The 144,179-nt window shown below is 38.6% G+C and overlaps 5 protein-coding genes across 15 annotated transcripts; 3 read left to right on the top strand and 2 right to left on the bottom strand.

Moving 5' to 3' along the window:
• Nucleotides 1–16,971: 16,971 nt before the first annotated feature.
• Nucleotides 16,972–29,155, top strand: LOC102079182 (nectin-2). 4 transcript variants are annotated; one of them, XM_019350133.2, is made up of 8 exons: nucleotides 16,972–17,329; nucleotides 19,955–20,281; nucleotides 20,399–20,701; nucleotides 21,820–21,913; nucleotides 25,682–25,836; nucleotides 26,344–26,440; nucleotides 27,672–27,728; nucleotides 27,953–29,155. In XM_019350133.2, the coding sequence occupies exons 1-8, from the start codon at nucleotides 17,044–17,046 to the stop codon at nucleotides 27,960–27,962; spliced, it is 1,329 nt and encodes a 442-aa protein (XP_019205678.1). In that variant the 5' UTR covers nucleotides 16,972–17,043; the 3' UTR covers nucleotides 27,963–29,155. The 4 variants fall into 4 exon arrangements, with proteins under 4 accessions (XP_019205678.1, XP_005465590.2, XP_013122855.2 ...); XM_005465533.4 differs by having other exon boundaries at nucleotides 27,659–27,728; XM_013267401.3 differs by lacking the exon at nucleotides 26,344–26,440 and having other exon boundaries at nucleotides 27,659–27,728.
• A 36,473-nt stretch (nucleotides 29,156–65,628) lies between these two features.
• Nucleotides 65,629–77,602, top strand: LOC102077886 (poliovirus receptor). The gene is made up of 8 exons (XM_025901658.1): nucleotides 65,629–65,912; nucleotides 66,833–67,174; nucleotides 67,284–67,586; nucleotides 68,741–68,834; nucleotides 69,747–69,901; nucleotides 73,484–73,580; nucleotides 74,469–74,609; nucleotides 74,926–77,602. Exons 1-8 carry the CDS (start codon nucleotides 65,795–65,797, stop codon nucleotides 74,990–74,992), a joined length of 1,317 nt encoding a protein of 438 aa, XP_025757443.1. The 5' UTR covers nucleotides 65,629–65,794; the 3' UTR covers nucleotides 74,993–77,602.
• Nucleotides 77,603–84,788: 7,186 nt separating this feature from the next.
• Nucleotides 84,789–95,592, top strand: LOC109194321 (nectin-4-like). The gene is made up of 8 exons (XM_019350056.2): nucleotides 84,789–84,867; nucleotides 87,170–87,511; nucleotides 87,628–87,930; nucleotides 88,394–88,487; nucleotides 88,631–88,791; nucleotides 89,096–89,195; nucleotides 90,043–90,145; nucleotides 95,509–95,592. Exons 1-8 carry the CDS (start codon nucleotides 84,846–84,848, stop codon nucleotides 95,512–95,514), a joined length of 1,131 nt encoding a protein of 376 aa, XP_019205601.2. The 5' UTR covers nucleotides 84,789–84,845; the 3' UTR covers nucleotides 95,515–95,592.
• Nucleotides 95,593–107,954: 12,362 nt separating this feature from the next.
• On the bottom strand, nucleotides 107,955–134,076 carry LOC109196111 (nectin-4). 8 transcript variants are annotated; one of them, XM_025901966.1, is made up of 8 exons: nucleotides 133,667–134,076; nucleotides 133,370–133,546; nucleotides 132,952–133,254; nucleotides 131,289–131,382; nucleotides 131,044–131,198; nucleotides 110,008–110,101; nucleotides 109,742–109,896; nucleotides 107,955–109,133 (listed from the first exon to the last, which is right to left on the bottom strand). In XM_025901966.1, exons 1-8 carry the CDS (start codon nucleotides 133,719–133,721, stop codon nucleotides 108,934–108,936), a joined length of 1,233 nt encoding a protein of 410 aa, XP_025757751.1. In that variant the 5' UTR covers nucleotides 133,722–134,076; the 3' UTR covers nucleotides 107,955–108,933. The 8 variants fall into 8 exon arrangements, with proteins under 8 accessions (XP_025757751.1, XP_025757749.1, XP_025757750.1 ...); XM_025901964.1 differs by having other exon boundaries at nucleotides 133,370–134,076; XM_025901965.1 differs by lacking the exons at nucleotides 131,044–131,198; nucleotides 131,289–131,382; nucleotides 132,952–133,254; nucleotides 133,370–133,546; nucleotides 133,667–134,076 and adding exons at nucleotides 111,172–111,474; nucleotides 111,599–111,946; nucleotides 113,055–113,315 and having other exon boundaries at nucleotides 107,960–109,133.
• A 2,530-nt stretch (nucleotides 134,077–136,606) lies between these two features.
• Nucleotides 136,607–138,462, bottom strand: LOC109196110 (uncharacterized). Its single transcript, XM_019349341.2, has 2 exons — nucleotides 138,065–138,462; nucleotides 136,607–137,932 (listed from the first exon to the last, which is right to left on the bottom strand). Exons 1-2 carry the CDS (start codon nucleotides 138,344–138,346, stop codon nucleotides 137,279–137,281), a joined length of 936 nt encoding a protein of 311 aa, XP_019204886.1. The 5' UTR covers nucleotides 138,347–138,462; the 3' UTR covers nucleotides 136,607–137,278.
• Between the last annotated feature and the right edge of the window lie 5,717 nt (nucleotides 138,463–144,179).

Genomic DNA, 144,179 nt, shown 5'->3' with positions numbered 1-144,179 from the left:
TTTTGTGACACATCTCATGTGTTACAAACTCAAAATCCTTCACTCAAGCTTAGGAAATTAAAAGAAAAAGGTTAGTCCTATCATATTAGGCATACATACTCCGGCCCTTCAAACCTGTATTTAAGGAATGAATCAAATTAATCATCATGTCAAATCCTTTCTTGGCTCCATCCACAGCCTGCATCCTTGAAACGTCCTGGAAACAAACCTGTGTGTTAACCAGAACATCACCTTTTATACTCAGTTTTCCACTTATGATCCAACCTGTGTTATAACAGAAAAGTTAAAACAGAACAATATCAGTCATGTGTCCAACCTTAGTCCAGTCTTTTGTCAGTGTCAGTCGGTCCAACCTATGGTCTGCCTGGTCCGTCCAGTCACCATCCATTTACACACATTCACTGACACGCATTACCATCAGGTATTGCTGACAGTGGAGACTATCTCGCAAATATTCAGTCTTCACTCTCAGCAACATCAACTCATTTATTTGTTTTACTTTGTTTTAAGAAAATAGTTCTTTCTGCTTTTGGACTGGATTGGCTCGCGGCAATCCTTTTAGACAGAGACTTAGCCTTCTCCTCTGCCTATTGTAATCTGGAGAGGTCACCGAGAATTTTCAGCGCTGTTATCCACTCTTTTGCAGGCCTGCTTAGAACAAAAATGAGAAAAAAAGACTGATTATTAGCTCATCAAAACACAAACAAAATCACCTGGACAGGTTTTTCTAAGTGCACTGTTACAAAAATGATGGACCCCCTTAGACATGTGCATGTTTGATAAAACTCCCTCTATTAAAATAAGAAAACAACACAAATCTAACCGATAGAAGTAACCCATCACTACAACAACAACCTCAACAATCTTAAACACAGAACATTTTGCCACAAGTTCTTCAAGGTCCTGACTCTCTCAAGTCAACTTAACATAATTTCACCTGCTCAAAACACAGAAAATCTCGTTAAACACCACACAACTTGCACACCATCAACACTAAATTTTAAATTTTCTCTTCTGAAAACTTACTACACACTAAGCGAGTTGGACAACATGATAAACAGACTCCTATGCTAAACCTGCTATCTGATCTTCATGAGCTCTTTTGTATTCTAAGGTTAACGCATTTCTATTTGTGTGTGTGATTGTGTATATGTTTCTTTTCGTGGTTTTTCAGACTCCCTCACAAGGTTCCACTTAAACAATCAGTTTTTCTCTTTCCCAAATTTGATCTCCCTCGTTAAATAACAACATTCCTTGTCCTCAGCAGAAGTTAAAGCTTGATTTTCAGGTTCAGGGAACAATTCACCCTGAAAGACAGTGAGTGTCTCCCCTCTTTGGCTCATCACTCGTCATTGTTAATGACGTTTCCCCCTCTGCCCCAGCGGCTTTACCCTTGAAGTCCCGTCTCCTCCAGTGAGTCCAAGCTCACTTAGGGACCTAGGTTCAAGCAATCGTGACTGCGCCTTGCCTTAGGTTGTCCCAGGGTTTCGAGGTGGGATCTTACCCGTCATGGGCTGTCCAGCCTTCCATGCTTCGCCTGATACGGGGGGGCCAAGTGGGCATGGGTTCTATGAGGGGAGGAGACACACTGACTCTGGAAATCAAAGGAGTGTAAGCTGCTTTCTTCATTTCATCAGTATATTAAGCTATCTCACTTCTTGATTATTCCCAACATTTCACCTGTAACAATTTGTGTACGTGTTTTCTATTCATTAATGTAATTGTTAGTTCATGTATTTATTTTCTCAGTCTTTCTTTTTCTAAAACATGTAATTAATATATTTTATTACTTTTTCTTAAGACATTCAGTCTCTAATTGCTCTGTTTTCATGCTGCAACGTCTCTCCCCAGCTATAATCAGACTTCCTGTTTGACGCACACACACTCTCTCAGGCCTCCTCTATTCACGCACTCTCCTATGAGTTATTATTACTTATTTATTATTTTGTACAAATCACACAGAATCATTCAAATCAAGTACTCACAACATTCACACACTTAGAACACTCAAAATACGCTTTCCTAAGAGTATTTATCAAACATGCTTGCTTAGAATCAGAAAGAGCAAGTAGACAACACTCAGTGCGTCTGTCCTCTTAAAAGAAGAGAAATAAACACATATGGGACAATTCTCCCCATCTTAGACAAAATGTGACCTTAAATGTCCGTTTCCAAGTCATGTTCTTCTCTACACACGACTCTTGGCCTCCAGGGCATAAAACTTTAAACCTAAGTTTTTACTTTTACCAGAACTAGTACTTTACCAGAACCCTCATACTAAGACTAAGACTGCTATATGTGCAATTCTTTCTTTGACAAAGTGTATTTTGTATTTTCTTACTCAGCTGTATATAGTATTGGTATTCTATTTTATTCTATTCTACTTTATTTTATTGCATTCCAGTGTTTTCTAATTTCTGCTGCATAACTTTGCACTTTTGCTTTAACAAAACAAATTTCCCAGCTGTGGGACTAATAAGGTCATCTTTATCTTTAACTAGCCCTAACCTAAATCCTGTCTCATCCACTGCTGAAATTCTAGTTCAATGAACACGTGTTGCAGTTTAAAATTAAAAGAGGAAGTAACTCACACCCTTCCGTCAAGTACTGTGTGTGTGTGTGTTAATGTCTGTGTCCCTTTAAATGAAAAAGGTGAACACATGTGGTGAGTTTTCCTCAATTTACACAAAATATGACATTAAATATCCTTTTCTAATTCCTGTTCTTCTTTAAACACCATGAATGACCTCCAGGTCATAACCTTTGGACTTATAACTCTGATATAAGTCCACACAGCGCACCAAGCACAGAGAAAATTCAACCTCAGTGCTTCAGAATTCTCCTCAAAATTCAGAAACTGTTTCTGTCATTTATCTGCCCAAGAACTTCATCATATGGACCTCGCCGGGTCCAGTAATCTTCAGCACACGTATCTCACTGCAGCCAGTGAAGATTTAAAAACAGTTTATTGTCTCAGTTTACCCAGTATTAACTTATCAGGTGGACCACAGCCGATCCATACATCTCAACACAATCGTGTGTTCACCTTTACACAACTTATTCTTTACTTGTATCACAACACATCTAGTAATATCATCAGAATTACTTCAACATGGTAAACATTGACTTTCCTTTAAAATCAACTTACCCTTAAAACTCAAGATCACAGCTGACTCGATTCTCTGAAATCCTGAGTCAGTTAAAACACCTTGCTCAACTCACGGTGTTCTTTTCTCGGACCCCTTCGTCCGAGCTCACTCTTTTTACCCCGGCATCTCCCCCAGATTGTTACGAGATCTTCATAAACCCAAAAGTAAGCATATTATTTCCCTAATCAAAAGTGAAGCCGTTCCTCACACAGTAATTTTAATCTCACAGGCTTTGTGTTTTTAAAACTAAAAAGAGGAAGGAACAGCGCCCAATTTAAACTGCGCATGTTGTCACTCAACAACACACACACAGAAAATGTAACTGTATATATTATCTCAAACTGAAACAAAACCCATCTAAAATCCTAAAACATCTTACTTCGACACCCCAAAACACACATCGCTTACAGACATCTTTATTAATTAAATTATCTCAAATTCAATTTCAGTTCTCAGAACCCAGGTAACGGTCTTAAGTATCAACAGTTTATGTATCCTATCTCAAAACCCCTCAAAAAGTCATACAGTCATGGCAAGAAATAAAACTTTACTTACATATTGTAATAAACAAAACCAGCGTCTTAAGTACATGCACCAGCAATGTCTAGCAGTCCCTATTAACTTCCTCATACTCTATTGACCTCTCAGCTGCCTTATTTGCATTCTCACACACACACACAATCTAAAAATAATACCAGCCTGACTCTCAGACTCAGACAAGTCTCTTAATCTATTTACACAGACGTCCTATGATTACAACTGCACAGATTTTAGGCCTCTCATTTCAAAACCTACACAATTTAGACAATTTTTAAATTAACGGTCCGACCGATAAACTCCCTGAGTTTTTTGTCATCAATTTAACCAGTCTCGGCCCCGGGCCGTGGTCACATATCTAAGACCCTACACAATTTAAAAGCGTCAACCAACTCAACCCCTGCCGAAAAGCTCTGTTTTGGGACATTTCACATCCCAGGCTTCCCCGAAGTTTTAAGTTAAAAGTTACACGCCCGAAACCCGGTTTCTACTGACCAAAAAAGTGCAAACCACCGCCCCGGACGGTAAACTGACCCAGTCAGTGGCCTATTTTGGAGGTTCCCAAGTTCTCCACGAAATGCCAAGTCGGACTATCCCTATCCAAGGAAGATCCCGAGCGTCCTCAGGAAATTTGGAGCGTCACCTCCGAGAAATGCACTTCTTAGAACTGTCCACAGTTCCGTTCTATACAGTTTAATTATTTCGAAGACACCCCAAAAATCACAAACCCACCATATCGGTGTCCAAGCCCGGCTTTATATTCAATTGAGACTTTAATGTCACAAACTTCACCAATAACCTATTATTCTAAATTCTCTTATTTTTATTCCTTTGGGACTTTAACCCGGTACCTTTAGTGAGACTCTAACTCACTTTTACTCTTTTTCTTATCATTACTTCAACTTCAACTTCTCATGAGATTTTCACCAAAATCAAAACAGACCTTTACCAGTAATTTTCAGTGAGTAGACTTTCAATTTTGTCAGAACCAATTCAGCACTGTTTGGAAATAATTCAACAGGTAGTGCCTTACCTTTGAATAAGCCGGCTTATGTCCACTCACTTCGACCACTGACTCGTGTCTGCCTGTTTGAGCACCTTGGACCCTCTCAGTCTCAACCTCCAACTTTTCTCCCTCAACCCTCGGCCAATGCACCAAATGTTACGGGTTCGAAATTGAGGATGAGAGTAAAACAATGATGGTCCAGAAGAGGTCAATCAAACAATTGATTTTAATGAATGCACGCAGCGTGGAGAGGTGTAAACTGCCAAACAGTTGTACATCTCTACCCAAAATACACTCTAGATTGCTTTTATAACATCAGGGTATTGTAACGCCCCTTCTTGCGTTTACAAGCACATAATTTGCATGTCCAGAACATTCATGTATTTTAAGAATTAACTGCAACATAGAGGTTCCTCCTTGTGGCATACTCTTAAGAATATGGTGATGATCTAAGGCCTTTGAGGTCACCATGGGCTGGACATCCTTCCGTCACCTGTAACTAGGCAAACTCAAATGCAACAAGAAGCTGAATACATTCAGGCCTTTGCTCAGCTACTATTTTACTGTAACAATATACTCAGCATATGAGTTATGATATATATATATTTAACTCAATCATTTTAAAGTAGTTATAACTGCACCTGTAATAAACATGTTAATATTTGATTATGATAACCCCTATAATATAAATTATAACATAATGCCAGCAGCTTCAATAAACACTTCGATGAAATGATAATTAATGCAATGATAAGATGATGGTTATGTAAAATAATCCCTGTAATTCCACAACAGGTAACCAGCTTGATCAGTCTTGCTGGTCACAATGTTTGCATAACACTGGAGAAATGGTTGTCGTGGCCGAGTAGTTAAGGCGATGCACTAGAAATCTATTGGGATCACCCCGCGCAGATTGGAATCCTGCCGACAACGAAGAATTCTTTTGGCAGGGATAGCTCAGTAGGTAGCGTGGTGGCCCCATGATCGGAAGGTCGGAGCAAGGTACCGTCCCTACACACTGCTCCCGGGCGCCCAGTGGCTGCCCACTGCTTCACAGAGTGATTGGGTTAAATGCAGAGAGGAATTTCCCCACGGGAATCAATAAAGTATACATTATTAAAACAAACAAGAAACTGCTTTGGATCTGGCTCACTGGTGTGTCCTTCAATGGACCCGTGCTCCCTTTGAAAGGTATGTCTAAACACATCCTGTAATGGTAAAAAAGAAAAAAGCCTGTCCAACTAAAGTCAGTGTGTGGTGAAACACTGAATGTATACACAAACGTGTTCTTGAATGGTAAATATTACCCTACTTATCTTTATTTGGTGATACAGGCCTGTAGAGTAATAGTATTAACATTTGACTTAAACCCACTCGTTAAAAAAACGTCCTATTCTCGTACAGGTCATAACAAAACAGAAAGTTGTAATTCATAAAATTAAAATTCACATAAAACTTTGTATGTGTGCCGATACAGGCATGTGAATATGTAAATAATGTAAATAAAAATAAATAAAATTTAGTAGCATTTGGGACGACTGTACACTCACAGAAAAGTCATGCTTATGGAACAAAAGAACAGATGTATTTGAAAGCAATCTGTCACTTTTACTCCAATTCATGACAGGTCCCTGTGTGTCATGTGTCAAGTCAGTTGTTCCATGTATGGGCATTCTTTTTTGCATATCTAAGAGAGTCTGGCCCTGTAAGGGGAAAAAAATGTTGTTCACCCCTGATACAGAGCATCAGGAAAGTAAGTAACAATAATATAATATAATATAATATGATATAATATAATATAATATAATAATATTTATTATATTTATAATATAAAATACAATTAGATTTTGTTTTATTTTGGCTAGGTTCAGAGATGGCTTGAGGTCTATAGGTGTCCTAGATGCTCTACAGACCCTCTTCAGATGAAGTGTGACTTTTTGTGAAAACTGGTGCATTTATAAGTAAATAAAATATATATCTCCAAGAGATATAAAACTAGAAATTACGAATAAATAACATGCTAAATTTGGGTAAAATTAAGGGATAAAAAGGTACTAATTACTAGCTATACAATACTATAATGATAACTGTACAATACTAACAGTACAATAAACAAAGACAGGACAGAGACAATACAAAGTGGATTGTGCAGTAGGTATAGAATACCAAGTACCGATGCAAGTGCTGAATTTACAAAGAACATTGTACCCAAATGTGATTTCAGTTTCACTTCAGTGTATTAAAAGCGTAGATAAATGCATTATTACAAGTCCTGTTTACTGAGTACAAATAATAGACTATTTCTGCATCCACCTAAGCTTAATTTGTTGTGGTTTTCACTAACTTCTTTTTTCGACATTATGGTTTCACTGTATAGATTAAATGCTAATTAGATTCATGTGTGACTTTCAAAGTACAGCTTAATTTTCAAAATATGCATCAGTTTTACTTCTGCATTAATCTTTTGGTATTTTAATGTATCAGTATACCAATAGTCTTTGTCAGAATCCCATTTTGATTTTGTATTTTTCAATCTTATAGTTGAAAGTGATGTCTCTTTGGAACATATTCTTGTTTTCCCTGGGTTTTTCTCAGGGCTGGAATGCCTTGAGTTCATCACTTACTGCAGATTTCCAGTGGCCAATATTTGTGAAAACATCCTTCGTATACCAGTTCATGTAGTGTACACAACTTTCAAATCAGACATGGATTTTGCAATACGGAATTCACCAGGATTTGGAAGAGCATGATGTGTATTTTCAAGGACTGTAGACATGATGAGGATTTTGTTTTTGTTTTTCTATTCTGCATATGCATGTTTTATTTTCTTATTTCTTTTTAATATTGTTAACCCAGCTTCAGATTATCAACCTGTCCAGGGTGTACTCTGCCTCTTGTCCTGTCGTAGCTGGAATAGGCTAGCACTGCAGATAAAGATAAGCAGAAGAGAATGGATGGATGAATTTTGCTTCAGTTTATACATGTGAGGCATGTTTTGTTTTTGGATTGTAGCTCATCTGTTTTCCTGCCTATATGGCAGTGTATATATTGTACTTTGTGTCATTTTTTTTCCAAATATCAACCTGTAAGAGTTTAAAAAAGATTTCACTGTTTGATAGTTAAAAATGTATAACAGATATTTTATCTAATAAAAAAATCATAATTCCTGCTTATTAACAGATAAATTAGTACATCATACCATGATATGTAACATATAGTGTAACATTTTTTACTGTGACAAGTAGGGTTTGTCATGAAAGAAAAGTATACTTTAAACACTATTTGACTACTTTTATGATTTAAATGGCACAAGTGAATATGAAGATAAAACAATGTCTGAAGTGCACTTGACTGAGCGGTGTGTGATGCTGAGGAAGCTGCAACATTCCAACAGTCCACAGCTGCAGTGGGGAGTTATTTTCCATCTTCCTTAAACTGTGGTGGTTCCACTGATTTACAAATTAATTTACAAATCTGTTAATTCTTGGAAGATATGCATGGTGAAGAGCCCTAATATGACATGGATCAGTGCTATCTAAAATCCCAACATTTTCAATGAAGAGAAAAAGGTCTTTAAAGTATGCTGACACAACTCTGTTTAGTTCGCCCCACAATCTTTCAATCTTTTGATTATGCAAACTTCGTTCAACCATAAAGCTTCCTCTGTTTGGCCCTTGATGTTCAGTCATAAATCATGCAATATATTCTCACTGCCAGCATCACCCCTGACATGTTGTGGGAGGCCAAAGAGATCAAAAGCACTCTGTGAAAGTTGCATAGCAGTTGATGCTCTGTTATCTGTGCAGCATCTCATGTAGGTAATGCAGCGACTATAGCCGTCAACTCCTCCATGAAAGACAAACCCCCAAGGATTTAACGTATGGTTTGTGTCAGTATGCCTGGAATAAGAAGAAATATATTATTATGATGACTCTAGATGTACATCAAAATAAAGGTCTATGACTTTGACATTGTACTTCTGTCATGTAATCTTGAGATAAACAATATTTCAACCCTGACATTATACAGCATTGTTAGTTATAACACAAACAAAATATTATATTACTGCAATGCAGGAAGTAATAATTAATATTAATCCAACTTAAAAAGAAATAAAGACATATCACACTTGATTTGGGACAGTGACATTGTAGACCCTCCGCTGAATTGCTCTCCGTCCTCTCAAAGAAACGAAATAACAAATATGTTAACTTCTTCCTTATTCCTTGCATTCATTATCGTATTTGCCATCTGTTGACTGTGTCAAGTGCCATACACATTATGAATAAATTTGTTTCCATTTTTATCACTTACCTTGGCCTTCCTCTTTGAGATGTAGATTGGTATAATGAGCCCATAACATGTGCTTCAGCTTCTGCTTGAAGTGTTTGCTCAGTTGACATCTCCATCAGTGATTAATAAATTCCCTCAAGAAGCGTGCATAACCTATAATAACAATGGTGATGTTTCCCCTAGTATTTTATGGGACGCAGCGAAGGCAGTTCTCAGAGGGAAACTAATTTGGTGGTCCTCATATAAAAAAAAAGAAAAAGAGAAGTATTTAATAGACCTTACTACGAGACTGAAACACCTAGAATCAGAACATGTGAAAAGTAACAATGATAACACCTTATCACAAATTAAAGAAACACAACAGATATTAAATAGGCTATACGAAGATCAAATAGAGAAAAGGGCTAAATTTATTAAGCAGAATTATTATGAAAATGGTCCTAAATCCAAGAGACTTCTTGCTTGGAGGATACGGAAACAGCAGGCTGACAGATTCATTCAGAAAATTAAAAACCCAGCAAATGATAAAATATGTCATGACATGAAAAGCATAAAAGAATCTTTTGTAACCTATTATACCCGACTGTACGCAGAACCACACAGGATAGATGTGCCCTCTGTTAATGTATTTCTTTCCTCACTTGATTTACCATCGATAGGAACAGAACAAAATAAAAGATTAACACAAACAATAACTGTGGAGGAGATTAACAAGGCCATCTCAAAATTGAAAGGTAATAAGATGGCCGGTGAGGATGGCTACCCGGCAGAGTGGTATAAACACTTCAGAGATCTAGTAACCCCTCTGCTGAGGGATTGCTTTAACCATGTGTTTACAGGGGGTGAGATACCACCATCCTGGAAACGAGCAGTTATTTCAGTAATTCCCAAAGCAGGTAAAAATAGAACAGAATGTGGTTCTTATAGACCCGTCTCTGTCTTGAATATTGACTATAGGATATTTGCAACAATATTAGCTAAACGGTTGGAATTTATAACTTCAGAACTAACGGATACAGATCAAACAGGTTTTGTTCGAAATAGGCAAACTCATGATAATGTGAGGCGGGCTCTCCATCTAATAAACAAAATGAAAAATATCGAATCAGTAGCTGTTAGTCTTGATGCCGAAAAGGCGTTTGACTCTGTCTGCTGGAATTATCTTTATTTGGCCTTAGAGAGATTTGGTTTTAATAGCCAAATCATCAGATGCTTACAGTCTCTATATAACTCACCCACTGCCAGGATTAAAATTAATGGTGATTTAACAGATACACTACAACTGGAGAGAGGCTGTCGTCAGGGATGCCCCCTGAGTCCCACTCTTTTTGCGCTATTCATTGAGCCCCTGGCGCAGGCTATCAGGGAATCTAAAGACATTAGAGGTGTACTAATTAACGATATAACGTATAAAGTTGGTTTGTATGCTGACGATATTCTCATAACGCTAACTAACCCGGAAATCAGTCTGCCTAATCTTTTTTCATTATTGAAAACATTTGGCATGTATTCCGGATATAAATTAAATTTACAGAAAACTCAGATTCTCTTATATAACTATCGCCCATCACAAGATGTTCAAAAGATAGCCAAGTTTAACTGGAGTAACACCTCTATAAAATATCTAGGAATCCATATACCCATAGATCTATCTGACCTCTATGAATGCAATTATGTCCCACTAACATCAGAAATTAAGGCAGACCTACAGCGCTGGTCATTATTGCCAATGAATATGCATAACCGGATAGATATAATAAAAATGAATCTTTTGCCAAAGCTTCTCTATTTGTTCCAGGCGCTGCCTATACAAGTACCCTCCAAGCAATTTAACGAATGGAATAGGATGATCTCTAACTTTATTTGGGCCAAACAAAAACCAAGAATAAAATTTCAGACGTTACAATTGCAAAGGGACAAAGGTGGATTCGCTCTGCCGTGTCTTGAGGACTATTATAGGGCTGCACAGTTGCGAGTGATGATTGGGTGGTGTGACCCAATGTGTGAGGCTAAATGGAAGGAGATAGATCAATCCTACTGTGAGATACCGCTCCAATCACTGCTTGGAGATCAACCGCTCATTAAAAGACATATATATGCAGACTTGCTCCCGGCGCTAATGAAAGTGCCCATAGAGATATGGCATAAGATACTCAAATATGAGAAAACTGAAAAAAGTGCCCGGACTTTAAGATGGCCTGCTTATGATTCAGACTTTGCACCTGCAAACAAGGATAAGAGATTTATACAGTGGTTACATAAGGGTATAACAGGTTACTGGAAGATTACAGATAAAAATGTACTAAAAGACTACCAGCGACTCCAGAGAAGTTTTTACTTGGAAAGACAGGATTTCTTTAGATACCTCCAGCTGAGGCACCATTACGACAGAAACATAAAATTCCTAGAAGAGGAGGACACGGGCTTGGTTAAAATCTTCCTTGACTCTTGTAAGGGGAATGCACCAAAGAAACAGATATCCAGATTATACAAATGTTTACAAACAAGTAGGAATAATGACACAACATATATCAAAACTAGATGGGAAAAAGATGCTGAAATAATAATACATGATGACAACTGGTTCAATATGTGTAAGGCTGTGGTAATGACCTCGAGCTCAGGCCTATGGAGGGAATTTGCATGGAAAAACACAGTGCGTTTTTTTGTCACACCGAATGCTAAGAGTAAACAAAGTAAAGACCCCGACAAGGCTCAGTGTTGGAGGAACTGTGGAAGTGTATCTACAGGACATTTTCATATTTTTTGGGAATGTGCCAAGATTGTCCCCTATTGGCTGGTAGTGATCACAGAAATCAATACCATGATGGGCTTGAACTTGGCCCCTGATTTCACTGTGTTTTATCTATGTGATTTGCCACAAGGACTGAGGAACTCAGACAAATATCTTTTATTGATATTATTGGCTGGTGCAAAGAAAGCTATAACTCGCAAATGGCTAAACGTGGATCCACCGTCATCCTTGGACTGGATAGGTATTATCAAGGAAATTTACACAATGGAGAGATTGACTTTTTCACTAAGACTGGCTGCGGATAAATTTGAGAAATACTGGAAAAAATGGGACCTTTACTCAAATGGAAAAATATTATAATTTCTGATACCATGTTTCAATGCTGTTGTTCAGCTATTTGATCTGATTGTACCATAAAGGGATATGTCCTTTTTTTTTTTTTTTTTTTTTTTTTTTTTCTTTTTTGTTTGTGCAAACTAAAGTTGTTTGTTTTTTTGTTTTGTTTTTTGCTAGCCTGGATGCTCTGTGAATGTTGGGGGTCTGCGTGTTTTGTAAAAAATTATACAAAACTGTCAATAAAAAATAAAGTGTAAAAAAAAAGAAGCGTGCATAATCTTCTCCCAGAAACATTTTGTTGAACGTTATTCATGAGCACTAGAAATGTTGCAATAACGAAAACGTGTTCTTCAAGGTGATGCGATGTAAGCTCTACAAAGTACTGAAATAGTTCAGCTGATGCCATTTTATAAAGGCAGAGAATTCAGACAAACTTCATCTCTAAACATGAGGTTCATACAGTCTATGTATTCAAGTTTCATTCTATATATTCAAGTTTCATTCTATATATGCTATGCTATAAATTAAATAGGTAAAATGTATGGAGAGGATTCCAAGTGTCGCTTGATTTAAAGAAAGTCAAAGGAAAAGCTCATAATCTGAGTACAACATCCTCTTTTGGACACTGAGAATTTACTACTACTGCTGTTGTTTATTTTTGATTTAACATTACTTGTTGTATGAATTCATTTCAGCCAAATACAGTAAAGATGATTGGACAATGTCTGACAGTATATATGGACAATGATCACAGTACAAAAAAAAAACCTTTTTGAAGGTAGAGCAGGATTCTGCATTGACCCACTCAGTCCTCTGTGATGAAGACAAGAATAAAGGCTAAACAATACATGGACAAGAAAAAAAAATGAAGCCTACCACTGAAAAAATGTATCACAAAGGAAGAAAATTAGGGTTAGGGTTATATAATTTCAAATATATAGTAGCCATGTGACTTTTCTATTACTCCCAGTTTCAGCATGTCAGCCAATTTCCTCTGAACAATTTGCCTTTTATGTTCAGGACGCCTGTAGGCCGTGAACGCACCATCACACCAGGCTGTTTCAAAATGATGCTCGATGAGCGATGTTTGGCTGGACAGGGGGGAGAACATGTCTGCAAAGCGCTGTTGCAACTTGGCAACATCTGCTCTCTGGGCCTTTGTGAGATGGTTATCACAATGGAGGGAGGCAGGAATGATGGAATTTGGTACCTCTGACCCCAACTCATCTCTTTCCTTCACCAGGCTCACCAGAGAAGTGGTTTCTGCCTCTTTCCATGCTTTCTGGATGCTGAAGTGTTAAATCTGCGTGACCTCTCCCCGTCCGACCGTGTGACCTCATAGTCAATGTCCCCCACTCGCTGTGTGACCACAAAAGGTCCTTGCCACTTGGCAAGTAACTTTGAGCTAGGGGAAGGGACTAATATAAGCACTTTATCTCCCAGTTAAAACTGTCTGAGCCTGGAGCAAATTCTCTTGTGATAACCCCCCCAAAGTGTGGAGTTTTGCTCTCAGGTCCAACACATACTGAATCTCTTTTTTTGGGACCTTCCTCCCAGCTTTCTTTAATCAGGTCGAGCACCCCACATGGCTTCCTGCCGAACAGCATTTCAAAGGGAGAAAATCCCGTGGAGGCACCTCTCACACTGCAAATAACAGAGGGTCTAACCTGAGATCCCAATTGCGTTCATCCTCGTGCATGAACTTCAGAATCATGGCTGAATTAAGTCTTATTCAGCCGCTAATGGGCTCCACCAGCCCATTAGTTTGAGGGTTGTAGACACTGGTCCGAATAGATTTAATGCCCAATAATTCATACAGTTCCCTCAGTGTGAACTACATGCCTTGGTCAGCCAGTATTTCTTTTGGAATACCAACTCAGGAAATGACCTGAAACAGTGCCTTGAGCCTAAAACGTTCTCATTCCAAAGGGTGAGGCCACAGGTGGTGGCGACTGAACTGATGACAGTCTCTGTTGACAGTAACAGGACTCAAACATTCCAGAAGGTTCAACTTTATTTTCATTGAACCACAGACACAGATCTTCCCAAAAGTCTTGGGGATCATCAAGATGTTTTCTGGGAAATGTGAAACCAGCCATTGTGTTCCTTTTGCTCAGCAATCAGTGGTTTTCTCCTTGATTTCTCCCAAGAATGCAATTTTTGCCCAGTAAAGCCTGTCTGAGTTTATTCTATGCATAGTTTCTTTGGTTGAGGTGAGCGAGATTCTGAAAAAGTATTTGGGTGAGTTCGATATATACGGCATGATAGTCCTTAAATAAAATGTTTGAGGGTAAAATATTGTAATGTCACATTTTTTTAACTGAACCTTCATTTAACAGGTAACAGGTTAAAAAGGCGCCAGCTGGACAACGCTTGAAGGTTGAAACCGATGAGAACAACAATTCTTCCCAGAGATATGATAACAAGAATGAACTGACTCTCCTGCGCTATTCCTCAAGGCCACCTGCGTAGGCTGTGGACTGTTAATCTTCACCTAATAGGTGAAAGGACACTGTCTCGGGCTGAACACAGGATACACATCCCCACACATCTACAATGATACTGATACGCCCTCACCACCACCCTCCCCTGCCAGAATCCAACACCTCCCATCCTTTCCTCCCATTAGATGTGGACAGCGGCCCAGCTGGAGGCACAATTGCGAGATTGCAGTGTCCCAGATGCAGCTGTTCACATTGGAATATTTTCCCGTGTTGCTTGTCTGTGTTTTACTGTGTTATGGTGTCGTGATATCTGTGCTTCCTTTATGTGTTATGAAGGTTTTGTTTTTCTCATCATACGGACTCCCTTTTGGGGACTAGTATGAGCTGAATTTCTTTTTTTTCTCCTAGATTGCCCTTCTGTTTTACACATTTCATTGTTTTTATCTCAAAAAATGCCAGACTATGATGGTTTTGACTGTTTTTCAAACAAATTACAGTTGATGCAAACTAAAGTTGAAACTGACTGAAGACAGGAGCAGAAGATGTTGTGAACCTTAAAACGTGGCATGTGTAACTGCTGTTTTTAGACTCTGGACACGAGCTGTGAGTTTTCTAAGGAAACAAAGAAAGCAGAATAAAAAAGTGAACAAATAAGTAAAAATGTAAGTAAAACTAAAACTTGTGTGTATTGCAATTATGCATAGTTATCGTAATTAAGCTACAATTTTAACTCTACTCTCACTAAATATTTCCTGGAGCACCCAAACGTGTTGGGTAATGTTTGTAAAAAAATAACAAATCTGGGCAAAAAAAAAAAAAAACGTGGACCAAAAATGTATAACCCATAATGGTCAGTTCACAGAATTCTCAGTTAAACTGGAGCACGTGCAGGAGCAGTACACTGGCTTGTGTGCTAAACCTGCCTTCTGTTTTACAGAGCCCATAAAAGCCAAGAAAAAGTGTTCTGCATTTGAAGAAAGTCGTGTTTTCAGTGATCCAAGAAGGTAAAAAAAAAAAAGGAATTCTATTTGTGCTTTCATTTCTCACTCTTTATCCAGGCCACTCACTCATTCCAGTTCTTCATGTGCAATACAAAGGCTGTTGAGCCAGCCACCCTCCTCTCAGTTTTTACTTATGTGATCTATGGCCAGAGCTGGAACGTTCATCAGTTATGTTTGTATATTAAAAAAAAACGAACCTCCCAATACTACTACCTAATTTTCCTAATAGTTTTTCCTTGACTTTGCAGAAGATCTAATTACACTTCCAGCTGACTCCTTAACAATGTGACAATATCTGCTTTTCCAAATTTACAAAGATGGACTACAGCTTGTGACTCCTACTTAACAGCAGTACATTCTTACAGTACTGTATCAGCCAGGTCATATAAATGAGTGTTATGACAAAAACTGAAAGTGAAAATTAAATCTGTGTTGTTTTTTCCTTGGTTTTTTCCCCCTAGAAATGACTTCTAGTAGAAGTCATTTCCGCTTTTGTTAACACTTTTTTGGCTGCAACTCATAGAATGAAATGAAAAACATGATTTGCCACAGTTGCTATTTAGCACAGTGAAGCATTGAAGGGTCTTTCTTAGCTATTTCCAATGGCTTTTGCTATGGCTGTTACACATGTACCTCTGAGTTAGGAACCTTTACATTTGACTACTGAGCTGCACCCCTAGCATATGTAAGGCATGCATCAGGCCAGTCTTTCTCTCCTCTTTTGCTTGAACCATTTGTAACAAAATTGGGCACTGTCTGTCTGTGATGTTTGTTTTGTTTTAAACGGTTGGGAGAGAGCTCCATACCTGCTGCTTCTACAAGATTATTGGTGAAACAGCCATGGGAGCTGCTTGTAAATCTGTTTAGTCTGATGATGGTATAACATTGTTTTTGGGGGGTCAACTTTCCCAGTCAATTAAAGATGAAGTGGGATAGTGAGAAAGATTAGAAAGAAAGTAGGCAGGAGTACTGGGTGTACTGTTAGGTGTCCAGCAAAGAACAAGGTGGCAAAGGAAAAGGTTTTTTCTGATTAAGCTGATGAGCTATAGCATAAATATTTGGAAAATAATAAGTTTTCTTCTTAACCCTAGAAGCTAGGTAAAGAAGAGAGGTGATGATCAGTGAGCAGCAGCAAAGAAAATGAGCACAGGAGGTATAGAGAAGGGCCTATTGTTTATGGTAGAATAAGCACAGTTGGAATAAGAAATAAAAGTTACAAATTTTAGAGGAAAACATCTTTGTTCTGTCTTTTTTCCACCCACCCGATTCATTAGCATTCTGACTTTTATGATTGAGCAGTGTGATTTTGGGTGTAGCAGGCAACATATTTGCAATCCGAAAATTTTTTGCTTTCGAAACAATGTTTTACAGTTGTTTAAACACACACACACACACACAAACACACACACACACACACACACACACACATAAAGCGCAATTGTAATCTCATTCCCCTCCCCCGCACGGTCCCGTTTCTACCTGACGGGAGAGTTTTTCAAAGGCAACAAGTTCTGATAATCCTATGATATACATATTACATTGTTCTTCTTTTTTTCACCCTTTTGTCCTAAACTTAAGTAGAAGTATCTGGCTCGCCATCTGGATGCCAGACACGACTCAGTACTGGAACCTGGAGGGCTGTTTTTCTCGTCAGAGTCATCCGGGAATAACAAGGGCGAAAAGCGAAGAAAATAAGCTGCGTGTTGTTTTCTTTATGCTACTACGAGAATTCATGTCGCGCTATTTTCCCACGATCATCTGTCGTTTGACGATAATATCTGCGCTCCTGCTGACCAGAGAAACGAACAGTATGTACAAAGTTTTTGTTTGTTTTATTTATGCTTGGATGGGCTTAGGCTGAAATGAAATGAACTGGCAGGTGTTACAATTAATGCTGTCCAAATCTGACTAACTGACTAGAGTTCTCTTACTGAACAAGCAAAAAGAACTTAAACACTGAACATGAAGTAAGTGAAGTTAAACCGAAACAGGAATAACACTTTTTGAATAAAGCGCAATGTTGCAGAAATATGCACATTTTGCATCACATTAGTTTCTGGGAATGTTGATTAAATAGTGATTACAATGCTATTGCTATTGCTTTTGCCATGCCTATTTCACGTTTTCATTGTCTCATTAAAACAACTACTTGTACCAGTTTGTAAAGAGAGAGCCAGTTTGATATTGGGAAGAATCGAGTTTGGCTCAGACACAGCAGTTCCAGTTTCTCATGTGGCCCTTTGGGAAAATTAATTACTCACCATTGCTGTAATACACATAGTTACTTTGTAACCTGCAGGGACACTAACTAGCTAAACGTAATGTTTGTGCGTTTTTTCGGGTTAAATTTTTACTTTAATGGCAGTTGATAGACTGTAGTCATTTTGTGGAAACTTGTTTTTATTAGTTCAGGAAAAACTTTCTAAAAATCTTTTAGTAGTTTTAGCTGCAAACCCTCCTTTCATTAAAAGATTGTGGCTTCTTTTAAATTTGACCTCCCTCGGTCCAGCTTATTTAGATACTTTCAAGTTCGCCACTTCCTTCAGCATTATAACCCCAACTTTCCAAATATAACACCATTTACTGGTGTTGATGATCTGTTGAAGCTCACATTTAAGCCTAAGGGTCTTATCTCAAGAATTAATAATTGTATAGCCTCCTTTAAGAATATAACAATGGCAAAGATCAGAGCAGACTGGGAGAATGAGCTGGTGGTGGACTTAGAGGAGGAGACCTGGGAGAGCGCTCTGTTAAGAGTAAACAACAGCACTTTTTGTGCTAAATTAAACATCATACAGTTCAAGATTTTACACCGCATTCATTACTCCAAGGCAAGACTGGCCAGAATATTTCCAAACATAGATGCAAGCTGTGAGAGATGTAGAAATCCCTCCGCAGATTTAACACATATGTTTTGGTCATGTCCTACTTTAAAAGCCTACTGGTCAACAATTTTCAATAGTTTGTCCGAAGCATTGAATGTTGAGCTTCAACCCAATGCAGTTATGGGTATATTTGGTGTGACAGATAGAGGACATAGAACATTAAGGAAGAGTCATAAAAACATAATCGCTTTTACTACATTGCTTGCACGCAGAAGGATTGGAAGTCAAAAAAACCACCCAAAGCGGCTTTGTGGTTCAGTGACCTGACACAATTTATACAGCTGGAAAAGTTAAAGTACGCTCTCAAGGGGTCGAAGGAGAGATTTTTTGTTGTTTGGGATACATTCCTAAAACATTTAGAGAAAATTAAAATCATACCCACCTGAAAGAGGCTTGACAGCTGCCGAAAATCCTTTTTTTGTGTGTGTGATTGGGATTAATTTTGTGCAAAATATCGCCCTTTAAGTGTACATCTTCAAATATGGTGAATTTCCTTGTACCTCATTTAAATTCACTTTATTTATTAATTAATGTATTTATTTTTATTTATTTATTTTTATTTTTTTTTTTTTTATTTTTTTTTTTTTCTCTTTGGGTCGGTGTCCATTATGTTTTTGGGGTGGGATAAATATATTTAAAAAAAGGAGCACTGTGGCCTTGCTATATGTATATCTTTCTACAACATTGTTGATGCTCAATAAAAAAAAGTTAAAAAAAAAAAAAAAAAAGATTGTGGCTTCTGCTACTTTAATTCATGTGACCACATATATACAAACCCTCCTGACTGGACTTGGTGAGATAGCTGTGAAGGTTAACTTTCCCATGTGTAACATTCCCTCCCCCAAGTCTTACAGATAAGAAATAAACCCTGAATCCTCCCTTAGTTGTGCTGCAATAACCATAGGCTGCTGGGGGATTCCCATGATGCATTGAGCATTTCTTCTTCACTCACCTTTCTCACTCACCATGTGTTACTACACCTCTCTGAATCATACATGTTATTAATCTCTGGCTCTCTTCCACTGTATGTCTTCTGTCCTGTCTCCTTCCCTCATTCAACCGGTCGCAGCAGATGGCCGCCCCTCCCTGAGCCTGGTTCTGCTAGAGGCTTCTTCCTGTTAAAAGGGAGTTTTTCCTTCCCACTGTCACCAAAGCGCTTTCTCATAGGGGCTCATATGATTGTTGGGTTTTTCTCTGTGTTTATTATTGTAGGGTCTACATTACATAATAAAGCGCCTTGAGGTCACTGTTGTTGTGATTTGACGGTTTCTAAATAAAATTGTGTTGAATTGAAAGGAAACTGAAAAAATATGACTATTCAGTTTGGTTCCCTGATTAGATCTGCACAGTACTAATTCCTTATTCCTCACCCAGTCCAGACGCCAAGCTGCTCTGATAGTCCTGGTTCAGGTTTTGAAAAATTGATCCTATTTGGATTTGTAGCTGTAATTGTGAAACTAGTGTTTTACCTTACGCAAATCTGCTTCTTTCTTGTTTCTATTTTTACGCTGAGGTCTGAGCTTTAATAGTGTTTCATGCTCTTTACAGGTGGAAGTGTGACAGTGGTTCAAGGAGGCACTGCTATCTTACCGTGCCAAATCATCCACACTGATGATGATTTGACGCAGATTACCTGGCAGAGGACAACCAGAGAAAAACCTCATAATGACAATTTTATCACTATCCAACCAAGGGAAGAACCACGGTTTGTCAATGGACATGATGATCGATTTAAGTATATCGGGAATTTTAACAACAAAAATGGAACCCTCCAGTTATCCAGTGTTGCACTGAAGGATGAAGGCAGCTACACGTGCATCTTCACCTTGTTTCCCAGTGGAAATCAGAAGACCGAGATACTTCTTATAGTGATTGGTATAGAAAAAACAAAAACATGTATTTAAGAGATGTGTTTGTATATGAGATGTAGACAGAGTTACTTTTACTGTCACGCTTACATATTGAGTTATTAGTTTTCTGTAACTCTCCTAGTGCCTCCTTTCACAAGTGTCAAGGACAACCTTCCGACTTTGGGCACTGAAGAGGTTTTATTTGCTACCTGCACGGCTGCTGGATCGAAGCCTCCTGCTGAGGTGAGGTGGCTCACTGATGCTTTGGGAGAAAAAGTGAGGACGACAACAAACTCCATCAAGTATGACAACGGTACGACTACCACAGTCAGCTCTCTGTTTGGCGTACCTATGAGAGAGATTAATGGTCACCAGGTCCAGTGTGTCATTAGCGGTGACTCCCTGTCTACAGAAGAAACCCTGCCCTTCACCATACAGATCTACTGTGAGTATCAGCTGTTAATGTATTTTATTATTTGTCTTCTTTTGTTCTTTTGTCATTTAAGAATTTTAATAGTTCAATCAAATAATTAGAAAAGAACACAGACACACCCAGGATCAAACTCTGTTTTATACAAAAACAGGCATAAATCCTCAAAACGTTTTCATGTTTCCGTCTTTGTTCAGGAGAAGTCTTTTTTTCCCCCTGTTCGAGATTGCAACCTTATCCCTGCTGTCATGACTTTGCCTCTGTGTTAAGTCTCTTAACATTAGGTTGTCACAGTAGACAGAGAGAATTCCAGAAAGACCTGAAAGACTTAATGACAGCCTTTAGACTAATATAAAGGACATTGTTACACCATTTTTGCAAAACACTAAATGATGTAACCATGTGAACCGAAACCAACAAATTCAGTAAAGTCATACCACAGTAGACATTTAAAATGAGATGAAACTATTGACTTTGAGTCCAGACACAAGTCTGTTTCTTAATTTACTGGCAGTAGTCCAATACTGGAATATTTGTGTGTAATGTGGTTCTATACATGTATTCTTAAAGTATTGTGTGCTCTTTTTTAGTGATGTTATATAACTGTGGTGTTCTGTTTCTGGTGGAAAACCCCAAAGAAACCTGATATGTCGTTTTTAGTCCAAGGTGATTGTAAGTGAGCCGGTGACACCTTTGAATGTGTGTGAGAGGATTACTCCTAGAAACTGAATGAAAACCAAGATTTAAGCTTTCGCCTGACATAACAGGAGATTTAGCTGAAATGCAGCAAATTAGAGCAGTCAGTCATTCCGATGATGTTTTTTGATAGGGGAAGAAATCTGGATGAAACAATTGCTGTTGAGTCCAGACACCAGTGTTTCTTCACTGAATGGCAGTAGTACAATACACCATCTACAATCTTTGTGTGCAGTGTAGGCTTATGTATGTATTCTTTGTATGTATTCTTCAGTATTTTTTAATAATGTATGTCACTTTTTGTCATTTCAGTTGCTCTCTCTGTCGACATTCCCCCCTCAGTACCATTTACAATTTGAGAATATGAAACATTATTTTGACATCATTAGTATTTCATCAGTTCAGGTTTAACACACCTGTGTCTTCATTTTTTGCAGTCTCTCCCACAGAAGTGAACATTACAGTGATTTCAGAGGGCTCATTTGAGTGTTTGACAGAAGCCAACCCAAGTGCAAATATTATCTGGAGCAGGTAAAGTCATTTGAAGTGTTTTTACATTTGAAATATTCATTTAAATGCTGAGAGGGAGAGACAGGTAGATTAAGCTACAATTATACTAACTATACTAGATGTTATTAAAAGTTGTTTTAGTGGTGTTGGCAGTGAACTTTGGAAAATAAGCTACAAACTATGATATCAGTTGAGAACTCAGTGTAAACACTTTAAGCGGAAGGAAGGAATGAACGGGGTGGTTCTCAGGAGGATGTGACAGAAAATGCAACAATTTGCCATTTTGGATTTTACGCACTTTTTTCATATTTTCACTTCATATTTTAGTGAGATATGCACAGTTATTACCTAATGAGTATTTACAGAAATTGTGCTCAAGGTCATATATTTTGCTTTAGGGGCACTTTTCCATGTTCACAAGAATCACTACTCCTCCTAGAGTATTAGTCAAACTAATGAAATTAGATTAATTATTGTTGGATATGACTGTCTGGAGGCCTCCTTGCCTCCTCAGTGGATTTGAATTCTTGTGAGTTTCTGTAACAAAGACAGCCAGTGCCACCAGAACTTATTACTTTGGTTTTCCACTTTAACATCACATTAACCTGTAGCGAGTGATGAATTATGAGCTTCCTTATCAATTCTCATTTGGTCTGCTTTGAGAATCACGACCAGCTCTAAGCAGCATATCAAAGACACTACATTCATGCAGATTAAATCAAATTGCATGCTGTGTGGTCAAATTTAAGTGCATTTTGGAGGTATTTCTCCTCTTTGTTGTGATCAGTGTTGGAGTCGTTACTCCAAAAACAAAGTATTACATATTTTACAGAGAACACTTTTCAACAAAGTAATCCTGTAAGCTCCTTACTCCCAGGAGAAAGTAATTTGCTACAAAACTTGTTACATTACTTTTGCATTTTTTCTGACTGTATCCTTTTTGTGTCCGTTGAGATTGTAATAACTAAAAATAGAAATATCCTAATAAAAAATCTAATAAAATATGACTATCAAGTGTAGCAAAAGCTGTAATGCTCCACTTGGGAAAAAATATTTTTCCATAAAATGACCTGAAACTCATTGCCTCTCTATGAAAATGTAATAATGTAAACCTATAGACTACATCGCACACACCAACACAAATCTCTATCCTAATGAGGACACATAATGATCTTTCTTTGTTAAATTTGGGGATAAACACAAAGCTGACAACGCAAGGAAAAGATGAAAATCGGCACAAAGCAGTTGCCATGGGAATTTTACTGTAGAAGCTTGAACAGGTAGAAATGGATTGCTCATCAGTTTTTACCTGTTGAAGTTCAGGCTCTGGCTGCTGGTCTAGATTCATCATTTACTAAGCTTTAACATCCCTATGAGGTCTTGGCTAGCTTGGCATTGTTATGCTGTTTATGCAGGTGCGTGCACATTTTATTCATTAACTTATGAGTTTCATTACACAGCGACTTGGTATTTCTATTTCTTATTTATTTAATACATATTGAATGTGGTTGATAATGTAATTTTTGTATGTAAAAGTGGTGATTCTGCAAATGACATTTGACTCCTAGCACACATATGCACATTAGTCAAGTAAATCTCACTAGTCCTCTGATTGGCTGTTGGAATGTTTGAGGCATTTCCTTTGTGTATGTATAGGAATGCAGAGATGCTGCCCATATATGTGTTGAAGATTGGATGGATTTAAATATCCTCATTTAATATATATACCAACTGTGAGTGAAACAGTATGTAAGAGTTCCTATTGATTGTCTTTGCAATACTATTATATTATCCAGAAATGTACATTTGCCTTTTGCTGTTTTTAATTATTGTTTACAAATTGGTAAAAAGTTCTTACATTTAGGTAGAACATTATCAGTCTGAGGTATGTGGCTTAACCAAATTTGAATCATCGTTAGCCAGCCCTAACTATATGCTTTAGCAAAAAGGTAAGTTTTAAGCCTAATCCTAAAAGCAGAGAGGGTGTGTGTCTCCTGAATCCAAACTGGCAGCTGGTTCCACAGAAGATGGGCCTAAAAGCTGAAGGCCATCAGCAGTGTATTTTCCACTGGCGTCCTGTTGGTCAATGAATCGATCCAGTACGGTCATGAATCATGCCTTCTTTGGCTTAAAAGCACAGTAAAAATGATGGATATAAATCCCCTTTTTTGATTATTTCTTGTTTACGTTTTCTCTAGAGAAAAATTGTGAGGTTTTTTTTGTTTTGTTTTGTTTTTATCCTTAACCGATGCCAAAGTCCAGTGATAGATTAGAGCAGATATGTTTGTGTAGCTTTTTCCTTGCACAGTAGTCAAGGGACATTGTGACATTAGAGTACATCCACTGCAATATAAGGAAATTTCAAACTTCTCTGAGTATGGACTGCTGGGTGGAGACCTGGACAGTGTTTGCCTTTGCAGTAGTGTTGTTGGGAACTGTGGAGGATTGCATGGGCTGTTTCAGCTCACCAGACAAGATGATGAAAAAATGGTCTTGTTTGAACCAAGAGGTGATGTCACTGGATGACACTTTCCAAAATAAGTACTAACCAAATAAATCATCATCTTTTTAAGTGGTTCTGAGATCTAGAATTACTTATTCTTTAAGGCAGGTTATTTTCATTATGTATGCAGTTTATACGAAAAGTTAGGACGTAGTAATATGGTAAATGGTAAATGGCCTGTATTTATATAGCGCTTTACTAGTCCCTAAGGACCCCAAAGCGCTTTACATATCCAGTCATCCACCCATTCACACACACATTCACACACTGGTGATGGCAAGCTACATTGTAGCCACAGCCACCCTGGGGCGCACTGACAGAGGCGAGGCTGCCGGACACTGATGAAATACTGATTCCTAAAATTAAGCAATGTTTGTTTGATTTATCAAATGAGTTGGAGTAAAGGGTGCAAGAGTATATTTACATTTTACAACTACCAAATAGAGCAGCATAAAACAGAAAAAGTAAAAGAAACTCATATTTCTAACAAGAGAATCTGTGTAAATGTGTTATGTTAACTGATTCTGTACAACTTCATTGAATATCTTCAGCATTTAAGCTCCATTCTTTCAAAATATATTCATAACTCGACAGTGAAATTACAAACAACATGCAAATTACAATATTCTTTTCACATGCAAAGCAGTTTTATTTGTACTGAAGCTTCTCTGTCTATATTTCACTGCTGATCCATTAAAAGTGAGAAATTCCTGGTAAATGCAGTGTTTGTGTGTTTAAATATTAAGTGTTTTCTTTTTTGCAGTAAGTAGCTCTAAAACTACATTAATTCATTTTTTTCACTGCTTAAGACAGCAAACTCTTCTTCTTCTTTCCACTGGTGTTAATCATGTGACATAACTGAGAGCTTGATGGACCCTGTGGTGAAACTTATTTATTGTCTGGTATTAAAACTTGATACTGTTTGGCTGCATATTATTGAATACTTGGGTCAATGCTCTCAAATCATTAAGAAAATTGAAGACATTTGTCAATGTTTTATTCTCTTAAGTTGCAGACTGATTCCCTGAATGTGAACACAGAGTTAGCAGGACTCTGCTTGTAGAAACAAGGAGTGTGGTGTGAAATCTCACTAAAACTAAGACTTCACAAAAGCAGAAATTAACATGTAAAGTGTGGTTTACTCTTGTATTTAGGTTCAAATGAAACAAAAAATCCTGGTGTGAGCAAAAGATAAGAATTCTAATTTATTCTGCTTCTGGCACAACTCATATTTTTTTTACCCTCTCTGTGCATCTAATGTTGAGGCCCTTTCATGTTTTTTCCAGATCTGGCAAGTCTTTGCTGCAGTCCGCTGTCAGAGTGGAGGGTGCAAAACTACAACTGCTGAGTCTAAACTCCGATCTAAATGGCCTCTATCAGTGTGAAGCAACTAACGCATATGGAAGTAAACACGGTCGGCTCTATGTGCATGTGGCATCAGGTGAGGATTTAGCTTTGCAGTTTGTCTAAATCTGTCTGGATTTCTTTCGGAGTTTTAAATTTAAGGTTTTGTGGATGTGGTATCATTGTGAAGTTATTCTGTTTTATTTTTCTGTGGACTTCTTTAAAAAGGAATAAAAAAAGAACTTCAGTACCTAGACATATATTAAAATGAATGATTGAATATTAAAGTAATGCCCAAATGAGAGGTTTGAAATCCATTACTTCTCCTACCCTGTGAAAGGTTCTTCCAAGGTCATATCAAGTTCATCTTATTTGTTTTTGTATCCTAAAACTTTTCAGTACAAGGAAGTTTTGAATGTGAAATATAAAATTAAATGTTAAGGAAGTCAGTTATTTGTGCCCATTTGGGTTATTTGTTTATTATAAACTGGTGTTTTGCTACCAGAATCATAATATCTCTGAGGGGATTAATATATTTCTATAGTGAGAAAGAACAATAGATCACCCTAATCTTATTTTATTCTTCCTTCTTGTGTTTATTTAGGAGCATGCTCTGCTGCTTGGGCCTTATTTCTTGTTGTGCTTTTCCTGAATGTGGGGACTGCAGCATGGTGCTTTTATAAATCTGGACATTTTCAAAGGTGCTCAGAATAATAACTCTGCATACACCTAATATGTAGCATAATATGTAGGACTTCAGATATTAAAGTATATACACACATAATGAACAGCTTATTCTGGGAATTTTTGGTAAGTTAAAACAAAAACAAAAATATTGCAGTTGTGCAGATTCTCAGATTTAATTCAGTCAGTTGGTTGTTTTAGGGTGTCTTTTTTTACACAACTGTCAGTCAACCAATTAAATTTTAACAGTCACAAATATAATTGGTTAATTCCCTCAAAAACATCAAAAAGCAGTTTTGTAAATGAAATAGGTAAAAGGTATGGAGAAGATTGCAACTGTGACATTTGCAACCTAGAAGCTCCCAACATGTGATCGAAGGAGCTCCCAGAGTAAGTCAAACAAGCTGTATGAAAAGAAATTCATCAAAGAGAGATCAGGAACATTAGGAGTGGTACATTCTTTGAATAGCAAAGTGTATTAGTTGGCTTGGTAACAATCAAGAGAAGTTCAGGCTTTAGATAGAAAAGAAATTTATTAAAAAAAAGACAGACTACTAGTTATGTAACAGCTTTCTTTCTATTTATGAAGCAGATGGAAATACAACAAGTATTAAAATTATGGGAAGAAAATTAATGGAAAATGATCATCATTTGGAAAAAAAAAAAGGTACTACATCCTCTTTCATAAAGAAAAAATAAATGAAGCCAACTACAGTAAAAGATCACAAAGAAGGAAACTCATTATTTGAGGATATATGAGAGTTCAGACTTTCACTTGTGGCCTGCAAAGGATTCAACAAAGTATTCAGACAGCATAGTCTGTTTCATGATTGTTTATTTGTTACATTGTTTTTAGATTTCAGCTGCAGACAATGCAGTATTTTATGTGCGAGCCTTGAATTAACCTCCTAGGACCTGGCTTCCACATATGTGGACATCACATTTTGGGTTGTCTAGACCAAAAAATGTACATTTTTACTTAAATTCTTAAATTAAATAAAGGGCCTGATATCAACTTATGAGTATGTTCACTGTTCTACCAAAACTTAAAACAAATTCACATGTGGATTCTTTGTTTTTACATTCATCAGGTCCCAATCAGAACAAATAGTAAAGAGAAATACAAAATGCATGCCATGAAAGAGTTCAGGTCTTAGGAGGTTAAAACTAATAGTCTGCAGTTGTGTTGCTGTACAATAACATTCAGGCCCAACATTTTTAAAAAATCATTTTAGGTTTTGTTGGCAGAATTTCTCAGCAAATGAAGCAGCAGATGGGAGAGCAGAGCAAGAACAGCAAGGAGAAGTCAGTAACAGCAAATTTGTTTCAGTGTGTTTACAACAATGTTGTTTCTCGTCTTGTCTGTTGAAACTTGTAGTTATTCATTCTGAATTATTTTTAATACCACAATAAATCAGCCAACAATTAAGCTGATGTTGAAACATTGTAACTTGTATCAAGCTGAGTAGATGTTTGCAACATTATTAGAAGCTAAATACTTCTTATATATTCTGAATTATCTGCCTCAGCATCCTCTGACAGCTGTGGGCGCATGTAATGGACCACATCTGGACTGAAGGCTCCACCAGCGTGTTCCAGGGTCAGCTGGTAGATGAACAGATGAACAGGTGGTACTTTTATATTCCTGAATCAATTTTTTTTAATTCATATATATGAATGTTTCCGTCTTGCTGTTACTATACCTTATACTTGTAGTAATTACAGTAGTTTAAAAGCAAAACATTGTTAATTGACTCCCACTCTGCGACAGCATTTTGGATGTGGCTTTAACTGCCTGTTCCTTTGTTTTCATGTGTAACAACTTTAATGGCACTTGAGATCTGTGCTTGTGTTTCTACCAAGAGTTTGAACTGCTTTCATCAGAAGCTGTATTAATGTAGTTACTGTAAATTCATTTGTTTATTTTTCCACCATCTGAATATTAGTTTGTCCCTTCATTAAGGGTAACAATGTTAATGTTACATTTTAAGTTTACAATCTAATGCAAGGACACAAGTTCTGACATATCAACCATTCATATGAAACAACTGAGGTGAAATGAAGGTAAACTGATATGTTTTTGTATGTTTGGTTGTTGGTTGATTAAATGTAAATGTCAACAAAACAACAGAAGTCTGATTATGTGTAAGTGCTGACCTGTAACATTATATCATCTTGCACATTGCTGGTTGTTAATGACTGATGACAGAAACTGCACAAGGATTAAACTTTAAGAGTTAGGGCATGGCAGAAGATATTTGAGAACCACTTTCCTAAAGCATTACACAGTTGGGCTCGTGTGTGTAAAGCTTTCTATCACAATTACTTTTATATCATATATCTCACACTGGAGTTTCAAATGTGGCAGCTTTTTGTAAAACATTAAATCATTAAAGCATGGTGTTTGTTCTGCATATTAAATGGATCATTCTACATGTACATTACTTTTTAATGTGTTCTTTAATGAAAATTTTAAAATGGAAGTTTGTTTTTGAATTGTTTTTATTATTTTGTGAAACATTACTGATTTTCATGTAATCTATTTCACTGTTGTCTGCAACATGTGAAAAAAACTAAATGTGTGCCCTAGTTTCATTTATTCTTCTAAAGTAATGTACCAGCATTATTTCCTTTGTATATGTGTTTTAATCTATTTAGTGCTTCTACACTCTGATTTATATTTGTTGTACATTTTGTGGAGCACCTCTCACATAAATGTGTTTTGAAAATGGTTTGGTTGTCCTCTTTTAACTGTTCACCCCTGAATAAGGGGATAGTGGATGGACGGAAGACAGTAGTAGGACCAGGAAAAGACAAAGCCTGCTGAGACTGCTCTGCCACTATATCAACCAAACAAAAGGACAGGCATAAGCATTACTCACAGATTTCAGTTAAAACTCAGTCGAAGCATACCACAGTAGCTCCCTGTTCTCACGGCTGGCCCAGAACACTAAGCTACTTAACACTGAACTGTAACTCATTCATACATTAAACAAAAGGTACCAAAGTCAGGAGATGAGCCAGTGTTGTGTCTACAAGTAATAGACAGCTTAGCAAAGAACCAATTTTAAATTATATTTCCACAATGCATTCGCATGACCAGTTAATCATACTTACATCCTTCTGTTTCATCCCAGCTCCAATTTAAAAACAACAAACAAACTGTGTTTAGTACTTTATAAGTGTCACAAACAGACTGGCGGATGGTGATAATGAAATTAGTACAAGTAGGAAATAATATAAACATCTCATCATTCTCATCATCATTTTTAGCATTAAGTATTATAGTCAATAACACAATAAAATATAATGTTAACCATGGGATAGAAGCAGATAATACAAAAAGGAATAGACAGAATCAAAGCTACAGTGGACTGGATCTCTCATCAACACTGTCCTCTAGTGGACACAAAGGCAAAAAACACAAAAATCACCTTATTAACCCGTTAATTGGCCGTTTTTGAAAACTTTCGATTTTACCTTTATATTTCACCTTTAAAAACGATTGACCTTGAATTGTTTGGTATCATTTTTACAGCAACTTCATGTGTCATATTTTAAAGGGTTTCTTCTTTTACATATTGTATTAATACACTAGAACTACAAACACAGAAAAATCGGATAAAATCAGAGTAGAAAAAAAGTCAGATTTTTTGTGTAAAAACCACAAACATGTTTAAAAAATCGTTTTCATAACCTGAAATATAATTTGTAAATTTCAAAAATATATGTCCATATTTTCCAAACAACAAAGTTATATTCAGATATTTACACAAAAAGGTAATGCCTCGGGTGTTTGTTTGTTTTGTACAACTATTTACAAAACAATCAGGTGTCACAATAAGATGTCTCTCAAATCATTTAAAATGTTTCAATTCACCTTTTTGGACAGCATCTGTGTTTGTGACAGTTTAACAGGTATGGCTTCAGCTCTCCTGCTCTGGGGACAGTAGCGGTTTTTGGCGACATGGGCAGTTGCCCAGGGAGTGGCATTGTGGTGGGGGACAGCATCACAAGTATCGGCTGCTCCGCCCTGGGCGAACACTCCCTCTTGCCTTTGCTCTCTGTCGCATCGTACCCTCAACATGCTGTCTGTTTATGTCCGGTGTTCCAGCACCTCTGTTCTGAGTCTTGTTTTGTTTTTGCTTTGCTTTGCTTTTGTGAGTTTTATTTTACGAGAAAGTTTTGTCAGCAATAAAGCTGCGTTTTGAGTTCCAGTCCCGTTTTGAGAGTCCTGCATTTTGGGTCCTTTTTCCTGCCTGCCTGCCACACAGCACAGCCATGACAAAATCAACAATTGACAATCATTACTTAATAATGTGCTGAACACAGTCCAAAAGATTCAGTAAGCTACATCAGTGTCTACGGTTTACAATCATAGCCAAGCGGCTTACAAACATAAACAGAAGTTTTCACTATCCCTACTAATAAATGTTATCTTGTTTTATCTTAGTTGTGGTCAGTGCTATCCTCTATGTTGCATGCTGGGGCAGCAGGTTGAGGGTCACAGATGCCGACAGACTAAATAAACTGATCCACAAGGCCAGTATGTGTTGGGGATGGAGCTGGACTCCATTAGGGTGGTGTCTGAGAGGCAGATGTTGTCCAAGATAAGGACAATCATGGATAATACCTCCCACCCACTCCATGACGTACTGGCTAGCAACAGGAGCACGTTCAGTGAGAGACTGAGATTACCAAAAAGTAGATTTGTTTTTATTTTTGTTTTATTTTGCGAGTTGGTTATTAGATGCTGCGCCAGCCAGAGAATCCCCCACCGTCCCGCCCTCTCCTCCCTGTGCCGCAAGCAGCAGGCGCACCTCGCAAACGGAGGGCGCCCTTACTCCCAGCAAATGGGCGATAGAAACCGATCGGTGCCTATGCCATCCCCAAAATTCGCTGGCATGATGTCGGGGCAGCATGAGTACGAGCAACTTTTTTATGTTTTGCCAATGTCCGTGATGCCGCCCTGTCAGGCCTGACATCCTCTAGTAAGCCCTTTCATCTAGGTTCACCGCCCGGTACCATGAAAGCCTTATTGGCTATTGCCATACAGTGGCGTGTCTAGAAAATTTTTGTTGGGGGGGCCAGGTAGGGGCACAGATTTGGAGAAGGGTGGCAGATGTAATTGGCAGATAATGTTAAAAAAAATTCTACCAACCGTTAACCATAATTCAATAACCCTATAAACCTAATAACCAAATGCACTTTTAACTCTTATTAGAATGAGATTTTAACCACTACGGTGCAAAGTTTTTAGATACTGCGTTGATAAAGTACAAGAGATACATATAAAATATGCAATTTTGACGCGCGATGGATTTTTCTTGGACACGCGTTGAGGTGCGAATGTGCACGCGTCAAATTAGGGGCGTTTGGGGCGTTTTCGCTCGCGCCTATCGCGTTCGGTGTGAACACACCGTAAGAAGCCTTTTGTTTGTTTGTTTTTTTCAAAAGGTCCTGATCCTGTACCTCATTAATTTGGAAGATTAAGTCAGTAAAATAAAATGTTTTGACCTGAGTGATCTGATGTCTGGATGTCTGAATAGAAAGACACCCCTGGGGCTCTACACCATGAACTTAATTGGAGAGAAGACGCAAAGAAGGGTTTAAAGAGGGATGTAGCAGGTGAGGCAACACGAGGTTCCAGTATATGAGTAACAGGAGGAAATTACTCAACTGCAAATGCGTCACTGGTAAGCTGACCTATGCTGCTGTTGCTCTGTGTTGATTTAGACAAATGTTATAGTATAGAAGAGGATGTTAGCTTAGCAATAATGGCTGCTCTTCAACCTTTATCTGGGATAAAGGTAGAATCAAAATGGAATTTGGTAGCATTTAAATTTTTAATTGATGACTCCAGCGACACAGTATAGCCTGCATTTACTGAGTGAGTCATTATATTTTCACTTGTTTTTTTAGATATATATTTCTCCATGAATGAAACTCATAATTTAGGAAACCCATCATGACAGATCCACAGCATGATTTTTAAAAAAGAAAGGAAGAAAACATCATTTAGGCCTACAAATAGTTGCTTTTAGCTGTTGCTTTATCTCCCAGAGGCCCCAAGAGCAGATGGATCTGCCTACAATACATTAAAATCCACTCCGCCTACAGCACATGTGCATTCTAATAAAATGCTGACACTTTATTATCAAAGTAAGCCAGAGATATTTTCTGGATTTTTATAATGAATAAAAATCATAAAACATTCAAAGCTTAAATTTACACTAAAGATTTCACTTAACTATGACTATAACTGCATGTAATGAGTTTCAATATGCTGATGACAGTTTGTCTGTTATGCCACAATATATTCCTAAATTGATAACTTGGTTAGCACCAACTCTTCAAGTGTGATTAAAAAGAAAAAAAAACCCCAAAATAATGGTAATCTTTGTCTAAGATGGATTCTTGTAATTTATTGTATTACAAGTTAATTACTGTTATTTACTGCTAGCTGAATCAAAAAAAAAAATGTAAAGATTGAATTCAGTCAAACTGAACAGTTTTAAAGGATGCAGATATAGTTGCTATTTATAAGCATTTTGTGTATATTCAGTGAATCTATCCATCACCTGCCGCCATGAAATGAAAACAGGAAACACTACAAATCAGTTTATAAGCACTAGCAATTGTGCCTTGTTTTGTATTTCTAGACTTACTGGAGTCTCACTGATGGCTTTTCACTTTCCATACTCACCCAATGCAAAGAGAACAGCCTCTTTTTAATTTAAATAAGTCGTCCTTCATGCAAATCAAATAACACTGATGTGTTTGTGCAGCCCTCCGGCGGAGGGCTTTCGCTTCGGTGGCCTCAGAATCTCATCTCTGCTTTTTGCGGATGATGTGGTTCTGTTGGCTTCATCAGGTGAAGGCCTCCAGCTCGCACTGGAACGGTTCGCAGCCGAGTGTGAAGCAGCGGGAATGAGGATCAGCACCTCCAAATCTGAGGCCATGGTTCTCAGCCGGAAAAGGGTGGAGTGCCCACTCCGGGTCAGGGAGGAGTTCCTGCCCCAAGTGGAGGAGTTCAAGTATCTCGGGGTCTTGTTCGCGAGTGATGGGAGAAGGAGCCGGAGATCGACAGACGGATTGGTGCTGCGGCTGCAGTGATGCGGACGCTGCACCGGTCTGTCGTGGTGAAGAGGGAGCTGAGTGTAAAAGCGAAGCTCTCAATTTACCGGTCGATCTACGTCCCTACCCTCACCTATGGCCACGAGCTGTGGGTAGTGACCGAAAGAACGAGATCGCGGATACAAGCGGCAGAAATGAGCTTCCTCCGAAGGGTGGCTGGCCTCTCCCTTAGAGATAGGGTGAGAAGTTCGGCCATCCGGGAGGGGCTCAGAGTAGAGCCGCTGCTCCTCCACATCGAAAGGAGCCAGTTGAGGTGGTTCGGGCATCTGACAAGGATGCCTCCTGGGCGCCTCCTGGGTGAGGTGTTCCGGGCATGTCCCACCGGGAGGAGGCCCCGGGGCAGACCCAGGACACGCTGGAGAGATTATATCTCTCGGCTGGCCTGGGAACGCCTTGGTGTTCCCCCGGATAAGCTGGAGGAGGTGGCTGGGGAGAGGGAGGTCTGGGCTTCTCTGCTTAGGCTGCTGCCCCCGCGACCCGGCCTCGGATAAAGCGGATGAAGATGGATGGATGGATGGATGGATGGATGGTGTTTGTGCAGCTGACTGTGACACAAGGTACTGGGACTGCCACAGAATGCAAAACCAAACAGAGAGGCTGGATAAATATTTAACTACCTTAAAGACACTAAGGGAAGCTTCACTTGGAAGCTTTACACATGAATGGTCTCTGGCTGATCACTTATAAGGTAGTGCCAAGAAATCAGCTCACATTCATCAGACTTCTCTTGGTTTTGCTGCATCATCTAAATTGAGGAGTAAAATTCTAATAATGTCAACTAATAATAATATAATAATTTGTATATTTTTTAATTTTAAGATCTCCCAGACGTGAATTACCTAAGCATCCTACCTAAGAAGCTTTCACTATTTTCTGTTTACCGAAGGAAAAAATCTAAATACATTATTCCTGCTTTGTAAAACAATTACCCAACACAAATGATACTTAAACCCTTGTGCAGCACCATGTTTTCTTGAGAACAGGGCACAGTGGTGTATACTAACCTGAGAATGGTGCCCAGTGTTTTATTCAGATTTCATGTGAGCCCCGCTGCCTGGTTCTTGGGTCCTGTGGCATCCAATTAAGGAAAATCCTGGATGCGCCCCTGAAAAACCCCCACACATTTCTCAGACAGCGCAGACAGCAAGGATTTTGGTCCTCCCCGTGATCGCTTTTGATGTACACTGTTAGACTTTTCATCTCCACTTTACGGTAACATACTGGCGTCACTGTTGCCAGCGTCATACCGTGACGCCGTATTACGGTAGCTTACCGTTGTGCAGGATGATACCGTTTTTTGCTGTTGTGGTATAATACTCTTGGACAAATTATGGTAACGCACCGTAGCTTTTTTTACGGTATCTCACTGGCGTCACTGTCGCCAGTGAGATACCGTTATGTCGTTATGTCGTAAATTACGTCAACAAAGTAACATTAGGCTATACTGTGATTAAGAAATTGGTATACTACCGTTTATTCACGGTATGTCACTGTAAGCCCGCTACAAGGTAATAAACTGCAACATATTTACCAGTAACTTACCGTTATCACGCATCATCAGTACCAAAAATATTAATCTCTGCTAGAGGATACCGTGTTCCTACAGGCGGTCATTTACTGTTTAACACGTCGTAATTTACCGTAATTTAAGGAAACAGTAACATACTGTAAGAGACTGAAGGGTTCCAAAAAAAAGGTATCATTTATTTATTTATATTTATATAAAAACATATATATACCCACTAAAGATCGATTGATCAAGATAGATAGATAGATACACACACACACACACACACACACACACACACACACAAAATAATTCAATGTGCTTTACACCACTTTTTATTTCTGTTCTGATTTTTCCCTGATGAAATACACATTTCCAAAATCAAAAACTGAAAAGAACTGAAAACATATTTTGATTGAGGAAGCACTTGTTTTTACTAAACCATGTAATCCATTATTTTCTCAGATGGTTATACAAACAATAACGATATTATGTTATATCCATATCATGGCAGACAACATATGCTCAAGTGTTGGGTTTTCTTAGTTATATTTTGTAGAGTCTTAAACCTACAATGTGAAGTGCCTTGGCATTCATTTTGTTGGCACCATATAAATAAACTGAATTGTAATGAATATAATATCAAGCCCCACACTTCTGCCTTTATATACACTTTATCCAAAATACTGGCTCACACCACCAAATCAATGCACAAAGCAGGGTCCACAAGGACATGGATGAGTGTGTGTGGTGTGAAGGAACTTGACTGACCTGCACTGAACCCTGACCTTGCTTTGTGGACTGAGTTCATTGATTTGTAGGGTGAGCCAATACATGTGACAATTAAAGTGTAAGTAGCTGAAATAATTTTTAACAAACAGGTAAAAGAAGGAGAAAAAAAAATCAAAACTGTTGCACTCGAAAAACCTATTGGACAGAGACAGCGTCTTGCAAGATGGCGAGAGAGCTTGTCTTCATTGTTGTTCGTCTTGTGTAAATGTCCAGAAAGCACGGGCCATGGATCATCTGTGGAGACACAGGTAACAACACATTGGTCACTTAAATTATACAAGAAATTCACTAAAAATGGCAAAAACAGTTACCTAATTTGAAGTTCTCCACTCAAATTCAGTAAGCCACTGGAGGAAAGTTGTGACGTGAGGGTTAATGTGAAGAACCTTTCGCTTCACAGTGGTCCCAGTCTTTCTGCTTGTCCCAACCTTGGAGGTACATTTTGTTCCCTCTTCAGGGTTTATCCTTACAAAAAACCTTAAAACATGCCATAATAAATAGTAACATACAGTAACATTGAGTTGTGATTTGAAATAATGAGTTACTTAGGGATAATTTATTCATCATCTATCACTATTAGCTAACTGTTCAAACATACCTCTGAATTAGTTCCAATGTTGCACACGCTGACTCCTGGTATTCCACGTTCAATACATAGAATGAACCAAAGAAGACTGACATCGCATCAGCAAAGCTGTTCTCTTTGTCCAGCTCAACAATTACACGTCCCTCTCCACTCACCCTCCAGCAGGTGGCGGTCATTGAACTTTGTCCTTAAATGTATAGGGGCAACATGTTGTCATTATGCAACATAAAATAATTTCAATACTTCACTTCTTCACACTGTCTAGATAATCAAAAAGCAAATAGCTACGTACAGTTAATTATTAATGGCCTTATGTACATAAGTCCATGTTAACATATTAGAATTGTACATAATTGGGAATTATTCTGCACATTAAACACACCTAACAAAGAGTCAGCCCAATTAAATTACCGGAGATGAATCAACTGTATGGTTATTTTGGAGTTTATAGTTTGTGCTGCTGTTAAACTTTACAGTATTGACTTTAGTATTTCTGCTGTTGGTGTAGCTAGACTACTATGTTGATCAGTAATATGTAATGTGAAATTTGATATTATTACCTTGCTGGGTTCACTGAGACACATGTCCAACAACCTTGGTTTATAAAGGAAATTACAGAAATTTGAGCTAACAAAACAGAGACTGGATACCTGCGTCCACGAAAAGCTCCTGTGCCAAACAGAAATTTTAATATGGTCTAATCAGCTCTATTTCATAAATGACTTCTTACCAAGCATAATCAGCCTTGGGGTGATTGGCAGGTTGCTCTCTGCTTCAAGGGACATCCTGGTAGATGTTTCCTGTCAGAAAAAGGACCAAGACATTTTATGTAACAAAAAACAAAACAAAAACAGGACAGCAAGCAACAGCATTAAACCTAGAGCTGTATTAAAGAAGCTTACATCTGCTAAGACAAAGAGGGAGTCTTCATCTTCCTTGTAATACTTCATCATGAGAAGTATGGCTGCTGTGCCAACCTTGTTGTTGGTCAAAACTCCCTCACTTTCTATCTGCTGGATGAGTGTCCTTATACCAAGGTTCCATTTGAGCTTCTGGCTGGAGAAATAGTTAATAATCCTTCTGCCTTTGGTTAGGGGCCTGACTTAAGCACTCACTGATATCGATGCCTGTGAGTTTGTAAAAGTGGTTCAAAAGACCTTTCCGAGTAAACAAGAATGGCCACTGCTCCTGAATTTCAGCTACTGAAAGTGAGGGACAACTGTTGATAAGCTGCTGCTGAGAAATATATGTGAGGCACATGAAGTCATCCACATCAGGTCTCTCCACAGCTCCAGGTCCTTGTGAATTAAAAATTGTTAACAGGATGTGTTTCTTTTCCTCTAAAGAAGCTGGCATTTCCCCCTCAGGAAGCTCAACTGGTTGCCAATTTATACAACTATAGCAGGGGTCTGCAACCTTTTACACCCAAAGAGCCATTTGGACCTGGTTTCCACGCAAAAGAAAACACTGGGAGCCGCAAATACTTTTTGACATCTAAAATGAAGATAACACTGTTATATATTGTTTTTTATCTTCATGCTTTGTGTGAACAACTAAGGTGTGCTGCTTATGAAATCCATGAAGTGCAACAGAGAAAATTAAATTATATTTATGTAATCAACACATTTTGAACTCTTAAAGAAATATAACAAAAGGAAAGACACCAACCTGAACTAAAATGATCCATGTAGCAAACAAAAACTGTTGTCAGCCGCCACCCTTATATCGCCTTTGGGCTGTTGGAGCCTTGACCTGACTCTTAAAAAATAATTGGAAAAAAGCTCTATGCTGCTGAAAAATGGATATTTGCAAAATTCTGCCTAAATATGTATTTTACCTGGTTAATGCGTGCGGTGGGGCGTGGTTTGCAGCGCCGCTGCAGGGGAGGCGGACGCACCTGAGCGACACCCGCAAACATGCCTCGCTGCCTTAACGTCTGCGCTATCTGTGCTGTTGTGTTGTTGGTGGTGTGTGTTGGGCTGTGAGCTGAAAAGCTACAGCCGGCTGTATGCGTACAGCAACCGTGTGTGAAAAGTGCTCAATAAAGAGATGCTCAAAAGCATGCTCATGGAAACATCGTCGGGTCTGCCGTGATTTGTTTACAATGGGACTTCTGCTCCTGAACCTCTGCGCACAGAGTCCGCAAATCGGGGCTATACGAAGTCAGTTTACGCAGGACTGTAAGCTGTCATCTGTCAGGCGTGAACGGTGTTTGTCTTTAACATAGTTCACGGTGGAGAACAGCTGCCGACATAATGTGGATCCGAAGATCCATAATTGGCCTACCTGGGGTTGAAAGTCTCGATAAATGCACGGCGTTTCGGCGGGTATACCGGCTTCCGCGAGTGTGACTCTTATTTTGAGTGATGAAAAAATAATAGAATATAATTTTATTTTTATATTTCAATATCACAATAATCTTCCATTTTAGAACTACGAGTTAAAAAGAACTAACATAAATAAAATACACTTCAGCTAAATACTTCTAATTTATTTGCCCAAACCACGCGGAGCCGCAGTATAAGGACTAAAGAGCCGCATGCGGCTCCGGAGCCGCAGGTTGCCGACCCCTGAACTATAGCTATCAACAAGGCATCTAACTTTTTTAGGTGAGGTTGCATTACTGTTGGGACTGTAGTCTTCCTCATTCCTGGTTCTCTTTGTTTGACGAAGTCTATGTGTTGTATTATCTCGATTAACATGTTCAACTCTAGATTTGATGCTTCTTAGTAGTGAATAATGTCCACAACCCAGTCTTTCTCCCTCTTCAGTAAAATCTGCAAATGTTTGAGGGTATCTGTTTACAATGATCTTAGCAACTTCTTCACAAGATGCACGTTTAGGGTTCCTGCAGTGAACTTGCATGGCCTCCACAACAATTCTAACCATACTTCTCCTGTCCTCTGGATGAGCTCTGTCTCCTCTTGTGATTGCATGCGACAGTCGGAGTGGAAATCTTTCCCAAGGAATCTGTAAGTGTGAGACCCAAGAGCTGGAGTAATGGTTGTACATAGTGGTGGACGTGGAGGAGGAGGGGTGAGGTGGATGGCTTGATGTTTCAGCTGATGCAGCAGGGCAAGGCTCCAGAGTAATGGTGTCATTCAGGTTCTCTGGTCTGTTGCCATCTAAAAAAATAAATAAATAAAGATTATTGGAAAAGCTACCTTAAAAAGCTACTATGTCAACAAATATGTCCTCACTAAAAGATGAACCCTTCAATTAGGATTGAGTAGTAACGGCAAGGCAGTTTTGGGGACCTTGTCTGAAGATGAAAAGAAGCAATCCCAGGACTGCAAAAGAACTACAAACTCAAGGTCTTGCATTGAAAAGACCTTGAGTCAATATATTTTACAGTATGTCACAATTTCAAACCCTTAGTTGTACCACTACCAATGAAAGGTTAATGGTAGTGATGGGTAGATGAGGCCTCGTGAAGCGTTTCAGCACATTCCCCAAACTGTATCGATACTGTGTCGACACAGTGTTGCTGTTTTGCTCCATACTGACACCTGCTGGACATTAAGTATCATTGCAGGCAACTTACTTGAGACTCACAACAGACACTGATTCAATGACCTAGTCATACGTGTATACACTGTAAGGTATTGTATTTTCCATGGAATCATTTTATATCTTTTACATTTCAAATATTTTAGACATCTTTAAAATATATTGTGAATTACATTAAGTGAAAATTAAAATGAAAGTATTGTGAATATAATATTACCCATTTAAATGTAATTGACTCAGAGTTTATTATAAATTTCTATCCAGAAAAATAAGTTTATCCATTGTTTTTGCATTCAGTCTACTGCGGTTTTTTTTTGTGGGGGGGGGGCACCATTTCCCCAGCTTTGGAAAACTCACAGGCACAGATGAAGCTGGGGTACACAAAAACTGTAAAGCCAGGTGGAAAAGGTTCTGACAAGATGTCTTCCTATTTCCCCAGTACCTTAAAGGATCCTCTGATCTTGGAATGTTTCTCTCCGACACTCTGCACAATACTAAGGGGTTGGCAGTCCTTTATAAGGAAATTCAGGACTGCCTGGCCCAGAGCAGTCTTCCTAGATGCTTGATTTCAAAATAATAAAACACATAATAAAAAAAAATATATGATAAAGCTGTTCAGTGTCTATATAGGCCGACCTGTGTTCATTCTCGGTGTGTTTGTCTCCTCATTTTCATGTTTGGCTCTGTAATGCCTAAACACTGAGGAGGTGTTCTGACAGATTACACTGAAACAAAGACAGACAAACTATTACCTTATTTCCAGTTAAAAGATCAAAATGATCCCACACAGCAGAAACAATTCTTTTTCTTTCGGGCTCCATTTTGTTATGGAGATATGTGTATTTTTTTTTTTTTTTTTTATCTTTGCGAGAGTAATTTTGTGGGGGGTTTTTTTGGTGGCGACTCATTCCGTTGGCAGATGCGGATGCGGTACCTTTTAAACACAGCTTGGCGCGTTGGCAATGAGCGATACAGCAGCTGTATCGATCACGTGACTTTTTCTTAAAGCGACGCACGCACCGATACAGGCATCGCTATGTGAGCTTGATACAAGCGTCGGTGCGTCAGTGTTGCTGGACCCATCACTAAATTTAGCCATTTGAATCAGCTGTGTTGGATTAAGGACACATCTAAACCCTACAGGACACCGGACCTCGAGGCCTGGAGTTCGAGACCCCTGTTTTAGTTTGTCATTCAGTCTCCGATTCCTACCTCCTGCCTGCCACACAGCACACCTTGACAACGTATTGTTATTAGTTTGCCCTTTGATGTTATCTTTCTATTTTCCTTATCTTCACTTCCTGTCATAAAGTGCAGTGTGAGGAATGATTTAAAAAAGGAACTGTTAAGCAAAAGTAAACAGTTAAATTCAGGCACAGATCCAAAGTAAGCATAGGGTTATTGATACAGAAGTAAAAGCAAAGATTTGTCCAGGTGTAGGAAAGAAGTATCCCCTACATCCCCCTTCATGAATCACCACCTTATCACGGTGAAGGGGTTTGCGTGCCCTTCTGATCCCAGGAGCTATGTTGTCGGGGACAGTTTGTCCCTGGTAGGGTCTCCCTAGGCAAATTGGTCATGGGTAAAGGGCCAGACCAAGTGTGATTCTAAAGAGTTCGATGATGAGAAGTTACTTAACAGAATCTTGGTTACCAGGGCCCCTTCATAAGGCCAAGCTTAGTCAAGGGGCTCTTTATTAAAAACCTATTATTCATGGGTCCTGGCTGACCCCAGTTACTCCAGTGAACCCATCACCTGCTGGAGGGGCCATAGTGGTCCAGTGTTATGTGGATCGGGGGCTAAAACTGGTTTGTGATATATGGTGATAATCAAGTGTTCCTTTTTGAGTACTTTGTTGGCTATCATACATAATGAGATGGAAAGCTTGTTTTGCCACTCAGGCAAAACAAGCTTTGTTAAGGATTCATAACTCCAGCTGCTGTAGGTGGAGAGCAGTGACCAGTCTATAAAGTCACACTTCATACATGGATTTATTAAATTTACTGCTAATTAATAAAACATTCATTGTTTTATAGTTCGTTTTTTTCCCCACCATATTGGTCACTAACTGAAATATTATGTTATAGATTAGAAGGTGGGTATTTTGTTACTGTAATGTCAAGTTGAAAGAAAATTTGTAATGATTTTCCATGTTTTCATTAGTTAAGTGCATATTCTAAATTATTATAATTAAATTCTGAGGGTTTTTTTTTTTTAATGTTCTAGTCTTGTTGACTCACAGTTTCTATTGTCTCAGTGGTCATGATGGTACTTATGTAGATGTTTGAGTATAAAACTTTACTTACAATGTTTACAGTTTTAAACCAGTCAAGCAGACATGTCAGCACTGCAGCTATTAATAATAGCTATTAAAACAATACCTCTTTTTATACTTTTTAGAAAGGTATTCTGGTACTGCCTTAAGTTTTTGTTTTGGCTGCTTCACTTTTGTAAAAGGTTAATTAGCATATTTAACAGCTGTTTATAAACAAGCTTCTAAAGTCATGTCAGTGAAACCCTCTGATCATCTGTTTTGTGTTGAATTCATTTGTGAACTACGAGTATACAAACTTGAGACAGAAAGCAAAGTCAGCAAAAACAGAATTTATGAAATGTGCAGTAAGGTCAAAGGTCACATTATTATTTCATGTTTTCACAGATCTGTTGATTTGTTGTTTGCAGTTCAGGAAAACTTAAGGTGTTTTCTTACATTTAATGTAAATGACTCTGAATTGGATGGTGGCTGGTTGGAGGGCATGCTGTACGTATTATTACATGTTACCTACTGAAGCGAGATCGATCAACTGCAAACCAGACAACAAACGACGGAGGCACCAGACAAATGCGATCAAACGATGAGTTTATTAACACAGGAGAGGAAACATCAGCATATGTCTTCCTCTGACAAAAATACATTGAATGCTGGTTTTACAGCATAGAAAATTAACGCCCACACATACACGTCAACACAGGTCAAAAATACATTGTTTACAGACATGAGCACATCTCGTACATCTTAATAACTATAAACAGACATGTAACTTCTCTTTTCTATAACACCTGCCTTTTAAGGTGAGAAACTTCAAGCTTCAGGGTCTCTAAGGGCTAATAATGGACCCTCGTCATCAATCACTAAGTAGACTAAATTGCAGCAGGTCTCAAAAAGAAGCAGAAGACACTTGGGCCTTCGCTCAGGCCTGCTGCTAGATTAATATGTGTATTGTAAGCATGCATGCAACCTGCTATGTTCTCATCTTCCCTCAAGATGTATCACCTGGACACTCTCACCAGTGAAGCTTAAAACCCTCTTGGATGGAACATCAACTCCAAATCAACATAGATTTGCAATGTGTATAAAATGAACTAAACCTGTGAATAGAAACAGACAAACAAACATATTCAATGCAATATGAACCCTGTAAGAAATATTACTGATAAAATAATGCTGTAAAACATGTTCTTAATGCATTTATCATAAGGCAGATTATATGGTAGCAATAAAAGAATCTCTAAATCCCAACACACAAGGGAACCACAGCAGCATGTTGTTTTATTTTTATTTTTATTTTAGGATAGAAACTGCTGACTCATTTTGTCTGGATCTTGTTGCTGAATCTGTGTTTAGATTTAGTAATGGATGTAAAGATATTTTATCACCTTTTACCTGCTTACCTCAGTATGGTAAATTCAGTTACATAAATTTTAATCCTTGTTAGCTTTAGCGAAGCGTGTATTTTAACTCTACACTATATATTATTTATCAACTTTTTGTTCTTTTCTTTAAACCTAACAATGAAGACATGACACTTTCTGTTTTTTAAACTTTTTGAGAAAGTAAGATCAGTAAAAATGTTTTAATTTTTAACGTATATCCATCCACTGCACATGATAACAGTGGTTCTCAAGCTGTGGAACATGGCCCAGCTGGTGAAGCATCATGGGAAAAAAGTTTTTGATTGTTTTTTGTTGTTTTTGTAAAGGGCATAAAAAAAAAACAAGAGCCCCATGCTTTTAATGTCGACTTTTAACTAAAATTCATCTGGACCTTATTGATTTGTTAATGACTGTTTAATTACTTAACTAATTACAAACTCCTTGGTGTGGGCACAAAACATTTTTTTTTAATTATTTATTTTTTTATTTGTACATTTGTCAGAAAGTTTGAGAACCACTGTGTTAAAGCAGAAAACTATTTATCACCATTAAGTATTATTATTTTTTAATACCAAATAGCCTATACTGGTGCCTATACAGAAATCAGAAACTGACTGAAAATGTGTCCCTGATTGCTGATCCGCCACACACACACACACACACACACACACACACACACACACACACACACACACACATAACACAGTGAGATAAAGTAAATTATTTAGGAAATGTAGATTAATGCTGCTATGTAATAATGTGTAGATTCCCTTTCCATTCTCAAGTGAAAAACAAAGCGAATGTAATTACTTTGTGTACACAGTGTACACTGTGTATCCACAGCAGAAAAGATACAGACTGTTCTCAGGTTACTGAGAATTATAGTATTAGTTAATACTCAGGTTACCTAATCAGTTGTTCAATATGCAGGTGAGTTTGTCTACTGCCTGGAGGTTTAAGATTGTCTTCTGTCTTAATGCTGGCAGGAACTGCTTTGTAATACGCCTGGTGTTTAAAAAAAAGTTGAATAAACTGAATAATAATTGAAACAAATACTTAATGTATGCAGAGAATGTTACATTTTTATCCAGATTGCCAGGACAAACAATTTCTCTGAATTGTGTGAATGAATTGATTTGAATTAGTTTATGTAGCATTCTGTAAAAACTGCTGGTTATTAGTTATTTTGTCATTATATTGTTATAACTATGTATACTATTTATGCTTTAAATAACATGCAGTATACCCAATCTGATTGTCTAGACTGCATAGATATAAAACGTGCAAATCATACACAAGGAAGCTGAGTAAAAACTGAGCTTGTTTTCTGACAGATCTGGACTTTTTTTTTCCTGTTCTTTTCTTTCTTTCTATCTGCCTGGCATGCAGGCAACAGAAGAACCTTTTTAATACAAGTAATGACATAATTGTAGCTGTAATGTAATTATTGTAACTACTTACTACAGTAAGATGTTACATTACTGTGTTACTGCAAAATGTCATGTGATTACAGTAACCAAATCATTTGACCCAACACTGGTCAGGGTTTATGGTGTTTTTCTTTTAACCTGTCTAAAACACCATGGTAACTCATGCTAAACATATAATCTGGACTTTAGGTTTAAAATTCTCTAAAAGCAGCTTTGATCCGGCTTTTAATGACATTATGCTCTAAATGTGACATAAATTCTCCAATCAAATAGAAACTAAAACCCGTTGAAACATAGCTCAATCTTGCCACCTGCTGTAAAGAAGTGCAAACCGTTGCATTGTCACTGGAAATTAAAGCTAGTAATTTACAGACAGATCTGGACTAAAATGTGTGATGAAGCAGCCATCCTTTTCAGTAGCTGCAAGTAATATTTTAACATTTTACATTCTGTTTACATTCTTTATTTACTATGGAGATGGCCCTGATTACAGGTTCACTTCCTCTCCATGATGAATACTCTTCAAACAATGTGGTGGGATAAGCAGCTGTAAAACAGGCCAAAGTTCATCTGAATAGCAGATATATTTTCATTTCTTTTGAAAGGTATTTCTATGTATGAAATAAAGTCATAACTTCAGCAACACATCATGTCAGATCCACAGTCTGAGAAAAAGAAAGAAAGAAAGAAAGTAAGTAAGTGAATGAATGAATGAATGCGTTTTTTTTTTCTGAAAATGCATGATGGGCTTTTAATATCAAATTGTTTGTGACTGAGATGGTTTTTTGTTTTGTTTTGTTTTGTTTTGTTTTGTTAAATCTTTTTTTATGAAAGTGAAAATGGAATTGATCATAATTTTGAGCCACATGTTCGGGATTTGAAAAGAAAACTTTATTTCGTTAACTTTGTGTTAACTTCCAGTGTGGGTGCAGCAGACGACCATCAGATTAAAGAGTTTCATCCCCCTGAAAACTGTTGGAGTTGGCCTAATCCGAGTATCGTACGGTTAAAAACATAATTAATGGTAACCATAATGAAAAACAGATTCACACACCTGTCCCTGATGACTGCCCTCGCAAACATTTTGAAGATGTTAGAAATCAGTGACCTTCATGAAAACATTTATAAACTTAATAATATTAACTATAAACTATATATGTATACCTCAGAACCTAGTACACCCCGCCCCCCAACACAGACACACCCACCTACATATTCAATTATTTCAGCATCCCCAGTATCAAGGGCTCTCCTAAAGCTCTGGTTTTGGACACTGATTTTATTTTCCTTTTCATCTAAAAGGAAAAGACCATCCATGTGCTCACTGTCACCTGAATAATATTTTGATGAGTGACAAAACATTTCTCCCATTGAAAACGCTACTTCAACAAGAACAGAATCAACTTTTGGGGATTTTCTTACCTGGATGATTGAGCATGCATCAAGAAGGTCAGATACAACAATCTCAGAGTCTAACTAATATAGAAAATAGACAAAGAGCTCCACATAGTGGCCGTAACGTTGTACTAATCTGTCCAAGCTACAGCATCTGTATATATCAAGCTTCTGCAGGTGGAATGCAACTACTCTGACTCAACTGACGCTCAAAGTTGGCGTTTACATCTACAGATGACTCCTGCACTGTAAAATATAACTTGTTGTTTCAACTTAAAAATATGAGGTAAAGGGCTGCCTTAAAATTTTAAGTTAAGTCAAGAAATAGAGTTTGTTCTTATAACACAACCAATTGTTATCTTAATGAAAAATCACATGTTGTCTAAACTTTCATCTTAGTTTAGTTGACTGAGATTTGTTAGTCAGTTCAACTCCTTTAATTGTCATTTTTACTTGGGAAAACCCTTTCAGCTAAATTAAAATAATCTATTGTTTAAACTCTTGTCCTAGTTCAGTTGACTTGGGTTTTTTAGTTAATTCAAATACTTTAGTAGTTCTTTTAACTTAGGAATCTATTTTAGCTTAACTAACATAATCTGTTAGCTAAGTTGATTTAAGTTTATTAATTAACTGAGCTCCTTAAGGTAGCTGAGTGAACTTGTAAATCAGTTTCATTTTAATTATCAGAGTTGATTGACTGGATGTAAAGAAAAATGTGTATTAAACATCTTAAGTTTTGTTTTGTTTTTTTAGCTTTCTAACATCCATTTCAGCAAAACTACCTGTTAGGTTCATCTTAGAGCTCAGGTTTAAATACCTACATTCCTTTAAATTAATTTTCTGTTGTTTACAGAAAAAAAAAATAAACCCCCACAGATTCCATTAAAGTCTATCTGATCATTTCATACAGAAAGTTTGTTTTAAGAACATGACAAGACAATTACTCATGAGCGCCCAACATTCACCATTTATTGTGCCATCTTAGTCATCTGAGAAACAGAAAAATCAGTGACGTAGCTCATCAGGCTCACAATCCATCAAAACTCAAAGGCTGCTCCCTGTGAAACAATAAATTTGAACTTGGTCTTGAGCCCAGTTTGGGTGAAGATTAAATTCTGACCAATACTCTAGGAGCAGTAGTGATTCTTGTGAAGTAACAACATAAAGTCTGCATTAATGTAATGTATCAACGGGACACTTGCTATTTTAGAAAAGTTATTCTTTACATTTACAAAATTTTTAAACTTCATTGTGCTCAGTCACACCTGTTAGCATAAAACTTGAAATATTAAAATAGTACAAAACCTTTGATAAGTGACAGTAAAGATCAGTTTATAACAAGTAAGACATCAAACTCTTGTATTTGTCTTCGTTTACAATTGCAACAAATTCCACAGAACCAATATCTCTGAAAATGAGTGCATGCTTCTGAAACATTTGATAATATTGATATTTCAGAAACATCAGTTTGAGTCTGCTCAATTGCAAAACAAAGGAAAAACTACTGACTTGCATGAGATAAGCATCTGCAAAGTCCAGCATTATATTGTTGTTCACATAAGTTTCTTAAACCATGAACAAATGAGTAATTGTCTAATCTGGAATGTAAAGTGTAGTCATTTAGTGACATACAAAAGTGAGAATGAGAACTTGCAAGAATAAAAAAACAAACAGTAAAATAAAAACTGTCCTTAACACTAAGGAACATACAATTACAGTTCTGCATGGCTTTCTGCAAGAGTCTGTTTCTTAGACCATGCACTAGTGAGATGCACTGCCTTCCACCAATGTTCATTAGGATGTTCTGAATGGCTTCAAAGATGTCCTTAAGTTCCTTTGGATAGTCTATGTTGAGGGCAAAAAGAAGGCCCATCAGCATGGAAATGGCACTTGAGACATCCCTCAGATTAGACAGGATTACTGCCGCCTCAAGGACAACCAACACATCGATGATGTCTTCTTCTTTCACCATCGCAATGCCAACTTTCATCCTCTTAGAAAACGTGTCTTCAATACCTGTCGGCTATAAAAGGGTTCAAAGACAAAAAAAAAAAAAAAAAATTACACAATTACAATTACACAATATCCCTTGTGCTTAAGAATTCATGTCTTTCCAAAGAAGAGCCATACTGATGCTTTGGATGATGGTGATTGGCTTTGGGTAACACTTATCAGTTGTTAAAGTTTTTTCAGAATGAGATATGCACCCCCATGTTACAAATCCATTTCTTGCTTTAAACAAAGACCATGTTCATAAATAACTGAGCATGTCTTCAATTGCAGAATTCAAACAAAATTTTCAATTTAAATGGTAAATGGCCTGTATTTGTATAGCGCTTTACTAGTCCCCTAAGGACTCCAAAGTGCTTTACACATTCAGTCATTCACACACATGGGTGGATGACTGAATCGTGACTCAAGAGTTGACAGTTCGTCTTATAATTGGAAGGTTGCCGGTTCGAGCCCCGGCTCCGACAGTTTCAGTCGTTGTGTCCTTGGGCAAGACACTTCACCTGTTGCCTACTGGTGGTGGCCAGAGGGCCCGGTGGTGCCAATGTCTGGCAGCCTCGCCTCTGTCAGTGCGCCCCAGGGCGGCTGTGGCTACAATGTAGCTTGCCATCACCAGTGTGTGAATTTAAATCTAGTTATGCTAAATATTGGCTGTGCTCTAAACCAAATCTGGCTGAGAATACATGAAATGTGCAAACTGCAGCTACACTACAGGATCAGATTGTGGCTCCATAGACAATGCTTCTTTAATCAGTTTATTGATTAAAGTTTATTTTTCCCCCTATATTAACAGCATGAAAAAAGAGCATATAGACGTGGCTGAACAGGTTGCATAATTGGCACTGAATATCAACATCCACCTTTACCCAGCTGCCCAATGACTCTCGGCCAGTAACCTTTAATTGCTTACCCAGTCTACACAGTCTCTTTTCCAGGGTCCAGGACATTTCACCAAAGTATTGCCCCCCACAGCTGTAGCAGCCACTGCAGCCCCTTAAATATCCTAATATCTCTGCCATTACAATATACAATGTGAGAAATCAAACGTAAAGCTGAAGTGAACAGTACAGCAGCGAAATGTCAAAGACCCTGGTGAAGACATGAATAAACACAAGACACTAATAATATCAATGCTAGCTTGCCAGTTAGTTTCTCTGAAACCCAGACCAAATCCAGTGTCAAAGATCTTGTAATAATACATTTGGTGAGGAAAAAGTACACATGTTATCATGTGGCATCTGTTGTTTCATAGATGCCACATGTTTCATTTAAAATCCACTGTGGTGCTGTCATTATTAAATTTACTAAAAGAAACAATGCTAACCTTCACAGTCTTGAAAGTGTGTGAGGGCTCTTCCTTTAGAAAATGAGGTCCTCTGTCCTCTTCCTTTGTGTAGGGCTCTGGTCAAAGAAGTCAAAAAGAAAACAAAAACACTTTTTAAACAGTGTTTATGAAGCATGTAGACAGCTCCAAATTCACAGCTTTTTGATACATAATTCCATCAATATATGATTATCATTGGAGATTTTGAATCAGGCTTATCAGGACATTCAAGTAGAATATGATATCCAACCTACCACCAATATACACAGATTCTGTAAAAGTTACCACACTAAATGTCCAGTTGTGAAATATGATGACAGACTTTACTTATCAGCTTTCTTTCAATGAGTTCATCAGTTGAACTGGATAACCTAAAACTTAAACAAAGGAGAACATTTCGCAGTTGAACACTTACATCATCTCCGAAGCATTTTATGAGCCTAGTTAGCCCTCCTATGCCGCTCTTGATTTTGTACAGCTCCACGAACCTCTCCATAATGGTCAAGCACAGCAAAAAGGAACCCTTTCAGGTCAACAGATGTAAGACGGGCAAATTCTGCTTCAACCTGAGCAATAGAAGAAGAGGGGTGGAGAGTACAGGCAGAATAAAAAAAAAGATTCTTTGAGACCCAAATTTAAGCAAACAGTCATCTGAGGCCCATTAGAGAAAACACAAACACACAAAAGCAAACAAACAAAAAGATGCACTTTACCTGCCGTTCAGCAAACAAGGAAGTTCAGAGAACAATAAGCTCTGTCTTGAAATCTTTTAAAGTAGAATGATTGTGAAAATGACTTATGTGATGTAAAACTTTAGTAAACGTGCGATTAAAAGAACACTGAGTAAAAGGACAAGTAACAATTTCCTTATTCCTCAGATGTTTACCTTGATGAGCAATACTGTTTTAGTCCAACTGCCTCATTAAAGTTACACAACAGGCTTTTTACATTAAAGCCAGCAAGTCCATTACATACTCCCTTTTTAGATCTGAAATACTGTGCACATTCTGTGTATATGTAGTGGACAGCAATTTACCCAAAAGAGTGCAAAGTTTGCAAGTCCACCTCATTTAAATGACAAAGACAGATGTGATCATCTAGACCTGTGAAAATAAATTAATGACAAACTTGCAGTTATGGATGTTATTACAACCACAAGAACCTAAACAGTCTGCTCCATTGCTTTTGTTAATGAATCATTTGTTGGTAACAGGTCTGAATATTTAGTTTATGCCACCTGCATGTGATCATCAATAGTGCCATATTACTTCTTAAGAAGTACCCTGACACTACAATCTTTATATCATTTGTTCTACAGAGCTATTAAGTTACAATATAATCTGTGGTGTTTCCAGTATGACAAAATGCACAAATTGTAACTTACCATTTGACTCCACTGACAAAAATAAATCCCCAGCATCAAGTTTGGCTTCACAGACCTAAAATAAGTAAAAAAAATATATATGTTATAATTATATTGTTTTCGCCATTTATTCATGTTTGCTAATTTTCTGACATATAAACAATGTTAGTTTTGTTACAATACAGAGAATGCAGTTTAATTAAAAGGTAAATTATGCAAAAAAAAACAAAAAAACTTCTGCAGTATACCATGCCAAAAATCAGTGTCTCTGATGCCAATTATTTTATCACTACAGCTCTTTTAGTATGGAAACTCACACAAACTAGTCATACTGATCACAAGAGTTCAAAAATAAGTTAAAATGGTGAGCTGTTGTTAAGCATAAAGCATTTCAGGGTAACAAATAACTGCACAATAGAATTAAAGCAAAAACTAAACACACTGGAGGACTATCTGATAAAAACTAATATAATGCTGGTTTGTAGACCATATTTTGTCTCAGTCCTCAGTGCACTCTTGCAGCTTAGCATGCAGCAGTTCATAACAACTTAAGTGATTACATAGGGGTAAACAGATGACAACAAGCATCCGAGTCCTGCCAAAAAGTTCTTTTTGAACCCAGTCAGTTATTGGAAATATTGCCAAAATGAACTTCCACCAAAATACAACAGCCTGTGAACTTGAAAGAAATTTACAAGTACAGAGACAATATGAAATAAGCTTTATTAATTAGCTGAGTTAGCTTGCTAATATCGCAACAGTGGTTGAGTGCACAACCTTAAAGCTAGCGGCACAATACTTGTGATTTGGTCAGTGCCACATTAAACCCATAAAAAAGGCCATATGTCAGTTTATTAGCTCAAGTTTGGTCATGACATACAAGCTGGACCTTGTCCGCTAAAGCTACATTAGCTAAAGCAAACATTTCGGTAAAAGAGAAAAACACACATCATGCCATAGATTCAAAACATGTTCCAACTTTTGTAGCTCTCTTTCCTTATAGTTATAACCAATGTTACTCACCTTGAAAGCATATTCCAAAGAAGACGATTAGAAAACGTCCAAGTAAAGTGAGCATGTCGTTAACCGCCAATTCCCCATGATGCACCTCGGTAGCAGTCACGTGAGGCAGTTTTGAATCCTGCTGTGCTCAACTTACCCACATTGTCAAGTTCACATAAGTTTCTGATTTAGCTGGACATGAGTTTTCAAGTTAGCTTTTTTTGGTGTAATTGGGACGTTTTTAACTTGTAATTCTATGTTATAACAACAACTTCAGTCATCTATCGTCAAACTGATATAGAATAATATGTTGAAATAACAAACATCTAGAATTACATTTTACAGTGTGGCTGCTGTTGCAGTGTTTTAAGGTATCTGTGTGCTCTGGGTTTTGCTTGATTCCTCACTTTTTGGTGGAAAGCAGTTGATTTGGTGCAATCTTTGGCTGTGAAATACAGGGTGGGCCATTTATATGGATACACCGTAATAAAATGGGAATGGTTGGTGATATTAAAGTCCTGTTTGTGGCACATTAGTATATGTGAGGGGGCAAACTCCTCAAGATGGGTGGTGACCATGGTGGCCATTTAGAAGTCGGCCATCTTGGATACAACTTTTGTTTTTTCAATAGGAAGAGGGCCATGTGACACATCAAACTTAACGGTAATGTCACAAGAAAAACAATGGTGTGCTTGGTTTCAACGTAACTTTCTTTATTCTTTCGTCAACTACTGTTATGCAGTTACTGGAGACACAATTATAGTTTTAGTTGTGTACAAGGCATTTTATTACATCTATCTTACTTGAAAGAGCTGAGCTAAAAGAAAAAAAATAATTTTATTAATGTGTGTGTTAAGTATTATAGAAGCTTAAACTTTCTTTGTTAAATCTGCAGACACTGAAAGTATTTGCATTTTCAGTTGAAATTAAATACAAGTCTAAACAAATGCTCCATATGATCCCTCAGGAATCTCTCTGACAGCAAAGATGAACATTATTTGGACTGAAGGCTCCACCAACATATCATTCTAAAGTCAGCTGGTAAATAAACAGAAACAAAGGGTAACAAAACATGGAAACTAGACACAAAAGGAAACTCATATAACTTAACAGCCAGGAGGTAGAAATAATAAACTCGGGTTGCATTAAAGAAAACAAAAGTCAGGACTAACTAATACAGAAAATAAGAAATAGAAAATGAAAATCTCTTAAATTTAAAGGAATGAATCACAAGACCATAATAAATTCAAAACTTGGTTGAAGACCCACCATGACACATGCATGTTTTAAGATTGAGTTTCTTTCATATGATTCAATTCAATTCAGTTCAATTCAATTTTGTTTATAGAGCGCCAAATCACAACAACAGTTGCCTGAAGGTGTATAACTTGTATACTTTGCATTATGTTTGATGTCCAGCATAATTTTCTATAAATGTTCTTTAAGTCATATGTTTGTAATGACTGTCCTGTGGGGAGCACATACCTCAGAAAAAACCAAAAAAACAAAACAAAAAACAGTTGTTCGTGAGCTCAGAAGCACAGGCCTACAGCTTTATTAGTTTTAAGTATATTAAAATACATTAATAGTATAAATCAGCTCAAATAAAAAGCTTGAGCAACATGGTTGATTGTCAATATCAACAGTGTGAATTAAAATGTAATGAAAAATTACGGTGGACTGGTGGAAAACAGGTGGTTAAACATACTGCCATTTCCTCTCCATGGTCGTCAGAGGTTGAGTTTAGACTCTTCTTAGTTTCTTAGTCTTAGTTTAGTCTTGAGTTTATCTGTATTTCTAGTTTACAGTGTCTTGTTTGATATTAGGTTGCGTTCATGTCTTTGTGTCGTCTCTGTGCCTTGTCCTCAACGTCTCGCTGTAAAATCAGGTAAATAAGCATGGAGACAAGACTGTTTCCTCAGTCATGTCTCTCGCTCTCTCTGTCCCCTCACGTCTCTGTGTCTGTGTCTCAGCATTTGTGAGTTCCTCTTTATTTTGGTAGTCATCATCTCGTGTGCGTCGTGTTCTGCTTTGCTTCCCCCATCTCATTATGTCTATGTTTCTCTAGCTGTGTTCCCATGTTCCCTGTCTCCACTTCTCCTAACCACCCTCCTGTGTATATATTGTGTCCGTCTTCCCTTATACTTCCCTTATAGTCCCTTATACCACAGGATGGCAGTAATGTTAAGGATGGATTCAGACAGGTGGGGAACTTTATAGTAACACTGTTCAAGATGAAAGGAGAAAATTTGTTTTACTTTGGTACATTTTAATTTATGTGTATTTTTTGATTTGACAAGGCAAGCACTGTCTGCCTTCTCCTGTCTGCCATGTGTTAAATTACAGTAATGTGAAATGATTCCTGCTTAATGATACAGTGAAATATTTTAATTATTTGTTCACTGATTTTCTCTAATTTTGCCTGTCATTGCCATGACCTTCAAGATGTAGCTTTAGCTGTCTCTTCCTTTTGAAGAATCATAAAAAGGTTCTTGAAATATTTACTTGTTTTCTCCACCAGTTGAAACTACTTTCATCAGTTGTAATATTAATGTGGTAACTGTAGACTCTGCTGGTTAGTACGACCTTTTCTTAAGGATACAATGTCAGATTTTAAGCTTATAATATACAGTGCCAGGGAAATATAGACACATCACTCAGACTTTTACATTTTGTCTTTTTTTGCACATTATGCATTTGAAAAGCACCATGACAGTATACAGCCACTGTGTGAATGCAGTTGTAGCTGGTTTGTCTGGCTGTGCTGATTGGAGCTCATTTTTTTCTGTCTGTTCTATTTTCCTCTCAGTGATGTGTCTAAATTCTTTCATCTTTAATTAAATGATTAGTGTGGCTGCTTTACCAGGTGTGTCAATTGAGTTTAACATCCAGGCATTCGTGAAAACAGAATTTATTAAATTTAACAGAGTTAGAATTTAGCAGGGAGTTAGCGCACTAGTTTCCATCTAAATATAATATACCATGTTCTGATCGAGAGATTTCTGAAACAAAATAAAGCGTACAGCTCTGCTATCACTTCCAACATAAATGAAGACAGGAAAGTAAACAGCAGTGATGTTTGTAGGGTTACTGAAGTTGGACTAGCTGGTATATAATGGTGTGCTAGGTGATCGCTTGCAACACGGCTATGTTAGCATAATATAAACACATTGAAGCTGAAGGATGAATGTTAACTTTTTTCCACTGGAAACGGACCAAACGTCAGTCAGGAGAACAACTGAGATAATCCATCCACAATATGAGGTTAGTCATTAATATACTGCTGCATGGGCTGGGATGTAGTTACATCGTAAGGGTTTAAAAACTGAGCTTTAAAATGATTAGCGGTAATAAAAACCAAGAGAGGCCGACAGTGATCACTGACTGTTTTTAGGGGCTTGTTGAGATTAAATAGAACAAGATACAAAGCATTAAAACATGTTAAAAACACAACAGCCTTATTAAACGCAGAGTAGTTGGGCCCGGAAGCAGGATTCATCATGTCATCACTTAAAGACCAGATAGAGCTTTTCTATTGGACTTCTATGGTACTGAAGCCCACACAGATAGTAGCTATAATGCAGCACTTAGACAACACAACATTCACACAACACAAACCCAGTGAATGCATTAATCAGTCTGTTTGATGACAAATTGCCACATAGAGCATTACCACATAGTGCACACTATGTAATAAATAATACAGGCCTGCCTTTTGTGTGTTCCTGACAGTGAATGCACAGATTTTGCACTAGTAAAATTTAATGTAAAACAACTTACAAGGATTTTTTAAAAGTTTACTGATAAAAGATGCTTCTCTATTGGATTTATGTTTATTATCATTATTATTTTTATTATTATTAACTAGTGCTGTCAGCGTTAATCTCGTTAAAATGACGTTAACGCCATAACCGCATTAATGCAGCAAATCTATGTTAGCGAGTTACCGCAGATCGCCCTGTATGTGGGGCTGGACAGCGTCAACACGTTAACGAGCTAACCGCGCTAACACGACTTTGGTAAGCTACAAAGCCGCACTGCTTGATGGATTGTCGGAGCATTATGGCTACTGTAGTCAGGAGCCTCGCGGAGTAAAACATACTGTGCTTCAACTTAATATTATCGTATTGTGTGTGTATAAGGACCACAAATGGCACCTGTTAAGATCTGTACGTTAACGAGCTAACCGTGCTAATGCATTGACACCATGCAGCCCCACACACGGATGATCCGCGCTAACTCGCTAATGGAGATTTGCCACGTTAATGTGGTTATGACGTTAACGTCATTTTAACGAGCTTAACGCTGACAGCACTATTATTAACTTTAAGAAAATTGAAGCTTGGCTGCTGCAGATATTTTTTATTTAACTAAAAAACACAATACGATGTAGTATTTTCCATGAGTAGTTAGGAAGATCAGGTTTCTCTGATCCATCAATAATCTGATCAGTATACTGACACACAAGATACACAAGGGAAGTGGACACAGCTGGGGCAAACAAGCACAAGTAGACAATCAACACAATGAGGCAGAGGAGGAATTAAAACGAATAATAACGCACAAATATCACTAGAGCACATACACTACACATAACAGTAACAGGGAAAACACTTAGGGGAAATATGAAATTAAAAACCTAAAGAATAAGTAAACTAAGATTATTTATTAGTTTGCGTAATATTAATATTTGGTAAATGGCCTGTATTTGTATAGCGCTTTACTTAGTCCCTAAGGACCCCAAAGCACTTCACACTACATTCAGTCATTCACCCATTCACACACCCATTCACACACGGGTGATGGCAAGCTACATTGTAGCCACAGCTGCCCTGGGGCGCACTGACAGAGGCGAGGCTGCTGGACACTGGCGCCACCGGGCCCTCTGACCACCACCAGTAGGCAACAGGTGAAGTGTCTTGCCCAAGGACACAACGACCGAGAATATTTACTTAACAATAAACAGAACTTCAGAACTTGAAAATCCAAAAGCACAAAACACAGTTTTAAAGACCCAGGAGAATGACCCTAATATAATATTCTAATCTTTATGTTATCATTTTTTTTTCCCTTTTTTTGTCCTCGTCCAGACCTTTAACTCCATACACTCAACTCAGTTTTCTGATTCATAACACAGATTGGTCAAATGGCTCCAATGACTCATGCCATCATTCAGCTGTTGAGCTGTGATCCAAAGCAGGCATATTTTTAAGCACTCATTTATTTGGGGCATGCCAGAGTGAGAAGGGCTGGGCATGCACAAGGCGTGGACACAAATGGAGAAACAACTGGAGGGTTTTTACTTCACTTTTATGGAAATTGTATCATCATTACACTAAAGATGGAAACATGCAACTGAGAATTGGTCACAGTATAACACAAAGTCAGTTCATCTTCAGGGATATCCCTCTGTTTGATAAACCATGAATCCATTTTACCTGCTTTCGTACAAATGAATGCGACAACAGTGCACTGGAGAGGAAACAACACAACTACAGACATGAATTGTCACCTTATCATGGTGGAGAGGTTTGTATGTCCTAGTTATCCCAGGAACTATGCTGTCAGGGGCAATTTGCCCCTCAAGGCAAATCAGTCATGGGTGAGCAACCAGAACAAGTGAAATTTAACAGACTTCTGTGATGACAAATTCAAAAATGGACCAAGTTACCTTGACCATATCTCAGTTACTATGGCTCCAACCTGGACCCAGCCTCAGTCAAGGGGCTTGTTGCAAAGCACCTCTGTAGTACATGGGCCCTGACCAGGCCTAGCCCAAAGGAGCCACATCGGGCAAGATCATCTGATGGAGGAGCTGTGGTGGTCCAGTGTAATGTGGATCAAACATAGAGGCCTTGATGGACCAATCCCCAGTTGCTGGTTTGTGCTATACTGTGATGAGTGTCCCCTTTTTAAAAATTTATTTTATTATTATTATTCAGCAGTTTGCTTTATTGTTAAACATAATGATAAGGAAAGAGTTATACTCTAAATGTACTGTGACATTATCTACAGTCTTTGCTAACTTAGCTAGTTAGGGTCACTGCTTCCCCTTCCAGAAACTGCTCCAAAATGTAAAAGACTAACTAGCAAATTTCACTGGTGTTGACACAAAAGCTTTCATTGTAATGTGAGTAAAATCTATTCCATCATCTGTTTTGTGTTCTTTATTTGTTAGGAGTATACAAGCTTAAGGCAAGTCAGAGTTTCCGGCAGAACCAGGCTCAGGCTGGTTGTGTAAACACATAGTGAATGAAAAGGAGTCAGAAAGGAGAAATGCTCAGTGCATAGTGGGAAACTCCCAGCAGCTGTTCTAGCATAACTGAGGGTGGATTCAGTTCACCTGATCCAGCTAGATTATATGTCTGTCTCAATGAAATCCAAGGTGGAGCTGGCAGTGGCGCCGTGTGGGAGGAAAAACTGACGATTCAAGGCCATAGAAAACAGTAGTTTTACTTAGTTTTGTTTGAAATAATGATTAACCTATCGCCATAAAATGTTTCCTTCTCAGGGTACTTATAAACTATTTTGCTTCCTAGCATGAGTTTTGTTTGTCTGCAGCAACATAGAGCAAAATCCAGTCAGCCTCTGAACCCGCCTCCCCCCTCCTTTCCTTATTTCATGATTTGGTTTGTTCCAGGTGGCAGCACTCTTGGCTGAGCAAATAGGAAATAAGGTAAGATGGTCCATTCAAAAGAAAAGAGAAATTAAACTCATAGCAAAGTCCACATGGAAGAAACTGCTTGACTTTCCTAGTATTAGATAGCTTACTTATTTACTTCCTTCAGAAAAGTTAACATGTATTTTATTTGTTTTATTTTAATATCAAATAATGTTATAGCTAAAAACATTATAATGTAAAAAACATGTGCTTGCACATCTCAGTCTAGCACAAAATCAAAAAATCTGTTTGTCTAAGCAGAATATTGATCCATGTCTGCACAGTGTTATATTTTTAGGACTGGCATGGTTTGCAATATTAAAGCAGTCTGGCCCAAAGTGATATTTTTGTTCATGAGGTTGCACCCCTGAAAGTGGGTTCTGAAAGCGGAAGGCTCTGCCTCCCACAATACCTTTAAATATCCTAGGAACCACAAGTAAACCAGCAGTCTGAGAGCAAAATGCTTTACTGGGTTGGTACAGACCTATGAGACAAGACTGGGCCTGATTATTCAAGACCTTGTATGTGAGGAGAAGGATTTTAAATATGATTGTGGATTTAACAGGGAACCAATGAAGAGAAGGCTTTTCAGGGAGTTTTTAGGATCACATTTGGATACTTTGGATAAATTTGATACACAGACCAAAGTGTCATAACTCAGCATGTGATCATGTGGTTGGGAACTAACTTCTGTCACAAAAACAGGAAATGCGTGATAATTATAAGTCTTGTGAAACAGGACTTCAGTCTCTCACGTGCTGTGAGCAGAGAGATATTTTTACTGTAATTCTGCTGGTTGAGTTGGCTAACTAAACTTGTTATTAGCTTCATTGTGTCTTTGTAGTTGATATCTGAAACTATAGATCTGCACTATCAGTACAATTGCTAAAATCTTCTGCATTCTAAAGAGAAACAGTCCACAGTATTGTACTCCTATCCATATACTGGGGGGAAGCATTTTCAGAAATTCTTCCAAAATCCTGTTTCCATATTATTACATTTGGATTTCTGTTTGCTTCCATCCAATCATTTGCTACCACTTATCCATTTGAGCTGCAGTCTTAGACATGCCCAGATCTTCCTCATCCCAGCTGCTTATTTCACCTTTTTCAATCATATAAAGCCATCCAAGTGATGTAAACTTGCCAGCATGCTGAAACTGCCTCAGGGACCGCATACATGTGGGACATGTCCCGGAGGCATCCTGATCAGATTAAGTTGCACGTGCTTTTCATATGCTCTGATAATATTGTTGTGCTGATCCATTGTTTTGTATTAAGCAAATCTGTTATGGGTATGCCCTAAAAACCGGCTCAATTTTAGTCAGCATCTGTACCACCAGTATTATCAAATACTACATATATTTTCAAAATGTATTTCACCCACAGCTCCTGTTGTGTTTTGTTCCTGTTTTCAAGAGCCCCTGGCAGGGACCTGTATGAGATTCAGAAACTGAGTTGTTTTTAGTATCATGTTGAGCTGTGAGAAATGGTTAGAGGAACTTGTAATTACATTCTCATTTCTCACAAAATGCTGTAACTCATATGTTCTCTTTACTGAGCCTCTGTTTTGAGTACTTGCTCGCTATTCTGTAGTTGTCAAAATTAAGCTCTACCTGATCAATCCATAGGTGGCCCCTCAACAAGCAACAAGTTTTGCAGTGTACATAACAGGTAGCAGTTTGAAAGGCTCAAAACAAGAAGACATATTTGATAGAAGCTAAATAGAGAAGCTTGTGCATGTTGGTCAGAGAATATAAGAGAAAGGACACAATGGGTCACCTTTGATTCAGGGCACACTTGGAACAATAATCAAGATAATAATAACCTTCCATAATTATCTGTGTAGTTCTTGTATTGCAAAACAAGGTTACTGCATCGCACACAAAGATGCAACAAAGACAATAAAATCCCATAATTGTCTGTGTAATTATTGCATGTTGGTGCTTGAATTTAGATTTATGTTACATTTTGATTGCTGTGATTTTGATTATATGTATTGTAAAGATCTCCAGGTACGCTGCTAGTTATTTACAGACAGATACAGAGCAATACCTTCTTTCACACTTATGTTTCTGTATCTACAAAGAATATCTCTGCATTTGAAGGGTTTAGAGAGGGATGTAGCAGGTGAGGTAACACAAGGTTCCAGTATATGAGTAACAGGAGGAAATTACTCAACTGCAAATGCGTCACTGGTAAGCTGACCTATGCTGCTGTTGCTCTGTGTTGATTTAGACAAATGTTATAGTATAGAAGAGGATGTTAGCTTAGCAATAATGGCTGCTCTTCAACCTTTATCTGGGATAAAGGTAGAATCAAAATGGAATTTGGTAGCATTTAAATTTTTAATTGATGACTCCAGCGACACAGTATAGCCTGCATTTACTGAGTGAGTCATTATATTTTCACTTGTTTTTTTAGATATATATTTCTCCATGAATGAAACTCATAATTTAGGAAACTCATCATGACAGATCCACAGCATGATTTTTTAAAAAAGAAAGGAAGAAAACATCATTTAGGCCTACAAATAGTTGCTTTTAGCTGTTGCTTTATCTCCCAGAGGGCCCAAGAGCAGATGGATCTGCCTACAATACATTAAAATCCACTCCGCCTACAGCACATGTGCATTCTAATAAAATGCTGACACTTTATTATCAAAGTAAGCCAGAGATATTTTCTGGATTTTTATAATGAATAAAAATCATAAAACATTCAAAGCTTAAATTTACACTAAAGATTTCTCTTAACTCTGACTATAACTGCATGTAATGAGTTTAAATATGCTGATGACAGTTTGTCTGTTATGCCACAATATATTCCTAAATTGATAACTTGGTTAGCACCAACTCTTTAAGTGTGATTAAAAAGAAAAACCCCAAACAATGGTAATCTTTGTCTAAGATGGATTCTTGTAATTTATTGTATTACAAGTTAATTATGTGTGCCTATGCCAGGAGGCACACATATTACTATTCCTCGGATTTATTATTCTTATTATTATTATTTTCCTTTTTCCGCCTGAAATTTTGCAGCGTATCTCGACCCGCAGTTTTGAGACAAGCTTCATATATGTTACCTCATTTTGTGCGGCTGGATCTGGAATGGTGTGCTATGACTTTTGGTGTTTATGAGTATTATAGTTTTTTAAATATTAATATTTTTCTGAAAATTTTCCCGCGCTCCTCTGCCAAACAGTTTAGACAATAGGGGTACATATGTTACATCATTTTGCGCGGCTGGAGCTGGACTATTATGTCCTGACTTTTGGTGTTCATGACTTTTATAGTTTTTTAAATATTAATATTTTAGTGCAAATTTAGGCCAATTCATCTTTTGGCGCCAAATAAACAGACTTCATTTGTGGTGTGTTGGCGCTCTCTAGTGGTATGCCGGGAGTGGTACAGCCTGTCTACCCTTATTTGGATTACCGTAATGATGACAATTTCAACGGTGCGCACAGCGTCGCTGCTTTCAGGAGCCATTGGAATTTTTAAGGTTGCGCAAATCATTCAAAAGTTACGGTAATGCTTGGTGGAAAACTCAATATCCCACAATTCATAGCACACCTCTGCCGAGTTAAACAATGGCGGCCACCACTTCGTTTTATATGTCTTTTATTACTGTTTCTAGGTCACAAAATAAACTTTTAAGATATTTTCAGGCGAGAATGTAGGTGTGTAAACTTCAAATATCTGCTTGTTTTATCAAGACATCCCATATTAGCGACAATGCTCTGACGACCTCGGTCCTGCCTGACAGCTAGCCGGCTACCTAGCTGCCGCACCCTGCTGCAAATGGACAGCGAGGGGACTCTCTCTCTCCTTTCACCTCCCCGGTCTCTCGCAAATGCTCGCACAGAATCGGAGTTACAGCTGGATGTGGAAAAAATAACTGAGTTGTTTGGTGGTGCTATAATGCGGAGCTACAACAGTGGGCAGCTATCCACCGGTGTATGACAGAAAGGACATGCCATGACCGCAGATCGACCGGTGTTTGCTAACGCGGAGGTCAATCGTGGATCAGGGAAAGCGAAGGCAGGAGCGTGAGGTGAACTGAATTTCAGGTAAGAAGTTATGAACTGCAGTCTATTTGGTTCAGATATAAACCGAGTTTAGGTGTAGTTTATTTAGCAGCAGTTCTCTTATGTGTTGCTGATAGCTGGCTAGCTAGCTAGCGCCGGTAGCATAGTTAGCTCGCGCTGCTAGCGACCCTTCGTGAAAAAGCACCCAGGCTTGGCTTATATTGAGCCGGGTGAAAGTCGTGTCAGCACCCGGTCGCGCACTCTATTTGGGTCAGATATAAACCGAGTTTAGGTGTAGTTTATTTAGCAGCAGTTCTCTTATGTGTTGCTGATAGCTGGCTAGCTAGCTAGCGCCGGTAGCATAGTTAGCTCGCGCCGATAGCGACCCTTCGTGAAAAAGCACCCAGGCTTGGCTTATATTGAGCCGGGTGAAAGTCGTGTCAGCACCCGGTCGCTCGCCGACAGTATGTGTTTTAGCTGGACTTATTTTTCATGTTTATATGGGCCGTTGATGGTGGAAACCGAAGGCAGGAGCGTGAGGTGAACTGAATTTCAGGTAACAAGTTATGAACTGCACTCTATTTGGGTCAGATATAAACCGAGTTTAGGTGTAATTTATTTTCGTTGACCTTTTACAATCGTAATGCCACAGGAGTTTATATACAGCTGTGTGCGCACTAAGTTACTGACGTTGGACTTTATTTTATTCATTAGGGTTAGTTCATAGAGTTGCCATGCAGTACAAACGGAATCGTCCCACATTCAGAGAAAACATTATGATTTATTCTGTCGTTACGAAGCCTCCCCTGTCATTCTCTCGAGTGTTGAAACGTCAATCATGAAACTGATCAACGATCGGCTGTTCGCTCTTATTTATCGCGCTAAACAACAGCAGCACGTTTAAGCTTGATCAGCTGTTGTTAGAATTCTTTTGATTTTAATTTCTAGTATCAGCTGATGTTTGCTGGAGCATGAAGATGAAATCAGGAGATGTCCTTACTGAATCATCAGAGCTGAACTGGTGATGGAGAAACAGGTTTACACTTTAGGTGACATGAATGAGTTGAAGGGAAGTTATGAGTTGTTTCTGAGAGACAAAGACCAAGCTCCTTCTTTGTGTAGCTGACAGCTGGTAACTGTGCAGGGGCGGATCTAGCAAAGCTTTTAGGGGGGAGCTAGGGCATTAACAGAGAAAGGTGGACACAAAGATATACTTTTCTTTCTTACTCTCATATAAAATATTTAGCTTTTATTAAATAGTTATCTGAATCTCACAACCAAAGTTTGTATAATAATACACAGGATTGGCTGTAGACCATTGTTCATAATTCAGAACACTGTGTAAAAATAACAAAAAACAAAAAGTGAATGCATGTGTGAAAAGTGGTCTATAATGTAATGCTTCAAAGTGTGTTCATGAAAAACATTGTCGGGTCTGCCGTGGTGCAATGGGACTTCTGCTAATGAACCTGTGTGCACAGCGTCTGCAAATCGGCGCTGTACGAAGTAACTTCATCTTTACACAAAACTGTAAGCTGTCATCTGTGAAGCGTGAGCGGTGTTTGTTTTTACCATAGTTCATGGTGGAGAATGGCTGCTCTTCTGAATTTTGCTCTCTGTAGCCGTATGAATGGCAAACTACACTGATTAGCAGCGGCATAGGCACACATAAAATTTCTTCTGAAATTTTCGCTTTCTAGTTACTGTTAGTTACTGCTAGCTGAATCAAAAAAAAAAAATGTAAAGACTGAATTCAGTCAAACTGAACAGTTTTAAAGGATGCAGATATAGTTGCTATTTATAAGCATTTTGTGTATATTCAGTGAATCTATCCATCACCTGCTGCCATGAAATGAGAATGAAAACAGGAAACACTACAAATCAGTTTATAAGCACTAGCAATTGTGCCTTGGTTTGTATTTCTAGACTTACTGGAGTCTCACTGATGGCTTTTCACTTTCCATACTCACCCAATGCAAAGAGAACAGCCTCTTTTTAATTTAAATAAGTCGTCCTTCATGCAAATCAAATAACACTGATGTGTTTGTGCAGCTGACTATGACACAAGGTACTGGGACTGCCACAGAATGCAAAACCAAACAGAGAGGCTGGATAAATATTTAACTACCTTAAAGACACTAAGGGAAGCTTCACTTGGAAGCTTTACACATGAATGGTCTCTGGCTGATCACTTATAAGGTAGAGCCAAGAAATCAGCTCACATTCATCAGACTTCTTTTGGTTTTGCTGCATCATCTAAATTGAGGAGTAAAATTCTAATAATGTCAACTAATAATAATATAATAATTTGTATATTTTTTTAATTTTAAGATCTCCCAGACGTGAATTACCTAAGCATCCTACCTAAGAAGCTTTCACTATTTTCTGTTTACCGAAGGAAAAAATCGAAATACATTATTCCTGCTTTGTAAAACAATTATCCAACACAAATGATACTTAAACCCTTGTGCAGCACCATGTTTTCTTGAGAACAGGGCACAGTGGCGTATACTAACCTGAGAATGGTGCCCAGTGTTTTATTCAGATTTCATGTGAGCCCCGCTGCCTGGTTCTTGGGTCCTGTGGCATCCAATTAAGGAAAATCCTGGATGCGCCCCTGAAAAAAACCCACACATTTCTCAGACAGCGCAGACAGCAAGGATTTTGGTCCTCCCCGTGATCGCCATTGTTTTGATGTACATTTAAGGTAAAGCCATGTGTGTTTTCGTCGGTTACGCTGTTTAAAAGGCTGAACAGAAAGCTGCATCCTTCATTCATTCTTATGTGTGAAAGGTTTTATTCCCCCCCTGTCACTATGCTCAGCCATTTTCAGCCCGCCTACTTTTTTCTTTCTTTGCTAGACTCCCAAGAGAATCATCGGTCCTGTTTTATTCTAACAATTTTGGGCTGTGGACTTTTTTCTCCCGGAAGTTGGAATGTGTAAATATGATTAGTGGACAGCAATGATTAGCGGATGGATGGAGCTGCTTCCTTTTGTGGCAGTTTCTGCCACAATATACCGTCCATATGTGACTCTGCGCTACTACGTGTCCTTCTCGTGACGTTGTCTCTTCTATGTGCTGATGTAGAAGGTATTTTGTAGTGCCTAGTCTACGATGAACTGAATTTAAATGTTGTATTTGTCCACTGCAGCTTCTTAATTTAACATTCAAGCTTCAGAGATTTGGCTTACAAGACAATGTGCGCTGCAGGGTCTTAATATTATTATTTTTTTAAACGAGCTTTGTGGTTCATCAAACTGAATGGTTGTGTATTATCATTTATTAACTATTTGTTACATATACATATTTAACTTGAAATTGATGGTTTCTGCTTGTAATTTCAGTTTGTGGTGATACATCATCCATAAAGTTCCAGACTGTAGTTCTTTGTTCATGAACGTGCTGTATAATTAGTAACACCCCTCTCTTCCCCATATGCCCTCAGAAATGTTGCTTAATGTTATTTATAAGTAAATGAGAGAACAGATGAATCCAAGCAATGACCCAACAGGATGGTCACATGTTACTGAACTTCTGTACAATACAGAGTTTTTGTGTAGTTAACTGTAACTATGAGACTATATAAGAGCATCGTGAGGACGCTGGAGAATATTTTTTTCATTCCTCTGTTAAGAGTGGAGGTGGGTGTTTTCAGGGCCATTTTCCTATGCTTTGGCGCATGACTACTCACATAACCTTGACTGGCTCACATTGAGTTAAGAAAATAAGCTGTGTTACGTTACCTACCAGACATCTGTGTATTTTCTTATTTTGATCATTTGATGAACAAAATGAATTTCAAGCTTGAGTAGATTTAACACCCCAGAAACTATTTATCATAGTTATTTTTCAATGTCTACCCAGCTTAATTTCAAAATTTGTTTGAAAGATGAAGCATACACACACACAAAAACACAAAAGAGTTCATCACACTTTGATATGAATGTACTTGGATTCTCTTTTGTTTCTATTTTTAGCTCTGCCTTAATCACGTTTTCTGTACTTTACAGCTCTCCAGGTGATTGGTGGAAGTGTGACAGTGGAACAAGGAAGTACCGCTATCTTATCGTGCTATGTCATTGATACCAATGATGACCTGACACAGATTACCTGGCAGAGGAAGACGAGAGAAAAACCTCACAATGACAATTTCCTCACTATCTTACCCAGAGAGGGAGCGCAGTTTGTCAATGGAGATGATGATCGATTTAAATATATCGGGAATTTTAACAACAAAAATGGAACTCTCCAGTTATCCAATGTTGCCCTGAAGGATGAAGGCAGATACACGTGCATCTTCACCTTGTTTCCCAGTGGAAATCAAAAGACTGAGATACCTCTAAACTTGCTTGGTATAAAAAAAAAAAACTTTATTTAAAACATTGTGGGTGTTTGTGTGTGAGACAGACATTTCACTATGTTGCTCGCATGTTGACTAATTGTGTGCTGTAACTCTCCTAGTGCCTCCTTTCACAAACATCAAGGACAAGCTTCCCACTTTGGGCACTGGAGAGGTTTTATTTGCTACCTGCACGGCTGCTGGTTCGAAGCCTCCTGCAGAGGTGAGGTGGCTCACTGGTGCTTTGGGAGAAAATGTGAGGACAACAACAAACTCCACACAGCATAACAACGGTACGACTACCACAGTCAGCTCTCTGTTTGGTGTGCCTATGAGAGAGATTGATGGTCACCAGGTCCAGTGTGTCATCAGCGGTGACTCCCTGTCTAAAGAAGAAACTCTGCCCTTCACCATACAGGTCTACTGTGAGTGTCAACTTCTTATGTAGTTTATTATTTGTCTTCTTTTGTGTTGCTGTTCACTTAACAATTTTGATTATTTAATCAAATATTAAAAGTACAGAGGCACACCCAGGATTAACTGATTAAACTGCAACTGCAGCTACAAAGCACTACTATAGAACTTACTTACTTGTTACCAGTTAATCTGTATTATCTACTCATGCAACAGAAATAGTTTCAGAAATTGTGGATCAAATAAAAGTAATAGCTTCTCTTTTTTTTAAACTATACCCTGCATCTTTGTTTTGAACAAAAGCAGACATAAACCCTCAAAACTTCATACTTCTAGGTAACCTTAAGTGTTAAGAGTTGAGACGGTTTTGCTTTTTTTCCTTTGTTCATGAGTTGACTTTTTGTTTTTTGTTTTTCCCAGTATGGGATACCAGCTTTATCCTTGTTCTCATGCTACTGTCACTCACTCATGTTGTCACAATAGCTGGATAAAGATTTTGCGAAAGATGAGACGAGTAATAGAACCTGATCTGTGTCCTGAGACAGAACCATCCAGTTCAGCTGAAATGCAGCAAACTCAGTAAAGTTGTGCATCAGTGCGTGTAACAGCAAGGCTTTGGTAGGGGAAAGTAGAACTAAAACTATGTCTGTTTAATCAAAGTCCAACTGTGTGTTTTTTTAACTTACTAGCAGTTGTGCAATGCACTATCTACATTGCTCATGTGAAATATAGGTTTGCACTATATATTTGCTCTCGGTAAGAGTGCAGATGTTCTGGTTAAAAATTAACTGTCAGCAGCTAAAGGCAAGTGACACGACACCATGGTGCACAGACTAGCTTAAACCTGTTTGTAAAGCTTGACAATGACTTCATTTGTTTCAGATCTGTCCAGTGAAGCAAAAATACTTGAGGCTGTTTTCAAAGTTAAAGCATGTGCTTCCAGTTGTGTGGGTTCTTTTTTTAAATGACACGGTTCATCTGTGGTGTTCTATTTCTGGTTGAAATCCCCATAAAGGCCGTGCTTTTAAACAGGCCACAGACATGCTTGAATGTGTATGAAAGGATCTCTCCTGGAAACTACATGAAAAGTACCCAAAATGCATTTCTTTGCTTGTTTGTTTTTTACATATTAACACAGGTCTTTCATTCTTTCTTTTTTATGCAGTTTCTCCCACAGAAGTGAACATTACGGTGATTTCAGAGGACTCGTTCGAGTGTGTGACAGAAGCCAAACCAAATGCAAACTTTACCTGGAGCAGGTAAAGTAGTTTGAATATTGGTTTCAGTTGAAATATTCATTTCATTTCACAGGAGTGGTAATAATAAAGGAACCGAGTCTTATATAGTGCTTTTCTACTCTCCTCGAGCACTCAAAGCGCTTTATACACACCCATTCACATAAGCACTTTCTTCTATGCTTTTAAAGTACTCACTAACTAACATTCACACACATTCATACTCCGATGGATGCAACTTGTTAGTATCTGGCCAGTATCTTGCCCAAGCATGCTTGGCACGCAGACTGGGGGAGCCAGGGATCAAACCACCAACCTTCCATTCAGTAGATGACCTTCTCTACCTCCTGAGCTACAGCCACCCCCCAGGAAAGGGTGTTATCACCAAGCACATGACACGTGCTTGGTGATAACAAGCACATGTCAGTAAAGATGGTTTTAGAGTGTTTAGAGTGAATTTTGGACAATAAGCTGCAAACTATAATATCAGATGAAAGTTCAGTGTGAACACTTTAGGCACATAAGCTACAATCTGATTAAAATGTTTGTCTTGGATTGCAGAGGCAAGCAGGAGACAAAGAGGAGAGGCATTATCTGAAGTTCTATGTACAAGTCGATCAATGTGTTCACCAAACAAGAAAATTGACTGTGAGCACACCATATCCTCATAGTTCCACTGGTTTTGCTATTTTTAAACAGGCCTGTGGTTTAAAACTAGCTGCACAAGCTGAAGTGACCTCATTTTAGTTTTAAAGAGACATGAAGGTTGCTTCCAAAAGTCTGACCTGCATAGATCCATCCACTCAATGTCGACCATAATTTATAAAATGCCACCATTAATGTAGATGTTTAGCTTTTAGCACAACTCACATTTTTCTGCCCTCTCTGTACATTTAATATACATTTCACGTTCAGGTCTCGTTCATGTTTTTCCAGATCTGGCCAGACTTTGCTGGAGTCTTCTGTCAAAGTAGACGGTGCAAAGCTACAACTGCTGAGCCTGACCTCTGATCTAAATGGCCTCTATCAGTGTGAAGCATCTAACACATATGGGAGTAAGCGTGGTCAGCTCTATGTGCATGTGGCATCAGGTGAGGTCAGCTTGGACTTAGCTGTGCAGTTTGTCCAAATCTTTTTGAACTGGTTTCTGATTTTTGGATTTTAGCTTTTGTGGATGTTGCATCATTCTGATTAGGGCTGGGATATATCATACCGTTCACGGTAATACCGGTATAATGTTTGGCAACGATAAGAAAATGAAATATCGCGATAGAATATGTGTAAAACAAAGGCAGTGCCTTTGTTTTCATATGCACATGACGCAAAAAGCATGGCGGCGAGGGAGAATGAGAAGGGCGAAAGCGGATCATTGAACGAAACACATGAACCTGAATTGGTTTGTAAAAATGGTGCCAACTTCAGTAGTGTGGCACTGGTTTATTATTCATCCATCAGATAGACACCAAAGCACAAGTTTTGGTAGAACATGCAAGCGGGCCGAAAAACCTGGGCCTGCACGGCGTCAACACATTAGCACCGTTAACGCGGTTATGGCGTTAACGTCATTTAAACAAGATTAACACTGACAGCATTAGTTTTAATACGACTTTGGTAAGCTATGAAGCAGCACCGCTTGACGGATTGTCGGAGCATTACAGCTACCGTAGTCAGGAGCCTCGCAGAGTAATACGTACTGTACTTCAACATAATATTACCGTATTGTCTGTGTATAACCTCTTTTTAAGTTTTGTGGATATTATACATGGTTATGCTGAGGATATGTCGGCCCATTTCCACTAGAAATGCCTTTTGGTTAAACTGTCAGCAATAAATTTGTATTTGCACTGTTAAAATTTTATATAGCTTTAATGCACATAAAAACAGTTGCTTGTTTAAGTGAAAATACATTGATGGGGTTTTCTTTGCACTAATAAATTTTGGAGTTGTAAAGTATTTTGTCTTGTGTCAATTATATCGTCAGTTATATCAAATATATATCGTGATAAATATTTTTGGCCATATTGCCCTGCCCTAATTCTGATGTTGTTCTGTTTCATGTTCTGTGGACTTCTTTCAAAGGAAATAAATAGAAACTTGAACATCTACTATGACAGATAAATGATGGACTTCTGTAGGCACTCCACCCACATACAAATAAGAGGTTAAGAATCGTTTGTAAGCAAATAGCTTAAGGAAATGATTGCCTAACCTTTGAGCCTGCATAAAACAGACAAGGTAATGGATGACTAATGCCCACCCAGTGCAGTACATATTACTCAAGTCAGTTCTACAATTTAAAGCTTAAAGCATGTCTTAACTTATGATATATTCTGTTCATGGTCTTATGCCTTAGATTGGGTCAGTCTGAGAGATTCTGATTATGCCGTGGGGGCATGTAGTCTTCTTTCTGCTGTTCTCCTTAGAGAAGCTATGAAAAAATACTTTAAAGAAAGAAAGTCTGACTCCTTAAGACTAAACTATGAAGAAATGAGGGCTGGCTCATAAATTTTTGCTTCTTTTTTCAGACCGTTTAGGGATCAAACTATTTGCCTCATGCTCTAGCATCCTCCTCTTTCATGCCAACCTCCATGTCCTCTTTTATTACATTCATTAAACATCAGTGTTCCTCTTTCACTTTCTCTTTTTCTTCTGCCTGGGAGCTAAATATTCATCATCTAAAATATTCACTCTCCCTCCTTTGCACAAGCCCAAACCATCTCAGTCTCTCTAATTTTGTCTCCAAACGTAGCTTTCCCCCTGATTTACTCATTTCTAATCCTGTCCATCCCAGCCATTCCTGATGAAAATCTGAGCATCTTCAGCTTAAGATCCTGTCTTTTTTTTCCAATGCCACCATTTGCAAACCATATAGCAGTATCATAGCTTTCACCCTTGCTGCTATATAGGGGTCACAAATCACCCCAATATGTATATCCACCCACTCCACACTGCCTGCACTCTCTTCTTCACTTCTTTTGTGCATTGTCTGTTGAAGGTAGATGAGTATAAATATTAGGTATTTATACTCATGTACCTTCAACACCTCTACTCTTTACAGCTTCAGTGTTACACTTGTCTTCTTCTCATTCACACACATTATTTATTCTTTCTTGCTTCTACTGACGTTCATATCTTTTCTTCAGTCCATACCTCCACCTCTTCAGGAGCACTTCCAACTCTTCCCCTGCGCTTACTACAGATCACACTGTTGTCTGCAATGATCACAGTCTGAAAAGACTCCTGTCTGACCTCATCTGTCAGAATATCCATTACCATCGGAAACAAAAAGGGGCTCAGAGCTGATCCCTGCTGTAATGCCACAACCACCCTGAACCCATCTGTCACCCCTGTCGCACATCTCACTGTCTTGCTGTCCTCATACATGTTCTGCATCACCTTCACATGCTTCTCTGCCACTCCTGACTTCCTCATGCAGGAATAATTTCTTTCTTGGGTCCCTATCATATCCTTTCTTTAGATCCATAAAGAACCAGTGAAACTCCTGCTGACCTTTTCTGTACTTCTCCATCAAAACTCTGAAAGAAAACATCTTTAGTGCTCTTTCTTGGCATGAAGCCATACTGCTGCTCACCTCTCGTCTTACCCAAGGTTCAGCAGCTCTTTCTCAACTCTTCATGTTATAGCCTCATATTCCTCAGACATCATCCCACTCTCCAACACTCTCTGTTATACATTCTGATCAAAATGTTTACTGTCCTCTCTCCTAGACATATCTGTACCTCCACAGGTACAGTTAAGGAAATAATTATTTGATCCCCTGGTGAATTGGTAATTTTTCTCAGTTACAAAGAAATGAGCAGGCTCTAATGGTTTCATTTAGCTTCATTTAAGTGTTGTCAGAATATCAACCAAAACCCCCCAGAAAAAACACATAAGTTATAAATGTATTTGCATGTTATGTTTTTCCCCAAGCAAAATATCACTTAGTACTTGGTCGAGAAACCGTTGTTCTTTAGAGACTCCTTTGTGACCTAGTATGTGGCCTTGGGTCACTGTCATGCTCCAGGCTGAGGGCAATTGATGTTCATTTTATATTTCTTTCTATTCCAAATATTCACACCAGCAGTTGTCACCTTCTCACCGAGCTACTTGCTGAGGGTCTTGTAATCCATTACAGCAGATCAACAGTCTTGTCCATGATGTCCTTTGATAGCTCTTTGGTCTTTCCCATGGTGCTGAGTTGGAAAAGAAGGAACCAATTCTGTGGTTTCTTCAGTTCAGGTCAGAAGTATCTGTGATTAATTGACTGGTTGTAATCTGTGTGTCACTCTGTTGAAACCAGAATTCTGGCTATTTGTTCTGGACTTTAGGTTGATATTTTGTCTCATTAAAATGAAACTACAATAAAAATTAGAGACAGTTCATTTCTTTCTGCTTTTCCCCAACTGTATCAGACAGCTTTCTCACACACCTTTCACATCTTCTCTTCCTTTATCTTCGCCCAAGACTAGAAAAGTTTTCACCAGAACATTTTTGACCAACAGTACCAGAAGCGATCATTGTTAACCTGCCCTCAACCTACATGAGCTACGTGTTTGATTTGTGTATGGTATATCTTTAATTATTGTCTGAGTCATCTAAATATGAAACATAAAACATAAATGCCCAATAATGTAATCCTCATTATATCCTTCATTCTTGTGTCCCTGCAGGAGCGTGCTCTGCTGCATGGGCCTTACTTGGTGTTTTGATTTTTCTGACCATCGTTGGGGCTGCAGTATGGTACTTTTATACACATGAAGATCAAAGGTACTTCATACATTAACTTGCATGTATCCAAAATGTAGAATAATATTTAGTAGACCTGACTTTAAAGCATGTGGACCTACTGTCCAAACTGAAGTATAGACTCTTTAATTCGAAGGGGTTGAACAAAAATGTTTTTATTTTTACTTTTGTTTTTTTTATATACACAGTCTCTATTTTGAGGTGTTCGAATTTCAATGGACACTTTATTTAAAAGCTGTGTGGAATGATTCTTCATTTTTTCTTAAATTAAAGAGGAAAACAGTATGGAAGTGTGGGCAAATGAGCTCTTGACGGTAGTTAGTCAGGCCGTACTTATGCTGCAAAATCAAACCAATCTTATCAGAGAGAGTGCAAATGTTAGGAATGGCCTACTTGGCAGTTTTGATACTTTCTGTGGGGCAAAAAAGTGCACTAGTTAGCGCCTTACAATAGACATTTTAGGCTAGATTTCATTCAGCGAGAGGGAAAAAAGGAAGAGTTGCTTGTGAACAATGTTTTTTGTACAGATGAAACTAAGTAAAACTGGTACCAAAATAGAAAGGAAAAGGATGGAAACAAAAAAAATCGGATAATCTGAGAAGTACATATCCTCTTTAAAACACAGTGAATTTGGTCTTGTAGCATGTTGATCTCTATGATTTGAATCAACATGGAGAATATGATTATTTGATTATTATTCGGTGATTTTTTTCATGAAAAAATGTTTTATTGTACTGTCACGAGTGATGCACCTAAATTAGTGCATCGCTCTAAAATCAAAAGTTTCCAGACAATACAAGATCCACTTCTGGTGACAAGCTCCTCATTTGCCATTTGTCTTTGTTTCGCATATTTGGATATCTCTCTTTTAACGTTGGGTTACTCCTGCACTTGATTGTTTTATTTCAGCTCTATTGCAGTGGTGTTGGAGGGATTTTTAATTAATGTCCCAAAAATTCCAGGCATAGGTTTAGACTTTTTTGGCGGCGTGTCCCAACAAATCAACCAGCTGGTGACAGCGCAGCGCAGCAAGAACACCATCAGATGGAGGTCAGTAACAGTTAATTTGTTGAAATATGCAGTTTTTTCACTCAAAGTTTAATTTCTCTCTCCAAATATTTTGACGCTAATGACTTTATTTAATGTAAAAATCTTTGTTATGCAGTTATGGTAGATATATTAGTAGTTTTAGTTTTGAACAAGCCATTTTATTAAATCTGCTCTTCTTAAAAAAATGAATGTGTGCGTTGAATATGATAGAAGTTTAAATGTTCTTTTTAAAATATGCAGATACACTGAAGGTCTTTGCATGTTCAGCTAAAATTACAAACCATTTTAAACAAATGTTCTGAACTGTCTGCCACAGCAATCTCCCTGACAGCTGTGGAAGCAAAGGATGGACTATATCTGGACTGAAAGCTCGACCAACATGACATTCTCAAGTCAGCTGGTAAATGAACAGATGGAGAACCAGTGGACATAATTGGTGTTCGTTTATCTCTCTGCCCCCTTTTTGTTTATCATCTCTTAGTTTTTAATGAAGTTTATTTATAGCTTTCTTGTCACTACCACAGCATTTAGGGTGTACATACCAGCTCTGGCTAATATGAGTGGCAGTTTTTCTGTGACTGTTAACAGAAGGTGACTGTTCTTTCTGTTCTTCATCTCCTGATAACACAAGCCGTTAAGCTACTGAGGATATCAACCCACAGGGCTTCTTTTTAAAATAATGTTATCAGTGTTATCAGTACACCGCAGAGACCATAAGGTTCAGACAGCACAAACAGTCAAGCGAAGCACACCGTCTGAATACCTTGTAATTCCAACCAGTAAGATTACCACATAGTATATAATACTTGAGTAATACAGCCCCACCCTTGTTTGTACATGGGGGCGAAAGCAGATGTTTTGCTCGGATAACCGAACAGAAAGCATCATACAAGGAAATTTGAAAGAGAAAAAAAAAATCTTTAAAAAGGTTATAATGAGACTTTGTTACTGTGTTGAATCATAGGGTTTTTGTTTGTTTTTTAAAAATAATTTTAAGAAAATTAAAGGTCTTCACCCTGCTGAAATCTTTTCATTTAACTGTAAAAAGTAATACGTTGCAGCATTTTCCAGGAGAGTGCAGCTTTCCTGGAAAATGAAAGCTACACTTTCGTTTTCCAGGAAAGCTGGAAAATTTGGTTTCTCTCATTAATCATTAATCGTAATCGGTGTATTTGCTTAGATTGGATGCTGCAGTCTTTGTGATCTGTCTCATGTTTCCTGTTTTACTTTGACAGTCCCTGTCCTGTGTAAATGTTTTCAGTTTTGCTCCCCCTTCGTCTCGTCATGTTTGATTACTCCCAGCTGTGCTCTCCTCCTTTGTCCCATTCCCTCGTTATCCCTCTGCGTATTTAAGCCCTGTGTTTTCCTTGTTCTGTGTCGTGTTGTACCCTCAGTGTGCTGTGTTTTCCTCTCTCTGTTTCTGGTAGCGTTTCAGTTCTCTGTTCACAGTTTTGTTTCCTAGTTCCCTGGTTTTTCTAGTTAGTGCTTTGTGCTTTGAGTTTCTAGTTTTAGTTTCCTTGAATTCATATTCAAGTTTCCAGCAATAAAGCTGCTGCCTTTAGTTTGTCATTCAGTCTCCAGCATTTGAGTCCTACCTCCTGCCTGCCACACAGCACACCTTGACAACGTATTGTTATTAGTTTGCCCTTTGATGTTATCTTTCTATTTTTCTTATCTTCACTTCCTGTCATAAAGTGCAGTGTGAGGAATGATTTAAAAAAGGAACTGTTAAGCGAAGTAAACAGTTAAATTCAGGCACAGATCCAAAGTAAGCATAGGGTTATTGATACAGAAGTAAAAGCAAAGATTTGTCCAGGTGTAGGAAAGAAGTATCCCCTACATCCCCCTTCATGAATCACCACCTTATCACGGTGAAGGGGTTTGCGTGCCCTTCTGATCCCAGGAGCTATGTTGTCGGGGACAGTTTGTCCCTGGTAGGGTCTCCCAAGGCAAATTGGTCATGGGTAAAGGGCCAGACCAAGTGTGATTCTAAAGAGTTCGATGATGAGAAGTTACTTGACAGAATCTTGGTTACCAGGGCCCCTTCATAAGGCCAAGCTTAGTCAAGGGGCTTTTTATTAAAAACCTATTATTCATGGGTCCTGGCTGACCCCAGTTACTCCAGTGAACCCATCACCTGCTGGAGGGGCCATAGTGGTCCAGTGTTATGTGGATCGGGGGCTAAAACTGGTTTGTGATATACGGTGATAATCAAGTGTTTCTTTTTGAGCAGTGTACATTGTTGGCTATCATACATAATGAGATGGAAAGGTTTTCTAAAATGTCCACTCAGGCAAAACAAGCTTTGTTAACTCCAGCTGCTGTAGGTGGAGAGCAGTGACCAGTGTATAAAGTCACACTTCATACATGGATTTATTAAATTTACTGCTAATTATTAAACATTCATTGTTTTATGGTTTGATTTTTTCCCCACCAGATTGGTCACTGACTGAAATATTATGTTATAGATTAGAAGGTGGGTATTTTGTTAGTGTAATGCCAAGTTTTAATTTTTTTTAATGAAGTTCCATGTTTTCATTAGTTAAGTGCATATTCTAAATTATTATAATTAAATTCTGAGGGTTTTTTTTTTTTTAATGTTCTAGTCTTGTTGACTCACAGTTTCTATTGTCTCAGTGGTCATGATGGTACTTATGTAGATGTTTGAGTATAAAACTTTACTTACAATGTTTACAGTTTTAAACCAGTCAAGCAGACATGTCAGCACTGCAGGTATTAATAATAGCTATTAAAACAATACCTCTTTTTATACTTTTTAGAAAGGTATTCTGGTACTGCCTTAAGTTTTTGTTTTGGCTGCTTCACTTTTGTAAAAGGTTAATTAGCATATTTAACAGCTGTTTATAAACAAGCTTCTAAAGTCATGTCAGTGAAACCCTCTGATCATCTGTTTTATGTTGAATTCATTTGTGAACTACGAGTATACAAACTTAAGACAGAAAGCAAAGTCAGCAAAAACAGAATTTATGAAATGTGCAGTAAGGTCAAAGGTCACATTATTATTTCATGTTTTCACAGATCTGTTGATTTGCTGTTTGCAGTTCAGGAAAACTTAAGGTGTTTTCTTACATTTAATGTAAATAACTCTGAATTGGATGGTGGCTGGTTGGAGCGCATACTGTATGTATTATTACATGTTACCTACCTTCAGTACCACAAGGGAACCACAGCAGCATGTTGTTTTATTTTTATTTTAGGATAGAAACTGCTGACTCATTTTGTCTGGATCTTGTTGCTGAATCTGTGTTTAGATTTAGTAATGGATGTAAAGATATTTTTTGCCTTTTACCTGCTTACCTCAGTATGGTAAATTCAGTTACATAAATTTTAATCCTTGTTAGCATTAGCAATGCTTGCGTCTGTATTTTAACTCTACACTTTATATTATTTATCAAGTTTTTGTTCTTTTCTTTAAAATACATGTTTAGCTTCCTAACAATGAAGACATAACACTTTCAATTTTTTAAACCTTTTGAGAAAGTAAGATCAGAAAAAATGTTTTAATTTTTAACGTATATCCATCCACTGCACATGATAACAGTGGTTCTCAAGCTGTGGAACATGGCCCAGCTGGTGAAGCATCATGGGAAAAAAAGTTTTTGATTGTTTTTTGTTGTTTTTGTAAAGGCCATTAAAAAACAAGAGCCTGTTGCTCTTAATGTCAACTTTTAACTAAAATTAATCTTGTACTTTTTGGATTTGTTAATGACTGTTTAATTACTTAACTAATTACAAACTCCTTGGTGTGGGCACAAAACATTTTTCTTAATTATTTATTTTTTCATTTGTACATTTGGCATGTCAGAAAGTTTGAGAACCACTGTGTTAAAGCGGAAAACTATTTATGATCATTATTTATTATTATTTTTTAATACCTTATAGCCTATACTGGTGCCTCAAATGGCTGAAGAAGTTTTACATTTATTTCATTTTTTGTGTTGTTTTGCTCTTTTGTAGTTTTAGATCTGTTACAGTGTTTGATTTACATTTTGTTTTTATTTTATTATTTTGCAGAAAATGTCAAAACTGCGGTGTGTTTTCTAATCATTATTATGTTGTTGTTACATTACATACAAGTTTTCATTAAATTTAAATAAACATTATTAATATAAGTTCCTCTTCCTCCCTACACACATTTATACTGCCTATATAACACGTACAACTCGTATCATCCCTTATTTCTTATGATTCATGTTGGTTATGCAATCATGTAGATGGAAATTTTATTGTAATTTCTATTCTGGTTGAGTTGACTCATTGTAGCTTTGGTGGATACATATGTTTGACCAGAAGAACCAAGTGATTCACTGATTGTATACATCAAATAAAATGTCCCAGAAATGCCAATGCTGGAGATGGAGGAGTAACATAGCATTGCTCCAGTGCAAACAAAGCCCTTTTAGAAACTTTAAAATCCAGCCTTGAACTGCTGTGTTGTTTTGAGACTTTGTAAAATAAATGTATTTAACAACTTTGAACATCTTCTGTGATTATCAGTATTCCATTATTTAAAAGGTTTTGTTTTTTTGTTTTTTTATCAGAAATCAGAAACTGACTGAAACTGTGTGCCGGAGTGCTGATCCGCCACACACACACACACACACAACACAGTGAGATAAAGTAAATGACTTAGGAAATGCAGATTAATGCTGCTATGTAATAATGTGTAGATTCCCTTTCCATTCTCAAGGGAAAAACAAAGCGAATTTAATTACTTAGTGTACATCCACAGCAGAAAAGATACACAGACTATTCTCAGGTTACTGAGAATCATATTAGTATTAGTTAATACTCAGGTTACCTAATCAGTTGTTCAATATGCAGGTGAGTTTGTCTACTGCCTGGAGGTTTAAGATTGTCTTCTGTCTTAATGCTGGCAGGAACTGCTTTGTAATACGCCTGGTGTTTTTAAAAAAAATGTTGAATAAACTGAATAATAATCGAAACAAATACTTAATGTATGCAGAGAATGTTACATTTTTATCCAGATTGCCAGAACAAACAGTTGCTCTGAATTATGTGAATGAATTGATTTGAATTAGTTTATGTAGCATTCTGTAAAAACTGTTTGTTATTAGTTATTTTGTCATTATATTGTTATAACCATGTATACTATTTATGCTTTAAATAACATGCAGTATACCCAATCTGATTGTCCAGGCTGCATGGATATAAAACGTGCAAATCATACACAAGGAAGCTGAGTAAAAACTGAGCTTTTTTTCTGACAGATCTGGACTTTTTTTTTCCTGTTCTTTTCTTTCTTTCTATCTGCCTGGCATGCAGGCAACAGAAGAACCTTTTTAATGCAAGTAATGACATAATTGTAGCTGTAATGTAACTACTTACTACAGTAACATGTTACATTACTGCGTTACTGCAAAATGTCATGTGATTACAGTAACCAATTCATTTAACCCAACACTGGTCAGGGTTTATGGTGTCTTTCGTTTAATCTGTCTAAAACGCCGTGGTAACTCATGCTAAACATATAATCTGGCCTTTAGGAAGTTTAAAATCCTCTAAAAGCAGCTTTGATCCAGCTTTTAATGACATTATGCTCTAAATAAATTATAGAATAGAATAGAAACTAAAACCCGTTGAAACATAGCTCAATATTGCCACCTGCTGTAAAGAAGTGCAAACCGTTGCATTGTCACTGGAAATTAAACCTAGTAATTTACAGACAGATCTGGACTAAAATGTGTGATGAAGCAGCCATCCTTTTCAGTAGCTGCAAGTAATATTTTAACGTTTTACATTCTGTTTACATTCTTTCTTTACTATGGAGATGGCCCTGATTACAGGTTCACTTCCTCTCCATGATGAATACTCTTCAAACAATGTGGTGGGATAAGCAGCGTTAAGAACAGGCCAAAGTTCATCTGAATAGCAGATATATTTTCATTTCTTTTGAAAGGTATTCCTATGTATGAAATAAAGTCATAACTTTAGCAACACATCCACAGTCTGGTTTAGAAAGAAAGAAAGAAAGAAAGAATTAGGCCTATTCATTAGGTACCTGCAGCTACTCAATTTATTGCCCAAAGGGTTGCCAGACCAGATGGTTCTGCATAAACAGCAGTAAAACCTATTCAACCTACAGCACGTGCAGACTGTAATAAAATACAGATACTATGACACTGACATTGAAATACATGTTTAGCTTTACATCTTTTTTTTCTGAAAATGCATGATGGGCTTTTAATATCAAATTGTTCGTGACTGAGATGTTTTGCTGTTTTGTTTGGTTTTCTTAAATCTTTTTTTTTAATGAAAGCTATGAAAATGGAATCGATCATAGTTTTGACCCATATGTTCGGGATTTGAAAACTACCAATTAACTACCAATGTGGGTGCAGCAGACGGGCATCAGATTAAAGAGCTTCATCCCCCTGATGGAGTTGGCCTAATGCGAGTATCATACGGTTAAAAACATAATTAATGGTAACCATAATGAAAAATAGATTCACACACCTGTCCCTGATGACTGTCCCCGCAGACATTTAGAAGACGTTAGAAATCAGTGACCTTCATGAGAACATTTATAAACTTAATAACTTAATATTGTAAACTATAAACTATATATGTATACCTCAGAACCTAGTACACCCCGCCCCCCAACACAGACACACCCACCTACAATTCAATTATTTAAGCATCCCCAGTATCAAGGGCTCTCCTAAAGCTCTGGTTTTGGACAATGATTTTATTTCTGTTAATTAACCTATTCGAGTCTTCCGTTGGCAAAAAAACAAAACAAAACAACAACAAAAAAAACCTTGAAAAATCCCCGATAGCAAACACGTTCATGTGATGCCGTTTTGCACAAACAGCAAAACGGCATGAACATTAGACATGCATCCTACCCTTCGTTTTTTCTGTCCCAGGGTAGTAAAGACGCAGTTCGTGTACTAACAAACCCGGAAGTTGGTATGTGTGAATATCTTTTTCCCCCTTTTTATTTGATCTAGAAAGGATTAGCGGATGGATATTGCTCCTTTTTGTGGCAATTACTGCCACACTTCATCGTCACGATGTCGAGACATGAAACACAAACGGCAGGTGAGACCAAAACCCAGGGAAAGGGGAAATGAGGGGATCAATAAAAGAACTAAGGCTGAACCACTTAGAGGTTTTACGGGAGCTAGATGAGCTTAACCCAAACGATAAATGACAAAACATGAAGCCTCAAGTTCTAACTAATAATACAAAACAAGAACTTAACATTTCCCCATACTAATAAAAGAAATAAACAATATATCATGAACTCAGACCAACTCAGACCAATATATCATGAACTCAGACCCTTCTCGCTTCGCATGTTTCTCGAAAAATCGGCGCTAAGCTCGAGACAGTGTCGAAACGGCTTTGTTATCCCACATTTTTATTATGCAGGAAAAACACAGCAATTGAATGCCAGCAAGATGTTGCAAAACTGCCTAATTTCAAGATTTGGTGGAGAGACAAAGCACACACACAGAAAATAAGATATAGATTAAATTTTAGTCTAGTAGTGTTTCATGCTCTTTACAGCTCTCCAGGTGATTGGTGGAAGTGTGACAGTGGTTCAAGGAGGTACGACCATCTTACCGTGTCATGTCATTGACACCAATGATGACCTGACACAGATTACCTGGCAGAGGAAGACAAGAGAAAAACCTCACAATGACAATTTCCTAACTATCTTACCCAGAGAGGGACCATTGTTTGTCAATGGAGGTGATGATCGATTTAAATATATTGGAAATTTTAATGAAAAAAATGGAACTCTCCAGTTGTCCAATGTTACCCTGAAGGATGAAGGCAGCTACACGTAACTGTAACTGTAACAGGGGCGAGTCTAGCAAAGTTTTGCCAGGGGGCCAGGTAGGGCATTAACAGGGAGAGGGGGGCTCAAAGAAATACTTTTCTTTCTTATTCTCATTAAAAATGTCTCGCTTTTAATAAATAATTTCCTGAGTCTTGCAACCAAAGTTTTCATTTGATGTAAAATGTATAGAAATCATACATATGCCAACAAGACAGTGTACATCACTATCACAACAGTGTTTTTTTTTTTTCATTCAAAGGCTTTATGGCTTTTCCTATAATACCTGGTGGGCCTGTCTCTAGTCAACCTTTTTTGTCCCAGTCCAGCCCTCATACCGACCCAATACTGGTAATTTTTCTTATGCAGATGAGGCATTATTTCTGTACCATTATTTAATTCCAGAGTTTTTTAAGTTGGTTTTTTTTTTGCACTTGTTGACTTGTAAAAGCCTATATGACATATTTTATTTCATAATTCATTAACCGCACAGAGAAGGCATTGTTTAAGTATGTTAAATATGTTTCTTTAAGCAAGTTCTTCATTACTGAGCTACGTGTCCTCTTTTTTTAAAATCAAAATATGGTCACCCTAGGTTAGCCAACTATCGGAGATGAAGAACATGCCCAAGAAGTACAGGAAGTTGTCCATACCTGAGGCCCTGGAAACTGCCAACTGGCCCGCTACTTAAGGAGGTACACCAGAGAGATAGAAGGCAGGAGAATAAACCAGCTGTTCTCCACGGAACCAGCCAAGGTGTACTCTCAGTGGCAGGGGAACAATATGAGAACAGCACCACCAAGACTGGAGACAGAACTATAGTGGAAGAGCAAATGGGAGAAGGACGCAACCCATAACGGCAATGCTGAGTGGCTAGTGGATCTGAGGGCAGACCACAGCGACCTCCCTGAACAGGGTCCAGTAACCATCACAGTCGCAGATATCCAAGAAAGGGTCTCCAGTATGAAGAGTTGGACAGCACCAGCCCCTGATATGGTCACCAGGCCCACGCCTACTGGCTGAAAGGGATGGGCAAGAATACCAGAGGCGCAAAACACCAGCTACTGGTAGACCGAGCAGTCAGCTGAGACTGCAAGACCAGACTGACTAACCTGTGCACTGCCTGGATTGATTACAAGAAGGCCTATGACTCAATGCCCCACACCTGGATCCTGGAATGCCTAGACCTATACAAGATCAACAGGTTCCTTCATCAGGAACTCAATGGGGATGTGGCAGACAACACTAGAGGCCAACTCCAAGCCCATAGCACAAGTCACCATCAAGATCCATTGTCTATCACACCAGGCAAGACCCCAGGTGCAGGCTGTGCAAAGATGCCCCAGAGACAATCCAGCACATAACAGCAGGGTGCAAGATGCTAGCAGGCTAGGCATACATGGAATGCCATAACCAAGTGGCCGGCATAGTGTACAGGAACATCTGTGCCGAGTATAACCTCGAAGTCCCAAGGTCAAAATGGGAGATGCCCCCAAGGGTGATGGAGAATGACCGAGCTAAGATCCTGTGGGACTTCCAGATACAGACAGACAAAATGGTGGTGGCTAACCAACCGGACATAGTGGTGGTAGACAAACAGAAGAAGACGGCCGTAGTGATCGATGTAGCGGTTCCGAATGACAGCAACATCAGGAAGAAGGAACACGAGAAGCCCGAGAAATACCAAGGGCTCAGAGAAGAGCTGGAGAAGATGTGGAGGGTGAAGGTGACGGTGGTCCCAGTGGTAATCGGAGCACTAGGTGCAGTGACTCCAAAGCTAGGCGAGTGGCTCCATGCAGATCCCGGGAACAACATCGGAGATCTCTGTCCAGAAGAGCGAAGTTCTAGGAACAGCTAAGATACTGCGCAGGACCCTCGAGCTCCCAGGCGTCTGGTAGAGGACCCGAGCTTGAAGGATTGACCACCCACAGGGGCGAGCGGGGAATTAAATATATATACATACATATATATATATATATATATATATATATATATGTATGTATATATGTATATTATATTATATATATTTTCATATATATATATATATATACACACACACATATATACACACACACACATATATATATGTATATATATATATATATTTATATAGATAGATAGATAGATTTTGATAGGTTTCCCAGGATGACTGGGCAGGGACTCCAGGACTTCGCCTCCATTCTAGCCAGCTGTGTGACAAAAGTCACACAGAGTATCAACACATTTCAGTTACCGTTTGTTATTTGTTTCTCTCTTGGGAGCAGCCATGAGCTAATGGCAAGATAGGGGTGAATGGATGGATGAATGGAGCTGATACTTTGTTTGTGTTTTTATGGGCAAATGCTGCGATAAGTCATGCCACACTATTTTTCTGTGAAAAGCGTTTGTTGCTAATATCTGCGCTCATGCTGACCAGAGAAGCTGACGGTATGTCAAAAGTTTTATTATTTGTTTATGCTTGGAGTTCCTTGGGCTGAAATTAGATAAGCTGGCAGGTCTTACAACTGATGGTGGTGGACAACATATTACAGTGTGTGACAATAGAAATTAGTATGGAAAAAAAATGTAATTGTAAGTTGTACATATAGAACACCATGTTCAAAAACTGAAATATTTAAGGAGTGGGTAGATAAAACATTTATTAGGACAAATCAAAAAGGTATCTTCATTTGTGGGGATTTCAACATAGACCTATTAAATCCAAACAAACATAGTATGAAAGATGAGTTTATTAATACAATGTATAGCATGGGACTCTGTCCAATGATCACTAAGCCCAGCAGGATTACAGTGCAGTCGGCAACCTTAATAGACAATATATTTACTAATGAAATAGAAAACAGATCTATAAGTGGTCTCCTAATTAATGACATCAGTGATCATCTACCTGTTTTTGCAGTGTATGACAGCAATTACAGGAAGGTCCAGTAGCGGTTTTTGATACGGGCGATCGTGGTGGGGGGCGGCATCACGAGCATCGGCAAAAAAAAAAAGAAAAGAAAAGATTGCTCGTATTCATGCTGCCCCGGCGTTATGCCAGCGCATATTGGGAATGGCATAGGGACCGATTGGTTTTCTGCCGCCCATTTGCTGGGAGTAAGGGCGCCCTCCGTTTGCGAGGTGCGCCTGCTGCTTGCGGCACAGGGAGGAGAGGGCGGGGCGGCGGGGGATTCACTGTCTGGCTGGAGCAGCATCTAATAACCAACTCGCAAAATAAAACAAAATAAAAACAAACCAACAAACACGAAAACACCAGACATTATGATACTGACTTAAAATCTGCAACGATGTTTTTTCGAAATTCTATGCGCGAAAAGTGAGCGCGAGAGCCCTCAGTGCGCCTGCTTGCTGCTGAAGTCAAAGTAAACTTAGTCCAGTATATAGAGAGACGAGACGACGAGGCTCCAGTTACAGCAGTGCAAGTAAACAAACAATAAATATAAGAAGAGTAAAAGAATAAATATACACTTTAGGACTCGGGGTAAAGGGATCAATAACAAATTTGAAATTTATAATTTACAGTTTGATGATTTAAAGTCTCACACACAACCTGTCGAAAGGGGAGGGAGACCCGCTGTTTCCAAATAGAGCACATTTCATTCATAATGTTGTAAAACCAAGCCCATTATGTATTCATGATTTGAATCCTGGGTTGTGTGAAATCCCAGAAATAAACCCTAGACAAAGCGAATCTGTGAACTAAGGTGTAGGTCTATTAGGTTATGGGGCGCCAGAGGGAGTGTTCGCCCAGGGCGCCAAACAGGCTAGGACCGCCACTGGGAAGGTCAACCAGGAAAATACAACAAAATACAAACGAGTTAGAACAGAGAAATTCATTAATGCATTTAAAAGTGATTTACTTAAGCAAGAATGTGAGATAGTGTATAAGGAAAAAAAAATATTGATAAAGCTTATGAGACTTTTTAAGGGAAATTTAAACTGTTATATGATAGCCGTTACCCAGTAAAGAAATATAGCAAAAAACAAAAATATGCAAACTGCCCATGGATCACAAAAGGATTACAAAATAATGTAAAAAGAAAAATACCTTATATAGAGAATTTATAAAGAACAAAAGTAGAGAAGCTGAAAATAAATACAAGAAATATACTACTGTAACGCGTTACTTAATAACGCGTTAGTCCCTACACTGGGGATAACAATGAATAGTGTGATTCAATAGAATGTTGAGCATGGGGTAGTAGATTAATAAGTATTTATATACTTCTTCCTACTCCATTCCAAACTTAATAATTGTATTTTCATATCATTTAGACTTTGTTTTATTTTATTTATTTTATTTCTCTTTGTTCTGTCTGAGCACATACGTGTGTATTTACATATAAATTCATATTTGTACATATAAATGCAAATATGTGTACTTCTACATATTGTTTTTTCTGTATATGTGTGAAATAAAGATACAATACAATACAGTACAATACAATGGCTGTCCAAATCTGATAGGGGAAAAATGTGGGACGTTTGAAGTCGATGACATCATATTGTTGTTGTCCAAGTCAGTGCTAAAAATTAACCCTGTGTTTGATGTCATTCCTAAACTAGTTTGCTTAATTCATGCAAAAGCACTGAATCAAAAATGGCTTATTGTATGGAACTAAAATCAAGATTCATATCTGTTTAATTGTGAAGCCCTAACATTATTGGACACTCTTTTGTTTCTACTTTTTTTTTTTGGTCTGATGCTTAATAGTATTTAACTTTCCAGCTCTTCAGGTGATTGGTGGAAGTGTGACAGTGGTTCAAGAAGGTACCGCTATCTTATCGTGCCATGTCATTGATACCAATGATGACCTGACACAGATTACCTGGCAGAGGAGGACAAGAGAAAAACCTCACAATGACAATTTCCTCACTATCTTGCCCAGAGATGGACTGCAGTTTGTCAATGGAGGTGATGCTCGTTTTAAATATATCGGGAATTTTAACAACAAAAATGGAACTCTCCAGTTATCCAATGTTACCCTGAAGGATGAAGGCAGCTACACGTGCATCTTCACCTTATTTCCCAGTGGAAATCAAAAGACTGAGATACCTCTAAACTTGCTTGGTATGAAAAAACACTTTATTTTAAATGTTCTGGGTGTTTGTGTGTGAGACAGAGACAGAGTTACTTTCACCATCTTGCTTGCATATTGACCTACTTGTGTGCTGTAAATCTCCTAGTGCCTCCTTTCACAAACGTCCAGGACAATCTTCCCACTTTGGGCACAGAAGAGGTTTTATTTGCTACCTGCACGGCTGCTGGCTCGAAGCCTCCTGCTGAGGTGAGGTGGCTCACTGGTGCTTTGAGAGACAAAATGAGGACGACAACAAACTCCACACAGTATGACAACGGCACGACTACCACAGTCAGCTCTCTGTTTGGTTTACCTATGAGAGAGATTAATGGTCACCAGGTCCAGTGTGTCATCAGCAGTGACTCCCTGACTAAAGAAGAAACCCTGCCCTTCAACATACAGATCTACTGTGAGTGCCAGAAACCCCAAACATCTTTAACAATAAACTTTTATAACTTGAAATGCAAATATGAATTATTATATTTAATAGAAAATAATTTACATATTTAGGAAACGACAAAGTTCTATAAATGGGAAATGTCAGAGAAGGAAGTTTGTTGGTCACACCATTAGCAAAAATAACTGAAGCTGCACTGAAAGTGAAAAGTAGGCTCATTCAGTAGCGAGTAATTGTTCGTGATATGGTACATCTGTGGGCTCCCATTTCTAGTAGAATTCCCATGAGATGTGTTCTTTTTTTCACAATTAAAGTGATTGTAAATTAGCTAGTCACAACCTTGTAACTGTTTTTGTCTTGAAAAGATTTAGGGTTTTGTCTGATGGAATGAGGTTCAAACATATGTGAAACATTGTTTCGATATCATTAGTATTTCCAAGTCAGGAATAACAAAGTTTTTCTCTCTTTTTTGCAGTCTCTCCCACAGAAGTCAACATTAGAGTGATTACAGAAGACTCATTTGAGTGTGTGACAGAAGCCAACCCCAATGCAAACTTTACCTGGAGCAGGTAAAGTACTTTGACAATAAAAAAATATAATAATAATAATAAATTGTGTATACACTTGATATTTGTAGTTCACTTTTAGCACAACCCACAATATTCTGCCCCTTTTGTACATTTAATGTTGAGCCTTGTTCATGTTTTTCCAGATCTGGCCAGGCTTTGCTGCAGTCTGCTGTCAAAGTAGAGGGTGCAAAGCTACAACTGCTGAGTCTGACCTCTGATCTAAATGGCCTCTATCAGTGTGAAGCATCTAACGCATATGGAAGTAAACATGGTCAGCTCTTTGTGCATTATCACCTGGCATCAGGTGAGATCAGCTTGGATTTAGCTCTGCAGTTTGTCCAATTATTTGAGCTTTTGCTGGTTTTGCTTCATTCCAATGTTGTTCTGAAAGCCAACTAAAGTCAGCTCCATCACTGGAAGAACATGTCCTAGCATGTGGTCCTTTTCATGTTCATATCAGACTTGCCTCAGAACCTTTCAGCAAGTTTTTGAATGCTTGGTACAGGTGCTGCATGGTGTTTTAATAACGTCTGAAAAGACTAAACACCATGAAGGAGAGATAGGATTACTCATTCTCACAATATTTTTTTTTCCATGTGTGTCTGTAGGAGCATGCTCTGCTGTTTGGGTCCTAGTTGGTGTTTTGTTTTTCCTGAATGTTGTTGTTGCTGCAGTATGGTACCTTGATAAATCCAGACAACTTCAAAGGTACTACAAACACACACACACACACACACACACATATGACACAAAGGCATCTGCTGTGATGCTTACACCTCTGATGAAATCACACAAGTGTCAGTACTGATAAATGATCAGAATTGTAATATTTCTGACTGAGTAAAAATTGTATTTAATCAAATCGGTTATAGAGTCAGTGTCGATACCCAGCCCTAGTGAATACCCTAAGCCCAACAGAAGTGGATATAGCTGTGAGTATTGAGAAAAGATGAAAAGAGTGATTCATAACAATGCTCTGACACAGTGCCATTGACCTCTCAGGTTATGTCTAACACTGGTTCAGAGACAGCGTCACGTAATGAGCCACATATGATTGACTCCGAGCCAGAGCTCACTGAAATTAAAAGGGGGGAAAGTGTATACATTTGGAAGAGAGTGGCTTGGCCAGTTTCAACTAGTAAAGCTGACAACATGACGCACCCCATTTACTGTCGTGAGTGTGGAAAGGCCATGGTCGGCAATACTGCATTCGTGACTGGTGGTTTCATATTGAAATACTGAAAAAGCACAGTGTACCCAGAAAACACATTATATGCCGCGATAAATGCACTCCCCAAGTGTCCCCTCTCCCCACTGCCTTGTCGTCAGAGGAGGCTGAGATGATGATTACGTTTAACATTGACAAAGCACAAGCACCTTTTCGGTAACTTATCTTACTTGTAGAACTATGCTCCAAATAAAGAACTTTGTGTTGACAAGATTGTTAGTTAATCATTTACAAATCAATATTGTCTGTATGGACAGCAAATTGTTACCATCACAAAATTTCCATGCTTACCTGTAAGCTGCGCATTATTAATTTCTGTGGTGTTAGGTGTTTTCCATCACATGGTGTTGGGCACAGTGACCCACCATCTCCCAGGAGTGCAGGAGATAATCACAGACAAGAGCAAGAAAAACTGCAGCACGTGAGCGAGGTCAGTAACAGTTAATTTGAAGAGATGCTATACTCAAAATTAAAAATGTTAAATATTAATTACTTAGTATTTTGGTGCTAATGACTTAACTTACAGTTTTCTCAATTGCTTTTGTGCAATTCTCAGAGCAGAAAAGTCATTCAAGCCACTCTTCATGCAGTTCTCGTTTTTCATAACAGAGTTACTTGTGCAAAAGAACCTTAGGGGCGATCGTGGCTCAAGAGTTGTAACCGGAAGGTTGCTGGTTCGAGCCCCGGCTCGGACAGTCTCGGTCGTTGTGTCCTTGGGCAAGACACTTCACCTGTTCCCTACTGGTGGTGGTCAGAGGGCCCGGTGTCGCCAGTGTCAGCAGCCTCGCCTCTGCCAGAGCAGCTGTGGCTGCAATGTAGCTTGCCATCGCCAGTGTGTGAATGACTGAATGTAGTGTAAAGCGCTTTGGGGTCCATAGGGACTAAGTGAAGCGCTATAAAAATACAGACCATTTGTCATCAAACTGTTTAGTTTTTTTGTTAGAAAGAGTATTACAAAAATGTAGAGTACACATTTTTTAGAAACAAAAATGAAATATGAAGGACTTTCTTTCTTTCTTTTTTACAAAACAAAACAATGAAATTAAGAAAAGCAGTTTTTTTAAACAAATCTGAATTCTGAATTCTCTGCTTCAGCAATCTCAGCCAAAGATGGACAAAATCTGGACTGAAGTTTCGACCAACATTCCAGAGTTCGCTGGTCAATGAACAGATGAAGGACGGGTGGAAGTTTTTGGTATCCATTCATACCCCTGCCTTCGATTTATTTATCTTCCCCTTGTTTCTGTACAGGTTTCAGAACTGATGCCTGCTTGTCAATTAAATAATACGAAGTCTTTTCAAAAGGGACGCATTGAGAAGAACAACCGTTGTGGTTTTAACTGCAACGACTGCCTGTTTCTTTGTTGTCATGAAAAGCTTTAACTGTATTCGCCATCTGTTCTTGTGTTTCCACCAAACTTGTGAAAAACTTTCATCATCAGTGAAAGCTGTTGACAGTTATTTGTGGTTACTGTAAATTCAGGAAAGAAAGATCCACTTCCTTTCACTAACACCCTTCCCTCAGGGTAATGATGGAAGTATTTAAGGTTTAAGCTTATAATGTACAATACCAGGTAATTGTGGACACATAACCCATTCATATACAATTACTTGTTTTCTTCTGTTGCTTATTGTGCCTATAAAAAGCACCATGACAGTATCCAGTCACTGTGCTAGCACAGCTGCAGCAGGTGTGTCTTAACCATCTGCACTGAAGCTCTAGCTGATGTTCTCTACTCTTGATAACACGAGCCATTAAGCTGCAGGTTATAAACGTCACAGTGTTTGTGTGTGAGACAATAGATGAATTACTAGTACAATACAAAGACTGACACAGAGAGCAGCTTCAGTGCACACTGTGAATGATGTCTCCCCACCAGTAAAACTACTACATAATCCACTGCACTTGTCTGTACTTGCAGTGAATATACAAGTTTTGCTCTAATAATACAAAACTTAAAAACATGCAAGTAAATTTAAAAAAAAAAAATCTTGACCTTCAATCATGTATTTACTTAAATGAATGTGCTGGTCAATGATTAATAAGAAACTTGAACAGAAGTCTGAGTACATGGACAGATTTCTCTTAAACTTAAGTATTAAGTATGACTAATTACTCATTTTTAGGTAACAATAAAATACTGAAAACGGGCAGTTTCACTTTTAATATTATAAAAATGAATACAAGACTACACAGTGTGTCAATCAACAAATGCTAAGTTTCACAAATGCAAATGCACTCTCCTAATTTCTTATCTTTTGTTGTTCTGGTTCAGACCTTTAACTTCATCCATTCAGCCAAGCTGACTTATTTAAAACATAGACGGGTCTAATAAGTGTGCTGACTGATAAAGAGCCGTTTTTACTTCAATTCACTTTAATGTGTTTTTTTTCAGTGCCACTATTTGGAAACCATATAGCAGTATCATCTCGTAAACCTCACCTTTCACCCTTGCTGCTATCCTTCTGTCACAAATCAGCCCAATATGTTTTTCCACCCACTCTACACAGCCTGGACTCTCTTCTTCACTTGTGCATTGTCTGTTGCTTTTGATGCTACTTTTTACAGCTTCAGTGTTACACCTGTCTTCCTCTCATTCACACACATCATTTATTCTTTCTTGCTTCTACTGGGTTTCATATCTTCTGTTTAGTCCATATCTCCATCTCTTCGGGTTCACTTCCAACTCCTCCCCTGCGTTTAGTACAGATCACAGTGTTACCTGCAATAATCACAGTCCGAAAAGACTCCTGTCTGACCTCATCTGTCAGAATATCCATTACCATCAGAAACAAAAAAAGGCTCAGAGCTGATCCATGCTGTAATCCTGAACCCATCTGTCACCTCTGTCGCATATCTCACTGTCTCACTGTCCTCATACATGTTCTGCATCACCTTCACATGCTTTTCTGCCACTCCTGACTTCCTCATGCAGTAATAATTTCTTTCTTGGGTCCCTATCATATCATTTCTTTAGATCCATAAAGACCCAATGAAACTCCTGCTGGCCTTTTCTGTACTTCTCCATCAAAACTCTGAAAGAAAACATCTGTAGTGCTCTTTCTTGGCATGAAGCCATACTGCTGCTCACCTCTCGTCTTACTCTGGGTTCAGCAGCTCTTTCTCAAATCTTCATGTTATAGCCTCATATTCCTCAGACATAATGCCACTCTCCAACACTCTCTGTTATACATTCTGGTCAAAATGTTTACTGTCCGGTACAGTTAAGGAAATAATTATTTGACCCCCTGGTGAATTAATAATTTTTCTCAGTTACAAAGAAATGAGCAGGCTATAATGGTTTAATTTAGCTTCATTTTAGTGTTGTCAGAATATTGTCAGAATATCAACCAAAAAATATGGTTGATATTGATATATATATATATATATATATATATATATATATATATATATACATAGCATATTGTGATAAAGTTCATTATTTCCTGTAATGTACTGATAAACATAGACTTTCATATATTTTAGATTCATTACACACAACTGAAGTAGTTCAAGCCTTTCATTGTTTTAATATTGATGATTATGGCATACAGCTCATGAAAACCCAAAATTCCTATCTCAAAAAATTAGCATATTTCATCCAACCAATAAAAGAAAAGTGTTTTGAATACAAAAAAAGTCAACCTTCAAATAATTATGTTCAGTTATGCACTCAATACTTAGTCGGGAATCCTTTTGCAGAAATGACTGCTTCAATGCGGCGTGGCATGGAGGCAATCAGCCTGTGGCACTGCTGAGGTGTTATGGACGCCCAGGATGCTTCGATAGCAGCCTTAAGCTCATCCAGAGTGTTGGGTCTTGTGTCTCTCAACTTTCTCTTCACAATATCCCACAGATTCTCTATGGGGTTCAGGTCAGGAGAGTTGGCAGGCCAATTGAGCACAGTAATACCATGGTCAGTAAACCATTTACCAGTGGTTTTGGCACTGTGAGCAGGTGCCAGGTCGTGCTGAAAAATGAAATATTCATCTCCATAAAGCTCTTCAGCAGATGGAAGCATGAAGTGCTCCAAAATCTCCTGATAGCTAGCTGCATTGACCCTGCCCTTGATAAAACACAGTGGACCAACACCAGCAGCTGACATGGCACCCCAGACCATCACTGACTGTGGGTACTTGACACTGGATTTCAGGCATTTTGGCATTCCCCTCTCCCCAGTCTTCCTCCAGACTCTGGCACCTTGATTTCCGAATGACATGCAAAAGTTGCTTTCATCCGAAAAAAGTACTTTGGACCACTGAGCAACAGTCCAGTGCTGCTTCTCTGTAGCCCAGGTCAGGCGCTTCTGCCGCTGTTTCTGGTTCAAAAGTGGCTTGACCTGGGGAATGCGGCACCTGTAGCCCATTTCCTGCACACGCCTGTACACAGTGGCTCTGGATGTTTCTACTCCAGACTCAGTCCACTGCTTCCGCAGGTCCCCCAAGGTCTGGAATCGGTTCTTCTCCACAATCTTCCTCAGGGTCCGGTCACCTCTTCTCGTTGTGCAGCGTTTTCTGCCACACTTTTTCCTTCCCACAGACTTCCCACTGAGGTGCCTTGATACAGCACTCTGGGAACAGCCTGTTCGTTCAGAAATTTCTTTCTGTGTCTTACCCTCTTGCTTGAGGGTGTCAATGATGGCCTTCTGGACAGCAGTCAGGTCGGCAGTCTTACCCATGATTTCGGTGTGGGGTAATGAACCAGGCTGGGAGTTTTTAAAAGCCTCAGGAATCGGTTCTTCTCCACAATCTTCCTCGGGTCTGGCCGCGCTCTTCTCGTTGTGCAGCGTTTCCTGCCACGTATGATGTCATTCTCATTATATCTTTCATTCTCGTGTCCCTGCAGGAGCGTGCTCTGATGCATGGTATCCAAAATGTAGAATAATATTTAGTAGACCTGGCTTTAAAGCATGTGGACCTACTGTCCAAACTGAAGTATAGACTCTTTAATTCGAAGGGGTTGAACAAAAATGTTTTTATTTTTACTTTAGTTTTTTTTTTTTATATACACAGTCTCTATTTTGAGGTGTTCGAATTTCAATGGACACTTTATTTAAAACCTGTGTGGAATGCTTCTTTAGTTTTTCTTAAATTAAAGAGGAAAATAGTATGGAAGTGTGGACAAATGAGCTCTTGACGGTAGTTAGTCAGGCCGTACTTATGCTGCAAAATCAAAGCAATCTTATCAGAGAGAGTGCAAATGTTAGGAATGGCCTAATTGGCAGTTTTGATACTTTCTGTGGGGCAAAGACGTGCACTAGTTAGCGTGTTACAATAGGCATTTTAGGCTAGATTTCATTCAGCGAGAGGGAAAAAAGGAAGAGTTGCTTGTGAACAATGTTTTTTGTACAGATGAAACTAAGTAAAACTGGTACTGAAATAGTAGAAAGGAAAAGGATGGAAACATAAAAAAAATCGGATAATCTGAGAAGTACATATCCTCTTTAAAACACAGTGAATTTAGTCTCGTAGCATGTTGATCTCTATGATTTGAATCAATATGGAGAATATGATTATTTGACTATTATTCAGTGATTTTTTAATGAAAGAATGTTTTATTGTACTGTCACGAGTGATGCACCTAAATTAGTGCATCGCTCTAAAATCAAAAGTGTTTCCAGACAATACATGATCCACTTCTGGTGACAAGCTCCTCATTTGCCATTGGCCTTTGTTTCGCATATTTGGATATCTCTCTTTTAACATTGGGTTACTCCTGCACTTGATTGTTTTATTTCAGCTCTATTGTAGTGGTGTTGGAGGGATTTTTAATTAATGTTCCCAAAATTCCAGGCATAGGTTTAGACTTTTTTGGCGGCGTGTCCCAACAAATGAACCAGCTGGTGACAGTGCAGCGCAGCAAGAACACCATCAGATGGAGGTCAGTAACAGTTAATTTGTTGAAATATACAGTTTTTTCACTCAAAGTTTAATTTCTCTCTCCAAATATTTTGACGCTAATGACTTTATTTAATGTAAAAATCTTTGTTATGCAGTTATGGTAGATATATTAGTAGTTTTAGTTTTGAACAAGCCATTTTATTAAATCTGCTCTTCTTAAAAAAATGAATGTGTGCGTTGAATATGATAGAAGTTTAAATGTTCTTTTTAAAATATGCAGATACACTGAAGGTCTTTGCATGTTCAGCTAAAATTACAAACCATTTTAAACAAATGTTCTGAACTGTCTGCCACAGCAATCTCTGTGACAGCTGTGGAAGCAAAGGATGGACTATATCTGGACTGAAAGCTCGACCAACATGACATTCTCAAGTCAGCTGGTAAATGAACAGATGGAGAACCAGTGGACATAATTGGTGTTCGTTTATCTCTCTGCCCCCTTTTTGTTTATCATCTCTTAGTTTTTAATGAAGTTTATTTATAGCTTTCTTGTCACTACCACAGCATTTAGGGTGTACATACCAGCTCTGGCTAATATGAGTGGCAGTTTTTCTGTGACTGTTAACAGAAGGTGACTGTTCTTTCTGTTCTTCATCTCCTGATAACACAAGCCGTTAAGCTACTGAGGACATCAACCCACAGGGCTTCTTTTTAAAACAATGTTATCAGTGTTATCAGTACACCGCAGAGACCATAAGGTTCAGACAGCACAAACAGTCAAGCGAAGCACACCGTCTGAATACCTTGTAATTCCAACCAGAGATTACCATATAGTATATAATACTTGAGTAATACAGCCCCACCCTTGTTTGTACATGGGGGCGAAAGCATATTTTTTTCTCGGATAACCGAACAGAAAGCATCATACAAGGAAATTTGAAAGAGAAAAAAAAATCTTTAAAAAGGTTATAATGAGACTTTGTTACTGTGTTGAATCATAGGGTTTTTGTTTGTTTTTTAAAAATAATTTTAAGAAAATTAAAGGTCTTCACCCTGCTGAAATCTTTTCATGTAACTGTAAAAAGTAACACATTGCAGCATTTTCCAGGAGAGTGCAGCTTTCCTGGAAAATGAAAGCTACACTTTCGTTTTCCAGGAAAGCTGGAAAATTTGGTTTCTCTCATTAATCATTAATCGTAATCGGTGTATTTGCTTAGATTGGATGCTGCAGCCTTTGTGAACAGTCTCATGTTTCCTGTTTTACTTTGACAGTCCCTGTCCTGTGTAAATGTTTTCAGTTTTGCTCCCCCTTCGTCTCGTCATGTTTGATTACTCCCAGCTGTGCTCTCCTCCTTTGTCTCATTCCCTCGTTATCCCTCTGCGTATTTAAGCCCTGTGTTTTCCTTGTTCTGTGTCGTGTTGTACCCTCAGTGTGCTGTGTCTTCCTCTCTCTGTTTCTGGTAGCATTTCAGTTCTCTGTTCACAGTTTTGTTTCCTAGTTCCCTGGTTTTTCTAGTTAGTGCTTTGAGTTTCTAGTTTTAGTTTCCTTGAATTCATATTCAAGTTTCCAGCAATAAAGCTGCTGCCTTTAGTTTGTCATTCAGTCTCCAGCGTTTGAGTCCTACCTCCTGCCTGCCACACAGCACACCTTGACAACGTATTGTTATTAGTTTGCCCTTTGATGTTATCTTTCTATTTTCCTTATCTTCACTTCCTGTCATAATGTGCAGTGTGAGGAATGATTTAAAAAAGGAACTGTTAAGCAAAGTAAACAGTTAAATTCAGGCACAGATCCAAAGTAAGCATAGGGTTATTGATACAGAAGTAAAAGCAAAGATTTGTCCAGGTGTAGGAAAGAAGTATTCCCTACATCCCCCTTCATGAATCACCACCTTATCACGGTGAAGGGGTTTGCGTGCCCTTCTGATCCCAGGAGCTATGTTGTCGGGGACAGTTTGTCCCTGGTAGGGTCTCCCAAGGCAAATTGGTCATGGGTAAAGGGCCAGACCAAGTGTGATTCAAAAGAGTTTGATGATGAGAAGTTACTTGACAAAATCTTGGTTACCAGGGCCCCTTCATAAGGCCAAGCTTAGTCAAGGGGCTTTTTATTAAAAACCTATTATTCATGGGTCCTGGCTGACCCCAGTTACTCCAGTGAACCCATCACCTGCTGGAGGGGCCATAGTGGTCCAGTGTTATGTGGATCGGGGGCTAAAACTGGTTTGTGATATACGGTGATAATCAAGTGTTTCTTTTTGAGCAGTGTACTTTGTTGGCTATCATACATAATGAGATGGAAAGGTTTTCTAAAATGTCCACTCAGGCAAAACAAGCTTTGTTAACTCCAGCTGCTGTAGGTGGAGAGCAGTGACCAGTGTATAAAGTCACACTTCATACATGGATTTATTAAATTTACTGCTAATTATTAAACATTCATTGTTTTATGGTTTGATTTTAAAACTTTACTTACAATGTTTACAGTTTTAAACCAGTCAAGCGGACATGTCAGCACTGCAGCTATTAATAATAGCTATTAAAACAATACCTCTTTTTATACTTTTTAGAAAGGTATTCTGGTACTGCCTTAAGTTTTTGTTTTGGCTGCTTCACTTTTGTAAAAGGTTAATTAGCATATTTAACAGCTGTTTATAAACAAGCTTCTAAAGTCATGTCAGTGAAACCCTCTGATCATCTGTTTTGTGTTGAATTCATTTGTGAACTACGAGTATACAAACTTGAGACAGAAAGCAAAGTCAGCAAAAACAGAATTTATGAAATGTGCAGTAAGGTCAAAGGTCACATTATTATTTCATGTTTTCACAGATCTGTTGATTTGCTGTTTGCAGTTCAGGAAAACTTAAGGTGTTTTCTTACATTTAATGTAAATAACTCTGAATTGGATGGTGGCTGGTTGGAGCGCATACTGTATGTATTATTACATGTTACCTACCTTCAGTACCACAAGGGAACCACAGCAGCATGTTGTTTTATTTTTATTTTAGGATAGAAACTGCTGACTCATTTTGTCTGGATCTTGTTGCTGAATCTGTGTTTAGATTTAGTAATGGATATAAAGATATTTTTTGTCTTTTACCTGCTTACCTCAGTATGGTAAATTCAGTTACATAAATTTTAATCCTTGTTAGCATTAGCAATGCTTGCGTCTGTATTTTAACTCTACACTTTATATTATTTATCAAGTTTTTGTTCTTTTCTTTAAACCTAACAATGAAGACATGACACTTTCAATTTTTTAAACCTTTTGAGAAAGTAAGATCAGTAAAAATGTTTTAATTTTTAACGTATATCCGTCCACTGCACATGATAACAGTGGTTCTCAAGCTGTGGAACATGGCCCAGCTGGTGAAGCATCATGGGAAAAAAAGTTTTTGATTGTTTTTTGTTGTTTTTGTAAAGGCCATTAAAAAACAAGAGCCTGTTGCTCTTAATGTCAACTTTTAACTAAAATTAATCTTGTACTTTTTTGATTTGTTAATGACTGTTTAATTACTTAACTAATTACAAACTCCTTGGTGTGGGCACAAAACATTTTTCTTAATTATTTATTTTTTCATTTGTACATTTGGCATGTCAGAAAGTTTGAGAACCACTGTGTTAAAGCGGAAAACTATTTATGACCATTATTTATTATTATTTTTTAATACCTTATAGCCTATACTGGTGCCTCAAATGGCTGAAGAAGTTTTACATTTATTTCATTTTTTGTGTTGTTTTGCTCTTTTTGTAGTTTTAGATCTGTTACAGTGTTTGATTTACATTTTTGTTTTTTATTTTATTATTTTGCAGAAAATGTCAAAACTGCAGTGTGTTTTCTAATCATTATTATGTTGTTGTTACATTACATACAAGTTTTCATTAAATTTAAATAAACATTATTAATATAAATTCCTCTTCCTCCCTACACACATTTATACTTCCTATATAACACGTACAACTCATATCATCCCTTATTTCTTATGATTCATGTTGGTTATGCAATCATGTAGATGGAAATTTTATTGTAATTTCTGTTCTGGTTGAGTTGACTCATTGTAGCTTTGGTGGATACGTATGTTTGACCAGAAGAACCAAGTGATTCACTGATTGTATACATCAAATAAAATGTCCCAGAAATGCCAATGCTGGAGATGGAGGAGTAACATAGCATTGCTCCAGTGCAAACAAAGCCCTTTTAGAAACTTTAAAATCCAGCCTTGAACTGCTGTGTTGTTTTGAGACTTTGTAAAATAAATGTATTTAACAACTTTGAACATCTTCTGTGATTATCAGTATTCCATTATTTAAAAGGTTTTGTTTTTTTGTTTTTTTATCAGAAATCAGAAACTGACTGAAACTGTGTGCCGGAGTGCTGATCCGCCACACACACACACAACACAGTGAGATAAAGTAAATGACTTTGGAAATGCAGATTAATGCTGCTATGTAATAATGTGTAGATTCCCTTTCCATTCTCAAGGGAAAAACAAAGCGAATTTAATTACTTAGTGTACATCCACAGCAGAAAAGATACACAGACTGTTCTCAGGTTATTGAGAATTATATTAGTATTAGTTAATACTCAGGTTACCTAATCAGTTGTTCAATATGCAGGTGAGTTTGTCTACTGCCTGGAGGTTTAAGATTGTCTTCTGTCTTAATGCTGGCAGGAACTGCTTTGTAATACGCCTGGTGTTTTTTAAAAAAAATGTTGAATAAACTGAATAATAATTGAAACAAATACTTAATGTATGCAGAGAATGTTACATTTTTATCCAGATTGCCAGGACAAACAGTTGCTCTGAATTATGTGAATGAATTGATTTGAATTAGTTTATGTAGCATTCTGTAAAAACTGTTTGTTATTAGTTATTTTGTCATTATATTGTTATAACCATGTATACTATTTATGCTTTAAATAACATGCAGTATACCCAATCTGATTGTCCAGGCTGCATGGATATAAAACGTGCAAATCATACACAAGGAAGCTGAGTAAAAACTGAGCTTTTTTTCTGACAGATCTGGACTCTTTCTATCTGCCCGGCATGCAGGCAACAGAAGAACCTTTTTAATACAAGTAATGACATAATTGTAGCTGTAATGTAACTACTTACTACAGTAACATGTTACATTACTGCGTTACTGCAAAATGTCATGTGATTACAGTAACCAATTCATTTGACCCAACACTGGTCAGGGTTTATGGTGTCTTTCGTTTAATCTGTCTAAAACGCCGTGGTAACTCATGCTAAACATATAATCTGGCCTTTAGGAAGTTTAAAATCCTCTAAAAGCAGCTTTGATCCAGCTTTTAATGACATTATGCTCTAAATAAATTCTCCAATCGAATAGAAACTAAAACCCGTTGAAACATAGCTCAATATTGCCACCTGCTGTAAACAAGTGCAAACCGTTGCATTGTCACTGGAAATTAAAGCTAGTAATTTACAGACAGATCTGGACTAAAATGTGTGATGAAGCAGCCATCCTTTTCAGTAGCTGCAAGTAATATTTTAACGTTTTACATTCTGTTTACATTCTTTCTTTACTATGGAGATGGCCCTGATTACAGGTTCACTTCCTCTCCATGATGAATACTCTTCAAACAATGTGGTGGGATAAGCAGCGTTAAGAACAGGCCAAAGTTCATCTGAATAGCAGATATATTTTCATTTCTTTTGAAAGGTATTTCTATGTATGAAATAAAGTCATAACTTTAGCAACACATCCACAGTCGAAAGAAAGAAAGAAAGAAAGAAAGAAAGAAAGAAAGAAAGAAAGAAAGAAAGAAAGAAAGAAAGAATTAGGCCTATTCATTAGGTACCTGCAGCTACTCAATTTATTGCCCAAAGGGTTGCCAGACCAGATGGTTCTGCATAAACAGCAGTAAAACCTATTCAACCTACAGCACGTGCAGACTGTAATAAAATACAGATACTATGACACTGACATTGAAATACATGTTTAGCTTTACATCTTTTTTTTCTGAAAATGCATGATGGGCTTTTAATATCAAATTGTTCGTGACTGAGATGTTTTGCTGTTTTGTTTTGTTTTCTTAAATCTTTTTTTTTAATGAAAGCTAATCATGAAAATGGAATCGATCATAGTTTTGACCCATATGTTCGGGATTTGAAAACTACCAATTAACTACCAATGTGGGTGCAGCAGACGGGCATCAGATTAAAGAGCTTCATCCCCCTGATGGAGTTGGCCTAATGCGAGTATCATACGGTTAAAAACATAATTAATGGTAACCATAATGAAAAATAGATTCACACACCTGTCCCTGATGACTGTCCCCGCAGACATTTAGAAGACGTTAGAAATCAGTGACCTTCATGAGAACATTTATAAACTTAATAACTTAATATTATAAACTATAAACTATATATGTATACCTCAGAACCTAGTACACCCGGCCCCCCAACACAGACACACCCACCTACATGTTCAATTATTTAAGCATCCCCAGTATCAAGGGCTCTCCTAAAGCTCTGGTTTTGGACACTGATTTTATTTCTGTTAATTAACCTATTCGAATCTTCCGTTGGCAAAAAAACCCACAAAAAACCACACACACAAAAAAAACACAAAACCTTGAAAAATCCCCGATAGCAAACACGTTCATGTGATGCCCAAAACGGCATCACATGAACATTAGACAATGCATCCTGCCTTTCGTTTTTTCCGTCCCCAGGGTGGTTAAGACGCACTTCGTGTACTAACAAACCCGGAAGTTGGTATGTGTGAATATCTTTTTCACTCTTTTTATTTGATCTACCAAGGATTAGCGGATGGATAACATTGCTCCTTTTTGTGGCAATTACTGCCACAGTTTATCGTCACGATGTCGCTCCGTGCTGCGCAGTCTCTTAGTCCTGATGGCAGCGCTTCTTAGCACAGATGTAAGGTAAGTAGATTTTTTTTATTTTTTTTATATTTCTCTTTTATTGTATTTTTATTTTATTACTGCTGGTTTTGTGGAAGAAAAACTCGTACGGAGAAAAAGCAAGGCTTTGTGAAACATTAACATTTGAAGCTCCTGCACCGGTTCTGCCTCGCATGCACTTTGTTTACGAGATATTTACAACAAAAGAAGGGTAACAAAAGAGAGGAGCGAAACTCATTTGTCATAAGATTTGTTAAGAAATAGGTCACCTTGAATTAATGTGTGTGTGTGTGTGTGTGTGTGTGTGTGTGTGCGTGCGTGTGTTTTAACCTTTTTAGCGCTCCTTCAGTTCCTGGCTGGGTAACGGCTGAGCGATGCAGCAATTACATTTTTGTTGAAAAGGTACTTCGAGTAAATAAGACGGGAGTAAGAGCTGAAAATGTCTGCCCGCTTCTGTTGAGTCGATTTCATGAACTTAAATCACAGAGAACCTCTCTCTTTGCTCATATAACAAAGTTAACTAAGTTAATGCAGCTCAGTCATCGATATATCAATATCTCTCACTCCTTCTCTCTCGTTTGTCACTAGAATCAATCGAATAAGGCGATATTTTTTAAATTACACTTTGGATTTCAGTGTTTGAGTGAACGGACACCTGATGGTCTTCCATCGAAAAGATAAAAGCGAGAGCTCTCTTTCACACATACGCACCTGCTTGTAAATATACGGTCACGTGACATATGTGCTTCGCACAAGAGCATCTGACTGCAGCCACTGGGGAACGCCACCTGTGTAATTGTGTAACTTTATTAGGAGCGTCCTCCTGAAATGCGCCCACAACATTGAGAGTAACATCCTCCTCTCTGCTTCTTGATGCTCTCTGGTCGCCATGGTAATGCGTAAATAGTTCTTTCAAAATAAGACACACGACTACAACACGGGAAAAGACTCAGGGAAACCAACTTATCGATAAAAACCCTGAAAACCATACATTTCACACCCGAGCCTCAACTCTCGCGGCCCGGTACCAAACGACTCAGCGCCGCGCGCTCCCGCGGACGGCAATGAGTTTCTGGCAGACAATCACTTTTTGGCACAACACCGGCAAAGTTATGTGACATTAGCGATGTTTGTACTTTCAGCGTTTACTTTGTTTTAAAGCCTTTACTTTATACGCCGTTCGATAGTTGACCTTAATCTCACAGAGAATGTGATGATTTTAAGGATAATTAAAGTCAGTCATATATCCACAAACACAACAAGCTGAAAGTCAGTGATGCTGCTCGGTTTGCAGTCCTGAATATGACGGCACAAGCAGGATTCACTGCACTGTTAATGTTAGCTATGTTATATTGCTGCCTCTGTTCGGTGGTGTCGAGCCAAACGGACTTTAACGTGTGTTTGAACGAGCTGACGGTTCAGTCGTTAAGCTGAAAGAAAGACGCTTTAATCACAGGAGTCACACATGTGTCCACTGTACCATCTGGGAACTCTTCTTGTTTAGCACTCGTAATAACACAAACACTAAATCCTCCTTCTCTTGTGCTGTTTTGTAGCAGTGTATACACCTGAGACTGTCACCTGTCTGCCTGTCCTGCACTCTCTCTCTGTTTCTTTCTCTCTGATTGTGGAATAAAAGTATGAACATGTATTTATAAGTTACACTTGTGTTTGAATCCTGCAGCTTATCACACATTTGATTTCCATGTGTGACAACTGCAAGTGTCCAGAGTGAGGACAGACTGAGGGACCCACTGCTGCACATCATCTGTGAGGCTTTGCACCCCTGATGATCCACCAGGACAAACTCAGCAGTGTGTGAGGAAGAGGAGGAGGAAAAGCCAGCAGCAGCTGACAGATGGAGAGAATAGACAGACTGTTCCCTGTTTGTGAAGGACTGCTAGAAAGGTTTAACATAACTAATGTCTGTCCTGAATCAGTCTTATTAGGTAATGTTCAAATAATTTGATCATTCCAGTGTTTTCAGTGTGGGAGAAAGTACTCAGGGCCTTCAAGTTACACACTATGAAAGGCAGCAACAAGTTTAATGTTCAGAAACCTAAAGTGTGAGAATGGAGCTAAAAGTAAATGTTTGTTTCAGTTCTATGAAGCTTTGAGTATTTTGGATTTGTTGTGTTTGTGGCATCATATTGCTGTAATTGTTTATATGCTTTATATATTCTGAGGTAAGTTGATCCATAGTGTTACATCATATTCTATAAGGATGTTATGTGTTTGTATTCTTTCTGCCCAGTTTGACCCATCTAGCAGAAGTCAGCCTGTTTAAGGCTCTGATATCTATTCTGTATGACTTAAAGCAGTTATGATATGGTCTGATTTTCTCACCCAATAAAGGAATATTTAATATATCAGTCTACTCTTCATTCTATCAGAAACAGTTATCACAGCTCGTATATTTTCTTTTTACACATATAAGCATTGAGCCAAATTTAGTAATGCCAACATATTGAAAGAACAATGTTTGTCTCTTATATATCATACATCTATATATACACTGTCAGAGATACTTGTCTTTGAGTGAAGATTTAAGGTGATAGGAAATATAAATAACTGCTACTTGAATCTTTACTGAAGCTCAGTATTTGACACGGAGTTCAAACTCACTGCTGTGAGATGACTTTAGTCTCATGAACAACATTAGCTAATTGTTATTTACTAGCTAATCTTAAAATGACTGTTCAGTACAGAAATGAAGCCCAACAATCATGTTTTACAGTCCTGTGGTCTCAGCCTCAGATACTTATCAAATCACACAAAGCTCGTGTAGAAACAAATGAACAAAATATGTTCTCCTTCATTTCTGTCAAAGAAAGCTGTATGACATGTTTCCGTTTTTCCTTTTTGCAGCGTTTTTCTTTTTGCAGGTGTTTTTCTTTTTGCAGCGTTTTTCTTTTTGCAAGTGTTTTCTGAAGTTGCAGTCCGTTTGCCTCTCAGGGCCACCGTAGTATATAGCATTTGTATTCTATTTTATTCTATTGGGTAGATTATTCTATTTTATTCTATTGTATAGTATTTTTATTTTATTTTATTGCATTCCAGTGTTTTCTAATTTCTGTCATAGCTGTGTGCAGGCAGGAAGAGAGGAAGGACCCAAAATGCAGGACTCGCGGAAACGAAAGTGAAATCAGAATAACCAGCTTTATTGCAGGGGTGACTGGAACAGAAAACTAACTATACTGGAAAATAACAAAACTGGCAGACAGGCAAACAGAACACACAGGGAGTTAAGAGGGTGAACAGACGTTAACGACGCGACACTGAGTAGGGGAAGACACGGACACTAAATACAAGAGGTGAACGGAGCGAAGAGGAAACAGCTGGGAGACACGGCTGACGCTGATTACACTGACGAGACAGGGAGAGCACAAAGCTGAACGCACTGACATAGGACCCCGACCTACAAAATAAAACAGGAAGCACACGACAGACAGAGACACAGACGCAGACTCATAAGCAGGCATAATGACATCATGGACAGACAGGGGGGACATGGAAGGAGGGACCAGGACAGGCACAGAACAGAAACCTAACAAAATGGCGAATAATAATGAAATACCTAATCAGAATAACAAAAGCATAAAGAAACACAAAACACTGAGTCAGCAGGCTCAGGACCATGACAATTTCTGCTACATGACTTTGCACTTTTGCTGTAACGAAACAAATTTCCCACCTGTGGGACTAATAAAGGTCATCTTATCTTATCTTATCTTATGGCTCCCATTTGCCTGTGGGATGTAGCTGTCTTCTATGCAATGTTGCCTTCTGGTAGTTCGAAACCCTCAGTTCTAACTACCTTCCATCTCTTAGTTATCATCCAACTACATTTCTCAAGTCTGAACAACATTTCGATGTCATTGCTGTATATCCTGGTGGTATGGATCAGGGAATTGATGCCTCGTTCACTCTTGGCCATACAGCTTGATGTCATCCATGTACAGGAGGTGGCTGACAACTGCTCCATTCCGTAGTCGGTATCCGCAACCAGTCTTGTCAATGATCTCACTGAGGGGTTCAGGTCTATGCAGAAAAGCAGTGAGGACAGAGCATCTCCTTGGTAGATTCCACACTTGATGGTGACTTGTGCTATGGGCTTGAAGTTGGCCTCTAGTGTTGTCCACCACATCCCCACTGAGTTCCAGATGAAGGCTCTTTAGGGTCCTGTTGATCTTGTATATATATTGTAATCAATCTGGTAGTGCACAGGCAGGTCTCCCTAGTCTTGCATTTGCTCGGTTTACCAGTACCTGGCGTTTTGCACCTCTGGTATTCTTGCCAATCTCTTTCTGTGCCCCACCTGAGCCATTGAGTCATCTTAGCCGCTATGATGCCTGACAGGAGCTTCCATGTGGTACTGATTCTATCTTTCAGTTCTTAAACGATCCTAGTGTCTCACCATAGGGGAAAGGAATCACAACTCACAATAGTTTCTAATGTGAACTTCAGTAGATTTTCTTAGTCTACATGATCAGACGACCTGCTGCCCTTTTGTCAGGGTTCTTTGTGGCTGCGCTGATTCTGGTACTCACCTTCTTCATCAGGGCAGCGTCTGGATACCTGTGCCTTCCTGGATCCCTCATCTTCTATCTACTCACCTGATGCTCATCCTCGCTGACTGCCCCTAATGCTATTTAAGGCCTTGGTGAAGTGCTGTTCCTTGCTTGGACCCCTCTTCGACATCTCACATGTAAATATTCCAGCCGGTGTTGTAAATAAACACAGTTCTATTTGCACTGATCTGAGTGGGCTCAGTCCAGCCTAGTAATTGTACAAAGGTGTCACGATTGCATCTACATAAGGATTCAACAAGGTATCAGTAGATATTTCACAACTATCTAAGCTGATTTCCATTTCCTGCACAGACACTTTACTGTATATTGTTTTTATACTAGATTGTATATAGCTGGCCAAGAGGTGGAATTCAGTGAATTAATATTTGTTAAAAGTTATAAACATTATTGTAAACATTACTGCAACAAACTATAAACATGGCTGGTAAGTCATGTTAAATTGAAATGTCACAAATTGTCTTCATTGTGATAAACTTGTTAAGAGGAATTACAAACACACTATATGTAATAATCATGTAATAGATATAAAATTGTAGAGCAATGTGACAGATGGAAAGTGTAATATGAAAGGTGTTGGGTGAATTTGGAAGGATGTGTATGTCTTTGGATATGCAATTAAATACATTTGGATAGAGGAGAATGTCATCACAGGGTTAGGGTATTTTTGACACAACATTCATTTTATTTAATGGACTGACATAAAATACAGTTTTTTTAGTGTCATCACAGACATGAAAAATGCTTTTTTCAGTTACAGTACACATCAGTTTCAGTTGAAACATACAGCTTTAACAATACAAAATGAATTCATATCAGTTGTAGGAACATCATATGTAAAATATATGATGATTTTGAAATTGGAATTCTGAAAATTTAATTGGACAACTGAGTTTATACAGTGTATAAGGAAGAAATATTATCGTCCAACCCTCTGAATTAAACCTGAGAGTCTGTGTTTCAATTGGATTTGATTGTTTATTGTTTGGGGCAGGATGGCGGTGCTGTGGTTAGCAATGTTGTCTCATAGCAGGAATGTCCTGAGTTCGACTCCACCATCATCCAAGGTGATAAAAATGGATCTTATAAGAACTTTAACTCGTTTAATGTATTTTAACATTAAATGACATATTCAATATATTGGTTCTAAACTGAGTAAATATGGTACTTTAAGATGATGTAACTTGGAATGTCATGTTTGTTGCATTGTTTTACCTGCACTTTCTTGATAATTCCTTCAAGTTTTCTCTCAGCCTATGAATTGTTTTCCTCTTGTTTTTTTACTGCTCTTCTTAATTGGGCTGCTTTTTTGTGCAAAAGCAAACCACTGTAAATTTTTATTTCGTAGGTAAATCCTTTGGATCCATTTTCAAACCTGTTGCCTAGCAGCAATAATGGCAGACAATGTTTCAGTCACGGAAAAAGCTAAATATTTTGCATTCTTGTGGTTAGAAACTATTAAAAATCTACATGGTCATAGTCCAATACAAGCCCATTGCACTGTTGTGATTTCATAAGAAGAGTCATTAATAACTAGAAGAGGCTCAGTTGAAGCGGTAAGTCTGTGCATAGTTCTGCTGTGTTGCAAGGGAAACCAAAAGTTTGTTTTAAATTTTGTTTGAAATGCTCTTGGCGCAAATACTTAATAAGGCTAAATTTACTGAATAGTAAAACAGAAATAAATGCCCAAGGAGAAAACTTGATAAATACAAGTTGTCAGGCTTATTTGTGTAACGTCACTTTTTTTTAAATTGAAAAATAGAAGTTTTGTTCGTGTATTATGCAAGAAACTTAAATTTTGTTTCATGCAGTAGGATAATTTGTATGTTTTTTTGAAGAAATATCAAAGAATTCTGGTGCAAAATGCATGAGATAATAAATATAAAATCAGTAGTACTACCTCTTCTGCATGTGATCATGATACTGATCTTTAATGTCAGGAGAACAACATTTTATGCTACACATTGAGTATATTGAGGTTGATTCTTCTAAGCACCTTTGAAAATGTCCAGATTTATGAAAGCACCATGCTGCTGCTCCAATGACATTCAGGGAAAGCAAAACACCAAATAAGGCCCAAGCAGCAGAGCATGCTTCTGCAGAGACAAGAAGGAAAAATATAATGAGAATGAAATGATCTCTTGTTCTCTCTCAATTCAATTTTATCTATACAGCACCAAATCACAACAGCAGTCACCTCAATGTTCTTTATATTGTAAGATAGTCCCTACAACAATGCATGCAAAGAAAAACCCAACAATCACATGACCCCCTCTCACTTTTCTGGCATTTAGTTTTATATTTCACATTTAGATGACTCAGACAACATTCCAACAGCATTCAATACTTATCCCACAGATTCACAAATGACACACTAAACAAATTTTGTTGTACTGATAAATACAAAATTAAATGAGACCAATCTCATTTGAAGGAACTAGCCGATTGCACTGGGTGGAGCATCAGTCATCCATTCATTAACTTGGCTCTCGGGCAGGGGTGTCAAACATAAGGCTAGAATTGTCCCACGAAAGACTCCAATCTGGCCCAATGGACAGCTTTGGAAAGCTGTGAAGGAGGCATCAATTTTGGACTTCCAGCTGTATTTTCATAAGTTTTATGAAGTTCATGCGTAAGTTCAATAAGGATAAGGAAATCCAAAAAACCTGAACAAGCTGTACAGGTAAATCCAACCTGACCTTACCTGATGCCACATGCACATAGAGCTGACCGTATTTTCTTCCATATGTGTTAGATGCTTCACACTGATAGAGGCCATTAAGATCAGAGGTCAGACTCAGCACTTGTAGCTTTGCACCCTCTACTTTTACAACAGATGGTAGTAAAGACTGGCCATATCTGGAAAAACATGAATGATGCTGAGTTCATTCACACGATCCAAACATGGAGACTGTTGTTCAAACTAATTTATCCCAAAGGCTCAAATCTTTCAGCAAATTCAAACTTTACCTGCTCCAGGTGAAGTTTGCATTTGGGTTGGCTTCTGTCACACACTCAAATGAGTGCCCTGAAATTGCTTTCATGTTCACTTCTGTGGGAGAGACTGCAGAAAATAGAGAGAGAACTGTGTTAATCCAGAATTAAGGAAATATTAATGATACTAAATTTGATACTACTTGATTGATACTACTATTTTACCCTTTTCTTTCTGCAATTTCACAAAACAGCATCCTGTTTCTCAGAACATTGTTAAGAAAATAAAAAGAAATTTTTCTCCAGTATTTGACAACAGAGACAAATCATCATGCAGACCTACATTCATTATTTTCACTGGCTCACTAACAGACACACAAAAAATTTTGTGTGATGATTTTTGGGATCCATTTGACAAGAAGCAGCACAACACAAAACACAGTGGATGAGCCCACTTATGCTTTCAAAACAGCCTCAATTGTTTTTGCTTACAGTTTTACCCACAAATGTCCTCCTGCCAGTTTCCCATTGTGTACATGGATCGAATGAATGAGGAGCTCAGACATAGAGACACTGAACTCAATGTCAAGGTTATCAAATCACTTGGAAACAGCTTTCACTTTGTGACATGGTGTCTTGTCATGATAGAAGTTCTAGGCCAGAAACAGATCATTGCAAATGTTCAGTAACATTACTCTGCAGAATAGGTTGTGTAGAATCATAATTAATAGGAGATTCCAGTTCAACAAAATTACCCTGAATTGCTCAAACAAGCTCTGAAAAATGAAAGAATGAAGATTAAGTTGATCAAAGCTCATTTAAAAGGCAAAAGCTCCAAAACCGAGGTACAATGACCTCAGTGAGTCCCACATTAAGACTCTTTACAGTGGAAATGGTTGAAACGATTTATGTTCCATCCATCCATCCATCCATCCATTCTAATCTGTACTCAGAGTTTCATCCAGGTTTCTTCTTCTACTGAAGCCTTACTGGAATTAATAGGTGCTAGTAAAATAATAGTAATGAGTCATTTGACTGCTTTAAAAGGTTTTTGCTGACTTCTGTTCATTATCTTTTTGCTGAGTTTTATCCAAGCTGTGTCTGTGAATCTTTTAAATTTGATTAAATAGTTAAAATGACCAAATGGACAACAACACAAAAGAACACAACTAATAAACTACATAAGCAGCTGATACTCACAGTAGACCTGTATGATGAAGGGCAGGGTTTCTTCTGTAGATATGGCGTGACTGCTGATGACACACTGGACCTGGTGGCCGTTAATCTCTCTGGTAGGTACACCAAACAGAGAGCTGACTGTGGTAGTCGTACCATTGCCATAATGGATGTAATTTGTTGTCGTCCTCAATTTGTCTCCCAAAACACCAGTGAGCCACCTCACCTCTGCAGGAGGCCTGGAGCCCGCAGCTGTGCACGTAACAAATAAAACCTCTTCTGTGCCCAAAGTGGGAAGATTGTCCATCACACTTGTGAAAGGAGGCACTAGGAGAGTTACAGCACACAAATAAGTTGACATACAAGCAAGATGGTGAGAATAACTCATAACTCTGTTTTACACACAATCACAGAGAATATTCTTAAATAAAAGTTGTTTTTTCTTCCATACCAGTAACTTTTAGCGGTATTTCAGTCTTCTTAGTTCCACCGGGAAACAAGGTGAAGATGCACGTGTAGCTGCCTTCATCCTTCAGGGCAACATTGGATAACTGGAGAGTTCCATTTTTGTCATTAAAATTCCCGATGTATTTAAATCGATCATCACGTCTATGGACAAACTGGGGTTCTTGACTTGGTCCGACAGTTATAAAATTGTCATTACTGGGTTTTTCTCTGGTCCTCTTCTGCCAGGTAATCTGTGTCAAGTCTTCCGTGGAGTCAATGAGTCTGAGTTTGCAAGGTAAGATAGCTGTATCTCCTTGAACCACTGTCACGCTTCCACCAATCACCTGCAGAGCTGCGAAGTAAATGAAGAAGTATTAATGATGGGAATTGAAAAGGTTGAAATAGAGTGTCCAATAAGGTTTACAGGATTAAACACGAAAGTATAAGTTAACTTGTAATTGGCCTCCTCATTTTTTTTTGATGCAAGGCATAACACATTAATCATTATGTGTTACAAGAACACTTGATGGTATTTATGACAAACTGGACTCAACCTCACACTGTATGGACAGACAATCAAAAACCATGTAGTGGAAAAAATAAAAAAAATGGGTCAGCTGTATTATATTTTATGCTCCAGCTACTGACTGAACACTGTGGCTTTAATTTTGGTTTGCATCACGCTTTTTCAAGATGTACTACTGCTCAGCTAGTAGTAGCATTCACAGACAAACATGGAAAAATACAGACAATGGTGGCAATCTGCTCTCAACCAAACACTTAGTTTTTGGTGCAGCACCTAATTTGTAACCAATTTCACCCAGCAAGAGACTGCAACCTCCAGGAACTACTGCCACCTAGTCTGGGAATACACATTTCTCATGTGCTCAGGGATATTGAAATCCAATGAGTATGTTGGAATAATCTATTCTGCTTAGGAAGTTACTAAATGAGTACGATGATCTGTAAGTACCTGCAGGGCATCTGTACACACAATCACACTCCTCAAATATACTCTAAACCCCAGGTCCAGGTACCCTTTCCCCTAGAGGGGGAAACTGCACCTAGACCAAGGAGGTGTTAACTTTTCCCTGGAGTGGAGACAAGGAGATCGCCCCCGACTCCCCAGTAGCAGGAAAGCCCCACATCCCAGACCCCAATCGGACGGTCAACTCCTCCTCCAAACATCCAAACAACAACTCCAAACATCCCTCCGCTCGCTCATATGTAGTGTTGATGCGTGTGTGTTCTAAGGTGCACACGTCTGTTCTTTTTACGTTACGTAAATCTGAATAGACTCGCACAGACTGTTTGGCACACGCCGACTGAGATTGACACATGAATCTGTTTCTACAAATACCGCATCTTTCTTAGCTTTTGCCGTTTGATCTATGACTGTAGTTATATGAGCGGTGTTGTAGTGCAGCATGCGTGAATAAAGAAAACATCTTTCTACATACCGTCAGCACCGCTGCCCAGCAGGAGCACAGCCAGCAGCACCAGGCAAGGTGCCAAAAAGAAACGACCCATTTCAATTTTTCCTGAAATAACTGCTCTCGAAAACGCAAACAAGTCCACCATTTGCTTTTCTTTTTCCTGCGAGCAGCTACCCATGCACACCAGGGTTGAGTTCAGTTAACAAGTTAGAAACACGTTTCTGAAGTGATGACCTTTGGAAGCTTCAAGTCCGAGCTGCGAGTGAGATCCGAAACTTATGGAAGGTGGAGTCAGAGAGGAGCACGTTGTAAAAAACAAGGAAGGTACAAGTAAAAGAAAAGTGGGTTGCAATTATGGTCCTTTGCCCTTTATTTGGTTTGGATCACAGAATGAAGAAATTTGCTTTCAAATGTTTTATTGTTTTGCATCCCAGAAGTTTTTCCTTGATGATCATTCCTCTTTGATTGTACTTTTTGATCACTTTATATTCCAGTACAGTTTTGTTAAACACAAGTTTTATGATGCCTGTTAGTGGCATCAACATAAATATTCAATTAAGAGTCAGCGACGAAGATTTTCAACCACCTTAAAGCTGGTGACGAAAAAAAAACAAAAAACAGGCTATGCCTGTTACAAAATGCTCATACACACCACTAAGTATGTCTTAAATTAACACTGTTAACAAGTGTTTAATTTAAACAAGAATACAAGAAACATAAACTAATTGTTCTTCTTCTTTGGGATTACACCTGTCCAGATGAAAAGTGTTTAAGTTCACTTGAAAAAGCCACGAGAAGCATCCAAATACATTTTTACAAAGTGCCTCACTTTCAGAGTCTTAAAGTAACTGAGCAATTTTTAAAATAAGAATTGTGTTTAATATTTGGGTGAAAATCATTTGCAGTCAGTTACTGGCTGAAATTTAGAATCACTTCTAGACTCAAGTGAGAAATCACCAAACACTGTAGGCTATATCAATAATTTGCACACTTGGGAGAAGAACACACAATAAATTTTTTCATATTTGTGTCACACTTTCCATTGTCATTTTAAATGTTATCGAAGTTTCGACTTATTTAGAACTGTTAGTCATTTGAACTTTGGCCCGCTCCTCCATCTCCACCCTCCCCGTTGCTTTAACAGTATGACTTTGTTTGGGAATGAATCTTTTAGTTTTAATTTAATAGCCTCTGTCAATGCACCCCAGGGTGGCTGTGGCTACAATGTAGCTTGCCATCACCAGTGTGTGAATGTGTGTGTGAATGGGTGGATGACTGGATGTGTAAAGCGCTTTGGAGTCCATAGGGACTAGTAAAGCGCTATACAAATACAGGCCATTTAGCATTTAATTACTTTGGATCACAGACCTGACAACTTTGTTTTTACGAAAAAAAGGGCCGGCTGTATTTTTTCCCATCACAGAATTTTGGCTTGTGAATTATTCCTCTTTGGTTGCACATTTTTACTCGCTACATATTATTGTACAGAGTTTCTATCATTTTATTTAGTTTTGTTTTAAAAAGTTAGGGAGGGGGTACTAATGTATTCAAATTACAGTACAACATAGTCATAGATTTACTTTCTCTCTGGTTCCAGCACTGCTCTACATGATGTTTAACAATTAAATAAAAATAAAAAAAATCCCTAAATGTTATAGAATGTAATAGATCATGTGAAACATTTCATTTCATTCATATTACTAAACATTTCCCATTACTCATCATTACTCATTCAGATGAAAATACACTGTTTCAGACCAAATAAATAAAAGAAAGGGACTGAAGAATAGTGTATAACAGAAAGTCAGCCAAACTTCAGACATATCAATCTGTCCAGTTAGGAAGCATGAACCACTGTTAATCCACTTCACCTGCTTTGGTTAAAATAAAAGTGGCAACAATTGCACTGGAGAGGCAACACGACGACCCCCAACAAGACTGACTGGTTTTATTTCTCTAGTTTTAACTCTCACTCTCTACTGGTAGGATGAGATAAGACATGCTTCTGATGAGATGGTGGGTAGTGTCCTTTAAACTGCTACCAGACTATGTGGACCATTTGGTGGTGTCAAATGCACAGAATCAGAATCAAATTTATGGCCAAGTATATGTGGAAACGCATACCAGAAATTTGGTTCTGGTCGATGGATTCTCTCAAACGCAGCAATGCAAAACACACAACATATCAGCCAGAAAAGAAGAAATAAACAATAAACAATATATACAAACAACAATTCAAAACATTAAAGAGTGGAGGTTAGGGAACACACACAAAATCAGTGCTTTTGTCACCCAGGAATTGCCTGTTGCCTAACCCAGGCCCCACTGCACCAGCAATAAAGACTGAGAAAGAAAATCATGGTTCAGGCGCCAGTAGCAGACCCACCAATTCTGGTGTTCTCAGGAAAATGACAATCAAGCTGCAGGTCTGTGAACAGACCATCTAGTTTTACAACCGGAAGACCTGTAACTCAGGTGAACTTCCTCTTCATAATATATGGCTAATTAAACTCTCTGCATGCAGTGCTATTCAAAGGTGAATCAATTCTATTCAATTTATAGTTTGCATTCGAACCTTGCTCAAAGGTACAAAAATAAATGGGATTAACTATGACTATAAAAAGAACCTTTGACAGGCTAGGACAAGTAGTGGATTTCTAACTTTTTATCTGGGCATTGCTGGAATACCTCCATAGGGAGAGTCATTTTTTGTGTGTAGATTTTCAGGTTTTTATTTGTTTTCTTTGATAAAAGTCCAAAGAAAAGAAAACAGAATCACATCTGAATGACACAACACAGCAAAAGCTTAAATATAGATAATATATTACTCAAACAGATGACTCAGACAGTACTTAAACATCATGCATCAGCTGTCTGTAAAACATTCAAAAACTTTCATGTACTGACAAGCAGTGATATGTCATGAGCGAAAGCCATTTGGGAGCCAAAAGAGCTGGCACTTCTTTGGGAGTCGTGCCACAAGAGCCGGCTCTCTGAAAAGAGAAAAGACTTCCCATCATTACTGACGAGATCTGAGGTAGGAAAGCAAGTGAGACACATTTGTTATTTGGAAAGAACCACAAGCTAAGATACTTTCCATACATCAAGTGGTTGAACTGGTTGTAATGTACTGGGTGGTGCATCACTCATGCGCTCTTTAATTTGGCCATAGGGTAACTTAACCACTACTTTAAAGTAACTGCTCTCCAACAAAGTCTAACCTCTCGTTTGGGCATGAGGCGAATTCCTAAATAGGGAGAGTCCAATTCTAGATGTTCAAGTCTCTGTGTCTCTTTCTTTTGTTCTCCTTTGATAGAAGAACACAAGAAAAAAACAGAGAAACATCTGAATGACACAACAGCAGCAAAAAAATCAAACAATTTAAAAAAAGATTTGGACAAACTGCACAGCTCAGTCCAAGCTGACCTCACCTGATGCCACGTGCACATAGAGCGGACCGAGTTTTCTTCCGTATGTGTTAGACGCTTCACACTGAGGATTATCAGGTTTGAGACTTGATCATGGGGCCCCCTCTAAAATATCCTGAAGAAACAGCATTGACCTACGCTCTTGCCCACTGCTGCAGGTGCAGGAAAGTAATGTAGTACGTAAAACTGTATTTATATAGCATCTTTCAACAGCTGTTGACTGTTGTGGAGCCCTTTGTTCGACCCTCTGTCACACAAAGGAGACGAATACCAGCAACACGTCCTCACTCCAACCAGAGTGTTAGTGAGAAGGGGTTCTATCTTAAAATGGCATAGCAGGTTAGCAAGTGCAGAGGGGCGTAACACCCTCTGAAAGATGAGGGGCGTTTGTGTCACAGGAAGAGATGTTTATTGTCAAGATTATGTTGACTTACCTCGGACTGACTTTTATTTACTTCACTTTGAAAAAATGCTGTATGCATCTTCCTTTTATTTAGTTTAGTTTGGGAGTCACCACACCTAGTGCTCCGATTACCACTGGGACCACTGTTACCTTCGCCCTCCACATTTTCTCGAGCTCTTCTCTGAACCCTTTGTATTTCTCAAGCTTCTTGTGTTCCTTCTTCCTGATGTTATTGTCATTCGGAACCGCTACATCAATCACTACAACCGTTTTAGTTTATTTATTTTAGTTTAGTTCATTTATATGTATCTATATCTTTACATGATTATCAGCAAATGCATAAGAAAAAGAACCCCCTAAAACCTCTACCATCATACCTCCACTCAGGAGCACAGTCAGCAGCACCAGACGACACAGTATCACACACTTTCATGTGCTTTGGTGCAAGTACAACGGTTGTTAGACTGAGAAGGAAACTGCCAACATTCCTCTGACACATCAAACGTGAACAAATGTCCCGCCCAAGAGTTCTTCAACAGTACCTCTTTGTGAACCTGTTTCTGCCTGTTACTGTGATCAGGCTGTGTGTAGACTTTCAAGTTGTGCATACTCTCAAGTAAAGTTGACTGATAATTTGTTACCTATATAAATGCATTTAAAATAGACTCTGTTCCTCTGTACAAACTTTGTGCTTTCAACATCTTCAGTGCTGTTTTATTTCTGCCAGTGAACATTATTGTAACATGATTACCAGAATTACAAACACACAAATTTGTCTTTTAAAAAAGCAGTTACTGCTGTTACCTGTATAGATTCAAAATATTTATGCTCAAAGTGCCACAAACTGCTTGCAAAGCTTGAAAGATCCAAATTCCTAGCCTTTTAGGTAGTTTCTCACCCACCATGACTTCACTAATACAACAGCCATTAAGTGGATTACATACTTGAAGCTTAAAGGTGAAATGGCAAAGTGACCAACAAAGACAATATTAGGGGGGAAAACAGATTCTGACCCCTTTTCCTTTTAAATGCTTTTACATTCTCCCCTTTTAGCTTTTGATGTATTAGTTAGGCCTGTACGCATTAATAATTAAGTGTACTAGCCCAGTGTGAAACCAATTAGTTTTAATTAATTGACTACAACAAGAAAAAGATGCAAAACCACACAGGACCCTGATTGCATAATTTGCAGTTCATTTGTTTTGCTTTCTTCATTTTCTTTCAAAATTCAAAGTGGCAATTTCAGCTTTGAGCTCTCTGTTGAAAATATTTCTCTTTAGATGGGAAAGTGTAGAATGCGATCTAAACCTGTTAAAAATAAAGGTTTTTTTAACATCATGTTTTTATATATATTTTCATATATTCATTGGAATTTATCATCTTTTTTTTTATCTATCCATCAAGCTCGGGTCCTCTACCAGAGGCCTGGGAGCTTGAGGGTCCTGCGCAGTACCTTAGCTGTTCCCAGGACTGCGCTCTTCTGGACAGAGATCTCAGATGTTGTTCCCGGGTTCTGCTGGAGCCACTTGCCTCGTTTGGGAGTCACCGCACCTAGTGCTCCAATTACCACTGGGACCACTGTTACCTTCGCCCTCCACATTTTCTCGAGCTCTTCTCTGAGCCCTTGGTATTTCTCAAGCTTCTTGTGTTCCTTCTTCCTGATGTTGTTGTCATTCAGCACCACTACATCAATCACTACGGCCGTCTTCTTCTGTTTGTCTACCACCACTATGTCCGGTTGATTAGCCACCACCATGTTGTCCGTCTGCATCTGGAAGTCCCACAGGATCTTAGCTCGGTCATTCTCCATCACCCTTGGGGGCATCTCCTATTTTGACCTCAGGACTTCCAGGCCATATTCGGCATAGTTTCTGTATAGTGGCCGCTTGGTTATGGCGTTCCATGTATGCCCTGCCTGCTAGCATCTTGCACCCTTATGTTATGTGCTGGATTGTCTCTGGGGCATCTTTACACAGCCTGCACCTGGGGTCTTGCCTGGTGTGATAGACCCCAGCCTCTATGGATCTTGTGCTCAGAGCTTGTTCCTGTGCTGCCATGATTAGTCCCTCTGTGCGGTCTTTCAGTCCAGCTTTGTCCAGCCACTGGTAGGAGTTCTGGATGTCAGCCACCTACTCTATCTGCTATTGGTACATACTGTGCAGGGGCCTGTCCTTCCACGATGGTTATTAATAATAATAATAATAATAATAATGACAATGATAAGAATTGATTGTATTTATATAGCGCTTTACAATTGCACTCTTCATTCACTCTCACATTCACACTGGTGGAGGCAAGCTGCAATTGTAGCCGCAGCTGCCCTGGGGCAGACTGACAGTGATAGAAGCGAGGCTGCTATATCGTGGCCATCACCAGTAGGTGGTAGGTAAAGTGTCTTGCCCAAGGACACTGGTAGCATCTTGCACCCTTGCATCTTCCACCCTGTGTTCAGTTACTCCTCTGCCTCCTCTTTCTTGGGTTTCTGCTGCCTGAGGCATTTACTGAGCATACGGTCGGATGGGGCCATCTTCCTGACATAATCATGGATGTTTGTTGCCTCATCCTGGACTGTGGTGCTGACACTCACTAGTCCCCGGCTTTACTTCCGCTTAGCATACAGGCTCTGGGTGCTGGACTTGGGTTGAAACCCTACATGCATGGTAAGGCGCTTCCTTGTTTTGATGTCAGTGGCTTCTATCGCCTCCTTTGGCCAGCTAATTATCCTGGTACCTGGTCTTATCAGGGAACCTGATCACGGGTAGGGGGTAAGTGTTGATAGCCCGGATCTTGTTCTTACCGTTCAGCTGACTCCTCAGAACTTGCCTGACCCTCTGCAAGTACTTGTTGGTTGCAGCTTTCCTAGTGGCCTCTTCATGGTTCCCAATTGCCTGTGGGATGTAGCTGTCTTCTATGTCTGCAATGTTGCCTTCTGGTAGTTCGAAACCCTCAGTTCTAACTACCTTCCATCTCTTAGTTATCATCTGACTGCATTTCTCAAGTCTGAACAACATTTCGATCATTGCTGTATATCCTGGTAGTGTGGATAAGGGAATCGATGCCTCGTTCACTCTTGGCATACAGCTTGATGTCATCCATGTACAGGAGGTGGCTGACAACTGCTCCATTCCGTAGTCGGTATCCGCAACCAGTCTTGTCAATGATCTCACTGAGGGGTTCAGGCCTATGCAGAACAGCAGTGAGGACAGAGCATCTACTTGGTAGATTCCGCACTTGATGGTGACTTATGCTATGGGCTTGAAGTTGGCCTCTAGTGTTGTCCACCACATCCTCATTGAGTTCCTGATGAAGGCTCTTTAGGGTCCTGTTGATCTTGTATATATATTGTAATCAATCTGGTAGTGCACAGGCAGGTCTCCCTAGTCTTGCATTTGCTCGGTTTACCAGTACCTGGCGTTTTGCACCTCTGGTATTCTTGCCAATCTCTTTCTGTGCCCCACCTGAGCCATTGAGTCATCTTAGCCGCTATGATGCCTGACAGGAGCTTCCATGTGGTACTGATTCTATCTTTCAGTTCTTAAACGATCCTAGTGTCTCACCATAGGGGAAAGGAATCACAACTCACAATAGTTTCTAATGTGAACTTCAGTAGATTTTCTTAGTCTACATGATCAGACGACCTGCTGCCCTTTTGTCAGGGTTCTTTGTGGCTGCGCTGATTCTGGTACTCACCTTCTTCATCAGGGCAGCGTCTGGATACCTGTGCCTTCCTGGATCCCTCATCTTCTATCTACTCACCTGATGCTCATCCTCGCTGACTGCCCCTAATGCTATTTAAGGCCTTGGTGAAGTGCTGTTCCTTGCTTGGACCCCTCTTCGACATCTCACATGTAAATATTCCAGCCGGTGTTGTAAATAAACACAGTTCTATTTGCACTGATCTGAGTGGGCTCAGTCCAGCCTAGTAATCGTGACACCTTTGTACAATTACATCTACAAAAGGATTCAACAAGGTATCAGTAGATGTTTCACAACTATCTAAGCTGATTTCCATTTCCTGCACAGACACTTTACTGTATATTGTTTTTAATACTAGATTGTATATAGCTGGTGTTGTGAAATCAGTTTTGCCCCAGTTCTTTTATTCGTCGAGGGATCCAGAGACGGCACCGGAACTCAGTAGTTATTTTTACAAAATCTTTATTCATCTTCATTTAAGCATGCACTTCTAGAAGGGAAGACGAGGCCGGTGTCCCTCTGAAACAATCTTCTCAAAAGTCCTTCACACACAGTGAAGTTGCAGCTTGCTGGAAACGCATCTCCATTCATCCAATCAAGATGATGGATCTTCTCTTTCTGATGCTGTTTGTCCATAGTGCTGCTGGACCTCTCTGCTCAGGACTCTGGTATTGTCTCTTGGACTGCTGTCCACTGTTGATGTTCATGCTTGTGCTTCTGGAACTTCACTCCGTGTCTTCAAGGAGAGATTAGCTTCCTTGGAGCTTGCTTTTTCAGGATGAGGACGGGAAGCTGCAAAACAATTCAGCCAAAAATATTGGCTGGGTGTTTCTTTAAAAAAAAAAAAAAAATTCTAATGATCTTAACCTATAATTTTCTTCCGACTGCTGCCTGTGGAGAATTGATCCAGGTCCGTTCCCCACCTGTAATCGACAGACTGAGAGACTTTCATTATTCACTGTGACTGCATATGTTTTCATCACTCCTAAAGCAACAGATCTCCACTTATTTTGTTTTGAACTCTACTGACTTTAAACCCCGGAAATAAATGTTTTTATTTGTTCTTAATCGCAAACACAAAAAAATCTTCTTGATGTTGTTGTTAATTATTTTCACCCACAATACTCCAAATTATGTTTTCTTTTGTGTCCAGCAGGGGAAGAAGATGACCTGTAGTGTCACTGCTTCCCCAGCTGGAGACAATTTCCCACTCACACTTACACACTTTTTATTTTCTTTGTTTTCATTATTTTCATTCTCTTTTTTTTAACACCCACACATTAACCTGTAAACTCACTCCTCCAAGCTCATTTTCCTTTCACCCCAACAGCTCTCATACGGTCAGCAAACAAATTCTCCATTCATCCTTGAGTACTTGGTCACCTTTAAATGTCACTATTAATTTTATCAATTTATTTATCATGAACTTAACAATAATCCACTGTTTAGTTTTTTCTTTAATTACTTTAGTTCATTTTCTCCTGTTTGATCACTTTGATTTCTTAACTATTATTATTATTTCACAGGAAATCAACTAATGTACTTTTTCCTCCTCCTTTTGTCATCAAGGAATTCACACACACACTCACAGGCTGGTCACTCACCCCCACCTTTCTTTCTCTCTCTCACACACACACACACATTTTACTCCTCCTTTGTTCCACCTGTGAACCCGCCCCCTGAGGCTGACTCACACACACCTCATGCTTCTCACAGTCCTATTCAAACTTTCTGCGAGACACCTTCTCTGCTGATACAGGACAAAGCCCTGATCAGCACAAAGAGCGGGTGCCGTCCGCTCTTGTACGCCTCAACCTAACTAGGACAATTAGGCTCACGATCTTCAGATCGCGCCACATTTACCTCACAAATTATTCAAACTGCGCCACGGACTGGATACCGCAGTTTCTCTTCCCCATAAAAAATAAAACCAAATTAAACCCCCCAATTGACTTCACAGTTTGCAACAATTCGCGACACGGCCTCCTGCCACGATTTCTGCACACCACAAACACACACTTTTAGACCCAAATTCTTTTTGTTACTTTAATTGACTCCCGTACTTCAACGAGACGCCGACTCTAACGGCGCTTTGACACACACACTATGCAGTCTACAAACACTGCAGTCAACAAAGCAACTTGCCCCCACTTTCATGCAGGTTATCAACCGCGACTAGGATCCAACACCTAGCTTTAGTTATTTAAGGCGCCCTCATTACCCAGGTCACCACCCTGGCTACAGGTCCCAACGACGCGTCCGAAGAAGGGTGTAGTTGCCAAACTCTGAGCACACAGCCGTCAGCTGCGACGAGGCCTCTCAGCCCCGCTTTCTAACTAATAGTAACACACGTTTCCTGCTTTAACGCACGGAGGACGGATCACACACCGCCACTTTTTCCTAATAACTAAGACGGATCACACACCGCCACGGATGAAACACCGATTCTATTAATTACTAACTAAGACGGATCACACACCGTTTCTTTAACATACTGAGTGAATTTACACTGAGATACGCTCAACTTAGCGAACAGATAATTTAGGCTTTAAACAATATGCACGCTTTGAAAATAAACAGGTGGTGCTTATAGGTGTGGGAGTATATCAGTTAAAACACTGTGGGTATGTGTCTCTTCCTAGGGGCCATAAAAAACCATCTCCCCTCCAGACCACAGTTATCAAGTTACAAATCTACTTCTAAGCTCATGACACAATCAGGCCTTTATTACATTGAGGGCAGTGTCAGTGTCTCTGCAATAATTCTACATTCTATCTAACACATTTCTAAACTCTAAAGCAAACTAAACATTCCTACACTGACCAAGAGCTGGAATTCAATGAATTAATATTTGTTAAAAGTTAAAAACATTATTGTAAACATTACTGCAACAAACTATAAACATGGCTGGTAAGTCTTGTTGAATTGAAATGTCACAAATTGTCTTCATTGTGATAAACTTGTTAAGATTAATTACAAACACACTATATGTAACAATCATGTAATAGATATAAAATTGTGGTGCAATATGACAGATGGAAAGTGTAATATGAAAGGTGTTGGGTGAATTTGGAAGGATGTGTATGTCTTTGGGTATGCAATTAAATACATTTGGATAGAGGAGGCTAATGTATTTTTGACACAGCATTCATTTTATTTAATGGACTGACTTAAAATACAGTTGTTTTAGTGTCATCACAGACATGAAAAATGCTTTTTTCAGTTACAGTACACGTCAGTTTCAGTTGAAACATACAGCTTTAACAATACAAAATGAATTCATATCAGTTGTAGGAACATCATATGTAAAACATATGAAAAAAGATAATTGTTAAATGTCTCTATATTCTAACATCAATCAGTGAAATAGTCTGTTTGGTTATGAACTCAGTTCCTCCAACACTGACAAAAGTCTTCAAAGATCAAAATATCTTATTTAACTTGTAACTGCATTACTTTACTACAAAGTATATTGAACCATATATATTTAACTTGTCACTGTAGTGTAAAAATAATTGTTATCACTACATCACTGCATATACGCAACATTTACTGGAAGTTTTCTGTCATGTAATTCCCTCATATTGAACATAAAGTATTTAGAAACAATGTCCCCTGTATATATTGTACACAGTCAAGTAAAAGTATCATTAAAAAAAAACGATATTTCATGTCAATGGATATTAGCGGCCATATAAAGAGGTGGGATTCAGAACAGACCAATCAAATGCTTGACTGATTTGTGCATAACTCTTTTGAACTACAATCAATCCTTCATATTGTCATTACCGTAACATAGAACATAAATGTGACATTTAGAGTAGAAGATCAATGAATGATCTGAACCTTGATCTGTCAGTCAAGGTTCGGTCAAAGTCACATCAGTCAGTCCCACTATCATACAGCATACCTAGTCTCAATTCACCTTTTCCAGAAAACAATAAGCCTCTAGTTGTACTTCTCTTTAATCGGAATACTTTATTAATCCCTAAGGAAATTATGTGGTGACTGTTGCTCCAAGACAATAAGAACAGTAACAAACTGGAGTAAATTAAATAATACAATATATTACAAAGCTACAAAACAAACAAAACAAATCCTCTAATATATCCACATAGGTCAATTATAAATATCCAGAATATTAAAGAGATTAAATATAGATGGTTGACTCTAAACTGTAAAACTTTGTTATTTGTTATTTCACTGTAGAGGATGTGGAAACGGGTACAGTGTAAGCTGTGCATTAAATGGGGGGAGACAGACAAAAGCAGGAATGATTTCCTGTGTCATTCAGTGGTGCATTATGGGTAGTCTTAGTCTCTCACCAAACGTGCTCCTGTGACTGATCAGCACGTCAAGGAGTGGGTGGTATTGTCCAGCATCGTCCTCATCTTAGACATCATCTGTCTCTCTGCCATCAGCTTAACGCAGTCCACCTTCATCCCCACAACATTACTGGCCTTGCAGATCCATTTTATTGGGTCTATTTGCCATTTTCCAACTTCAGCATTCCTTTCAGCCCATTACATTCTCTGTTCCCTTTTTTTCTTCTTTTTAAAGTATGTTTTGAGGCACTAACATGTTAACAAGTTAACTTGTATTTTTAGGTGATCTCATAGGCAGTGCCATGCTGTCACAGCTGATGACATATGTTTTTGACTCAGTTCATAAATAGCAGCAGGAAGATCTCTACTCATATCTGAATTCACAGTAACCACATTAATACCACTGCTGTCAACAGTAAACTGCTGATGAAAGCAGGTTAACAGCAAAAAAGAAATTTCAACAAAAACTTGGAAAAAACAAATTAAATAGCAGGAATATAAAAAGGCACCAAGTACCTCCACCTGTTCTTCATGTGTTCATTAGGCAGCTGAGTCTGGGATGACATATTAGTGGAGCCTTCATTCTAGATGTTGTCAACCTTTTGCTTCCACAGTTGTCAGGGAATTTGTTTAAAAGTTTGAACGATTTCAACAGAATTTGCAGAAACCTTTAGTGTATAAGAATATTTTAGAAACAGACAAGCAGACTTAATCAAATGTCTTGCACATAACTAAAGCTATAAATATACATTCATTAACTGCAACATTAATCAAGTCATTACCAACATATTCTGAATGATATATGTAACTTTACTGATACATTTAATTTCTACTTCTTGCTATGGTCCATGATCATCTTCTGCTCAACTGTGAGTTTTGCAGCTTTTCTTACTAATAAAGACCTCTCTCATGGTTGATACTACAGGGTGGGCCATTTATATGGATACACCGTAATAAAATGGGAATGGTCGGTGATATTAAAGTCCTGTTTGTGGCACATTAGTATATGTGAGGGGGCAAACTCCTCAAGATGGGTGGTGACCATGGTGGCCATTTAGAAGTCGGCCATCTTGGATAAAACTTTTGTTTTTTCAATAGGAAGAGGGCCATGTGACACATCAAACTTATTGGCAATGTCACAAGAAAAACAATGGTGTGCTTGGTTTCAACGTAACTTTATTCTTTCATGAGTTATTTACAAGTTTCTGACCACTTATAACATGTGTTCAATGTGCTGCCCATTGTGTTGGATTGTCAATGCAACCCTCTTCTCCCACTCTTCACACACTGAGAGCAACACCACAGGAGAAATGCCAGCACAGGCATCCAGTATCTGTAGTTTCAGGTGCTGCACATCTCGTATCTTCACACCATAGACAATTGCCTTCAGATGACCCCAAAGATAAAAGTCTAAGGGGGTCAGATCGGGAGACCTTGGGGGCCATTCAACTGGCCCACGATGACCAATCCACTTTCCAAGAAACTGTTCATCTAGGAATGCTCGGACCTGGCACCCATAATGTGGTGGTGCACCATCTTGCTGGAAAAACTCAGGGAACGTGCCAGCTTCAGTGCACAAAGAGGGAAACACATCATCATGTAGCAATTTCAAATATCCAGTGGCCTTGAGGTTTCCATTGATGAAGAATGGACCCACTATCGTTGTACCCCATATACCACACCAACTTCACCATTCACATAAAAGTTTGCCTCATCACTGAACAAAATCTTCTGTGTGAACTGAGGGTCCTGTTCCAATTTTTGTTTTGCCCATTCTGCAAATTCTGTGCGCCGATCTGGGTCATCCTCGTTGAGATGCTGCAGTAGCTGCAGTTTGTAAGGGTGCCATTTGTGAGTAGCTAATATCCGCTGAAGGGATGTTCGACTAATGCCACTCTTCAGTGACATGCGGCGAGTGCTACGCTGTGGGCTCTTGCTGAATGAAGCTAGGACAGCCACTGATGTTTCTTCATTAGTGACAGTTTTCTTGCGTCCACATTTTGGCAAATCCAACACTGAACCAGTTTCACGAAACTTAGCAAGCAGTTTGCTAACTGTAGCATGGGAGATGGGTGGTCTCGTAGGGTGTCTTGCATTGAAATCTGCTGCAATGACCCGGTTACTGCGTTCACCAGATATCAACACAATTTCGATCCGCTCCTCACGTGTTAACCTCTTCGACATGTCAAAGGCTGTGAACAAAGAGAAACTTGTAAATAACTCATGAAAGAATAAAGTTACGTTGAAACCAAGCACACCATTGTTTTTCTTGTGACATTACCAATAAGTTTGATGTGTCACATGGCCCACTTCCTATTGAAAAAACAAAAGTTTTATCCAAGATGGCCGACTTCTAAATGGCCACCATGGTCACCACCCATCTTGAAGAGTTTGCCCCCTCACATATACTAATGTGCCACAAACAGGACTTTAATATCACCAACCATTCCCATTTTATTACGGTGTATCCATATAAATGGCCCACCCTGTACACCAAAGTAATTAAGTAATAGATAAACGGTTAAATAACTAGGGAGACTGTGTTTCATCATCATCTATGATTTAATAACCTGTCACTTTATAATTGTACTTCAGTGTCTTATAATTCACTTTTTTACTTTGGATTTTATTTTGAGTTCAATTTGAGTTCCGATTAGTTTTTTTTTATGTTGCTGAATCTTTGCTTTAGTTTGTTTGTCTTTTATTTTTTTGTTTATTGCATTTTTATTGATCTGTGTTTTTATCTTGTTTTGTTAACTTACTCGCAAAACACTTTGGACAATCTTGTTTCTTTTAAATGCAACCATGCAGCATAAAAGCACCATGCTGCAGCTCCAATGACATCCAGGAAAAGCAAAACACCAAATAAGGCCCAAGCAGCAGAGCATGCTCCTGCAGAGACAAAAAAGGATGAATATAATGAAAATAAAATAATCTCTTGTTGTCTCTCAATTCAATTTGGACTGGTATAGTCCAATCATCTTTTCCTGGCTTCTCATGGCCAATCAGGATTCATGCTGCGTACTTTAAATCTCATTGCGCATTTTCTATTCTCCTTTGCAGACACCTCTATGCAACCCACCCCCTCACCCATCGTCACCTCTTATTGCTCTATTCAAGCAACCATCTTCATCTCTACCACCAGTGTCTAGGCTCTGGGAGGTGCTGCTCTAATTCCTTTCACAGCTGGTGTTGCATTCCACCGAAACGGGCCATCGGAGTTTAACCGCCAAAGCACCTCTATTTAAATTCTATTCATTGACAAATAATGCGTACTTAGGGCTGCTCAATTAATCGAATTTTAATCTCGATTACGATCTGGGTTTTCAACGATCATTGAAAATGACTGAGCCGATTATTAGCACCTCCCTCGTGCTTTACTCTCGCGCTGTTCCGTGTGGCAAATCGAGTGCACCTCTCTGCGTTTCGAACACGCGTCACAACAATTAAGACCCGAGGGAAGCTCAGAAAGCTCGGAAAGCTAAGCAGAAGTTATTTGGAGAGGAGAGGATAATGGCTGCTGAAGAAAGAATGCCGTTGGTTGAAAAGAGAGGTAAAACGACTTCAGTGGTGTGGAAACCAATGTTCCCTCTAAGCTGTGCACGTGCGCAATTGCGCACTGCTGGCACGGTCTGTGAGCGCAGAAAATCTGCGTTGCGCACAAAAAAAATCTAACCTGAATTGAAATTAAAATTAAAACTTTAACAATTCTGTTTTGCAGTGTTAGTCAGTAAGTGACTGGCTGCTCCTGTATGGGATTAGAACGATGCCACCTTATCCTATAGTCCAGCCAATAATGCGATTCACATTCGTATATACGCAGCCAATCAACGTTGCTGACAGGCTATGACAGCGTCCTTATGTGCCGACACCGGTGTTTTAGCTAGCAAAGCAGCGTGGCTGATGTGCAGTGAAGCCACATTAATGACAACGTGTACAACCATTGGAGATGTGAGCAGGACAGACGGAACAATTGACGGAAAAAGTGTGGACTTTATACCAGTTTTTAAATTGTGTTGATAGGCCACGTAAAACCAGAGTTATGATAAAAATATCTGCAATGTTTGGTTTTCTTCCTGAATACTGTCGTTGTTTATATTTACTGCGGGAAGAAACGGTAAAAACGGCGTTTTATAAGGAAACCGCTCGAAAGCACTCTCCACCTGTGAGCAAAAACCAAACCAAACCCCCCCCCCCTTTCCTATTGGTCGAAAAAAAGTACCGTGTCGACCAATCAAAAAATGATATGGCAACGTGGCATCTAGTTGTTAAGAAACGGGGGGAAGTTTTAGGAGTGACGGCGGTGTTTTGATATGTGAGAGATTTGAGACGTTTAGCGCAAATCGTGTGTAGTGTAGTCAATAGTTTTGCTGTGTGTGTCAGAACAATGAGGCGACTGCTGAATGTTACAGGTGTTACAGGAGTGATACATCTCCTGTTGTCAGGCCTGCAGGTATCAGGCTGTTGTTCTCCTTTATCTCATAGGGGACAGAAATTATTTTTTGGAGTGGCACAAATAATTTGTGTGGCATCACATTTGATGCAGAACAGCTGATTGTTCTGTAAATAGTTTGAAATGTTTATTTAAAAAAACGCCTTGGCTGCATTTTTAGGTAAAGAGCTGCAAAACACTTTGTTGTTTGCATAACTCAGTTACTTTTTTGAAGAAGTAACTATATAATTAATTGCCCAACATTGGTCATTATATAGTGTATTTTGCAGACAGAGAGTTACAGGACTCTCTCCCAGACCACAGACTCAGACTCATAATACAAGTCAGAGCTTTATGAAAAAAAAAGAAAGAAAGAAAGTTGTGTTTTCAAAATTGGAGTTCAAGTTATTTTTACTTCCAATAGTGTTAACATACTACACAGGTCATGAACAAGATTTTTTAAATTTTCATTGGAAGTGGGCTAAAGCAGTTAATTAAAAGTAGTCTAACATAAATGTAAATGCTGTAATTTGATTATTTTAATAAACCATGTAACTTGGATGGATTAGATGCTGGCGTGACCACAGTGCTCACGTCTGATGTCGCTCACAGTGGTCCAAGGCAGCGGTCCCCAACCTTTTTTGTGCCACGGACCGGTTTATGCCCGACAATATTTTCACGGACCGGCCTTTAAGGTGTCGCGGATAAATACAACAAAATAAAACTAGTGCCGGTACCGAAAAAAAGAAGATTTATTCATAACACACGTGAAAAGACCCAGGAAAACCGAGTTAACGATAAAAACGATAATAAAATAACGCTGAAAACCGATAAAAACCCTGAAAACCATACATTTCACACCTGAGCTTCAACTCTCGCGGCCCGGTACCAAACGACTCACGGACTGGTACCGGTCCGAGGCCCGGGGGTTGGGGACCACTGGTCCAAGGGATCGCTCAGGGAGTTTGTGTGTTCGCTCAGACACATGAAATATTAGAGAGAACATTGGTGGAAACATTATGGGTTCGCGGAGTCAGACGTGGATCAAATATTGTGCAGTATTTTGAAGTTCACGAAACATAGATGTTTACATTTTTCATTTATTTTTTATATTGCAAACATTTGCACTGTAATCAGTATTTGCACACTATTTTATATTATTTTTTGACAATCTTTAAAGCCATTATTCAATACATTGTTATTGTTAAATAAATATCGTCAAATAATCGAGATCTCAATTTCAGTGAAAATAATCTCCCTAGTGAAATGGCTTTTCCTACTAATAAAAACCAAGATGAACAATGAAATGGCAGAAATTTCCCATTTGTCAATATCTATGATAGAAATGTCTTATTTTTAGTAGGTTTACAGTTTAAACAAAGATTAAAGATTAAGATAAAACTTTTTCTTCCTTACAATTTAAGCATTTACTGCAGTGGCATTTCTTTATCATGTCGAAAAACTGAAATACAACTATACATTTAAACCCACTTCTTTTACATCAGGGTTTAAATGTATAGTTAAACCTCTTTACACTGGCAGAAAGGGAGGTTTCACTGGTACTCCCAATTTAAACACAAGATGGACTGTATGTAGCCCACCATGTAAAATGAGGTTGACATTCCTGCTCTAGAGTAACCTAAACACTCCTCTTAGGTAACTGCTCTCCTGGAATTCTAATTCAAAAACCCCCAAACAAACTGCACAGGTAAATCCAAACTGACCTCACCTGATGGCACATGCACATAGAGCTGACCATGTTTTCTTCCATATTTGTTAGATGCTTCACACTGATAGAGGCCATTTAGATCAGAAGTCAGACTCAGCAGTTGTAGCTTTGCACCCTCTACTCTGACAGCAGACTGCAGTAAAGACTGTCCAGATCTGGAAAAACATGAACAATGCTTGGAGAGTGTTGTTCAAACTAATTTATCCCAAAGGCCCAAATCTTTCAGAAAATGCAAACTACATTACCTGCTCCAGGTAAAGTTTGCATTTGGGTTGGCTTCTGTCACACACTCAAATGAGTCCCCTGAAATGGCTTTAATGTTCACTTCTCTGGGAGAGACTGCAGAAAATAGAGAGAGAAACTACCAAAAATTACATTTCACATATATTTTAGTCTTATCATATCACACAAAGCCATAAACATTGAAACTAAGTGAAAAGTAACCAAAGTCATTTTAGAAAAAAAACAAACAGATTTTCCTGACTGTGGGAATGCTCTGTGATGAACATAAAGGTTTATACACATACAGACTACTGTAGATACCGCAAATGAGAAGTTATTATGTGTCTGTAGGATGCATGTGTGGCTTGCAGTGTAGGGCTTGTGCTCACTCTTTGATGAATTTAATTTCAACAGGACTCGCAGTAACAGAAACTATAACACTGGTAACTGCTGCTACTCAGTAACACATTTACTTGCTCTTTTGATAAAAAGATGAATGTCTAAATTTAAGTTCTGTCCATTTTACCCTTTTCTTTCTGCAATTTCACAACACAGGATTCTGTTTCTCAGAACATTGTTAAGAAAATAAAAATAAATTTTTCTCCAGTATTTGACAACAGAGACAAATCATCATGCAGACCTACATTCATGATTTTCACTGGCTCACTAATAGACACTAAAAAGTTTTTTCATGTCATGATTTTTGGGGTCCAGTTGACAAGAAAAAGCACAACACAAAACACAGTGGATGAGCCCACTTTTGCTTTCAAAGCAGCCTCAATTGTTTTTGCTTATAGTTTAACCCACAAACGTCCTCCTGCCAATTTCCCATTGTGTACATGGATCAAATGAATGCAGAGCTCAGAGATACAGACCCTGACTAATCTTAAAGTTTATATTATTTTCTTACTCTTCTTATATTTATTGTTTGTTTGTTTTTTCACTGAATGTAATGGGAGCCTTGTCATCTCGTCTGTCTGTATACTGTATTGTATATAGCGAAGATAACAATAAAGTTTACTTTGACTTTGAACTCAGTGTTAAGTTTGCCAAATGACTTTGAAACAGCTTTCACTTTGTGACATGGTGTCTTGTCATGACAGAAGTTCTAGGCCAGAAACAGATCAATGCAAATGTTCAGTAACATTACTCTGCAGGATAGGTTGTGTTATTAACAGGAGCTTCTACCTCAACAAAATTGCCCTGGATTCCTCAAATAACCTCTGAAAAATTAAAGAATGAAGATTAAGTTGATCAAAGCTCATTTAAAAGGCAAAAGCTCCAAAACCAAGGTACAATGACCTCAGTGAGTCCCACTCTTTACAGTGGTAATGGTTGAAACGATTTATGTTTCTGCTCTCCACCCAACCATCCACTCATCCTCCTCCGCTTATACTTATCCGAAGAAACACTCTTGCATCTGGCCACAGAGTTTCATCCAGGTTTCTTCCTCTAATGAAGCCTTACTGGAATTAATAGGTAATACTAGCAGTAAGAGTAATGAGTCACTTGACTGCTTTAAAAGGTTTTTGCTGACTTCCGTTCATTAGTATCATGTTGTTGCCGACCTTAATTCTGGGTGTGTCTGTGCAGCTTTTAAATAGCCGATTAAATAATTACAATTCTTAAGCCAACAGCAACACGAAAGAAGACAAATAATAAACTACATGAGCAGCTGATACTCACAGTAGATCTGTATGGTGAAGGGCAGGGTTTCTTCTTTAGACAGGGAGTCACCGCTGATGACACACTGGACCTTGTGACCGTTAATATCTCCCGTAGGTACACCAAACAGAGAGCTGACGGTGGTAGTCATACCGTTGTCATAATGGATGTAATTTCTTGTCGTCCTCACTCTGTCTGCCAAAGCACCAGTGAGCCACCTCACCTCTGCAGGAGGCCTGGATCCCGCAGCTGTGCAGGTAGCAAATAAAACCTCTTCTGTGCCCAAAGTCGGAAGGTTGTCCTTGACACTTGTGAAAGGAGGCACTAGGAGAGTTACAGCACACAAATAAATCAACATGCAAGTAAGATGGTAAAAGTAACTGTCTCTGTCTCACACACAAACACATTTAAAATGAAATGCTTTTTTTTTTTTCCATACCAAAAACTTTTAGAGGCATCTCAGTCTTCTGATTTCCACTGGGAACCAAGGTGAAGATGCACGTGTAGCTGCCTTCATCCTTCAGGGTAACATTGAATAACTGGAGAGTTCCATTTTTGTCTTTAAAATTGCCAATAAATTTAAATTGTTCATTGAAAAACTGTGGTCTGTCTCCGTCTGAGTAAGAAGCAGTAAAAAAAATGTAATTACGAGGGTTTTCTCTTGTCCTCCTCTGCCAGGAAATCTGTGTCAGGTCATCATTGGTATCAGTGACATAACACGGTAAAATAGCAGTACCTCCTTGAACCACTTTCACACTTCCACCGATCACATGGAGAGCTGTAAAGAGCATGAAACACTATTAATGACAGTAAGCAGAAAAGTAGAAACAGCAGAGTACCCAAGAAGTTTTACAGGATTAAACACTAAAGAACAATTTTATTTGCATCTGGCCTCCTTAAACACTCTGAAAGAAGCTGCACTTCATCTCAAAAAGACAAATTAAGTAACCACAATACTTTGACATGGGATCTTTATAAACTTGAGTCCAGCTTGAAGGCGGTGGCAAGATGAGGCAAAACCTGCGGTGCACCAGTCCTTTATTTGCTTTGTGTAACTAAAAAACCAGTCCATGCTGATATGTCTATGAAGGTTCTCAGTCATCCAGGTCATCATAGTTTAAGGAGCTTGGAAAGAAGAGACACCTCCACGGGACAAGACTCAGCAGTTCATCTGCATCTAAAGGACAAAGGTCACTCTTTCGAGGATGCCAATGTTCACATTTTGGACAGAGAGGACAGATGGTTTGAAAGAGGAGTGAAAGAAGCCATTTACGTCCACTGTGAGCGACCATCTTTGAACAGAGGTGGTGGTTTACGACACCAACTGTCTGCCATCTATAATCCAGTTTTGAGATCCCTTCCCAGACGCCTTAACGCCTACTCACATCCTGTGCCATCTGACCTCAGGAAATCACATGATAGGGTGGGGCCAGGTTTCACAATGAGCTCACCCGAAACCTTGGCTGATTGGGACCCCCACCCGCTTTCACACCTTGGCTCATGTGATTAGGTAGAGGATCATCAGGGGGTCCTTTGTCCCTCTTTGGGGGGAAACTCCCACTGGGTTTAAATCTGGGACTCTCCACCATTGACCCTTAGAACTGAAGAAGCTTCTCGGATGAGAGGTGAAACGTCTTCAAGCAACTCAAAGAAGTCCAGACGCTTTTCTTTCCAAGCTCCTTAAACCAGTCCATGCTAAGCATTACTTCCACTCCACCAAGTTTCAAAAACAAAGTCCGGCAAGTAAAGGAACATTACAAAAATGTTTCTGACAAATACAATGAACATTAAAATAATTTGTCAGTTACAGTTACTTTGTACTCTGCGTTTAATAAGGCTGTTGTGTTTTTAACATGTTTTAATGCTTTGTATGTTGTTCTATTTAATCTCAACAAGCCCCTATAAACAGTCAGTGATCACTGTTTGCTTTCTTCGGTTTTTATTACCGCTAATCAATTTTTAAAACCTTACAATGTAACTACAGCTCAGCCTATGTAGCCGTATATTTGACTAACCTACTATTGTGAAAGGATTATCTCAGTTGTTCTCCTGACTGAAGTTTGGTCCGTTTACAGGATCCTGCCATGCAATTGCATTTGCCCCTAACCATCGGGAACCCTCACGTTAACTTTTATCGAGTGGAAAAAAGTCCTCCGTTCATAATCGTTCATCCTCCAGCTTCACTGTTTATGTTATGCTAACGTAGCTGTGTCGCTAGCGATCACGTAGCCAAACTTCAGTAACCCTACAAATGTCACTGCTGTTTATTTTTGTCTTCATTTATGTTGGAAGTGATAGCAGAGCTGTACGTTTTAATTTGTTTCAGAAATCCCTCAGTCTGAACATGATATATTATATTTAGATGGAAGCTAGCAAGCTAACTCCCTGCTAACTTCTAACTCTGTTAAATTTAATAAATTCTATTTTCATGGATGCCTGGATGTTAAACTTAATTGTTACACCTGGTAGAGCAGCCACACTGATCATTTTATTACAGATGAAAGAATTTAGACAGTTTTTCAACTCTCAGTAATGCTGCAGTGATCGTTTGACTTCACTGCAGCAACGCGCAGCAAGTTGGATGTTTAGCAGGGGGTGAGGGAGGTCTCTGACTAGTGCTGTGTGAGCCTGCGCAGAAACAGTGCACAGAGCGAAAGAGCGGATGAGATGCGAAATCTATCATCTCATGTGTGCCTTTTCCACCAAATTTTTCAGCTACTGTAGTAAATCTTGTCCATATTCGGTTTGTGGGAAATCTGTCATTTTCTTTCTCAACTTCATAAAGTTTGACTTAAGGAGTCAGCACGCTTGTTTAAGGGGGCTTTGCCCTTAAACTGTCCCCTCGTATCCAGCGTAGAGCCAGTTTGTAAACCGGTAGTCACATGGGCCTGTCTCAATATGCGTAGTTGTGCGTACTTGCGTTCTCGTGGACTCGTGATACGTCATCAGACAGAAACCAAGTACTGTTCCAATTCAAAAGCTGTGTCCCAATTAAGGGTCAGCATCCTTCGGAGGCCGCATTTGAAGGCCGATTACGTCACAGCGACGCGATGAAGGCTGTCCCAATTCGAAGGCTGCTCAACATGCCGCCAAAAATCCGTCCTTCATTTCCCCGAATTTGAAGGAAGGGTCAGGTGTATCCTTTATGGCCCAACCTATCCCAGAATTCATAGCGTGGCGGTGGGTGTGGATGATTTTTTTTTTTTTAAATGGTGGACCGCTGAAGCGGGGCGGCTGAAGAGTAAACTTTTTAAAACTAAGTACTAAATATTATTTTTGAATATTATGTCACTCACTATTAGGCAGCACGGTGGCACAGTAGTTAATTTCCACCAATCAGGCTGGGGTCTTTCTGTATGGAGTTTGCATGTTCTCCCCATGTTTGCGTGGGTTCCCCCCGGGTACTCCGGCTTCCTCCCACCGTCCAAAGACATGCAGTTTGTGGGGATAGGTTAATTGATTAGTCTAAATTGCCCACAGGTGTGAATGTGAGCGTGAATGGTTGTCTGTCTCTCTGTGTTAGCCCTGCGACAGACTGGTGACCTGTCCAGGGTGTACCCCGCCTCTCGCCCTATTACAGCTGGGATAGGCTCCAGCACCCCCCGCGACCCTGAAAAGGACAAGCGGAAGCGAATGGATGGATGTCACTTATTTATGCGCCAAAGTTTACAGTTTTTTCCAATCGCTAACAAGCGCCTACCCATACTTCAGATACTTTTTCTAAACTCTTAACACAGACTCACACCTACAAAACACAATTGGCCAAATGGATAATTTTCTTCTCAAAAATACATTTTGTTAAATATATACTAACTCTTCATTTCAAAATAGAACACATCTTTCTCTGCACACACTAACTGTACAAAAACACTATAAATCTGACTCAAAATGAAATTAGTCTGTCAAAGAATAACACTTGTTTTCACTTCACAAGGTACATGCAGTCAATCAAAGTACACCAGGTTTCAAAATACTGGCTATTATTGACATTACAAAAACTGCATAGACTTTTATGTTTCAGTTTTACAGGTATTTGCATGCGAAACATGCAATCCACCATTTTGACACCAGAAATGTCTTGGTTGGTAACTGTATGTCCACATGTACAGTAATGTTCACATTCAAAAGCATTCCAGTAAAAAGCAAACAAGTTTTTGTTTCTTTACTGTTTACTACAGGAGGTACAGTAGAAACACGGTATGATAGGACAGAGAAAGTTTTACAGTATTGCTTACAGTGAACAAAATATCCATGAAACACACAAGAGCATTCTGAACAAAAAAACAACAGCAAAAAGCCAAGATAAAAAGGGGGGGAGGGGGGCTAAAAAAAGGCAAAAAATTTGCATCTAATCTCTGCGATCTTCAGGGTTAGGCCACATGTTTTCATCAACATCACATCTGATGTTATCCAAGTCGATGCACCTGGGATAAAACCGCCTGGTATGTCGGATCCACCCTTGGCAATCGTCAACTGTGATGTCCCTGGAGCCAGCATCCATGGCTTCAAGGAGGGACATCTGGTCATGTGGCTGATGGTCATAAACCTTCCACCTCCATGCAGAAAAGAACACCTCTATGGGGTTGAGGAAAGGTGAATAGGGTGGAAGGAAGAGACTTACCAGTCTTGGGTGGACTTCAAACCATGTTGTTATTGCTTGCGAGTGATGGAAAGCCACATTGTCCCAGGTAATTACAAAGGTCCTCATGTTTTCACCCTCCTGACCCTGCTCTGGAACCAGGCGCTGGTGGAGATCATTGAGAAAGGCAAGCAAGCGCTCTGTATTATAGGGTCCAACCTGACATCTGTGAAGGAGTAATCCTGCATTTGCAATTGCTGCACACATGGTAATGTTTGCCCCTCTCTGTCCTGGCACATCAACTGTGGCCCTTTTTCCAATTACATTTCGTCCACGTCGACGCCTTTTGGCCAGATTGAATCCTGCCTCATCGATGTATATGAATTCATGAGGGGCCTGGTTGGCCTCCAATTCCATAACTCTCTGAAACAAAGTTTCTGTAAGTCATGTTATTACTGTATACCATACTGTACTGTAACCTAGTGTTGTGTAGGTTACCTACTTGCAAAGTGCAAAGCTTATAGAACTGGACTTTGGAGTGAATATACACTATACCTGGACATATTGTCGTCGTAGCTCCTTGACCCTCTCACTGTTCCTCTCAAAGGGAACAGTGTAGAGCTGCTTCATCCGCACTCTGTGTTTGGACAATGTCTGCGTAATGGTTGTGAGGCTGATTCTATCGATATTGTCAAATATCTCATGGTCCGCCACAATTCTAGTTTGAATTTCACGCAGTTTTATTGCATTATTTGCAGCAACCATTTCTACAATGGCAAGCTCCTGATCATTACTGAGGAGCTTTCCTCTTCCCCCAGAGGGTGGAAGACGTTGCATTCTTTAGAAAGACAAAAAATTCAACATATGCATTACTGTATGACCATATTGACATGTCAAGTGAGAATAGAAACAATCCATGTAAAATGCAATACTTACCTGTTGGTTTGTTGAAAGATGCGTAAATGGAGGCAACCGTTGACCGCCTCAAATTGGGCAGCACTCTTTCACCAGCCTCTCTTAGTGAAAGACCATGGTTGATTACATGGTCAATGATAGTGGCACGAATTTCATCACTGACTACTGTTCTTGCAGCCCTTGGAATGCCACCACCACGCATTCTTACACCTCTACCTTGCCCTCTCCTTGGGCCTGCTCTTCTCCCTGGGCCCCTTGCTCTTACTCTTCCTCGACCAGACATTACAGTGTTTGTCTTTTTTTTGTTTCCAAAAACATCACTCCTCAAGGTCTTGCCTTATAAACCCCACTGAGTCTAAGCCAGAATGGAATAAGCTGTGATTGGCCCAATTTACCCAACATAAATCAGCTGAGTGTCAATTATTCAATTGTTTGTTTATTATCAGCTGAGATATATTTTTGATATTGATATTGTTTTTGTACTGATATCATTGCAGAAGCAGAGGTTTTTATACTGTATCTAAGGTTTGGAATATTGTTTTTGCTATTGTGGGATGTTGTGTGTTAACATTCGTAAATACTACAAAAACAGTCCATAATTTTGTTGGGAGGTATAGCTTGTCTGTTAAGAAAATGTAAGCATTGTGGAAATGTGTTCACTGACTGCATATTGGGTGAACACGACATGAAATGTGTGAATGGTATGGCCACAACAGACCGATGCTGTGCTAATTGTGTTTAGAGTTTTGCAAATGTGACAACTGTTTGGACAAACGCTTGTTAGCGACTGAAAAAAACTGTAATAACATTAAAACATTACTGTTGGCCACAGGTCTGCAAAATTATGTGACATTAGTGATGTTTGTACTTTCAGCGTCAACTTGGTTTTGGAGCCTTTACTTTAAAATATACGCAGTTCAATAGTCGACCTTAATCTTATAGAGAATGTGATGATTTTATGGATATTTAAAGTCAGTCATATATCTACAAACACAACAAGATGAAAGTCAGTGATGCTGCTCGGTTTGCAGTCCTGAATATGACGGCACAAGCAGGATTCACTGCACTGTTAATGTTAGCTATGTTATATTGCTGCCTCTGTTCGGTGGTGTCGAGCCAAACGGACTTTAACGTGTGTTTGAACGAGCTGACGGTTCACTCGTTAAGCTGAAAGAAAGATGCTTTAATCACAGGAGTCACACATGTGTCCACTGTACCATCTGGGAACTCTTCTTGTTTAGCACTCGTAATAACACAAACACTAAATCCTCCTTCTCTTGTGCTGTTTTGTAGCAGTGTATACACCTGAGACTGTCACCTGTCTGTCTGTCCTGCACTCTCTCTCTGTTTCTTTCTCTCTGATTGTGTAATAAATGTATGAACATGTATGTATAAGTTACACTTGTGTTTGAATCCTGCAGCTTATCACACATATGAGTTCCATGTGTGACAACTGCAAGTGTCCAGAATGAGGACAGACTGAGGGACCCAATGCTGCACGCCATCCGTGAGGCTTTGCACCCCTGATGATCCACCAGGACAAACTATAATGACAAACTGTATGACTTGTGTGGATTTGGTACAGCTACATACTGCAGAATGCATTTCGTCCAAAACTCTAATGCGTTACGGAGGAGCGTGGCTACAAAAGTTTTATATTACCCTCACACAAAATAAACATCCAGAATGTAGCTGTGTAAAATCACTTGAGCCCGGCGAGAACAGCAGACTCTCGCACATCGTTTTCAAACCCGCCGCAGTCTTTCGCTACTCAGGTTAAACAATGATATATAAGTCTTTTTGATAATATTTATCACAGTTAGATTAAGAGGGGAGGGGATGGCAGTAAAAAAATTCGGACTAGGGCTGGGCCATATCATACCGTTCACGGTAATACTGGTATAATGTTGGGCGATGATAAGAAAATGAAATATCGCGATAGAATATGGGTAGAACGCACATGCGCAGTGCCTTTGTTTTCATAGGCACATGGCGGAAAAAGCATGGCGGCGACGGAGAATGAGAAGGGCGAAAGCAGATTGTTGAATGAAACGGATGAACCAGAATTGGTTTGCAAAAATGCTGCAAGCTCAGTGGTGTGGAACTGGTTTGGCTTTCGTCTGTCAGATACACACCAAAGCACTATTTTTGGTAGCGCATGCTAGCGGGCCGTCGTTATTACTGTGTTTTTTGGAAAATACTTCACACTTAAAATCAATCCTTTGATTAGAGCAGGGCGATATGATCAAAAATATTTATCACGATATACATTTGAAAATTTGCGATAACGATATAACTGACGATATAATTGACACTAGACAAAATACTTTACAACTCCACAACTTTATTAGTGCAAAAAAAAAACAACCATCAATGCATTTTCACTTAAACAAGCAGCTGTTTTTTATGTGCATTAAAGTTATATAAAAATTTATCAGTGCAAATGCAAATTCCTTGCTGACAGTTTAACCAAAAGGCATTTCCAGTGGAAATTGGCTCACATATCCTCAGCATAACCATGTATAATATCCACAAAACTTAAAAAGAGGTTATACACACACAATATGGTAATATTATGTTGAAGCACAGTACATATAACTCCACGAGGATCCTGCCTACGATAGCCGTAATCCTCCGACAATCCATCAAGCGGTGCAGGTTCGTAGCTTAGCAAAGTCGTACTAAAACATTTGACAGATTTTCGAGCGCCGTGTACCACATAAAATCGTTTTTGAGGTCAGTAAACACAACCAGAATTCATACATAAGGCACACGGGATTATAAGGGTCACTGTCGATTTTCAGAAAAATCAAAGGTAGGACTGGGCGATATATCGAGTTTTTAAATATATCGATATATTTTTATACGAGATGTGACAATATCGTTTATATCGATATAGTAGATGTTACATTATAACTATACTTGTGGAGCCGCAAGTTTGGCTCTCTTTCGTCCACTTTTGTCTCTACGCTGCGTTACTCTGCCTCGCCTCTCTCCTTCACTGAACACAACTCCCCCTCCCACATCGCTTCACCTGTAGGCAACGACAAGATGGACACGGCAGCTATCAAAGAGGAGCTGGTCAGTAAAAAGAAAACATTGGAGATTACTATTTTAGTGGTGTCAGCGTGACGTTAACGCCATAACTGCATTAACGGGGCACATCTCTGTTAACGAGTTACCACGGATTGCCCGTGCGTGGGGCTGGACGGCGTCAACGAGTTAACGAGCTAACCGGGCTAATGCGTTGACGCCTAAAATCCTTTCATTTTCTCAAAAATCGACAGTGCGCCTTATGTATGGTCTGGTTGTGCTTACTGACCGCGAACCGATTTTATGTGGTACACAGCGCTTAGAAACCTTTCAAAAATGTTTTGGTACGACTTTGGTAAGCTACGAAGCTGCACTGCTTGATGGATTGTTGGAGCATTACGGCTACCGAGGAGCCTCGCAGAGTGATATGTACTCTGCTTCAACGTAATATTACCGTAATGTGTGTGTATAAGGACCACAAATGGCACCTGTTAAAAGACATGGTTACAAAGAGGATTTCAAACTCCAGGCTGTCAGTCACGCAGTAAAACTTGGGAACAGAGCAGCTGCGAAATCTGTCTGTCTTTGTTATTATGCTCAGCATCTTTTAGTTTACATTTTGACTGCACAGTTGTGAGCTTTTTGTTATGCACAAAAACAACATTGTTTTATTTCATTCATGGAGCGTTATTATTTAATAAATGCTGAATTTACTTCTGAGTAATTTTTTCTTGTACATCTACGCTGTATGTTAATAAAAGTGCCTGTGTGAGATCTGGGACACAGCTTTAACTAAGAACTCTCTTTTTGTTCTTACTTTATGACTTAAAAAAATATATAGATATATATCGTATATCGCCATCCATCTAAAGAATATCGAGATATGAATTTGGGTCATATCGCCCAGTCCTAGTTTTTGGCTCTCCAAATATCCCAGTTCAAATTTATTAATTGGAGAAAGTTTTAATGTTTCACTAAATGACACTATAGATAGATGGCCCCAGCACAAAATTTAGGAATAATTTGAAAATGTAAACATTTATGGATAAATTTAATGTAACTGATATTTGGAGAGATACATTTCCTGATGATATATCATTTACCTGGAGTAACCGTTCTGCTTCAAGAAAACCGCGTATTGATTTCTGGTTAGTATCAAGTAGTCTATCAAAGGACAGCGTTACGGTCAATATCATCACAACTCCACTTACCGACCATAGAGCATATATGTTAACCTGCAACTCTTTCCCACCATTACCATTAATCGATCTTCATATTGTTAATTAAATAGTTCACTTTTGAGCCATACAGTTGTAAAATCTGAAATTACACAAGTGTTAAAACACTTTATACACAAGGCTAATGTTGAGAATTCCTATAGCACAAACTGGGAAATTTTTTATTTGAGATGAGTAAAATGTAGAGGCAGTATGGGGCAAAAATAGCTAAGTCGAGGGCAGCAGAGGAGAAAATCTAATTGTTCAAATTTCCACAATATATCAACTCCCACCACACGAGGTCTCAGAGGAGGATAAATTACGTCTTAGGACCTTTCAATCTAAACTGGATGAGATTTACTGCCAGAAGCTGAAGGAGCTTTTGTTCCTTCAAGAAAAAGATGGATAGAGGAGAGAGACGAGAATTCTGCTTATTTTTTCCGCTTAGAAAAAACAGAGATCTAAAGCCAATACTATTCATAAATTGAATATAAATGGTACGGTCACTGATGATGCAAAATAATCTCTCAATTTTATTGTAATTTCTACTCAAAGTTGTATGAATCCATTTATAACAAAGGTCGCTACCCAATTTATCGACTCTGTAAATAATGTTGAATGTTTAAAAGTGCTGATAGGCTTTTTTGTGACAGTCCGATTACTGAAAAAGAGATATTGACATCTCTTGAATTTCTTAAAAACAACAACTCTCCAGGCACAGATGGGCTGGTGGCTGAATTCTATAAATCTTTCTCTTCTCAGCTAGTACCCTTTTTGTTGCAGGTTTACAATGAAGTATTGAAAGGGGCACTCTTCCCCCCACCCTCACTCAAGGACTTATTACTTTAATTCCCAACCTAAGAAGACCTACTTTTTTTAGAGAACTGGAGACCAATAAGCCTCCTAAATAATGATTATAAAATATTAGCGCTATTGGTAGCTAGAGAATTAAATATATTTTGGATGATATTGTAGATGAGACACAGTCTGAATTTATTACAAACAGGCACATCTCCAATATGTGACTACTAAAGATGGCGCCGGTGTACGTGACTGCTCGTCTGTCGCTGTCAGTTTTGTTTGTTTTTATATTGCTCCTGTCGTGTGTCACTCAAGAATCGGGTCATTACTGGTGTACGATCGCCAATCGCTTCTGAACCTCCGAGGTTCTGGACAAATACAGCTCCATTTTCTAACGGAGGTCAGAATTCATGTGTCCGCTGCTGTCACATATCCCAACTTGCCTATGCCGTGCGTCATGCTACCTCCCGGCGAAGACGTCGGGGTAGGCGCAGTGGTCGGCTGGTTAAACTCAAGATCTCTTTAGCGCACCATCCCACTATCGTCAAAGGAATACAGAGATTATTTCCTGGAGTTTTTGTGCACCGACGTTTCCTGACCCCGTGGATTCCTGCTCATCCCGTGGTCTGCCAGGATGACGCGCCGCTCCTCTGTGACCCGTCCTCCTCGGCTCAACGTGCGCCGGGCGAACCTCCACAATCTGA

Source organism: Oreochromis niloticus, linkage group LG20, assembly GCF_001858045.2.
Source record: "Oreochromis niloticus isolate F11D_XX linkage group LG20, O_niloticus_UMD_NMBU, whole genome shotgun sequence".
Lineage (NCBI taxonomy): Eukaryota > Metazoa > Chordata > Actinopteri > Cichliformes > Cichlidae > Oreochromis > Oreochromis niloticus.
This window is presented reverse-complemented; position numbering and strand designations above follow the sequence as displayed.

What these genes read in the sequence shown, in the direction of transcription:
- LOC109194321 (XM_019350056.2), top strand. Translation starts at nt 84,846, where the DNA reads ATGCTGACCAGAGAAGCTGACG. An exon ending in GCAAACTTTACCTGGAGCAG is followed by an intron (nt 88,488 to 88,630) that starts GTAAAGTACTTT and finishes ATGTTTTTCCAG; the next exon opens with ATCTGGCCAGGCTTTGCTGC. An exon ending in AAATCCAGACAACTTCAAAG is followed by an intron (nt 89,196 to 90,042) that starts GTACTACAAACA and finishes CTGTGGTGTTAG; the next exon opens with GTGTTTTCCATCACATGGTG.
- LOC109196110 (XM_019349341.2), bottom strand. Translation starts at nt 138,346, where the DNA reads ATGCAACGTCTTCCACCCTCTGGGGGAAGAGGAAAGCTCCTCAGTAAT. An exon ending in TACGACGACAATATGTCCAG is followed by an intron (nt 137,933 to 138,064) that starts GTATAGTGTATA and finishes ACTTTGTTTCAG; the next exon opens with AGAGTTATGGAATTGGAGGC.
- LOC102079182 (XM_005465533.4), top strand. Translation starts at nt 17,044, where the DNA reads ATGATATACATATTACATTGTTCTTCTTTTTTTCACCCTTTTGTCCTA. An exon ending in GCTGACCAGAGAAACGAACA is followed by an intron (nt 17,330 to 19,954) that starts GTATGTACAAAG and finishes TGCTCTTTACAG; the next exon opens with GTGGAAGTGTGACAGTGGTT. An exon ending in AGCAAGAACAGCAAGGAGAA is followed by an intron (nt 27,729 to 27,952) that starts GTCAGTAACAGC and finishes TATCTGCCTCAG; the next exon opens with CATCCTCTGACAGCTGTGGG.
- LOC102077886 (XM_025901658.1), top strand. Translation starts at nt 65,795, where the DNA reads ATGGATGGAGCTGCTTCCTTTTGTGGCAGTTTCTGCCACAATATACCG. An exon ending in GATACCTCTAAACTTGCTTG is followed by an intron (nt 67,175 to 67,283) that starts GTATAAAAAAAA and finishes TAACTCTCCTAG; the next exon opens with TGCCTCCTTTCACAAACATC. An exon ending in GCAAACTTTACCTGGAGCAG is followed by an intron (nt 68,835 to 69,746) that starts GTAAAGTAGTTT and finishes ATGTTTTTCCAG; the next exon opens with ATCTGGCCAGACTTTGCTGG.
- LOC109196111 (XM_025901964.1), bottom strand. Translation starts at nt 133,721, where the DNA reads ATGCTCTTTACAGCTCTCCATGTGATCGGTGGAAGTGTGAAAGTGGTT. An exon ending in GATGCCTCTAAAAGTTTTTG is followed by an intron (nt 133,255 to 133,369) that starts GTATGGAAAAAA and finishes TAACTCTCCTAG; the next exon opens with TGCCTCCTTTCACAAGTGTC. An exon ending in GCAAACTTCACCTGGAGCAG is followed by an intron (nt 109,897 to 110,007) that starts GTAAAGTTTGAA and finishes ATGTTTTTCCAG; the next exon opens with ATATGGCCAGTCTTTACTAC.